The sequence below is a fragment of the Lytechinus variegatus genome, chromosome 18 (assembly GCF_018143015.1).
Source record: "Lytechinus variegatus isolate NC3 chromosome 18, Lvar_3.0, whole genome shotgun sequence".
In the NCBI taxonomy this organism is placed as follows: Eukaryota; Metazoa; Echinodermata; class Echinoidea; order Temnopleuroida; family Toxopneustidae; genus Lytechinus; species Lytechinus variegatus.
This window is the reverse complement of record NC_054757.1, coordinates 3141749-3285927: the sequence shown is the minus strand read 5'-3', so window position 1 is coordinate 3285927 and position 144179 is coordinate 3141749. Positions and strand designations below refer to the sequence as shown.

The following is a 144179-nucleotide window of genomic DNA, read 5'->3' as shown; positions in this document are numbered from 1 at the left end:
TATTTATAAATTAACTGTAAATGCGACGAAGGCAAATAATAATTATTTCTGTCATAAAAACATTATGGAATATTCAATTTTCTACGTATCAATGGATTTGACATAAAGTATGTTTTCCACATAGATTGTGATTTTTTTTCATATAGCGAGAAAGCATTTCAGGACGTATTTCTGATATTTTTCTTTCTATTTTTTTAATAAAGGATAAATATAATAAAAAATATTTTTTCCAAAAAAGTACTAACAGAAAGAGTATTTCCCATTTCCACAGTCTCACTCCTTAGCCTGTGCTCAGTGGCGTAACTCCCCCCCCAAAAAAAAAAAAACGGGTAAAAGGAGAAAAAGAGGGAGAAATGAAGATAAACACAGTAGGAAATAAGAAATTATTGTTCATTATAATGTTATATAGAATTATGTTATGTTATATTACATAGGAAACATTTTTCATGACTTCATCAAACATAATTTACTCAGGGCCTACGTCTTTATTTTGTTCCTACCTGGTGTTCGCATTATCTGTTTAACGAGATATATAATCCTGTTGTACTAAAACTCCCGTTTTCAAGTCGATAAGCACCCAATATATTTCCTCGCACTACCAGTTATTATGGTTTTTTGTAGTGACATAATTATGCTTCTTTTTCATGACTACTTTCTGATCTGAATATCAATAATTTGCGCTCGCATCAATATTATTGGTTAGTGAAATACGTATTGTCTTCGTAAATTCCCACAAACAAGTCTTAAATGCCCCTCTTCGGGTCTGAATTTTCTACATTTTGAGCTCGCGCTCGCAAGGCGCTCTCAATATTTGATTAGTGAGATGCGTATGTTAATCATGATTAAAATGACTAAATTGTTCATGAAAATGTCCCTTTTTAGGTCTGAATATCAACACATTTTAGCTCACTCCTTTCGCTGAATTATTTGATCAGAGAGATATATCCGTTTAATGTCACTTTTCTTTACATACCTCTATTAGGTCAGTAAACCCTGGCAACCGAGTGCGCTTCGCGCTCACTAATTGACTCAAAAATTTTGCTGGTGCCCCTCCAATGCCATGACCCACGATACGCCACTGCCTGTGACACTAGGCTGCCATTTGTGGAACCCGTTTTGTATAAACATTCAACAGTGACGTAGCTAGGATTTTTTTCCTGGGGGGGGGGCACTGGGGGTCCTTGCTTTTTCAGGGGGGCACCATTTTTTACGGTGTGTGTGTATGTGTCACAAGGTTGGATCCGACTTTGACCAATAGGGGACGGTGCCCGAAATTATCTTCACCAATATTTTCCCCGATCAGTCACTTCTTAGTTTTAAACAACAAAAACATGAAATAATGTCATAAGCTTTATTAAAAAAAAGGTGCGAGCGCTTCTTTTTTTTTACTTTCATGTATTTTGTCCTGAAAATTTAATATTCTGGGCAATGTTATGTGTGATCCTGAACAAGATTCGTATGTAACTACATGCGAACGCTAAGCGCGAGCAGAAATTTTTATTAACTGTTCTAGCATTTAATATCGAAAAGGGACCTGTTAAGGACTACTTACAGTTACTCACGAAGACGGTATATATTGCAGTAATGCGAGCGCGAAGCGCGAGCAAATGTTTTGACTTTCCGACCTAAAAATGGTCATTCGAAGTACTTTCTTTATTAATAAATGGGATAGGTATGTAACTAAACAATTGATGTGAGCGCGAGAGGAAGACAATTGAGATTTTAGACCTAAAAGCGGTACACTCTATTCATATTTTATAAAACATGAATAGAATAGTTGATTGGATATCATTAATAATGCGATCGTGAAGCGTGAGAACATGCAGGCTATCGCGCATGTTTTAGATTTAGACCTAGAATCTGGGCATTCTGAATACATTTGTTTGATGGAACATTATGGAATACACTTAGACAATATGAACTTGGCAAATCAAACAATGTGACCACGCAGCATGATATGGAAGCTTAAAAGTGCCACCGAGATGTTGAGATAATTATCTCGGGAAGTCGACATCTTGATAGCAAAAGATAAGATGACGAGATCCCAGATCTCATCATGTCGACATCTTTTAGAACAGATGATGAGATGACAAGATCCCGAATCTCATCATGTCAACATCTTCTGGAAGAGATGATGAGATGACAAGATCCCGGATTTCATCATGTTGACATCTTTTAGAAGAGATGTTGAGATGACAAGATTCCGGATCTCATCATGTCAACATCTTTTAGAAGAGATGATGAGATGACAAGATCCAGGATCTCGTCATGTCGTCATCTTTTAGAAGAGATGATGAGATGACAAGATCCCGGATCTCATCATGTCAACATCGTGTAGAAGAGATGATGAGATGACAAGATCCAGGATCTCATCATGTCAACATCGTGTAGAAGAGATGATGAGATGACAAGATCTTCGATCCATGATCATGTCATCTAATCATCTCTTCTTAAGGATGTAGACATGACGAGATCCAAGATCTTGTCGTCTTATCTCTTCTACAAGATGTCAACATGATGAGATCCGGGATCTTGTCATCTCATCATCTCTTCTACAAGATGTCAACATGATGAGATCCAGGATCTTGTCATCTCATCATCTCTTCTTAAAGATGTTGACATGATGAGATCCGGGATCTTGTCATCTCATCATCTCTTCTACAAGATGTCAACATGATGAGATCCGGGATCTTGTCATCTCATCATCTCTTCTACAAGATGTCAACATGATGAGATCCAGGATCTTGTCATCTCATCATCTCTTCTTAAAGATGTTGACATGATGAGATCCGGGATCTTGTCATCTCATCATCTCTTCTACAAGATGTCAACATGATGAGATCCGGGATCTTGTCATCTCATCATCTCTTCTAAAAGATGTCGACATGATGAGATCTGGGATCTAATCATCTTATCTTTTGCTATCAAGATGTCGACTTCCCGAGATAATTATCTCAACATCTCGGTGGCACTTTTAAGCTTCCATAGCAGGAGCTTAAAATGCTGATATGTAGACCATAAAACGGACATTTTACAGAGCACTTAAATTTGTTAAATGAAAAAAAAAATGATGAAAGCTAGATGTCCGAGCTAAAATATGTATTGTACATTGACTTCAAAACTTGCTCCATACCAGCCTATTGAGCAAGATATGAATCTCATCGAACAGGCAATTCTTGCCAGAAGCGCACGCAAAAAAAAGTTTATATGGTAACATGAAAGATTTTATTTTTGCAAGTCTTCCCTCTCACATTATTTCATTCACTCGACTTCCTCCCCATATTTTGCTCTTCTTTTTTTCTCCTTTCTTCCTCCTTTTTTTTTTGCTATGCCAATTTTTTCGGGGGGAGGGGGCACCTGAGGGGAACACCGAATCTCGGGGGGGGGGGGGTGCACGTGCCCCCCCCCGTAGCTACGCCTCTGATATTCAATGACTGGAGGAAATCTTCCTCTGCTCTGCAAGTGAGTTAACTCGACCATACCCCCTTAAAGACGTCGTAATGCACGATGAGATTGACAAGATGGACGGCATGCCAACAGCTCAAAGATATACAGTGCGTATCAAAAAAAAGTTTACACTTTGAAAAGGCCATGGGAATTAAATAACATCTGGGTATTTTTTACATATAATCTTGGGTTTGGGTCTCATTTATCAAATGAAAGTAAAGGTTTTGACAGAATGTTGCACTTGAGTCCGCAGTGTCCATTTTTGTAAAGCTCGCTGAAATCTGTTTGCGCAGAAATGCTTGTTTTCACGCTGTGTCAACTTGAACGGGCTAAATCAAACTTACCCTGCGAAACATTTTTCATACATTTCCCTTGCATTTTTAGTAAAGTTAGATAAAACAGATACATTTAAGCATTTTGTAAAAATTTTGCCACCCAAATTGAAATTTCAACTCTTAGAGAGCACAACCATTACCCTTTTCGTGCCAGCTGGATCTGAGGACATAACTGCATCTGAACAAAAGACATCTCCAGCATTTTTTCACTAAGTTTTTATCATTTAAAGTGGGTTTACATTTCATTTTTCCTTTAATACTTGCTTCTCCACAGTTTTTCCAAGCTTTACCGTGATTTACAAAATGAAAATCAATCCTAAGCAATTTCATGTAAATCACAGCTCAGTGTAAAGCAAATATCGTCTTGATGGCCTCGGTTTGTGGGGGAGTGGGTGGGCGCAATGCACTCTTCGAAGTATTTTGTGCGAGGAAACAAGTTAAAAAATGTAAAAGATATATTCAAATAAATTCTACTAGCTAAATTCCACGTGTTATTCAAGATTAAGGTCTTCTTTTATTCGCATAACTATTTCAAAGTTCTGCGCAAATCATTTTTCACTAACTTTTCAAAAGTAAGTGGTGCTCACTCAAGCGGAAATATTTTTTGATATTTATATCGTCATTTGCCTAAATGGATATGTACTAATGTTAAAATGTAGAAAAATCTTCAGGATATTACAAATGTATAATTTTACAGGATCTTTTTGAAGTGTGAACTTTTTTTGATACGCACTGTATATTACATCATCCACAGACTATTAACCCGTATGTCTTTATCGCGAACGTGACTACTGTTTTTATTTTATGATGGAATGTATTATACTTAAAAAGGAATTCAAGTATAAAATTGTATATCATATTTCCTTTTTTATATACAAAGAAATTGAAACGAATTCCAAAGGTCATCTATTTAAATCATTTAAATCTTTTGTTATCTTTGTGAATCCAAATCATTGTTTGAAGGTGAACATTTTTGTTGAATGGAGCTATTGTGATTAATCGGGGTTTATTTCAAATTTACCAAGCATATCTTATCATTTCCCTAAGAGTAAAGAAAGTAAAGAAGGTAAATGATCTTACCAAGTTCATAATCACTAAACAAAATAATCTACAGACTTGTTTTATTCATGTTTGCTTTTCCCAAGACTAATGGTGACAGCTTAAAAGAAGAAGAAGAAAGACGTTTGCGGGGTGCCTTTTCAAGCTCAATAAAAAATTTAAAATTTATTTTGGGCGACTTATTATTGTTTTTTGTCTCACCTGCATAGCGGAGTGAGACTATAGGCGCCGCTTTCCGACGGCGGCGGCGGCGTCAACATCAAATCTTAACCTGAGGTTAAGTTTTTGAAATGACATCATAACTTAGAAAGTATATGGACCTAGTTCATGAAACTTGGCCATAAGGTTAATCAAGTATTACTGAACATCCTATTAGAGTTTCATGTCACATGACCAAGGTCAAAGGTCATTTAGGGTCAATGAACTTAGACCATGTTGGAGGAATCAGCATCGAAATCTTAACCTGAGGTTAAGTTTTTGAAATGACATCATAACTTAGAAAGTCTATGGACCTAGTTCATGAAACTTGGCCATAAGGTTAATCAAGTATTACTGAACATCCTATTAGAGTTTCATGTCACATGACCAAGGTCAAAGGTCATTTAGGGTCAATGAACTTAGACCATGTTGGAGGAATCAGCATCGAAATCTTAACCTGAGGTTAAGTTTTTGAAATGTCATCATAACTTAGAAAATATATGGACCTAGTTCATGAAACTTGGACATAAGGTTAATCAAGTATCACTAAACATCCTGCGTGAGTTTTATGTCACATGACCAAGGTCAAAGGTCATTTAGGGTCAATGAACTTTGGACGAATTGGGGGTATCTGTTGAATTCCCATCATAACTTTGACAGTTTATAGATCTGATTCATGAAACATGGACATAATAGTAATCAAGCATCACTGAACATTTTGTGCAAGTTTCAGCTCTCATGATTAAGGTCAAAGGTCATTTAGGGTCAATGAACTTTGGCCGAATTGGGGGTATCTGTTGAATTACCATCATAACTTTGAAAGTTTATTGGTCTAGTTCGTTAAACTTGGACATTAGAGTAATCAAGTATCACTGAACATCCTGTGCGCATTTCAGGTCACATGACCAAGGTCAAAGGTCAATGAACTTTGGCCGAATTGGGTGTATCAGTTGAATTACCATCATAACTTTGAAAGTTTATGGATCTGATTCATGAATCTTGGACATAAGAGTAATCAAGTATCACTGAACATCCTGTGCGAGTTTCAAGTCACATGATCAAGGTCAAAGGTCATGTAAGGTCAATGAACTTTGGCCATGTACGGGTTTTTTGTTGAATAACCATCATATCTCTGTAAGTTTATTGGTCTAATTCATAAAAAGTGGACATAAGAGTAACCATGTATCACTGAACATCTTGTGCGAGTTAGAGTAGTTTTCAAAGTCAGCACTGCTGCTATATTGAACCGCGTGATGCAGGTGAGACGGCCAGAGGCATTCCACTTGTTAGTTTAGCTGGTCACAAATTGCTGTTTTAATGCCTCGCACGAAGTAAGCCAAATAAATTAATATGTCCACTTGTTTTGTCAATGCATAGTTATCGCGACCGCTAAAAACGTGTCTTGGTTTTATTGCTTTCTGAAATGATACCATCTTGTGCGCAATAAAAATACTTTATTGGAGCCATTATGGATGTTTATAGTATTATTTTGTGTGAAATGATGGGAATTGGGAACTATTACTGCCAATTTCCGTCCTTCCAACAGCTAGTTAAAATAAATAAATGATTGCATGCCCTCTTTTTCTATCGTATCATTCTCCTTTACTTTGAAATCTAACTGCCTACGAAGAAAGAAATTAGTTATGAGGAAATTATATTTTATAGTTGTACGCTTAACCACGAAATCTTTTACTGTTATACTTCATCCCGATAGAAAGGGCTTTGGTGTGAAGGTGAAAAGATCACTTCTCATAAAAAAACCCTCGCCATGAAGGGTGCTCAGCTGTTGTGGTCTTTATCTTGCGTTTTCGGTAAGATATCAGTCCTTCTAATTGATTTCTGTTATTCTAAGCTGTCTAATGACGTCTGATTGATTTTATCAACCCGATTTCTATACGAGCCCTAATGTAGTTACCATTACCCCGGGCACCATGCTAGTTATCCGCTCTCATATTTTGCTGGCCGCAAATATAATATATAGGCCTATACATACTTTCTCCCATACGTGTACTGTATCAAAGCAATGGCTTTGATCCAACTGAGGCATGGCGGCTTGTCATTGTTCAAAACCCAACTTCACCCGACAAAGGAAATTATAATTGGTATGGTGTCGAAAATCTGTCTATCTGACGGTCAATCGGATCGGGGTCGCCCTAGCCACTAACCCGTCTGTGTGGTCTGGTGGTTAAGGCACCGGCGTTCAAAGCTGGGGGCCAGCTTTTCCAAAAGGGTAGATAGCTCTATCTGGGAAACCTTGATTTAAGCTACGCCTACCTTTGTTCTCTTCGTCCATTTTTCTCTCTCACACACACTATATATATATATATATATATGTGTGTGTGTGTTTATAATATGACGGCTGACAATATAATTGTTGTCTATAATTTTTTTTGCTTAGATTTAAAATTAAACAAATTTTGTTATGATATTTGGCTAACATTTTCCGTGTTTTTTTTTCAAGGTGAATTTCACTTGATTTATTGAGATATAATTTTCAATCCGGGGTACCCCTTTAAAACATTACATTTTCTCTTCCGAAGGTATTCAAGTTCTATCTTCTTCTCATCGGATAATATGCGGGAATGGGAGAGAAGGAGGTGAATGGCATCCAAGACTGACGTATAAATCGGTAGAAGTCTATAAATCCCAAATATCAAACATTTCCTTGGCCTACATTTCATCCGCAACGAGAGCGGTAGCTTGTTTTACACCAGGTATTGTAATGTGAGGGAGGGTTTGTAGGGCAAAGTTTGGGGTTACATTTTGCTGACCTGGGAAGTTCACCCTGAAGAAAAGTTTGTTAAAATAGCAGAAAAAATGATAAATATTGGTGAAAGTATTTGAGGGAAATCCGTAAGATAAAAAGTTATTGGAATATTAAGTTTTGGATTTGCGACGTCACGAAGGAGCAGGTGCCCATTATATTAATGCATGAATTCACTTTTTTAATACTTCCTGATGCATTGTTTTTGTCTTCTTTTCATGATCGGATGTGAAATGATTTATTTATTGATATACAAAAGGTACACAAAACTGTTCATTGGCAATAGTTTAGCCCGTAAGAAAGCTTCCCCAGTCGTCTTTAAAGTGGCTCCTAAGTTCGAACAGCTTTATGAAACGGCCCTCTGGCATGCCTGGTGATATTGAGCCCAACACAGGGCCGTCACAGCAACTTAATATTTTCATTCTGATCATGACACCACCTTACATTTTATTGATCATGTTTTAACTCCAAATCGTACTTGTTATGATGTAAATCCTCTATACCAACTGAACAGTCATCCACACCAGCTGTTAATTAGCTCAGCCCATGTGGAACAGAGTTTGTGATCTGGGTTTCGGTCGACGACGTCAAACTCATAGAGGACGTAAGCAGAGGTTTCAAAGATCGCAATCACTGGCACCAACTAATTTGGTTTTAAATGGCTTCCACAGTGGCTGGTGGAATGCACGGTCCTTTACCAATAAAACTCACACAGTTACTGATTTAGTTGTAGAAAATCAGATTGATGTTTTAGTCATAACTGAACCATGGTTCTCTGTGGACAGCAGTAGAGATTCTTAAATTTTAGCAGATCTGAAATCCTTGCCAAATTATGACTTAACAACCAACCCCGTGTATCCTCAAGAGCTGGTGGTATACTTGTTCTTCATAAATCAACTATCCGGTGTACTGTAAATCCAAACCACAGCATTTCCTCCTTTGAGTTATTCGACTTAATCCTAAGCCTTTCCCCCTCCTTCCACGAGCAATGAATTCTCTAATAGGGCCTCCTTGGAAGGGTTTTAACTCTCCTAGAAAATGACATCTTTCCTGTAATACTAGGGGATTGATGACCCAAATGATAATTTTTCAAAGTCATTAATAGATGGTGGATTAGGGTTTAAGCAGCATGTTCAAGAAGCCAGACACCGTGCCGACCATACCCTGGACCCATGTTTCACTAGAGACTCAGACTCCGATGACATCCACCATGTCAATGTGTTGTCTTCGATGCCTTCAGATCATTCTGCTAACCTCACCAAGCCAGTGAACCCAAATAAGCAAGTTAGCTACAGGCAGTATCGAAAAATTTACATGGATTCCCTATGTAATTGGTTCGATTCTTGACCAGAGTGCTTTCCTCAGCACTTTGTTAGATAGGCATGATGCTCTCCGGACAAGAATCTTCACAATCAGACCTAAATCACCATGGTTCACCGATGAGATCCAGGAGGCAAAGAAACGAAGACGCCGAGCTGAACGTCGTGATGAAGTCGGGACTTTTCTTCAGACAAGGATCTTTATCGTATCGAGTGTGAATCCTATATTTAATGGATCAACAAGGATGAGTCAACCTAACTAAAAAATCGTATCGCCGATGCTGATACCAATTAAGACGCTCCTTGGTCTTGCAAAGTCACTCTCCTCATCGCATCACTTGCCGATTCTTCCTGATCGCTCAAAAGTTCTGACTGTGAACTTGCTAATAGGTTTGCTACGTTCTTTGTCGATAATATATCAAATGTTGTATCTGCTTTTTTAACTCATCTTCGGCACCAGCATCTACTCCTCCAGTTGGTCCATCTCAGTGCAAATTTTCAGAATTTCTCCGTCTCTGATCTAGGAGTAAGGAAACTCATCACATCACCACCTTCAAAGCACTGCAAATTGAACCAAATCCCGACCTGGCTATTGGAGGACACTCTTCTTAAAATCCTGCCTCTCATCACTAAGCTTTTCAACCTTTCTTTGTCCTCCGGTCTCTTCCCCGAACCATTCAAGTCATCTATACTCCTTCTCCTAAAGAAGCCTGCACTCGACCAAAATCACTGAATAAGTACCATCCCATCGCAAACCTTCCTTTCTTCGGTGAGGTCCGTGAGAGAATTGTATCGTCACAGCTCAGAGTTCATCTTGAGGGATTCGGCATTTTTCCTGTGCCTCAGTCTTCGTAAAGGAACTATCACTCGACAGAGATGGCATTGGTTAAGCTTTTTAATGATTTCTGCTGGCTGTGGACAAGGGCGAAGAAGCGCTAGTCCCTTTTCCGACTATACAGCCGCTTTTGACACTATTGACCACAATCGGCTACTCAATCGCCTTGAGAAGGAATTATTCATCATTGGAACCGTCCTGGAATGGATCCTCTCATATCTTTATGGTCGGTCCCAACAGGTAATCATTAATGACACGCTTTCTGAAACATTCCCCCTAATTTGCGGAGTTCCAAAGGGTGTCATAGTCGACCCACTCCTTTTTATTCTTTAAACCAGTCTACTTTCTATACTCAAAGAATCTCACAAAGGTGTTCAGCATGTAATATAAGCAGACGACACAAATGTGTTTTCCACTTAAACCCAATGCGAAGGCTGAAGCAGCCCAAAAACTTCATAACTTCTTTCAAAATGTTAAGGGTTGGTCTCAGATAAACACACTCTGCCTTAATTAACGAACATCTGAGATTATACACATATTATCTTCAAAATTCAGAAACACTACTCCATTTCCTGACTTTTGTTTAACGATAATATTTCCCTGAAGTGTAGTGAGTGTGTACGTGACCTTGGTGTAATGATTCAGAACAATCTTACACTTTAAGACATAATTTATCAAGCATATTTGCAGGTCTGCGTCATCCGGTATTTTCAAAATTGGAAAGGTGAGGAAATTACTTGACCGACCGACAACTGTCAAACTAATTAGACATGCATTTGTTCCACTCCTAAGGGTTCACAACTCTGCCGCTAGATTAGTCTTTCATAGTAGGAAATCCGAGCACATAACCCCAATTTTGCGTTCTCTTCATTGGCTCCCCATACATCACCGTATCTTGTATTTCAAAATTCTCCTTCTCACTTACAAAATTATCACTGGCCAGTTCCCAAAATACTGATCTCATTTCTTTACGCTCTAATACCTCCTCAGGACCTCTCCGTTCATTGTCTACGATGCAGGTAACCATCATCGCAATGATGATTCAAGATTCACGTGTGAAAAGGCCCATTGCAATGATGATTGCTGTTGTAATTGTGACTGTGATTAGCATTCGTGATTCTAATCATGTCATAGTTTGGTTTCATACGTTCTAAATATTCCTTATTTTTTCACTGGAATCATCATTCAAATTACTCTTATTTAACCATTCAAAAGGGCGGAAATTCAAGCCCGGAGCAACTGGCGGGATCAAATGTGGTGTCACCAGTATGATGTCCAGTGCCGATAAGCTCCATGTAAACTGTCATTTGTCTTTCCGATTTTTCTCAAATATTTAGACCCCTGCTTGAATGGAGGAACACGTATCGTAGATGGCTGTGTTTTTCGATGCGCGTGTCTCGGGAATCACGTCGGACAGTACTGTCAATGTACGTAAACAAAACGTTATTTATCATCTAATGATGACATACTCTGCCGAAAGAAAGTAATATAAGTGATATTTTAAATATTATTTCTTCGTAAAACTGCATCTCGTTAATTGAATGACGGGATATCCATTTGTGCGCAAATGATAGGAATATACTCAAATATTGATATTTTTTACATATAGGGGCATTCCAAGGTTTAAAGGGGGAAATCATTACGTTACAAGAGAGGTTAAGATCCATCATTGTACCTCTGGTACTTTTGTGAGTGCCTGATCTTATAGTGCACAAAATACATTTCCATGTTCATTTTTATACGGCTTGACATAGGTCCTGAGTGAGGAAAAAATGGAAATCCATTGTATTGCATTCGTTATAGTAGAGAAAAATGGAATTCGGCAAAGTCGACCTACAATGAACAGTCCGGTCACAAACTGCTATTCCAACTGCTCCTTATACTATGTTCTTGTCCGGTCTCGCAGTTGCATTATTTTGTCGATGAGCGTCAAATTGCAAACAGTTATCGTTAAATTGTAATTTGTTTTCGCAAGGCGAACGTGGAGAGCTCTCTGTAACAGGGATTAGAATATCCCGGTTTTAATATATAACCCCCCCCCGTCAAAAATCGTTCAATTACAGATGCAGAATCTGAGTTTGTGGTCTAGTGGTTCTGACTCACGCCTTTTAAATAGAGGGTCTTAGGTTCGAATCCTAACCATGGCGTGTTTTCCTTCAGCAACAAATTTATTCGCACTGTGCTGCATGCTCTCGACCCATGGATTAATTCCTTGCATGCACTGAGCGCCGGTGACGGTAGCTCGAGCCCATAAAGCTACATGGGGTAATAAAAGCAGCGCTTTGTATCCTTAGGCAAAAGACCCTTTAAAAATTCAGCTATTATTATTATATATAAAAAGTGTGAAAATTTTCACTTTTCAAATCAAACTATCAACAGTGTTAAGCTCTGTCAATCGGTTCGGATTCGCCCTAGCCACTAACCAGTCCCTGGTTCAGATCCGGGAAGATCCGACAGTGAATAATATGCCCCAGTTTGATTAAAGTATAAATCTCGTAAAAAAAACACTCATAGATACCCTTCCTTTTCAGGTTTACAAAAACTGAATAGAATATCCGATTTTAAGTCTAAATATAAAACAAAAAATAGCTCGCGCTTCGCGGTCGCATTACTTGTTTGATTTCGTGTTCATGATGATAAAAAGTTAATTAGAATGTCAGGTTTTAAGGTTGTAATGATAAAAAAATGTCAGTTCGATCGCGCTTCGCCCTCGCATCAGTTATGTCTATGCCCACGTACTATCTTCATGGTTACATTGTTTCAAATGTTCTGTTTTTAGTTCTAGATTTGAAGGAAAATTTAGGTTTGCACTTGTTTATTGTGTCTTTAATTAAAAATGTGCTTATTACCAGCCCATTTTTCATCATGGATATCTTTTTTTTTGTAAGACATTGATGGTACTCATCACTGAAAACAGTTATAAGCAGGTTCATTTTCAGATCAGTAATGTCTATTAAAACTTTCAGCTCGCGTTCGTATAAATTTGCATAGTTATTTTGGCAAATTATTGATAATTAAAAAAAAATGTTTCGAAAATCATCATTTTAGGTCATAAAAGCAAAAATTTCCAGCTCGCGATTACTGCTCACATCTATTGTTTGGTCATTAATAATATCCATCTTCTTCATTGTTAAATTCAAGGTTTGAGGTCGAAAATACAGTATTTTTCTCCAGCTCGCCCTCGCATTTGTTTGGATTAGAACATGCCTATTTTGCAGGCAAGTACGTTCAACCAATGAGCTTGTTGCATGTAGCTTTAGTTTAATAGGTCTAGTCCGTATACAAAACTAGTAATACAATTGCCGCTTTCGAGCACGGGATATTAAAAAATAAAAAATTTGTAAAGAAAATGCTTATCGATCAATTTGTCGATCAAAAGAGTTTAACATTCACATGCATGTTCTGCGCACTGACGTCAATTATTTTGTTCCTGACGTTATAGGCCTACGTGATCATGAGTGTAGAGTGCATAGTCTATGTAGATCTAGGGACTAGACTGGATCTAAACTAAATTCATTTAGATCTAGGACTAGTTCTATACACGGAATAGACCTATTTAACCAAGGCTACCAAGCTCATAAACGTAGGCCTAAAGTTCAGAATTAACCAGTTCTGTTAACCATTAGTCGGCCGCAGGTACAAGACAGGTCCACCCTGAAGTGAGATGCCTATAGGCTTTAGCCATAGCCTAGCCTAACATTTTGTATTGTCATTAATGGAAATTGATTAGTTTTTAAGAATTAATTTTTGATCTCCATATAGATTAAGACTAAAGGGGGTATCTCACTGGGCTTGAAACTAGTTCGCGACTACAAATTTCGCTAGTTGCAGAGACGTCTCCGCGACATCTCTGAGACGTCTCATGAAAATTACAGAGTCTCCGAGGAGTCGCAAGAAGATTAAACATGTTTAATATTTTTGGAGACTGTTTTTAGTCTCCGCGACGTCTCCGAGAAGTCTCCATCAGTTGCTGCGACGTCTCGGAGACTAATGATATCCGCGACTGCTGAGACGTCGCCGCGATGTCTCCGCGATGTCTCAGAGACGTCTCAGAGACATCGCGAAGACCTGCTGGAGATCAAAAAAAAATTATAATACATTGCGGAGACGTCTCCGCGACACTTCTTCACATTGTTTGACCCACGTCAGAAACCACGTGACTGAACGCGTGCTGATATCCCTCCTCCTGCTCCATGTCAGGTGTATGATCTTTCAAACGTTCCATCGATCCTATTTTGTAATTGTTGCTGCCACCACTCCTTCCAGCATGCCACCCAAGGCAAGTGGAAGTCGCAAGAAAAAGGAACAAGTTTTTGAAGCAGCTGTTGCTGTCGAGGAAACTCTCGATGCCAACATCGCATCGTCACCCACCAAAAAGTACGGGACATCTTGATCTCCACCAGGAAAGGGTTCTGCAGGTGGCAGGTTGGCTTGATCTTCATCGAGTGCCTTGAACAAATTGCAGTCCCTGAAGATGCCAGAGTCTGAGTCAGCTCCAGGAGTCCCCACGTTGAGATACATGAACTTATAGTGAGCATCTACCAACGCAAGCATGATTATGGAAAAGAAGCCTTTGTAATTGTAATACACACTGCCTGAGCCAGGAGGAGCGAGAATTCTGACATGTTTTCCGTCCAGCGCACCACACACGTGATGAAAGTTCCACTTCTCTGAAAAACCCTTCGCCACTTCCTTCCACTCTTCAGGTGAAGATGGACACTTGATGGCTTCCTCGTGAAACTCGTCATAGATTGCTTGGCACACCTCTGGTACGATGCTAACAATTGTGTTTGGAGCCACGCGGAAGCCATACGAAAGGCTCTTGTAGGAGTTTCCTGTAGCAAGGAACCTCAGAGTGATGGCAACTTTCAAACCAGGGGGCAGGGCCAACCTGAAGTTAGTGTCTTGTCTTTTGATCTTGGGCGTAAGTCGAGCCACCAACTTCCTGAACATATCTGGATCCACTCGCAGGAAATTCCTAAAGGACCTCAAATCCCCTTCTTCCAGATGTGTCATCAGCTTCTCATACCAGCCATGGTGTTGCCGTTGTAGGAGCCACTCACGTACCCACTCTGTCTTTGCCTTCCTCTTTCTGGCACGATACCTACCCTTGGCTTTAGCCTTATTCACGGCCAGAGCTATCAGCACGAGGGCCAATGCTTCCTTCTTCTCATCATCCAGGTAGGGATCCTGTTCTAACAGCTTATCAACATCGTTGCAGATGTCCATGGTGAGAGTTCTTGACTGTCTGGTGTCAGAAATACGAATGATATAGCTGTAGACCTAAGTGTATATAGGCAGGAGGAAGTCTCGGATACGTCTCAGCGACGTCTCAGCAACCTTTCGGAGACCCTGGCAAACTACCAGCCAAGTCACCGCCACTGCCCGGAAACATCTCGGAGACGTCGCCGAGACTGCCTGAAACGTCTCGGAGATTCGCTTGCAATTAAGAAATGTCTCAAGGACGTCGCAGCGACTACTTGGAGACTTTCCCGCAACATCGCCGCGACTGTCGGGCTAGTGCTTGTCACCTGCTCTGGAGACGTCTCTGAGACATCGCGGAGACGTCTCTGTGACAACGCAGAGACGTCTCCTTGGTGAGAGCGCAAGCCATTTTTGTCTCCGAGACGTCTCCGCGACTGCAGCGACTGATAAGTTGGAGACTGTCGCGGCGACGTCTCCGTTGGTGAGATAGGGCCTTTAGGCCTAAAGGGGGTATCTCACTGGGCTTGAAACTAGTTCGCGACTTCAAATTTTGCTAGTTGCAGAGACGTCTCCGCGACATCTCTGAGACGTCTCATGAAAATTATAGAGTCTCCGAGGAGTCGCAAGAAGATTAAACATGTTGAATATTTTTGGAGACTGTTTCTAGTCTCCGCGACGTCTCCGAGAAGTCTCCATCAGTTTCTGCGACGTCTCGGACACTAATGATATCCGCGACTGCTGAGACGTCGCCGCGATGTCTCAGAGACGTCTCAGAGACATCGCGAAGACCTGCGGGAGACCAAAAAAAATTATAATACATTGCGGAGACGTCTCCGCGACACTTCTTCACACTGTTTGACCCACTTCAGAAACCAAGTGACTGAACGCGTGCTGATATCCCTCCTCCTGCTCCAAGTCAGGTGTATGATCTTTCAAACGTTCCATCGAGACGTCTCCTTGGTGAGAGCGCAAGCCATTTTTGTCTCCGAGACGTCTCCACGACTGCAGCGACTGATAAGTTGGAGACTGTCGCGGCGACGTCTCCGTTGGTGAGATAGGGTCTGTAGCTACATTGTACCGGCAATTTTACGATGCTGATCTATTCATTGCATGCCTTGCAATGAATGGTTGTTTATACTTTGTTTACGTTTTAGCTTATACAGTGCGTATCAAAAAAGGGACAGTTTTGAAAAGTCCATAAAAAATTGTTTCAAATCATTATATCTATATTTTGATGTTAATAGATGCTCTAAGATCTTAACTTTCATGAATTTGAAATGCCATTTAAAAAAAATAATTTTTGTTCATGCTTGAGCGAACACGGGACGTTTTTTCGGGGGTTCAAAAAGAGGCTTGCGCCAAAATGGCAGAAATGAGAAATTTGATGATTAGACTTTTGGCTAATCAGCAGACTTCCTCTTAATCTTTTCATTATCTTTGCCATAATTTTCGAATTATGCTGTCAAATTTCATTTACAAATTTATTCATTTACCTGAATGATATTGTTTTTCATTTAAGCTTCTTTTACCCTTGAATTTTCCTTCCTAAGTAAGAAAAGAAGAGAATTTTCGTCAACCCAAGTAAGAAGATTTGCATTGTTATTGGGAAAATTTATAATTATTCAAATCCTTTTATCATGTTAAACAAAATATATTATGGTTCCTTTAATAATTATTTGGTGAAACAAATTATGCTATGGTACCTATAAAAGACATGAATCCTATTTTCAAGGGGTTATTGAACCCTTCACCAAGTTTAATTATGTGTTTGACAGGACAAACAGGAAAGGATTCATGTCTTTCAATGGCAACGGTGCATTGAGTCAATTTTGAAGGAGCAAGATATGGCAGATTGGGTAAAATGTTTTAAAAAGTTGCGAAGCGAGCAAGCAAAAATTTCCACTTTTTTATCAAAATATCCAATCTTGTGATTTTGACATAACATTCAGAAAATGATATCATACTTCACTTTCTATGTTTTCTGTTATTTCCCTTTCCCCTTTTTTCCTTGGTAATATTTTTTTTTATTTGGGGGGAGCACCCCGATCCCCACCCTCAGTATGCCACTGTTCAAATGCACCATAACCTTTGTAGCACATAATGAAAGGATTTGAAAAAAAAAACGCGCTCTCCCATACTTTGGTTTAAAAAAAAATGGTCTTGCCTAAAGAAGGAATATTCAAAGCTAAAAGAGAACAGATTAAAAAGGAACAACAACAGAACTATTCAAGCAAATAAGTGGATTTGGAAATGAATTTTGACCGCATAATTCGAAAATTATGGCAAAGATAATGAAAAGGTTAAGAGGAAGTCTGCTGATTACCAAATAGTCCGACCACCATATTTGTCATTTTATGCCGTTTTGGCGCAAGCCTTCTTTTTAACCCCAGACAAAAACATTCCCTGTTCACTCAAGCATGAACGAAATTAAATTATTTTAATGGCATTTGAAGGATAAGACTCCAGAGCACGTATTGACACCAAAATATAGAGATCATGATTTGAAACAAAAATTTTATAGACTTTTCAAATCTGTCCCGTTTTTTTATACGCACTGTATACCATGTATACGGCGCGTACGATATCATTCAGTAGTACTATTAGTGAAAATTTGCGCCAATAAGACTGCGCAAGCGTAGTCTTATTCCGAAGACGAAAGTCATGAATATTCATATAGTTGTCCACAGTATCATCTTTCGAACGTCACTACGATTATACAATACAGAGTCTCTTGACAGTTAAGTATTCATATGGGTTTTCTTTTTCTCCCTCCTTTTTTTCTCTCCCACTATCACGCCAATTTTCAGCTTGCAGGGTTATTTTGACAAAGTTTGGATATTCCCTGATATATTACCACTATATTGCTCTGCTTCATGGTAAAACTCGAATATCGTTCAAAATGCAAGGTGGTTTAGGTGATTTAGGAATACTTCTCCAAGGCGGGGGATTCATTTTTGTCCGTAAGTAATAAAACTTAGTAGGTAAGAAGTAATGGTAATACAAACGGAAAGGGGCGAGGGGGGGGGGGAGGTGGTTTATATCCGCCCGACTTTGTGGGTGGTGCACAGCAAAAACTGTGGTGTTAACTGGTGTACACAGAGGACCACACCAGTTATTTCACACCGGTGTTAAATTGGTGGTGTTAGTTTTAAACCTATAGGTGTTATTACAACACCTTTGGTTTTTAAATTTACACTCTTTGGTGTTATGTTCAATCTTTAGGGTGTAATTTTAACACCTCAGGTAGTGGTCCTCTATTAACACCAATTGGTGTTAGTTTTAACACCACAGTTTTTACAGTGTGATGCTGTGTATGATCACCTTTTTTCAAGTTTGAAAACAAGTTGTAACGATACTTTTATATAATGTAAAACTTGAAATGTTATTATTATCATCATTTATCTATTATTATCATTATATTGTTATTATAAATATCATTATTATTATTAATGTTATTATTATGTTAATCATTATAAGTGTCATTTTAGTTATGCATTATACGACGAAGTCATAGAAGTCATGTTTTTTTCTCAAAAGTTTCTTAGATAAAATCAAGGAAGATGGTATAGAAAAACTTACAAATGTACATGTGTTTATATGTTGAACACGCGCAAGCACCCACATTGATGTATAGATGGGGAGTTGCTGACATTTCCCTGTAAAAAAATATAAATAACAGAAGAAAAAAAATGACACAAATTAACAAAAAGTTATGAAAATTATACTTTGAAAAATCCAGAAAATAATGAAAGAAACAGTAAAATATGATGACATGTTTATGTGGATATCATGTAAAAAAAAATATCTTATTTTCTGTGAGAAGTCAAAATGTCAATTCTTATCATCATTCTGGTATTTTTTTTTCCGGAATATCTTCCTTAATTCAGGGCTCTGTGACAAATATTATCGGTACCGACGGATTCATATCGCATTTACAGACGGTCAATCGGGAGCCTGGAACAATGTCGCTGTCTCCGATCCTCTCCTCCTTAACTGTGGTGTATCATCAAGGTTTGATTCTTACTGGATCGAAAAAACTAATACCTCTTTCCATGTAGGTCTTGGTGGGAACTCTACCCCGGTTGTGGGGCATCAATTTGACAAGGATTTCATCATGAAATCGATCGGTATAAAAGGAACTATTGGTTCAGAATGGATATTTGATCATCCTTGCTATTGATTCATATCTTGTAATTATACACACACACATAATATGAATAGGCGTAGCTTAAATCAAGGTTCCCCAGAGCAATCTGCCCTTTTGGAAAAATTGGTAATGCCGAAAAAAATGTCTCGAACCCGGACCCCAGCTTTGAACGCCGGCGCCTTAACCAAGAGACCACAGAGACGGGTTAGTGGCTAGGGCGACCCCGATCCGATTGACAGAAAGATTTTCGACGCTATATAATTTCCTTTGTCGGGTGTAGGTGGGGTTTTGAACAATGAAAAGCCGCCATGCCTCAACAGGATCAAAGCTATTGCTTTGATAAAGTACACGTATGGGAGAAAGTATACAAAAGTGTGAGATTATACAGTATGTACAACAGCTTTGGCAACTCTTTTTCATTTTCATATTTTGTGAAAGAAATGGATGAAGAGAACCATGGTAGCCGTAGCTTAAATCAAGGTTTCCCAGAGCAATCTGCCCTTTTGGGAAAAATGGTAATGCCGAAAAAATGTCTCTGCCGGGAATCGAACCCGAACCCCAGCTTTGAACGCTGGTGCCTTAACCAAGAGACCACAGAGACGGTTTAGTGGCCAAAGGCGATCCCGATCCGATTGACCGTCAGATAGACAGATTTTCGACACTATATACCAATTATAATTTTTCTTTGTCGGGTGAAGGTGGGTTTTGAACATTGTCAAGCCGCCATGCCCCTGTTGTATCAAAGCTGGATCAAAACATGTTCTCTTCATCCATTTCTTAGAGTTATGGGAACTATAAACTGTTCGATTTGTAAAGTACGATACAACTTTTTTGCTAAATTTCATGGTTGAATAAACACATTTATACCACTAAGAATGAAAGAATATGATGACAGTTATTTTTGGGAAGAGTATCTTCAACAATATTCATCGTTTAACGGTTCAATGAACATTTATTAAAAACAAAAAATACGATTTTCAAATATCATAGACAAGTATTGTTTCATTTTGGTAACTGAAAATGATATTTTCTCAACTTTTTCGTTATGTTCACGACCATTTAACATGCTTCAATGATTCAAAGGCGTTTAATTAAACATTCACGCTTGAATGAACATGTGGAATGTGATGCTCTCTTTTTTACGTTATTAGAAAAAAATGAAATTCGTAACTATGGATATCTGTTAAAAACCTCCTTGCATAGTTCATTTGATTTGATTTTTATGAAAATCCCGATGTTTAAGGCATCAGTGAGCACATAATATTCGAAAATTATGCAAATAAATAAAGAGTTCAAAGCCTTGGCCCCACTCTGTGCCATGTTGAATGGTTATTTTGGTGTGCGCGCCTTTTGGATAGTGTTACTCTGAAGCCATGTGCGAAGTTTCATGAAAAAACTGTTGGCAGAAGTAGCAAAAACCGTCCATGAAACAAACCCTCATTTCATATTTGTGAAAATTTTGACTTCTTCTCTCATAGACTTGTGTACATTATGAGTGCATATGTTTAAGAATAAGTACACCCTCATTCAATATGGTGAAACTTTTTTTCAAGGCTGTCTTTAGCAATGTCATTTGGCAGTAATGTTTATTAACCTATGGTCAGAATTCTGTGCAAAAATGAAATCGATATGTTTATTCATGGATGAGTGAACACGCATCAAAGTGGGAAAATTAGTATTTTCAATGTCACAGACTCATTTTAAAGGGTCATAAAGTGCATGTTGAGGGCAAATTCGGTTTCAAATGTTTTTGTTTTATCATCCATCATTTCTATCACCACACACTTTTCGAACTTAAAACATTTTCATGGTTGAGCGAGCACATTCGAAAACTTAGGAATGAATACTCTTTATATACGGCATAAATGTATTCTTTTCGTAACAATTTTTCATGATCAGTTTAATTTATGGGCAAATTAGTGGTGGACCCAGAATTTTAAAAATGGGGGAGGGGCCTATAATCGGGGGAGCCACCAACATTTTAAAATTTTAACATGATCTATAGCAAGTTGTAAAGGATACTACCATAACCCCCTATGATGATACGTCACAATACAGGGGCCGCGGAACGGTTTTCAAAGTGGGGGGGAGGTGGGGGGTAGCTGAGCCAAAAGTTGGAGGGTGGGGGCTGACCATGCAAAAAATCACAATCGTATGGTAATTTTTTACATTTTTGTACATGCTTTTTGAAAAAAGTGTGTGTGTGTGGGGGGGGGCTGAACCCCCTCCCCCCCCCCGCTTTCGCGGCCCCTGCAATACAATGTGCTCACTCAACCATGAACATACGATATCAAAATTGTGTGTGGAGTGGCTAAATGATGGATAGTAAACCAGTATAACACCATGAAATTCACCTGAAAAAACATTTTTTGTCCAACATTGTATTTGCACATTCTGAAACACGACTCTTGTGACTTTCAAAAATGGTCATTTTTAATTCAATCTTTGATTATTCATGCATGACTCAACCGATCGATTTCATATTTCCCCAGGAGTTGCCTAATGAGTGTAGAAATCCACCTCCGAAATATCATATCTCAAAATAATTCCGTTCAAAAGTTAAAGCAATTTGATTTAGGGAAGACTTACTTTTTTGTTGTGTATATATTATATATATATATATATATATATAGACAGCATAAAAAACTTAACAAATGTCAAAATAGAACAGCTATACAAATGTATTCACAAGTTTGTGCATTCCAGTTAAAATTCTGATATTCCTTTTACAATTTTTGTGACCTCGGAAGAACAAAATAAATTACATAACGTTTGCCCGATATACCACCAACAAAAAGAAGATCATGGCGAATATTCGTTTTGTCGGTAAATATTAAACTGTCTTATACCAATTTATCTAAGTTTGCGCGTATAAGAATTTAGCGTGATGCTCCCTCTATAATATTTGAAATACATGTTTCTGAAAACCTTTATTATTACACTATATCGTAAATAATTTTTACATTCACTGTCGGTTTCGTATCTGTGAAGTTAGAATGTTTTAAATTCATTGGAACTATAATAAATTTTATTTTTGCACTTCAATAGATCAAATATATCTTCTCTTGCAAAATGAGACTACAGAGGATTTTTATCAGCAGGTTGTTCGGACCCGCGCCATAAAAAAAAATTATTTTCAATCTCACTGCTAAAAACCCCATTCAATACAAGTAAATGCACATAATCTATCGCTTAACTGCATGAAATAAACGCCCATTTTTAATTATTCTTGTATTAATTGATAACCTTTTTCCACAAATCTTCAAATAAAATCATTGACAAGAACTAGAGAGAAAGATAAGAAAATTAGTGGGCGTGCGAAGCGCACTTAAATGCGAGATATTCTAATACAGACATTTTAAGGACTGTGCCATCAAGCGGATATGTATCTCATTCATCAAATAACGCGAGTGGGAACTGAAAGCTGATTTCTGTCTCACCTGCATAGCAGAGTGAGAGTATAGGCGCCGCTTTTCCGACGGCAGCGGCGACGGCGGCGGCGTCAACATCAAATCTTAAGCTGAGGTTAAGTTTTTGAAATGACATCATAACTTAGAAAGTATATAGACCTAGTTCATGGAACTTGGCCATAGGGTTAATCAAGTATTACTAAACATCCTACCTGAGTTTCATGTCACATGACTAAGGTCAAAGGTGATTTAGGGTCAATGATCTTAAACCATGATTGGGGAATCAACATCAAAATCTTAACCTAAGGTTAAGTTTTTGAAATGTCAACTTAAAAAATATATGGACCTAGTTGATGAAACTTGGACATAAGGTTAATCAAGTATCACTGAACATCCTGCTTAATGTAACATCAAGGTAAAAGGTCATTTAGGGTCAATGAACTTTGGCCAAATTGGGGGTATTTGTTCAATTACTATCAAAACTTTGAAAGTATGCTGGTCTAGTTCATAAAACTTGGACATAAGGGTAATCAAGTATCACTGAACATCCTGTGTGCATTTAAGGTCACATAACCAAGGTCAAAGGTCAATAAACTTTGGCCATATTGGGGGTATCTGTTGAATTACCATCATAACTTTGAAAGTTTATTGATCTGACTATTGACTATTACATAAGAGTAATCAAGTATCACTAAATATCCTGTACGAGTTTCAGGTCACATGATCAAGGTCAAAGGTCATGTAAGGTCAATGAACTTTGGCCACATTTTGGGTATTTGTTGAATTACCATCATATCTCTGTAAGTGCATTGGTCTAGTTCATAAAACGTGGAAATAAGAGTAAGTATCACTGAACATCTTGTGCGAGTTATAGTAGTTTTCAAAGTCAGCACTGCTGCTATATGTTGAATCGCGTGATGCAGGTGAGACCGCCAGAGGCATTCCACTTGTTTATCATATCCAGACTTAAAAAGGACAATATAAGCAACTGTTTGTTATCATGATATACCTGTCTCACTATACAAACATTGCGGGCGCGATGCGCGAGCTAATTTTTTTCATATATTGACCCCAAACGGATTTAAGGACTCGTATAGGAAGGACTCGTATAGGAATACATGAGAAGCATACATTTCTCAACATCGTGAACATGATACGTGTATCATGGCGAATATTTCTTGCCGGTAAATATTAAACATCGGGTTTATTATATATTATAAACTTATACCGATGTATTATATTAAAAGTATTAGCGTGATGTTTCTATAATACCTGAAATACATATTTCTTAAAAACCTTTATTATTACACTGTATCGAAAAATTCTTTTGACATTCACTGTCAGTGTCGTATCTGTGCAGTGAGAATGTTTTAAATTAACTTTGGAACTATAATAAATTTTAATGTTTAAACTTCAATAGATCAAATGTACTAGTATCTTCTCTTGCAAAATGAGTTTACAGAGGGATTTATTTAGCAGGTTGTTCGGACCGCCACAAAAACACACAAAAATAACATTCGATCTCACTGCTCAAAACCACATTCAATACAAATAAATGCACATAATTGTGATTTATCGCTTGACTGCAAGAAATTAGCTCCCATTTTTAATTATTCTAGTGTTAATTAATAACTTATTTTTTTCTTCAAATCTTGAAATGAAATCAATGACAAGAGCTAGAGAGAAAAACGAACTAGATGAAATTTCGTAGGATATGAGAGAAAGAAATGGTTGCATCTATTATTGCAATCTGGCGTAATAAATCACCTTTGTAGTTATTTCAATATTTTTGTTATTGAGAGAAGAAACTTCTTCTTCTTCCTATATAAGTACATATACCACCTGTGGTGTATTGTCGTACTGTATTGTAGATTTGAATTCTGAGTGCTGACAATCCACCGTTGAAGTTGTGGTAAAAACAAGCAAACATATATATAATATTTACATATTTACATACAAATGCAGACTAACATAGTCTGACATGTTGCACCTCACTCTTGAATATATTTGCTGAGGTGCTGTCTACGACGTCCTGAGGTAGGAATTCCATAAACTGGCAGTGGCAGGAAAGAAGGAGTTTTTGTAACATTCCGTATTTGCAAATGGAATCATGAGTTTTTGAGAATGACCTCGGGATTTGAATGATGAGTGTTTCAGTTGTTGCTGGACGTCTACAAGATTATTAATGATGCGATACTTAGTAGAGTCTTGGCTTGCATGGGCCCTACGCTCTTGAAGGGTTTGCCACTGTAGTTGTCGAAGCATAGCAGAAATGCTGCTTGTATAGTTCGATAGTCGTGACAAACATAGCGAGCGTACCTGTGTTGAATCATTTCAAGATTTCTGATTTTTTTACTGTAGCTGTGTGAATGGGTCCCAGATCTCAGATGCATACTCCATTATTGGCCTCAGGAGCATCTTGTAACAAATGACCTTAGTGTTTCTTGGACAGCTTGTGAGATTTCTTTGCCGAAAACTTCATCATTCTTTCAACGTTTAATTTCCTTTCAGGAACTGTGTCCAAAATATTCAAGAAGCGTTGTACATTAATATCAATAAATATTTGTACCAATAATGTACAATATTAACATTGACAATGCCTGCAGAGGAAGGGAAGAGTACCGGTATTAAATTCTAAGAAACCCGCTTCATTTTGCAATATCGAATGTTGAATATTGGTCCAACTTCACACGCGTTCGAATATCGAATATCCAATTACTAGTCCAGGATAGAAGAGGCGTAACCTTGTTTTTTTATATATACAATATTTTTTTATGGTTTCTTGTCAATTCGAGGGTGCTGATTACGAATCTGAATGATGCCACTCGTGTAACCTTGAGCATTTTCCGCAAATTGGCAAAATCCAATATGGCCGCCAAAATATGCAAATTACCCATAAAAATCCTAAAATTGTCAGCACATTAGCTACGAAATGCATGAAATTGTGTGGCAGGAGTGAGATACTCCCTGAAAAAACAATTTCTGATAAAATATTCATTTTCCTCATATTTAAAATGGCCACCATAGTCCATTGTATACTATATTATGTACAATATAAATAGGGAAAACTAGCTTTCACAAAAGTGAGCACTAACCGCAAAGAAATCGCGATGTATGAACGAAGTGATATATGCAAATCATAATTACTAAAGAGATAATCATTTATTATATCATAAATGGGAAGATTTCTGTATTGATATCTAAAATGGCCGCCACTGGCCCAAACAGTATTATGTACAATGGCAATGGGGGCCAAAAAATTCACAAGAGTGATCACTAAAATGCATATTCGAGTGGAATACGTACTGACTAAAAACATAATTGTTAACCAAATATATTATTAATATGCCATGTATGTGATGAATGTTGTATTTAGATATTCAAAATGGCTGCCAAAGGCCCTAAAAGCATTATGCACAATGAGAAAGAGGGGCAAAAAAATCACAAGAGTGATCACTAAAATGCATATATATGTGATACATTAATTGGATACTGTTTAAAACACATATTTTCTAACGAAATATATCATTCAGGTTTAAAGTTTGTGTTAAATACTGTATTTTTACTTTCAAAATGGCCGCCAGAGACATTAACAGTATTATGCACAATGCAAAGTGGGAAACCTATATTAGCACCATAAATGCAAGTATTAGTGATCTATGAGTAAAATATTGTCTGAAAGCATGATTTCTATTAAGAGATATCATTTATTCTGCCAGTTAGGTGATAAATACTGTTATTGGAAAATCAAAATGGCCGCTACAGGCCCTTAAGATATTATGCACAATGTGAATGGGAACAAATTATTTCATCAGAATTTGGCTTTGCTTGGCCAAATGGTGATGTATGAGTGAAATATCGTCTGAAAACATGATTTATAACAAAATATATAATCTCTTATGTAATTTATGTGATAAATACTGCATTTCAACATACAAAATGGCTGCCATATGCCCTTTTTGTGAACATTATTTGTCTACACTCAAATTGTATATTATACGATAAGGGCTTATGTTGGCCATTTTCATTTTAAAAATGCAGTGTTTATCACCTTAAATACACAACATTATGATATATCTCGTTAGAAACCATGGTGTTAGACAATATTTCACACTTGCATCAGAATTCACAATTATAGGCAATATTTAGAGTCAAACAAGCCAAATTCTGTCAAAATTATATGTCTAATGTTACAATGTACAATACTTTTAGGACCTATGGCAGCCATTTTGGATTTCAAAGTACAGCATTCATAACCTCCACAACCAATATGTGATGTATTTAGTTAGAAATCATGTTTAAGACAATATTTTTACTCGTATATCACAGTCATATGCATTTCATGATTCTCACTCTTGTGAAAATTAGTTTCTCCATTCGCATTGTACATGATAAATATAGGGATTATGGCGGCCATTTTGAATGTCAAAATACAGCATTTATCACATAAACTACATAAGATATCATATATTTTGTTATAAATCATGTTTTCAGACGATATTTCACTCATACATCCCCAATCGGCCAAGCAAAGCCAAATTATGCTGAAATAATTTGTTCCCATTCACATTGTACATAATATCGTAGGGCCTGTAGCGGCCATTTTGACTTTCCAATGACAGTATCTATCACCTATCTGGCATAATAAATGATATCTCTTAATAGAAATTATGCTTTCAGACAATATTTTACTCATAGATCACTAATACCTGCATTTCATGGTGCTCACTCCTGTGAATATTGGTTTCCCACTTTGCATTGTGCATAACACTGTTAATGTCTCTGGCGGCCATTTTGAAAGTAAAAATACAGTTTTTAACACAAACTTTAAACCTGAATGATGTATTTCGTTAGAAAATACGTTTTTAAACAGTATCCCATGAATTTATCACATACTGAATATGCATTTTAGTGATCACTCTTGTGATTTCTTTGCCCCACTTTCTCATTGTGGATAATGCTCTTAGGGCCTTTGGCAGCCATTTTGAATAACTAATACAACATTCATCACATACATGGCATATTAATAATATATTTCGTTAACAATTATGTTTTTAGTCAGTATTCCACTCGTTTATTCTTAATAATATGCATTTTAGTGATCACTCTTGTGAATTTTTTGGCCCCCATTGCCATTGTACGCAATACTGTTTGGGTCAGTGGCGGCCATTTTAGACATCAAAATGCAGAAATGTTCCCATTTATGACATAATAAATGATATATCTCGTTAGTAATGATGATTTGCATAATATTACTTCGTTCATATATGCTCATTTTTGTAAAAATTAGTTTTCCCTATTCACATTGTACATAATGGAGTATACAATGGACTATGGCGGCCAATTTGAATATCAGGAAAATAAATATTTTGTCAAAAATTATTTTTTCAGAGTGTATTTTACTCCTGCCACACGGTTCCATGCATTTCATAGCCAATGTGCGGACAATTTTAGGATTTTTATGGGTAATTTGCATATTTTGGCGGCCATATTGGATTTTGCCAATTTGCGGAAAATGCTCAAGGTTTCACGAGTGGCATCATCCAGATTCGTAATCGGCACCCTCGAATTGACAAGAAACCATCAAAAAATATTGTATATATAAAAAAACAAGGTTTGGTCAAGTTTCTATGGGGCCCGGGGGGGGGGGGGCACTTCCGCGAGTGGATACCATGCGCGACCATGGGGTCTCGAAAAGCACCCTAAACACGTAATTTCCATATTCTGAAAATGCACCCCTTAACAAGTATTGGCGTGTGAAACCCTACCCTTAACAAGTATTGGAAACAAAACTATACTCTTATTCCCTGAAATGAACCCCTAAACAAGTATACAGGAATGTTTTATTGTTACGGGTCCTTTGGTTGTCGGCTTTACCTTTTTGGTTTAGTACGACCGGTCTTTGGTACGACCCCAACTTCTACACCTCGCGCAAATACGACTCTAAACACGTAGTGTTGGGGCAATAAGGACATCCTTTATAAAATTATATTTTAATTTTGTTTTATCATCCCTGCAAATTCGACCCTAAACACGTAATTTTCCTGGCGTAATAGATACCCGGTACCCTTTTTTCATTATTTTTGTGTTTTTGACACCCTTTTCACGTACGTAACGTGCCCTATCGTGAAAAGGACATCCTTTTTACGTGTTTTTTGGTCGCGCATGGTATCCACTCGTCAATGTAAGTGGCCAGCCGGCTGGGGGCGCGTTTCCGTTTTACACCCTGGCGAAGGCATTTTCCGGAAAAGTAGCCAAAAAGCGACTAGTGAAGAGTCTACACACGTCGCTGGTTGCATGCAGACACAGGCGAGTCCACCACCGCATGCAATTTGCACAGTTACTGATCAGAGCACAGAGTTCCTCGGCACTTATACAGAGAGAGCGGCAGTCAGGAGTGAAATCCGAACATGCTTTTGCGGTCGCGTTGTTTATGATAGTTTTTTTTCTTCTAGAAATAAATTATTAACTAAATGAATAGAATGACAGACAAAATCAAAATAAACAGATACTTATAATGGAAAGACAAATTGAAATTTGATGGATTGATACCCGGGATTGATACACTTAGAAGCTGCCGAAAGATAGATATAGAAGACTGATAACTAGATAGAGACAAGATAGACAGATAGATAGATAGAAAGGGAGAGAGAGGGAGAGAGGGAGGTGGATAGAGGGAGAGAGGGAGGGAGAGATGGATGGATAGATAGATAAATAGAGAGAGGGGGAGAGACAGAGAGGTCCGATATAGAGGGAAAGGGGAGAGAGAGAAGGATCATAGATAGATAGGGAGAGCTAGACTGAGAGAGGGAGAGATGTTGTAGATAGAAATATGGACGGACAAAGAGAAAGAGAGAAGACAGATAGATGCTAGAGAGGGAGAGAGAGAGAATTTGAGAGACAGATAGATAGATGTTAGATAGATAGAAGAATGAGAGAGACAGAGAACATACATATTAACAGATAGATAGATAGATAGAGAGAAATAGAGAAAGACAGACAGATCGGATAGAGATAGATAGATAGATGAGAGATAAATAGATGTTAGATAGATTAACAGATAGATAAGATTAAAAAATAGATAGATAAATAGAGAGAATAAGAGAAAGACAGACAGATGGATAGAGAGAGATATTATATAGATAATTAAAGAATGAGAGAGACAGAGAAGATTATTAGATAGATAGATAGATACTCCCTTATAAAAATCGCCAATGGTATTTGAATGGTGCCGAATGGTAGTTGAATGGTGATCTGAATGGTAAATGGTACGCGAATGGTATTTAAGTGGTGTTTCAATGGTAAGTTCTTAATGGTAATTGGTAGTTTATTTAATGGTAAATGGTATACCATATACCGAATGGTGTTTCAGTGGTATGTGACTAATGATATGATTGGTATGATGAATGGTATACCATTTACCCAGTGGTGTCTCAGTGGTATTCAATGGTGTCTCAGTGGTATGTGCTTGTAATGGTATGATTGGTATGATGAATAGTATACCATACATCCAATGGTGTCTCAGTGGTATACAATGGTGTCTCAGTGGTATTCAATGGTGTCTCAGTAGTATGTGCCTGTAATAGTATGATTGGTATGATCAATGGTATACCATACACCAATGGTGTCTCAGTGGTATACAATGGTGTCTCACTGGTATTCAATAGTGTCTCAGTAGTATATGCCTCTAATGGTATGACTGGTATAATGAATGGTATTCAATGGTGTCTCAGTAGTATGTGTCTCTAATGGTATGACTGCATGGTATACCATAATATACCCAATGGTGTCTCTGTGGTATACAATGGTGTCTCAGTGGTATTCAATGGTGTCTCAGTGGTATGTGCTTGTAATGGTATAATTGGTATGATGAATAGTATACCATACATCCAATGGTGTCTCAGTGGTATACAATGGTATCTCAGTGGTATTCAATAGTGTCTCAGTATGCCTCTAATGGTATGACTGGTATAATGAATGGTATACCATGCACCAATGGTGTCTTAGTGGTATACAATGGTGTATCAGTGGTATTCAATGGTGTCTCAGTAGTATGTGTCTCTATGATGGTATGACTGGTATGATGAATTGTATACCTTATACCCAATGGTGTCTCAGTGGTGTCAAATGGTGTCTGAGTAGTATGTGCCTCTAATGGTATGACTGCATGGTATACCATTATATACCCAATGGTGTCTCAGTGGTATACAATGGTGTCTCAGTGGTATTCAATGGTGTCTCAGTAGTATGTGCCTCTATAATGGTATGATTGGTATCAATATGGTGTTTTAGTAATATGTGCCTAGTGGTATATATAATCATGTTGGATAATTGTAAAGCTATAGTGGCTTAGTGGTGTTTGCCTAATGAATGCCATTTGTGTTAATGGTGAATGATATGCCCAATTGCATTACCCATTAACATAATTCCGAAGATTTAAAGAAAATATATCAAAGATTAAAAGGTATTTAGAGTCAATTAAATATTTGACCTGTGACTTTTATGCGAGTAGCTTCCCCAAATCAAGTGTAATCGCTCATGATTGTAAACATGGTCTCTTTCATTCTTTTAAATTGTCTTTGTCCTTATTAAGTAAAAGGTCTATATGTGTTTAAATATTATTGATCCAGTGGTTATGATACAATATTATAAATTTGTTATATTTTACAATTGTACATATTACCGTCTAAATTTAAATCTGATGCAATGGGTGCAAAAATAAAATCAATCGGTCAATGAAATCTTTTTTGATAAAAAGGGTTTTAATTTTTAATTAATAAGTTTTATTCTATTTTTATAATCATTTTGCTTGTTTATGGCCGCTTTTTGTAAAAAGAACTATATATTGAGTGTTTCAAGAAGATATTTGCAATCAATCCCAAAATTTGATCAGATGCAAATTTACAGGTGATGATACATTAAGTTTATCTAGAACATATCAATTTGGATTTTTTTATGGATCAGTTGCAAGTTTGCAATGAAAAGTATGACTCTCATGATTTTGGAGTCTGAAATTGATTTGCGTTCGATTGCTTCGATTGCAAGTTTCTTGCAATGCCCCATATTTTGCTCAAAATGAATTCACTGTTGGTTGTCTTGGTCCCCCAACCTCTATCAAATTCCCATCCGCAAACCCTGATTTGGTCTGTCTGCAACGTCAAAAGCCCCATCTGAACCCATTTGTACGCTATTATAGCTGCTTCCAATCATGAATTATTTCACCCTTTTTTTTTACAAATGATATTTTCAAAATTCTAATTCTATTTTTAGACCCTAAATATTCTTTCCCACTTGTGGACGGCGTTTATAAAGAGGAGAGCTATTCTATAGGCCGGCATTACTTGATTGAAATGATTTATCCACATGGTCTTGCTCCCTCACCCCTATCAAAATTCCCTGCCGCCATACAGGGTATAGTACAATGTAACAGAAAAGAAATCTACTGAATGAAATCTCAATTTCAATCATTACAAAAGCAAATTAAAACTAAGAGGAGTGAGTAAAAAAATATATATAAAGGGGGAAAAACAAGAAAAGAAAAAAGGCAAAGAAGAAAAGAAAGATTAACAGAAAAAAAAGACAACGAAAATAAAAAAAGAAAATAAGAGAGAGAACAGGAAAAAAAAGTGAAGGGATCGAAAACTTTTTTCATAGATTCCAAGATCCAAGGAAAACAGTGGCACTCACGCCATCATGATTTCCAACCCAGAAGCAATCGAGAGGAAAAAGAAGACACCCCTGATTTGGTTTTAATCCACCCCCTCCCCCCCCCCATATGCGTTGGCAAGCAGGGCCGGGCCGCTTAATTGGCTGCTTGCTAGCTAGCTCTATTGCACGCGCGCGCGCGCACGTGCGTCTAACCGCCAATTACAATATTTGAAAAAGAAAACTCCATCTACCGGGACCGCCGTTTTGCTGTTGATAAGTCCGTCGATAATTCATCAAAAACTAAAGGAACATGGGTCAGATTCGGACAGCGACTTCAAAGTCATTTGTAGAAGTCTAAACAGTAAGTTCTATAACAATTTTCTTTGATTTATTTCTCAAATTGTCTCAAAATGTTAGATGTCGGTGTACTGCCACGACCACTACACTGCCACCGCCATTGCCCCGTTGGCGCTGGCCGCTGCTCTACGCGGCCGGGACGTGGCTATGACGATAGGGAGTGCTTATGCTTTGTGTTGGCTGAGTTTAGCTCGGGGAGCATTGAATAGATTAGTAATTCGCTCATATTGCCTGATGTTTATTGTCAATGTTTTACAAAAACCGTCTCTGAATACGTTGAATTCATGAAAGAATGATTTGTTAATCTAATGTCAAGACTGTCAAAACGTTAATTGTGAAACACGTAGGGCCTATACTGCACAACGTTAATTCACTGAAATTGAAAACTTGCCGACAAATAATGTTTTGGAATTAGGCCTATAAATTTGTTGTTGTTGATGGATGTTGGTAAATGAGATAAAATGGAGGTGAAACATGGAAGGGGTCCTAAAGTTTAAAAAATGATAAAGGCTACGCAGCCCCTATAAAGTTACACTCTACCACTCATGGCACGTATGGTGAAATGTGCACTTTGTGTGTGGAACTGTGACTGGACAGAGTGACAAACGATTCCTATTCAATTTTTCTACAGAGGCTGCAATAATTATGCAGAGAAAAATGGCGCTAATGCAGTTTTGCACCGGCTGATTACCAGCATACCTCGTCACCAAAATTTGTTCCCAAATGTCATGACAGGTCTCTCAGTCACATTTCGATGTTAATACCACCGCTTTTCAAAATATCTGGAACGGCTGTATTTAGTCTTCGATCTCGATGAGTTGATCTAATCCGTAGACATCACTTCGCGGATTGCTTGGATTCGCTGTAATGTTTATTGGGACTGAAGTTAGCGAACAAATCATGCTTACATGTGGCGAACAAACAGCCAACATGCCTCATGCGAATCTTTTGGTCGCATAACTTCGGTCCATATCAACATAACGGCAAATCCAAGCAATCCGCAATATTTTGAAAAGTGGTGGGCATATTGTGTATTGACTTCAAAATGTGTGTAGACAATTTCTGGTGGGGAGTTTTGCTCGAAGTTGGCTGGTGTGAAACTTGTGAAGCATTAATGCGGGAGGGTATTATTAGATTTTTTTCATGGGGCTAGGCATATCAATTTTTAAAGTAAATTTTATCCTTTTTTTTAAGTTTGTCCTGTGATCACATTTTATCTGTTTTTATTTATTTACTGATCAAAACTTGCCTAAAACAATGTCTGGAATTCATCCACTGACATATGATTGTCCATGAACGGATCCATGATTTCTCAAAGGGGGTAGTGGGGCAGATTTTCCCAAGGAAACTTTGAATAACAAGCAAACCAAAAAAGAGATCCTCTTGTATGAGACAATATTTTCAATATAAATATTTGCTGTAACTTTCGAAGGGGGGGGGGAACACTTGTGTAAGAAAGCCACATTCTTATCTTGCTCTCAAGGTGGGGGCACAGGGGTCCATTGCAGAAAGAGTTGCGTTTAAACGCAGGTAAAAAAATCAATCGCAAGTCCCAAATGCGCGCTGTTGATTGGTTGAAAATCAAGTTGCGCATGATATTTAGAGTTGCGATTTATTGCAACTCTAAATATACAACGGACCCCAGGTCAAATGTGCCCACTTGGATCCGCTTCTGCGATTGTCAATACCAGGGAAATGGAATTTATGTCATCGATTACCCTCCTTTTGAAAATTGCTGCTCTGGAAATTTGATTTCAGATGACATAGCTATTACTAGTATAAATCATGCACAGTTATAATACAGCCTTGTCTGAACTAAGCTGAACAATATCACATTTCCTTATTGTTTTCTTGAATTCTGGGCTGGTAATCAGAGATCCATGAAAAATATCTCTAAAATTAAAGTTCTAAGATCATTCTTTTTCTATTTCTATATTAGTATTCTATTTTTGTTTGTATCTGCACATACATGCAGATTTTACAACACTCAAATTGATTTTATTTCATTTTCAAAGTTTGGACGACGGATACACTGGATGATAAGGTTAATGGTCCAGCCTTATCTGGGAATGACACGACGGGTGTTGAACACAGAAAACGTGCCGTGTACAAGAAAAAAATGGAGTTATGAAAGGTATGTGTGTAAGAATTTTCTTCAGTAGGAAAAATTGCAAAGCTTCATGAGATAAAACAGATTGTATTCCTGCAGTGGCATAGCTGAAAAAAAAAATCAGTATGTTGGCTGAGGGGGAGGGGTGGACGCTTTGTCCTCAGGTATTCATTTGTTGTGGTATTTGTCATCATTGGGGCCTCCCATTAGATAATAGGTTATTTTCTTCCCATCTATGGTTAAACATAAATTTATTTATCATATTTTACAAAATGTTTTGTTGGTATTTGTTAATTGGCACCATTCAATTGAATGGTAGTGTATACTGCAAATTTCTCGATATTTAAAAAAATATATGAACTTCTAAAGAAAGCTTACACACACGACAAGCATTGATGTTTTGAACCCTTAGCTAATATACTGTCCTTTGCATTGTTTTCATCCAATATTTCTTATTACAGCTTCAAGGAATTAATCCTGCCGGGTACCCATTCACTTCACCTGGGTCTAGTGCAGCACAGTGTGGATAAATTTCGGGCTGAAGGAAAACACACCATGGCTAGGACTCAAATTCATGACCCTCTGTTTGTAAGGTGAGAGTCAGAACCACTAGACCATGACGTACCCAAGCTGATGTCATATCCCCACTTGTTCTTTTGTATTTTATTACAAGAAGTCGTGCTTATTTACACTTTGTCCTCCGAGAACTATAAAAAATGGAGTGAAAATTTATTTCAAAGACATGTCCACCCTAACAAAATGTTGATTTGATTAAAAAGAGAAAAATCAAACATAAAAAATCGGATGAAAAATAAGAAAGGTATGACATTTTTAAGTTTCACTCAATTTCACTTAATAGTTATATGCATATCCTGGTAGGTATGCAAATGAGGGAACTGATGACATCACTCATTCACTTTTCTTTTGTTTTTTTTAATATGAAATATAATTTTCTCCCCATTGACCTATGAAATAAAGTTTTATTTCTCACTGAACATGTGGAGTTACCATTGCTAAACATTATTTGGTTCAGTCCAGTTGGTCCTTATTGTCAAATCTGTAAAATTTGAAATATTGTAGAATTCAAACAATGAAAAACAAACCAAAAAGTTAGGGACATCATCGATTCTCTCATATGCATGTGGGTAAATTGTGCATATAACTATTTTGTGAAATATAAGCGAAATTTCAAAATGTCATAACTTTCTTATTTTGCATCCGATTTTGATGAAATATTTTGCATGATGCTTGCCTGATTTTTCTCTGTTGATTCAAAACAACCTTTTCTGTGGTGGACTTGACCTTTAATGTGAAGATATTCATTGCTGGAAATAATGATATGATACTTGGGACATATCATACACACATGTATGAAAATATTAAATAATTATGATTTCATTTTATACAATAAGCCTAGCAAATATTCCTGACGATCATGTGTACATTAGGTTATATTTTTTACCGAAATATTGTTAAAATTTCAAATTCAATAACTTTGTTATTATTAGATGTTAATGAAATTTTCAGCATGATGCTTTTCTGATTCATTCTCTCCCTACCAAAATCTCCCCTTTTCTCATGCTTTCTTTCTATGGTCCCCTTCATTCTCCTTATAACTATTTTATGTATAAAATGTAACCAGTCGTCCAACCCATTCGATTGAAGGGCTAGAGGTACTCGAGACTGAAAGTTATGTGATACAATTCAAAGTGTACATCAGACAAACAAAAAGCACTTAAAATTTCATCAAAATTTGTTGAGGATTAACGAAGTTATGACGAATTAAAGTTGTTATTTTTTTGTAAAACTGTTCTCTTCAAGTCCTCATGAATATACAAAATCACAATTTATATATTTTTTGTATTATATGAATTCAAATTTTGTCCAAGCTAGGTTGTAAAAAATTACAATTGACTACTGATTCTGTGTAAGACAATAATCATATTATTTCTCACACATACTTGAGTTTTTCATCTGATTCAGCACAGCAAAAACATACAGAAAAGAAATAAGTGGGTATCTTGTATATATTATTTTCTATATATTTTGCAAAAAGAGGTCTCTATTTTTTTATGTTTTTTAGTGTTCCAAATTGAATAATTTTCTTTCCCTATTTTCATTATATTTTCTTTCTATGTGTGATATATTATTTATTTCTTAATGTATCTTTATTGTATTTATGATAAACTTTTGGCATGTTTCTACAGTAAATCATTAAAAACAGTTTATCTTTTCCAGACTCGAATAACCTTATCGCTCTTAAACCAAGCTGTTTCTACAGACCAAATAATCTGATTAACTTGCATTTCGCTTCGCAAATACGTCAGAAATCAGAAAATTCAACCTATAACATCAACATTGCATTTTGGTATGTCAAAAATTGCATCTCGTCAGGAAAATTTTCAAAATTCATGGTAGATCTCACTCATTGTAGCAGGTATACATGTTTCGCGATCAGCTGGCGAGATTAAACAGGCCAGAATATATGTATACTGTGAGATCGCACTTCTGGGTTCAAGCACTTAAGCCAGACATGAATGCTATTTTGCCCCATGTTTACAGAAAAGTTAAACGGATTTACATGGCAATAACCACCTCTCAAAGATGGTTATGAGAAACCGTATTTTGCGCGATGCAATTTATCAATTAACTGCATCGCGTTTGTTTCTACAGGAAACTTATCCAGGATTCTGGATACTTAGGCGGGTAATACTTTTTAACAATTCTTTGTAGAAACACGCCATTGATATATCTTTTTAGGTGAAAAGAAAAAAGGGAACAATTTGGGGGACGGGGGTACTATTTTCCCCCCTTTTGGGGATATTTCATTTCTTCTAGGTGTGGTACCCTTTATTCATTTGGCCATGTGAAGGCTATCGCACATTTTGAGTTTAATCTTCAAAATTTGGTGTTCATTAGTTTGTTGTCCAAATTCTGTCTTGCATGTAAATTTGTTTATAGGAAGATTAACATAATACCTATGTGGAGTGTAATCATTGATCTCTTGTAGTGTCGCGCAGTCACATGTATTCATAATATGGTGCTTTTATGCCATACCTGTCAATACTCTTTTGTACTTGAACTTATCAGTAAAAAAATGTTTATTAATATTGTTGAAAGCAATTACACACAACAGATTTAACATCAAGTATCAGGTTTGTACGCAGAACAGTGGTTTTGCCAAGTACTCAATCCATGTAAAAAGCAATAAGAGAGAACAGGTTTATTCTTGGAAATGTTAGTCTTCATTTGTTGTGTTTTTCAATCAAACTCGATCTGTCTTGATACATGTTTATTTTTTTCATAACAAGATTGACAGAGATATCAACGAGTAGCTAAGACTAAGTCATATATATTAATAACTTATGTGCTTTAATTATAAAGTCTATACTTGTGAATACTCTGTGCCATTTATGCTGTACTTAAACTTCTTATAGTAAAAACAATTTAATGACGTTCTTGAAATAACTGCTTTCATTTATTTTTCTTGTGTATACTTATTCCATTATCAAGCCTACCATTAACCCCAGAGATATGCTGTACACCATTGGTCTACCATTCACTGTACTTTATTGGCTTACTATACATTGCACATCTTTGTTCTTCTGTCTACCATTAGTCTACCATTGAATGTACGCTTGTGGTCTATAGTGTATGACCAATGGTGTTATTTGAATGGTTGACTAATAGTATAGAGTGTATGGTATGACAGTATTGTATGGTAAATGGTAGGTCAATGGTGTACAGTGTATGGTAAGCCAATGGTGTATGGTAAGCCTACGGTGTACGGTGAATAGTAGTTCAATGGTGTATGGTAGGCCAATGGTGTACTGTAAATGGTAGGTCAATGGTGTATGGTAGAATGGTGTAAAGTGAATGGTCAATCAATGGTGAACGGTGTATGGTGGTTGAATGGTGAGTGTCGAATGGTACACGAATGGTGTACGTTGAATGGTACACGAATGGTGTACGGTGAATGGTGTACAGTGAATAGTACGCGAATGGTGTACGATGAATGGTACGCGGATGGTGGATGGTACATGAATGGTGTATGGTGTATGGTCAATGGTAGGCGAATGGTGTATGGTGAAAGGCAATTGGTAGGCCAATGGTGTCCAGTGAATGGTGGCTGAATGGTAAATGGTAGGCCAGTGAATGGTGGCTGAATGGTGAATGGTGGTCAATGGTAAACCTGTCTATAGTGGCCATATGGTAGATCAATGGTGAATGGTGTTTGATCAATGGTATATGAATGGTAAATGGTGCTCATGAATATGGTAATAGTAACGTCCCAATTATTTAAATTAGTTTGAATGGTATACCATTGAGGCTTGAATGGTATACCATTGGTGTATGGTGGGTGCTTTGCGAATGGTATTCCAATGGTATATCAATGGTGTATGATAAATGGTAGTCAATGGTATACCATTCAATTTTTTTTATAAGGGCTGCAGTTACATAGATAGATAGAGAAAGAATTTGAGAGATAGATATATAGACAGATAGAGAGAAAGACAGACATCAGCAAATCGGCAAGGCAAATGATCAAGGCAAACATTCGTATTGAACCTGGAAAGTATAAGCTCAGCTGCATTTGCAAGAGCGGATAACTTCGGTGCGGACTTTGGATCGCGCGCCCAGCTGATAATGTAAACAAACGTAGACGTAGACTCTTCACCTAGTCGCTTTTTGGCTACTTTTCCGGAAAATGCCTTCGCCAGGGTGTAAAACGGAAACGCCCCCCAGGCTATGGGGCCTATCCTGGACTATACTTCCTGCCGGCCGGTCATGCACGAGAGCATTCCCATGTACGGAAAATATTCGCTGCATGCCTAGCCCAGCCACTCTGGGTACCGTACCGGTAGGTTTACTTCCCGCTCCTCTGGCCGCGCCGGTGTTCTGTGATCCGTCGATCGTCTATACGGTCTACCGTCTAGTCGACAGAGTCTACCTCCGGCATCGCGGCAATATCAATAAATTACACGTGTTCCGCAATACCTGGACATTTTCAACTCATACTTTGTTGACGCCAATGTGAGTATTTTGATATATAAACCTGATTTTTTTTGTACAACGTCTCGTAGATATATGTTTATGGCAGATCTAAATATAAGATCATGAAGACAGATTTATTTATTGTCTTGAATGTTAATTGTTATGTTAATAATGCTACTTGTTAGTTGTTTAGTTGTTAGAGACATTTATTTTAGGTTTTGTTATTAGTCTAACGTTTCACAAAAATCATCTCAATGTGATTACAGACTGTTGTACTATGACTTTCAAGGTTAAATTTTTAAAGCATTCTTTTTTCACCGTGTTATTCACGGAAATCGGGGTTTGATTAAAAAAAAAAACAGTGCATAAAAGTCAGCATATGGGACTATCCTAGAAAGAAACCTACCCAACTCCCAAGTCAAGAAGCTTCGCCGCCCGAGCTCCGGCGGCGAAGCTTACCATAGCCTAGACCAAAACAAAGCTTCAGTCTCTGTATTTTGGTTGTTGCGCTGAACTGCGTTGGCTCCACTCATTACAGTAAAATGTCAGAAATTGTTGAATAAATCCCCAGAAACGACGGTTATTCCTGTCTAACCATAGCCCACCCTGCCTGGGACGTAATATGGAAGTGGATGGTATACCGAACACTTCTCATGATAGCAAAAAAATTATTCCCATCAAATTCACCAAACTTTCTCCATAAATACGCAGATACCTACAAAATATAAATATGTAAATAAATTTGCCGAAATTGTTTGTCTTTTTTAGTACAAATTCGGCTTCCAATTGGATCCCTCTTCGCAAGGGAAATATGTTTTGGTCACTTGAATTTGAATGGAAAAAGGTATCGACTATCGTTTTACTGAACGTGTGTTTTCTATTGGAAAAGCTGAAAAAAAAAACAAAATCACTCATGAACTATTTTGACCATTTATTATTTTGAGGATATAAAGACTCTGAAACTGTTTAAATCACTCATGAACTAGACTATTTTGACCATTTATTATTTTGAGGATATAAAGACTGAAACTGTTTCTTACCATTTTTCATCAATTTTCTGTTCCCTTTGTAAGGATGTTGCAAACTTTTTAATAGATGTTTTATAAGTATTTTTCTGAGGTTTATGATTCGCCCGTTTGGTAATGCAAGGCTTTTCGGTAATAGAATCACTCACTATACCAGGTCAAGGGTCACTCGGCCACAGTACGGCAAGACTTCCATACATGCATATACCCCCCACTAAAATTGAAAATGAAATAGAATCCTTGGCCTTGGAGGAGATCCAAAATGATCTACCTACTCCTAAATAGAACATACAATCATTTTGATAGAAGAGTGCATTGCCATACATAGGCCCTACCAAAATTCTCCCAAATTAATTAAGGCTTACAGATAAATGCTAGTTTTGGTAACGATATCAAAATGAGTTCGTACAGAATCCAATGAAATTACCACCGAAGTGTCTGTTTGTATAACGTATGTGCCAAAGGATTCTGGAAGAAATTGTGCAATTGCTGAGAAATCAGCAAATAAGCACAGGATTCAGGTAGAGCGTCGGGCCCAACATTCACAGCAATAATTATACACCGTCCCACGTGCGCTTATCTGTGTTGGGGATCTTCAGTCTGAACATTTTTCAGCGTAGATTTCACGATTTCACAAAGTTCAGTTTATGTAATTGTACCAGATCTAGATCCTCGATGATATACTGACAATTATGCCTTGTTTTACAGAGTACAGACTTTCTTATGACATCAGCGTTTACTGCAACTACTGGAATTTCTCATTAAGGCAGCCCTTATTCCGTCAAATTTTCAGTGCGTGTAATTGTCCAGACATTGGTTTTGTTTTATCAGTAGGCCTAATCATGGTGGACCCCAAGTCTGCGCACCTAACAATTTGAGTTAAGATTTAACATGAATTTTTATTTCACAAAATCTTTCAGTTAAATGTAATAATGTTCAAGTGTACCAAATGTCTCATTAAGATAAAGAAATATAGGATTTATTTTTTAAAAAACCTCAGCCAGTCATTTTGTCTGCGCACCCATTCACTTTGCACATGATTGGAGAATTTTGATGAGAAAGGCTGCACTTTGAGGCAGTCTCATAAAATGCCAAAACTTCATTATTTTTCCAGCATTTTGAGTCAGATTTTTTAATGAATCCTTTAACGAAAGGATATTGGCAGATTAAAAATTTTGGGTGAATTTCAGCCATCTTTTCAAGGTCATTGTGTTGTAAAAAAATGACTTAATACTAGATCATCCAAGTACTCATTATGGACTACCAATATTGCAAATATCAACATGATCAGGCTTTTAGTCTGTAAGAAAATCAATTCTGAAATGTGTTGTAAAACTCACGGGTGTTGTGAATATGCTAATTTTAAGCATTTTCAGCTATTTTTAGATCAATGTCAAGGTCAAAAGGTAGAGATATTGCTTTGTTTGTTATTTGGATATTGAAAAAGAACCTAAAAGGAACAAGATTGGCAATTATCAGCTTAAAATAATCATTTGTGTTGAAATGACACACTTGTAAGTGAAAGTGCGTGTAAATACAGTTTAGCGCCCTATAATCACGGAAAATCGACCTGATTTATTGTTTATAATGATTTTCAGCTGTATTTTTAAAGGTCTTTGCCAAATAGTCAAACTATTTGTGATGCATATCCTTTTAGTACTAATTACAGACTACCATTACAGACAATACCAGTATTTGTTGGCTTTTCATTTCTGATTTATTGCAATTTGAAATGTGCTGATAAACTGTATGTATCGTTTTACATTGGTTTGGGGGTGTTTACGACCATTTTCGAATGCGTAAACCAGCTATTTAACATTTCGGTCACAAAAAATTTTAAGTATCCCATGAAAATATAGGTAATTGTCTATCAGAATACAGAAATTGGTGTTGCTCCTCGATGGGACGAGGGGTGATCCGTGACCTTGAACTTGGCAACTTTTAGAAAAAATCCAACTTTGAGGGCGCCCTACAAGAAAACGATGCGTACTTTTGGGCCAATTTTTTTGTAGGTCTGTTGAGTAAGTGATAGTCTTCAAGTATGCATATTATTGGGCTCTAAGCTAATTGAATTTGGAAGTTATGAGCTTCCAAACATGCACCCAAAATCACTGACTTGGATGCTTAACACCATTTTCGGCGACCTTGTGCGCAATAACGGCTGGTCAGATCCGTGCCGTAATATACTGTGCATGTTGAGACTAAAAAGTTCTTCCAATTTCCAGAAAATAAGCGCTCTACATCATCAAACTTGGTTGCAGCAGTCAATCAAAAATAGTAAATGTTTTTAAAACTTGGTTGTTTGTCCACGCATTGGTTGCTAAGGGAGGCCATATCTTAGCAACCATTTGACCTTGGGGCAAAATATTTCAGATTTTTCCGTCAGACACTTGGGGGAACATTTGGTGCGAGTTTAAAGAAAATCGAAGGGGTCGGGTGACAAATTGTCTGAAAATTGGTTGATTTGACGTGGATTGACCCACATATGGTCATTTTCAAACAAAAGTGGACATGGGGGTGAAAATTAAAACTTGCTAGAAATCATTAGGCTTCGATGTTTTTTGAAACTAGACATCTTAAAGTATATTTTTCCATTTCATTTACATAAAATTATTAATTATGTCTTGAGATACAGTGAATTTAATGCAAGGGAAATTAAATGTTACAAAATGTTGATTTTTGCATTAAAATTCACATATTGCCTATCACAATATAAAATTTGTATTAGAAGCACATTTGTTGGCAAGATACAAGCTGTGTATTGTATCTAACTCCTAAAAAGCAAAAAAATATTCTGTGAAGTGTTTTTCTGAAAAAAATTGGGTTTCAAAGTTTTCAAAACTGGTTGTCGTGTCACTCACGTTTTAAATGCAAAAAGTTTTCTAGAGCTGTGTATTCTGAAAATTAATTTGTCCCAGTACTGGAGCAAATACAGTTTATCTGTACCTTATTGTATATAAAGTAACTTGGTCCAATGTGTTAAGGTAAAGCTAAAATTAACTGTCAAAGTTCTGTCGTGTCACTCACAATGTCGTGTCACTCACGAAATGTCGTGTCACTCACGGTATTATATTGTGTATAAAAAAGGACATCAAGTAATTTTTGAAGCATTTTACCAGGGATACAGTCAAAATGTTGTTCCTGACATCATTTAGGCCTATTTTAGGCTAATAATTTCCTCCATTTTCCTAATTTTACTCCTTTTTATGAAAATATTGAATTTGACATTGAGTTCATCTATTTTCTCTCCTCTCCGTGGTTGCCTTGGTTTAAAAAAATCCTGACAATTTTCCATTGGTGTGAAGACTCAGATCCTAATTCATATTTTGGTGAATGTACTGTGATTAAGAATATAACAACATAATCAATCAACACAAAATTATTAATGTATCAAGAGAAAAACCACTATACTTAAGCAATGGACATATTTACAATGCATAAAGGGTTGGTGATGGTGATGGTTCAAGTCATACCTACATGTAGGTATTACTCAAACATTCTCTGTCTCCATTTACAGAAATAAGCAGAAAGTTCACCTTTCTTTTGAGTAATGTTATTTCTTTGTTATAATACTCAGCTAGAAAAGTCACGGATCCTTTTTTGAAATTTGCAGAAATTTTAGTGGTAAAGTAGTGTACAGTACATGAGATATAAGAGATCACCATGAACACCAAACATTTTTTCAAATTCGGAAAAGAAAATACTTTTCTTTTCCTTCTGATTGATTAAATCAACCTTTTCATTTGCCATAAAGCTTGTATTCCAGGACATGAAATAAACAAATTTGCAAGAAAACAAACATTTTGGAAATTGCTTGAAGCAGGTACATGTACATGCCAAGTTCAAAATCATTATTTGTTCGGCCACCATTCATACCGCTAGTGATTAACTACATGTAGGGTCTGAACAGCAAACTACCTGAAGTGGGCCGATGTGTGTTCAGAGCAGATTTGCATTTACACATATTCATTACAACAAAATGATGCATGTTCATGTAGGTCCCAACAAGTCCCAACCGAGACCGCATTTTGATTTCAGCAACTTTGGATGGGTTGCCATGTACCAGTAGATCAATTTTTTTTTTTTGGTGGGGGGAACCCTGATAAGAACAGAGCTGGACCTCCAGGGGAAAAAGCTATTGAGGTATAAAGGGAGCCTGGTTGGGATGTTGAATTGGATTTTAGTGTGACATCCAAGGGCTTAGAAAAGGAAAGGCTAATGACTTGTAGTTGTTATGTAAGAGTAGCAGACTGCAAGAATCAGGTACTGACTGCGTCTTTCACCTTGTGGCTTTCCCTGGATTCCCATGGTATATGATCAAATAATTAGCAATGAAAAGGCGCTTACAAATTCCAGCAAAAAGCATAGCTCTGAATTTTGGTACAGTGCCTACATGTACTGACTTGGGAGGGTCCACATGCAAGCAGTGTTCAGGAGAAAACCTATGCTTGTTGAGTTGAATTTCCAATTTTCTCAAGGCGATTTGCTGAGTGATAGTCCATCTGAAGTGTGCAGCAATGTGATTGTGGTTTGGTACCAAAAAAGACATTTAAACTGCCATGTCCTATTTGGACAATGCCTATAAAAATATTAAAGGAGAATAATACTGTAATCCAATATTTCAAGAAAAGGGAGTCATACATGACATCATTGGCTACCAGACCATGCCAGATGATGTGACTATTGAGAATACCTTTCTTACAAGGAAAAATTATTCCATCCGTTGTGGATGCTGAATTGTATAAACCTGTATAAAACTTTCATATACAGATAGGGAGAAAGAGTTAAAGTTTTGAATGATATCAGGCCACAAAAAGAATGTTCGAGTTGATGTCAATGCCAAGACCTCATAACACCTCCTTCAAGTGCCCCCACCTGGGCAATGGGCAAATACATGTATGACCATAAACCAAGAATAAAACATCAGGATGACATATTATGAACTTAAAAGAAAGCAGTTATTATGTAATTAAGATTGTTTTTTGGTTAATGGTATTTTACTCTTCTACATCATGCAAAAAATACTTTCAATGTTGAGATAAATGTTGTATTTTTGCACTTGTCGTGTCACTCACGTTTTGGATGTCGTGTCACTCACGGTATATAGGAGGGTACCATTTTCCATAGAGAAGGTTTGATTGATTTTGACTATATGTATTAGATAGGTACACTATTTATGTCCATTTACTGGTAGTCACAGTACTCCATGACAACTACTTGGGCACGAATCCAACCATATGTGTTAGTGGTCAGAAACCCATGTCCAAAATTTGTCGTGTCACTCACGCACCATTTTTTAATCATATCTACTAAACGAATTGTTGAATTCAAATCAAACTCGTAGTGGCCCATGCCAGTCCTACATTGTATATAATATAGTAGTCATGATTGATTCATAACCTTTAAGTTTGAAGATATGAGCCCTTAAACCTCTCCGATTGTCGTGTCACTCACGTTTGAAAATGACCATATATATTCTTTTAAATTGCCCCTGGTTCCAGAAAATTGTCCCCAGTTCCTGTAAAAAGCCCGTGAGCCGGGGCAATTTAAAAAAAAAAATTGCCCCTGGCTCACAGGTGCTTATTTCAAGGCTTGCAAGAGACTAGACTATTCAAACTATCGGTAGCCTACATATTTTGGCAACCTTGTACTTTATGTCACAACAAACTTAACCCTTGAAAAAGATAACCTTTTGCGGCAAGACTTCCATATGTCCCCTCCACTAAAATTGAAAAAAAATATGGAGGTTTATCAAGAATTATCTAACATACATGTATATTTAAGAGATTTAAGAAGGAAAAGTTGGATACGCATACCAAAATATGGCTTTATTCCGTCAAAAATTCGAGTGTGTGTAATTCCCAATGGCATCGGCTTATTTAGTCAGAAAAATAAATACCCAATACTCTTGGAGAGTAGACTAGTCGTAATATCGGTTGATAACCGTTATGAAACCCATGGCTTTCAACAATTCATGCTAGCTCAGTGAGTAAGGCGACAGACAGAAGATGCCTCGATCAGCAGCGAGAGGTTCGAATCCAAGCTCCAACCGGAAGTAAGAAGAAAAAAAGGAAGAAAAAAGAGAACGAAAGAAGGGGGTTTTGGAGAAGTATTTTTTTTAATTAGTGGAGGGGACATATGGAAGCTTTCCCCTTTCTCCGTCCACCCAAATTACTGAAAATAGTTCCGGCGCAATGTTCACGTTTTAAGCTAGCTTCAAGGTAATCTTCAGCTACCTAGGTTAGTTGTGCGGAAGATTAAGACAGTTGGCTAACCTGGGAAGTGGGAATCCATGATCAACTCTCTTATTTATACTCATACTTTGTCCCAACAAAGCAATTTCACTGTGTGCATCTATGGTCAATTGTTACAGATTTTAGAGCTCTAGATATTTTAAAAACTTGAGTAAAAATAGTGAAAAAATATTGAATGAATTTCATGCAATAGCCTTAAAGGTAAATGCCAGTTGTGGTAACGATATCAAAATGAGTTCATACAGAATCCAATGAAATCACTCCAAAGTGTCTGTTTGTCTAAATAAAAAATATGTGCCAAAGGATTCTGGAAGAAATTGTGTACCGGTAATTGCTGAGAAATTAGCAAATAAGCACAGGATTTGGGTTAAGCGTCTGGCCGACATTCAAAGCAATAATGATAGACTGTCCCATATGTGCTTATCGGTGTTGGTAATCTTCAGTGTGAACATTTTTCAGCGTAGATTTCAAGATTTCACTAAGTTCAGTTTATGTACATATAACTGTACCTGATCTAGATCCTTGATGATATACTGACAGTTAAAGAGAAACTCCAGTAGTTGCAGTAAACACTGATTTCATGAGAAAGTCTGTAAAACAAGGCTTAATAGGCTTTTAAACGAAGTAAGGTTTGTTGTTCTGAAGGTTCGTTAATCCGAAAACGGAATAAGGTTCGTTAATCATTGCAATTTCGGACAAACGAACCTTCGGAATTACAAACCTCATTTTGTTTTCGGATTATCGAACCTTCGGAATTTATACGAACCTCACTTTGTTTTCGGACTAACGAAGCTTAGGAATTATGAACCTCATTTTGTTTTCAGACTTACGAACCTTCGGAATATCCGAATCTTTGGAATAACGAAGCTTTGGAATTACGAATGTATGCGCTATGCTACCGTAGTTCACAAACAGCTCAGCTGAAATCCACCTGCAATCCACCTGCTGGAAGGAATTTTTTTCTCACTTTTTTGTTTCTCCTCCAGTGTAGGTGAAGTCGAGATCTAGTCCAGCGGAACAACCGCTCACTGCTGTTATTCTTAGAATTGAACCATGGACAAGGAGGTTAAGGTTCGCGGTAAAAGAAGAAAAACAGATTCTGAAATAAAGGCGATGAGAAGAGAGCGCAACAGAAGATACGGTCAGAAAACATTTCAGGTTCCAGTTGAACTCACGAAGGAGCTGAGGAGAATCGGCGAAGTGGAAGGGTTGTCATTCGATAGGGATATCATATCCTTTCTCATATCTATGTAAGCTATTTCACTCAGATTGTCGGCTTAGAATTCAAGAGTAAAACTAATTGAACTGTAAACAAAGTAATTGGTAGAATTGTGATTCCATTTTTGGCAAAACTGTACCTGTAGATGTAGATTCGTATTGTGTTTTAAATATAACAAAAACATATAGTGACAGCAACTTCGGCCGTCAGATGGTAAAACTGTCTAACTCGAAAATTTGCCTTTTCCAGATAAATTTACGTTCCTGGTAATGTGAGGGCGCTCTTTCTAATGGTGCTATCGAGAAAATCCGATTATGTCTTGATTTAGAAATAATTTCTGCTATCTCAGTACTTTTTTGTATTTCGCCATCAGATTTGATGGTAAAATGGTCTACATGTATCTTTGAGTTAGCCCATTGTCGGTGGTATCGTTTGGAGGTAAACATAAACCTTTTAACCTTCTTATTTCAGATTTTTCAATCGTTGCTGTCAGATGGTAAAATGATTTATCTCCGAGTTAGACCAGTTTACCGCCACGTCACAGTGGCCGTCAGATGGTAAAACGATCTATCTCGAACATCGCTGAAGAACGTTGCGCATTGGAAAAAGATGGTAAAATGGTCTATCTCGAAGATAGACCATTTTACCATCTTATGATGTGTAGTATGAGTGTATGCGTGTGCTGTGGTTAAACAGTCTATCTCCACACAAATCTCATTTATGTCATAAATAAAACCCATATAAGCTAAAAATTCTTCAGTTATTAGAGTTTATTGTGCTTCTTGTTATCCCATTGCTAATAATGCATTATTTCCGTCTCATAAAAAAGCTCAAAGCCCTAAACTTCAAAGTCATTTTTCTCAGAACAGCGATTTTCGAGATAGACCGTTTTACCATCTGACGGCCGTTGATTAGGGAACATATATTTACTTTGAAAATAAGTTGGACTTATTCAGTTATTTTAACCACATCTCTTGTAAATAGGTGTTTTGTTCTTTTTTCCTTAACAAAAAATCCCCATGGAAGAATGCTATACATGTAACTTTAGGAGTGCATTCATTCTCATTCCTATGATGTAAATGGTTCGGTAATGCAATGTTCGTTAGCCATAGGATCACACCGACAATGGACACCATTAGTTTTAAGTGTGGAAATAACAGGATTCTGTTCTTCGTGGGAGATATTTTTTTCTCAATATTCGAAGCAGTATTTTGCTTACATTACAGGGTTTCATGAGGAAGAACCATCTATCGAATGAAATGTGGAATTTATTGAATCTTTATATGATTATGATAAAATAGGGGTTTCTGCTTCCAAATTTGCAAATTCCCTCCTCTACCTCTGATTTCCCTTATGAAATTCTCAAGCCCGTATTCTGAAGTCGGGTTTAACTTAAACTCAGGTTTAAAGTTGTGGTTTAAGTATGGACAGCCAATTGTCACATAAATCACTAACAGTAGAGATACCAAATTTCAGCTCATTTGGCTCTCAAATCATTTATAATTGTCTAGGAAGTATATATAGATTATTGTCTTCACCATCGATGAATCAGGAAAGAGCACAGTAAACATAAGAAACGTACAACTTAATAAAAAAATTGATACTTTTGGCTTCCCATACTTAAACCACAACTTTAAACCTGAGTTTAAGTTAAACCCGACTTCAGAATACGGGCCTAAATGTTTAATCAAAGAATAATACAGGTAAACTTTCTCAATATACAATCACAATGATATGTGCCATCAGATTTATGTTGAATTTGAAATTGTATTCATAATTTCTCTATATATTCCAGGTACAACAAGGCACTAGAAGAGCACCTCCAAATTTCAAAAGAGTGAGTCATAAGTGTTTGAGAAAATTTGATCTTATTTTGAGAGCAACTTTACAAGTTATTGTATTATTTTCCTCCCCTCCTTCTTTTCTTCTTTTTTGCAATGGCGCCTTAATTTGACAATGCCTTCTTGTTGTTTCTTATTCCTATTCTGCCGTCCTCCCAAAATCTCAATTGATGAACACATAGTTCTTGTGGACCCTTGTCCAAGTCCCATCCCTCATCCAAATCCTTTTGGTCAACATGTTGTCCAGAACCTATTATTGTGCACCTGATATTTTGTATATATTTTGTACTTAACACAGCAATGCAAGCTTTATGCATTTTCACCATTCATCATAACTTTGAAAGTTTATGGATCTAGTTCATGCAACTTGGACATAAGAGCAATCACATATCACTGAACATCCTGTGTGAGTTTTGGGTCATGTGTCCAAGGTCAAATGTCGGGGGTATCTGTTGAATTGTCATCATAACTTTGAAGTTTTATGGATCTAGTTGATGAAACATGTAATTATAAGGGTAATGAAGTATCCTGATTGTTTTGTACAAGTCTTAGGTCACAAAGGAATTTGGGTCAATGAACATAGTATTTTACATTAATAATATATGAAGGGTGTTTTTGTGAATAATTATTCAAAGTCAGCCCTGCTGCTTTATCGAGTCACGTAATGCAGGCGAGACTGCCAGAGGCGATCCACTTTCTCTTTGTTTTTCGTTATTTGTGCCCCCTTTCCCTATTTTGCCCCCCCCTGAAAGTGGCACCTGGGGCATGTGCTCCCCTTACCCCGTAGATACGCCTTTTGCCTAATAAATCACAGGTATCAATGCTGTGAATGCATGCACCTGGTTCTGATACGATTGCAGTCTTAGTCTTCTTCACTCTTCTCTTCCTCCTCCGAACGGTTTCTATCTTGCCATGAAATCCCTGAATTGGTATTGCTAAACTACCTGTTCTTTTTTTTAGATAGATGTAGATCACAACTGAATACATATAAATAATTTGCTACTCTTCCGTTTCTTTTTTTCATATAGATTTAGATCACACGCCAAAGATGTGGCAGTGCAGACTGATGATGAACCGGTTCAAAGACAAACCCAGTAAGCTCCTCATGTATTTAATGATGGCATGTTATTTGTGAGATCTTTGCATTTTTGTCAATTCTGTGTTTATTTCTTGATGATTAGAATAATTTGAAAATTTCAATAATGATATAGGTATATTTACTTTTATGAGAGGCATGGCTGTATCGATAATCTTGAGGGGAACCTGCAACTTGCTATGATCCCAAGGTGCATACGCCAAAGGGTCATAGCAAGTTGTTAGTTACCCAAGAGCCTTTGAAAGATGTCTTGAATATTAAAGCAGGCAGTAAATGATTTATGTGCCATATTTATAACTTATTTTAACATAATATTTGAATTATGATGAACAAATAAAGAGTAAAATACTTAATACCTGTCAATGTAATGTGATCCCGCCCTCTCAAAAGCATCATCTAATTGCTCTGCGTAGAACAATCTAAAAGTCTGTCCAGGTGGCTAGCTTTTAAAATCAATTTTATTCCGAAGTCTATGAAGTAGACCTTAAGTAGAACGCCATTACCCCCAAAGTCACATATTGTTTTCTTTTCAAACACGAACAGTAGCGTCCATAAAATTGTTGAACTTCAAACATATATACACCGAGGGTGAGAGATTGCTACTTGTTTTAGATGTATACAACAAAGTTTTGGCTGTTGAATGTTGGGATTTGGACTTGGTGGTTTGACAGATGTGCATGGCAGCTGGTGGTAGGACTTCCTTGTTACTTGTGATGTTGTCCAGTATTTGATGCAATTCCTGATTTCCACTTTTTTCCAGAATACATGTACGTTCCAAAATTTCTGATTTACAAGTACTAGACCCTGGTCCGAATGTCACTGGGGTGATTCATTTTGATCAACAGCTGTTGCGATATCACGATACATGTTCTCTTTTGTATCACTGCTTGTACTAGTATAGTGTTTGAGGTTCCCTTCTGATCGATGACCTGACACATGATCTTCCTATCACGGAATCCTGCATTTTTCAGGGTACCGATACTGGTAGCCCTTTGTTCCAGCATGCGATGAATAGTTTTTATCTTATCTCCAATGGTGTTCTTCCCTAGGGGAGCATTACAGTACCATGTACCAGAAGAATACAGATTCGGCCTTGGTCTTTGCCAACACCATTTACATTTTGGGTTCAGTTTACTTTTGTAGCGAAAGAATGAGGCAACAGGACAACTTGAACTATTTGTTGGAGCTGTGATTCCTCCTTGGCGCTTTTCTAGTTTGTATTCATGATTGTTTTTTGTCAGGGTATCTTTGAAACTAAAGTAGGAGCATTTACCCTCTTTGCAAATTCAAAGTTGATTGTCATTTCTATTTTCTAAGAAATTCTCTCTTCCAGGGTTGCAAAAATGCAGCGTCACATCAAGAAATACCATATCTTGAAGATCTTGTGGATCATCCAAATGAAGTGAACATTGAATTTTTTCCATGTCTTCAGGTGAAATGGCTGGCTTGTATTTCACAAATCTCTTTCCTTTCTGTTTGAGAGTTTCTGAGAAACACTGGAAGAGTATATGCAGCATAATTACCCTGGCTTTAGCAGTGCAGCTGTTACGCGCGCTGCGTTTCAAGGAATAAATTCCTGCCAGGTACCCATTTACCTCACCTGGGTTGAGTGCAGCACATTGTGGATCAATTTCTTGCTGAAGGAAATTACGCCATGGTTGGGATTCGAACCCACGACCCTCTGTTTCAGAGTCCGGAGACTAATCCACTGGGCCACAACGCTCCACAAAAGTAATATCCATATATTTTAATGTTATACACGCAGAGATCAAGTGGAGCTAGTTCAAGAGATTGATGGCGGGAAGTGTTTACCAGGTGGTGCCGATGGAGAATTAGAACAAACTCACCGGTTGTCGAATGATGAAAATCAAGGTTTGCAATGTTTTTAGTTTTATTACTTACTTTAATACAGCAAGAGAGAAGGAGCTGTTCTTTGTGTAAATTTACACTTGGTTCTACACTCACTCTGGCTGTATTCAACTGGACCCCGTCTTACAAAGAGTTACGATTAATCCAATCAACCACAACTATGGAAAGCCAGCAACCTCAACATATGAAGCACATGTTTGTTCAAAATATTTTCTAGATATGTCATATATTCATACATTTATACTTTTCTTGAAAATTCAGTGTGCCTCTCGTTGCTAACATAGGACATTGTGCACAGTTCCTGAAGAAAAAAATTATGACATTGATGGATTTCCATATACAGTAGTTGAGGTTGATCGGATCAATCGTAACTCTTTGTAAGACAGGGCCCTGGGCCCGTATTCCATAAACGAGATAAGCATGCTTAAGTAAAAAATCTAAGCATTTTGTCTTATTTTCTGTCTAAGATAAAATTCTTAGCCAAAATGCGTATTCCATAAAGAATTGGCTAAGAATTTTGTCTTAGAATTTGGCTAAGAATTTTATTTTAGATAAAACTAAGACAGATATAGGATGAATGGCGAAGTAACTTTTCTTAAAACTGCAGATTCTGTATTTCATGTATTTCATAAATACAACATGGCTAAGAATTTAGCCCTAACTTTAAGACAGCTGTGAGTTGTCTTAATTGTATTAGTTTCAAGGTAATTCAGACAACAAAATTTTAGAATTTATACCTATATTGCATTTCGAGCTCCTGCCTCATTTTTTAAACCGATTTTCATAAAATTTTGAACACACATTGGTCTTAAGGTAAGGAGGTGGAAGATGTTTTTCTTTTTCAGAAATTGTGTTGCCATGGTAACAATATATTATGGCCAAAATTTTGCCGTTTAAAATACTTCATTAATTTTCTACCAATTCTCATGAAAGTTGGCTCACACATTGGATTTGAGGAAAAGATGTGCAAGACACATTTATGCATGTGTCGGAAATTGTGTTGCCATGGTAACGGTATATATTGGCAAAAATTATGTATAAATCTTGCTGTTCCAACTACTTCCTCAGTTTTTAACCAATTTTCATGAAATGTGGCACAAACATTAGTCTTGATGTGAAGATGTGCAAAACATATTTTATGCCTATATAAAAAATTGTGTTGCCATGGTAACAAAAAAAATACCAAAAATAAATGAAAATCTTGTGATTGAATTACTTCATCAGTTTTCAACTGGTCTATTCTCCTAAAATTTGGCATACACATTAGTCTTGAAGATGTCTAAGACATATTTTTTACTGTATCAAAAGTCGTGTTGCCATGGTAACAACATATAATATAATGAAATTAGGTGAAAAATTTGTGGTTTGAACCGCTTTTTAGTTTTCAACCAATTCTTATAAAAGTTGGCTCACACATTGATTTTGAGACTAGATCTGTAAGACATAGTCTATATTGAAAAATGTGTTTCCATGGTAACAGCATATCAAATCAATAAATGTTTAAACAGCATGATGTGGATTAAACTACTTCTTATTTTATGACATTGGCCAGTATGCTCATGGAATGCAGGTTTTGCGCTAAAATAATCTGCAAGACACATTTTCTCATTCATCAAAACATGTGTTTGTATTGGTACATGTAACTGCAAACATCTACGCCAAAATAAGATTAAGACAATGGTCAATGCTAAATTTTGTTTGGCTACATGGAGAACTACATGTAGCTCTTGGCTTAGTTCTAGCTTTTAATTTTAGGGGGGGGGGTGTTACACCCACAAATGTAATAATCGCCCACAAATGTAATAACGCCCACAAATGTAATAACACTTTACCCACAAATGTAATAACGCCCACAAATGTAATAACACTTTACCCACAAATGTAATAATGCACTTTACCCACAAATGTAATAATTTTTGATCGCCCACAAATGTAATAATGACTTTACCCACAAATGTAATAATTTTGAAGGGATTTTTGGCAAATCCGTTCTGAACTAAAATCGTATAGTAATGCGTTCATTTAGCACAAAAGTGCAAAGTCTCTTTTCCTGACCCGGTCAATTAACAAATTATAATATAAATCCAAAGTCTTTATTCCAGACCCGGTTGTTTCAAAAATAATAATATGAGCCCAAAGTCTTTATTCCAGACCCGGTTGTTTCAAAAATTATAATATAAATCCAAAGTCTTTATTCCAGACCCGGTTGTTTCGAAAATAATAATATGAGCCCAAAGTCTTTATTCCAGACCCGGTTGTTTCAAAAATAATAATATGAGCCCAAAGTCTTTATTCCTGACCCGGTTGTTTCAAAAATTATAATATAAATCCAAAGTCTTTTTCCAGACCCTGTTGTTTCAAAAATTATAATATAAATCAAGTCTTTATTCCAGACCCGGTTGTTTAGAAAATAATGATATAAGTCCAAAGTCTTTATTCCAGACCCGGTTGTTTAAAAAATAATCATATGATCCAAAAGTCTTTATTCCAGACCTGATTGTTTCAAAAATGATAATATAAATCAAAAGTCTTTATTCCAGACCCGGTTGTTTAAAAAATAATAATGCAAGTCCAAAGTCTTTTTCCAGACCCTGTTGTTTCAAAAATCATGATATGAATCCAAAATATTTCTCCAGACCCGGATGTTTAAAAAAATCATGATATAAGTCCAAAGTCTTTTTTCCAGACCCGGTTATTTCAAAAATTATAATATAAATCAAAAGTCTTTATTCCAGACCCGGTTGTTTAGAAAATAATGATATAAGTCCAAAGTCTTTATTCCAGACCCGGTTGTTTAAAAAATAATCGTATGATCCAGAAGTCTTTATTCCAGACCTGATTGTTTCAAAAATGATAATTTAAGTCCAAAGTCTTTTCTCCAGACCCGGTTGTTTCAAAAATTATAATATAAATCCAAAGTCTTTTTCCAGACCCTGTTGTTTCAAAAATTATAATATAAATCAAAAGTCTTCATTCCAGACCCGGTTGTTTAAAAAATGATAATATAAGTCCAAAGTCTTTATTCCAGACCCGGTTGTTTAAACAATAATAATGCAAGTCCAAAGTCTTTTTCCAGACCCTGTTGTTTCAAAAATCATGATATGAATCCAAAATATTTCTCCAGACCCGGGTGTTTAAAAAAATCATGATATAAGTCCAAAGTCTTTTTTCCAGACCCGGTTATTTCAAAAATTATAATTTTTATTCCTAAATGAGATACATTAATGATATTCCAGTGGAATAAAAATGAGAATCGAGCTTAGTCTTTTCTCCAGACGCTAATGGTAAATTGGAAATCAAGCATAGTCTTTGCTCCAGACCCGGTAACTAAAAGCTGAAACTTTATAGTAATGTGTTTATATAGCACAAAAATGTGAAATCTCTTTTTTCCAGACCCGGTTAATTAAAAAATAATAATATAAGTCCAAAGTCTTTTTTCCAGACCCATTTATTTCAAAAATTATAATAATTATAAAAAACAAAGACCCACGATCTTATTTATGTTGAATAACATGGAAATGTAGCGTAGTCTTTCTGTCAGACCCAGTTATAAAAGTAATTAAAAACACAACAACAACAAAACAAAGACCCTGCAACCATTAAAGGTCAAGTCCTCTTCAGAAAACTGTTGATTTGAATCAATAGAGAAAAATCAGAGAAGCACAATGCTGAAAATGTCATCAAAATCGGATGTAAAATAAGAAAGTTATGACATTTCAAAGTTTTGTTTATTTTCAACAAAATAGTTATATGAACGAGCCAGCTACATCCGAATGAGAAAGTCGATGATGTCACTCACTCACTATTTCTTTTGGTTTTCATTGTTTGAATTATACATTATTTCAACTTTTACGAATTTGACGATTAGGACCTTCTTGCCTAAAGCACAAAATGTTAAAATAATAAATTTCCACGTGTTACAGGGAGGAATGAAACTTCATTTCACATGACAATGACGAGAAAAATATTTCATATTTCATTTAAGAAAATACAAAAGAAATAGTAAGTGATGTCATCAGTTCCTCATTTGCATACCGACCGAGATGTGCATATAACTGTTTTGTGAAATGAAGCGAAACATTAAAATGCCATAACTTTCTTATTTTACATCCGATTTTGATGAAATTTTCAGTGTTATGCATGTTGAATTTTTCTCTTTTTATTCAAATCAAGTTTTTGTTGGGGTGGACTTGTCCTTTAAAAAAATAATTTCTTGTATATTCCTTCCTTTTTTCTATGAAAAAACCTAAATAACAAAACATTAAAATACATATGAAAAAAAAACTGAGAAATAAGATATCAGTAAACAATAGGGGGATTACTTCCCGAAAACGATAAAGTTGTTGATTGACGATCTATGATATATTATATAAAAGAAAAACATTCTAAGAAGAGGGGATAACCATTCCATTCCATGTTTTTATTTAGCAATAAGTCATGATTGACTATTTTTGCCACCCACTGTATGAGAAGTAGGGTAACAATTTCATTTAGTATTATTTTTATTACTTCTTTTTGTCTCACCTGCATAGCAGAGTGAGACTATAGGCGCTGCTTTTCCGACGGCGACGGCGGCGGCGGCGTCAACATCAAATCTTAACCTGAGGTTAAGTATTTGAAATGACATAACTTAGAAAGTAGAAAAACCTAGTTCATGAAACTTTTTCATAAGGTTAATCAAGTATTACTTAACATCCTATCAGAGTTTCATGTCACATGACTAAAGTCAAAGGTCATTTTGGGTCAATGAACTTAGACCATGTTGGGGGAATCAACATCAAAATCTTAACCTGAGGTTAAGATTTTGAAATAACATCATAACTTAGAAAATATAGAGATCTAGTTGATTAAACTTGGACATAAGGTTAATCAAGTATCACCAAACACCCTGCATGAGTTTTACGTCACATGACCAAGATCAAAGGTCATTTAGGGTCAATGAACTTTGGCCGATTTGGAGGTATCTGATGAATTACAATCAAAACTTAAAAAGGTTTTGGATCTGATTCATGAAACTTGGACATAATAGTAATCAAGTATTACTGAACATCCTGGGCAAGTTTCAGGTCACATGGTCAAGGTCAAAGGTCATTTAGGGTCAATGAACTTTGGCCGAATTGTTTTTTTTTGGTGAATTACCATCATAACTTTGAAAGTATGTTGGTCTAGTTCATAAAACTTGGACATAAGAGTAATCAAGTATCACTGAATATCCTGTGCAAGTTTCAGGTCCCATGATCAAGGTCAAAGGTCATGTGAGGTCAATGAATTTTGGCCACATTGGGGGTATTTGTTGAATTACAATCCTATCTCTGTAAGTGTATTGGTCTAGTTCATAAAACGTGGAAATAAGAGTAACCAAGTATCACTTAACATCTTGTGCGAGTTACAGTAGTTTTCAAAGTCAGCACTGCTGCTATTTTGAATCGCGTGATGCAGGTGAGACGGTCAGAAGCATTCCACTTGTTTATTATTATTATTTCTTGTATATTCATTCCTTTTTTTATGAAAAAAAAACACAAAACCTTTAAATACATATAAAACAAAAAACTGAGGAATAAGATATCAGCACACAATATGGGGATTACTTCCCGTAAACGATAAGGTTGTTGATTGACGATCTATGAGATATTATATAAAAGAAAATCATTCTAGCAAGAGGGGATAAAGTTTTAACAAGTTCTTCGGTATCTTAAATTTTCAGTGTACCAAGCACCATTTGTAATATATTCAGCATTTCTTTTTATTAGTTACAATTCCAATAATCTCAGTGGCCTAAGATATATTTTCTGGGGTTATATTGACCCGTTAAGTAAGTAAAGAGAGAGAGAGGATTTATGTGATCAAGAAGTGATAAGATAGGGAAAAAAAAACTGATTTGAAATGACTGAAAGAGAGACAGGCAAAGAAAGAAGGGCCCCCTCCCACACCCCTACCAGAGTTACGGAGTTAGGCTGTCCCGTCGGTGGATTCAGGTCCATCAACATCTTGAGGTTTAATCTTTCCAGGGGGCAAACGTGTGTGTGTGTATTTGAGTTTTGTCAGACGTGTATCAATCAGATATGATTATTTACGTCTGGGACCGACCTTTAACGTTACCATCCGAAAGACGTGACCAGGGCTCGAACCTCGACCCTCTGCATCAATTTGTAACTTCCCCACAGCTTGGATTACAGGCGCACGCCACAACGCCAAGTCTTTAAATATGGTGTAGTCTTTGCTCTAGACCCATGCAGTTATTTCAAAATAGGAAATTATTAGAAACAATAAAAACAGACAAACAATATTAACCAAGACGCCACAATATCATTGATGTAGAATAACGTTGTTGTTGTTATTTTGGGTTTTTAAGGCGCGTACCATTCAGATCTGAATATTTACGCCTTTTGTTAATTTGACGCTTTTGTGGTATTCAATTCAATTCAATTTTATTTATTTCACTTCCATCAAACAAAAACAAGTTGTATACCAACTTACGGTATGCCTTATCACAGGGTTTTATAGTTTGGGAGATGCTGGTGTCTAAGTTTTTAGATTAATCTTTTGCTTAATTTGTATTTTAAGAGTGGGGTAAAGACAACTCTCTAAACCCAAGCATTTAACTGGGTTTAATTTTAAAGATTGGTCTTAGCTTTGATTTTTTTTTCAATATTTGTTTATCTTATAAATAGCTGGGTCTAGACGAAGGTCTAAGCATAATAATAATGTTATTCAACAGGAATAAGAATATGACAAAGTCTTATGTTTTTAAGATTGTTTGAATTAATTTCTAAATGACTGGGTCTGGAATAGAGACAACGCTCTAAACATGTGCTTTTGTACTTGGTCTTAATTTGGAGGATTGTTGGTTCTTAGATTCGTTGTTGGGGGTTGGGTTTTATTGTTTTTTTTTATTCTTGAAATAATTGTGTCTGGAGGAAAGTCTACAATCGATCTCCATGTTATTCTACAGTAGTTAGATTATTGGGTATTCGTTTTAGACAATTTTATTTTTAAATAATAACCAAGTCTGAAAAATGGACGTCACGGTTTTCTTTGCAAATGCATAATTACAATGTTTTGTAGGGGTCTTAGTATTATTATACAAAAGAATCTGGGTGTGGGTACAGACATATTTTTTACTGGGTGTAACTTTTGAAAACTGGTTTTAGATTTGATTTTCTTTTTTAATTCATTTCTTAGATAACCTGGTCTGGAGGAAAGAGTACGTTTTACAACTCATGTTATTCCAAGAGAATATGATAGGGTCTTATGTTAGATTTTTTTTCGTAATTTTTGTAATAATTAGGTCTGGAATAAAGACAACATTCTAAACCTCTTTTTAAAAACATGTTCTTAGGTTCAAGGATTGCTTGGTATTTATAGATTTGGAGTTATTTATATTTTTACTCTTAGCCTTATTTTGAAAAACAAATGACTGGGTCTGGCTGGAAGACTACGCTATATGTCCATGTTATCCAGCATAAAGAATATGGGGTCTTTATACGGTTTTTGTTGTTGTTGTATTGTTATTTACAATTTTTGAATAAGGGGTTTGGAGAAAAGGCTACGCTCGATTTTCTTTTTTTCCACTGGAATATCATTATAGTATCTTAGTTTGGACTTATATTATAATTTTTGAAATAACTGGGTCTGGAAAAAAGACTTTGGACTTACATTATAATTTTTGAAACTACTGCGTCTGGAAAAAGACTTTGGACTTTTGTGCTATATGAAGGCATTACTATAGGGTTTTAGTTTTTAGTTTTAAATAACCGGGTCTGGAGAAAAGACTATGCTTGATTCTCAATTTACTCATAGCGCGTATATTCACAATACGTTCAGTATAATTTAAAACAACAACAAATACTTTGATTCCACCAGTTTTAATTAACTGGGTCTTGAGAGAAGACTAGGCTCGATTCTCATTTTTATTCCACCGGAACATCATTATCGCATTTTAGTTTGGACTTATATCATAATATTTGAAACAACTGGGTCTGGAATAAAGACTTTGGGCTCATATTATTTTTGAAACAACCGGGTCTGGAATAAAGACTTTGGATTTATATTAATTTTTTGAAACATCCAGGACTGGAAAAAGACTTTGGATTTATATTATAATTTTTGAAACAATCGGTTCTGGAATAAAGACTTTAGGCTCATATGATTATTTTTTGAACAACCGGGTCTGGAATAAAGACTTTGGATTTATATTATAATTTTTGAAACAACCGGGTCTGGAGAAAAAACTTTAGACTTATATTATCATTTTTGAAATAATCGGGTCTGGAATAACGACTTTAGGCTCATATGATTATTTTTTAAACAACCGGGTCTGGAATAAAGACTTTGGGCTCATATTATTATTTTTGAAACAACCGGGTCTGGAATAAAGACTTTGGATTTATATTATAATTTTTTAAACGACCGGGTCTGGAAAAAGACTTTGGATTTATATTATCATTTTTGAAACAACCGGGTCTAGAAAAAGACTTTGGATTTATATTATAATTTTTGAAACAACGGGGTCTGGAGAAAAGACTTTGGACTTATATTATCATTTTTTAAACAACCGGGTCTGGAATAAAGACTTTGGATTTATATTATAATTTTTGAAACAACAGGGTCTGGAAAAAGACTTTGGATTTATATTATAATTTTTTAAACAACTTGGTCTGGATAAACGACTTTGGACTTATATTATCATTTTTGAAACAATCGGGTCTGGAATAAAGACTTTAGGCTCATATGATTATTTCTTAAACAACCGGGTCTGGAATAAAGACTTTGTACTTATGTTATATTTTTGGAAACAACCGGGTCTGGAATAAAGACTTTGGGCTCATATTATTATTTTTGAAACAATCGGGTCTGGAATAAAGACTTTGCATTTATATTATAATTTTTGAAACAACCGGGTCTGGAAAAAGACTGTGGATTTATATTATAATTTTTGAAACAACGGGGTCTGGAGAAAAGACTTTGGACTTATATTATCATTTTTTAAACAATCGGGACTGGAATAAAGACTTTGGACTTATATTATTATTTTTTTTTAAACCGGGTCTGGAATAAAGACTTTGGATTTATATTATAATTTTTTAAACAACCGGGTCTGGAGAAACGACTTAGGACTTATATTATCATTTTTTAAACAATCGGGTCTGGAATAAAGACTTAAAGCTCATATGATTATTTCTTAAACAACCGGGTCTGGAATAAAGACTTTGTACTTATATCATAATTTTTTAAACAACCGGGTCTGGAATAAAGACTTTGGGCTCATATTATTATTTTTGAAACAACCGGGTCTGGAATAAAGACTTTGGATTTATAGTATAATTTGTTAATTAACCGGGTCAGGAAAAGAGACTTTGCACTTTTGTGCTATATGAACGCATTACTATACGATTTTAGTTCAGAATGGATTTGCCAAAAATCCCTTCAAATTTATTACATTTGTGGGTAAAGTCATTATTACATTTGTGGGCGATCAAAAATTATTACATTTGTGGGTAAAGTGCATTATTACATTTGTGGGTGAAATTATTACATTTGTGGGTAAAGTGTTATTACATTTGTGGGCGTTATTACATTTGTGGGTAAAGTGTTATTACATTTGTGGGCGTTATTACATTTGTGGGCGTTATTACATTTGTGGGTGCAACAGGGGGCGCTAGGCCTCTAGATCTCAAACTGCAGCCCCTAGCTTTAGATGTAGGCCTAAGCCTAAATCAAGATCCTTTAGTCCTAGAAATAATCCAATGCTAGATCCCTAGCTCACTTCCCTTTTCAGGCCTAATGTTAGATGAATAGATCTAGACTAGCCTACATTTACTTTTTTTTAGAACTAGAATCTATATTTTGATAGAGTCTACAAGTCTCCACTTTAGATCTCGACCTAATACTATGTAGGCCTACACCTAGATTTATATAGTTAGTTGTACATCTAGATAGGGTGTAACTTTTAGTCTTAGTCATTTAGTCTAGATCTAGGCCTAGATCTACGTTAGAGATTCTAGATCAAACAGTAGACTAGATCAGCCAGTCCTAGCGTTAGGGCTACCGGCTAGGCTAGAAATAGAATCTAGAATGAATAGAAGAAAGCATAGCTATACTAGGCTAGGCCACCTAGATCTAGTAAATTTATATAAATCTAGGCCCCAGTCTAGTCTGAGCTGTTGGTCTAGGTTTTATTTCAGGCCTGTTTTCTAGAAACCTTAGATCTAAACAAACTCCCCAAAATGTATAAAATAGAAACTCCTCCAAATCTAGGCCTACATATAGATATATAGGCCTAGGTCAGGACTAGATCTAAGTTTTGGCAAGCAATGTATAGCGATGGGTACTCTAGCACTGTAGACATGAATAACCGTCGTTTCTGGGAGTTATTTAAAAGTTTCTGACATATACTGTCATATCACATTGGTGAGATTAAGGTCTAGGCCAAAGTAATGTTACAATTAGACTGTCGAGTGTCGTATTCGTAGACGTAGTCGTAACGTTAGTTTAGCAAAAAAAAAAATCGGAGACTGAAATGAAGCTTTTGTTCTAACTTTACCTAGTCAGATCTATTCTAGTCCTGCATGTAAATCTATCCCTGTCCTAAGTAAGGCTAAGCCAGGCTAAGTCCTGAATGTTGTTCTAGGCCTAGACCAATACTGATAGGCCTGGTAGGCCTATATAGGCCTAGGTTTTTATGTACTTTATGTAGCTTCAGTGTCGGTTGCTCCACTATGTCTATGGCACTAGACTAGAGTCTAACAAAGTTACATTTTGCAGCCTTCATGTCTCATGAAAATAAAAAAAAGTCAAAATAATGTTCAATTCTCCTCCAAACAGACGGATATTATAGATTTTGGGCCTAGGCTAGATCTAGGCCTAATGTTAGACCCAAGACTAGTCTCAAAAGGTTGTCCCTAAGGGAGCCTAGGTCTACTTAAACTGAAGTTAAGAGTAGAGATGTCGAGAGGAATATTTCAATTTATATTTTGACAAACAATACATGAAAAGTAATAAATGGGACTGATACACAAAAAACTGTGCAAGTCACTCGGTTTGGGATTGAAATGTTTTGGTAATTAACAAAAATATAGATAATTTGAATTAAAAATTCTTACCATATATGGGTGATGAATGCTCTTCTCTTACTACAATAGTTGTAATTAGTTTCAATAAAATCCAAATTTTTAAGAAAAAGCAACTTCTGTGACATTTTTGCAAGTTTGTTGCAGTCACCTCTGCAGCAATTTATTATTAAGAAGGTCACTGAAGGTCATAGAATTTGAGACTTTGGCTTAGCCATATCGCCTGACTTGAGACAAATGTCTTAAAGTTTATAGAATATCGTTAGGGAAGATTTCTTAGACAAGCAAAATGCTAAGACAAATTGCTAAGACTTAAGCAAAAATCTTATCTCGTTTATGGAATACGGGCCCTGGTCCCTCTGCTATTATCACAGTTTGTCCACCATTTGGTCTAATTGCTACTTAGCCTATTTGCCATTATTGTACCGTAAGTAACGGTGTATTAACCGCACCCGTGTATAAACCGCACCCCCAACTTTGGACTAAAAAAAAAAAAAAAAAAAAAAAAAATTCTCATATTTACATGCTTATTTGAGGTACGAAGAAACAAAACTAAGTTTAAGATTTCAAAGTATCCAAAGAGATTACCGGTATGCGGAAATCTGCTGTTCTTGATCAATTCATCTACAAATATTAGAAAGAACAATCCCGACAATATTGGTAACTTATACACTCACCTCACAGTCACAGTGTACACACACACAGCACTGCCATTACATGTACATTGCAAACTACGATACAGTACCAGTCATGCCAGTACATTTTATCAAATCATGATCTGTGTCTTTCCCAGCGTAGGAGGAAGAAACATTCACATTTCTTGCATCAAAATCTCACAATCAATTTCAGAAATTTGATGTCTTAGCATGAATTTTGGATACGGGATTACAGGAAGGTTCAAGAAACAAAGAAATTGACATTTTTTCCAGTTGTTTTTTACGGCTTTGTGCCGTCTCTCTCGTGCGTGGCTTACATGGTATCTTATGAAAAGCAAACAGGAAGGAAAAAAACAAGCTGGCGCGAAACGGGACTTTGAATAGCGCCAGCTTAAGTCGCACTGTAACCATATCACAACGCAATCTCTAAGCCTAGCCGCGCTCAGCTCACTCAACTCTCGCTCAGCGCAGCGGTGACAAAATATTACCGAGAATGCTTGGCGTCTCTTTTAACTTAGCCAGGGAACTTCACTTCTTTGAATCGAGAATAAAGTCAAAATTAGTGTCATGAAGGTGGGTGCGTTTGTTATGGACAATATTTAATTAATCGATTCCCATTACCCGCGGCTCATACCCCTCAAAACGACATTGCCTGGGCGGCTACGCCCGGCCACTCGATGTGTTGTGAACTGGCAGACATCGTACATGTACGGGAGGGGTTACGGCGGGCTGGCTCAGACCCGTAACACCGTGTATAAACCGCACCCCCGACTTTTGCTACTATCCCGCCGAGAAAAAGGTGCGGTTAATACACCGTTACTTACGGTAATTTATGCTATACCCATTTTATCTATAACCCTTTTGTCCAACACTGAATATTAGATGAACTGTTTGTAAACCAGTTTGGTGAAGTGAAAAAAATGCAAGAAGTGGAATTAGACCAACTGGGTATCAGACTAAATGACAGTTGGCTTAATGGTTTATAGGACCATGGGATGGTTATGGCAATGAGACCAAATTTATAATAGACCAAATGGCCCGAGTTCACAAAGGTGGTTTTTGTCTCGCCTGCATAGCAGAGTGAGACTATAGGCGCCGCTTTTCCGGCGGCGGCGTCAACATCAAATCTTAACCTGAGGTTAAGTTTTTGAAGTGACATCATAACTTAGAAAGTATATGGACCTAGTTCATGAAACTTGGCCATAAGGTTAATCAAGTATTACTGAACATCCTATTAGAGTTTCATGTCACATGACCAAGGTCAAAGGTCATTTAGGGTCAATGAACTTAGACCATGTTGGGGGAATCAACATCAAAATCTTAACCTGAGGTTAAGTTTTTGAAATGTCATCATAACTTAGGAAATATATGGACCTAGGTCATTAAACTTGGACATAAGGTTAATCAAGTATCACCAAACATCCTGCATGAGTTTCACGTCACATGACCAAGGTCAAAGGTCATTTGGGGTCAATGAACTTTGGCCGATTTGGGGGTATCTGTTGAATTACAATCAAAACTTTAAAAGTTTTTGGGTCTGATTCATGAAACTTGGACATAATAGTAATCAAGTATCACTGAACATCCTGTGCAAGTTTCAGGTCACATGATCAAGGTCAAAGGTCATTTAGGGTCAATAAACTTTGGCCGAATTGGGGGTATTTGTTGAATTACCATCATAACTTTGCAAGTTTATTGATCTGACTTTTGAAACTTGGACATAAGAGTAATCAAGTATCACTGAATATCCTGTGCAAGTTTCAGGTCACATGATCAAGGTCAAAGGTCATGTGAGGTCAATGAACTTTGGTCACATTGGGGGTATTTGTTGAATTACCATCCTATCTCTGTAAAGTGTATTGGTCTAGTTCATAAAACATGGAAATAAGAGTAACCAAGTATCACTGAACATCTTGTGCGAGTTATAGTAGTTTTCAAAGTCAGCACTGCTGCTATGTTGAATCGCGTGATGCAGGTGAGACGGCCAGAGGCATTCCACTTGTTAAATCTATCAGTTGAACCCATAGTTTAATGCAGATATTCTGTATTAATTATGCTTATTTACCAGGTATATTAAAAACTGTTAAATGCTGATGCGCGCTTTTGTCACAGTGCGCCAAATTGATGCCTGTTGCTGTGGTTATCCATGCTATTTCATTGATTAGTCCATTGTTTTGAATTAATGAGTCCACTCTTCAAACAATGTTCGGTACTTGTATTGTATTGTAAAATCACCTTAATGAATTCAGGCCAATGGTTTTGTTCCATTTGATATTAGACAATCTGAGAAGATGAATGAAGTTTGACTTGCTTTACCTTGAAGGGTCACAATAGTTGTCTATAGGGCCTTCCTATAAAACCTAAAGCCTTTGATTATCTTCTTGCTTGATAACAAATAATAATGTTTTCTAAATGTTGTGGTAAATAAACACTAACCCAGAGATGCTGAGTGTTCCCTTTTTGCAGTACTTCTTTTATTTCCATAGAAATACTGCAGGTTTTCAGAAAAATACCTTTTCCCCCAAATTGTATCGTGTATAAATGTGTTTTGGAGTAAGTTGAAAATAAACAGAACTGTTTTTACACTCAAAATAAAATTCATTTTGAATCCCTCAAATAAGGAAGTTGGTTGTCATGGGTGTAACTATGGGGGGGGGGCAAATGTCCCCTTTAAAAAAAATGGGGGAAAGGGAGAAAAAAATGGGAGAAAGAAAGTGAAACGTATTGGGCGATGAAGAAATTTTTTTTCGTTATTTTTATGAAACATAACTTGCTTAATAGGGCCTATGTGTTCATTCCTGGTGCTTGCATTGTCTGTTTAATGAGATTTAATGTTTTCAAGTCAATGTACACAAATATATTTCTTCACACTTCGAGTTATTATGATATATATGCAGTGACGTGTGCTTCTTTTTAATGAGTACCAAATGATTGCCCCCCCCCCTTTTTTGGTCTGAATATAAAACATTTCCAGTCTGTGCTTACGTTCGCATTAGGGGATTGGTGAGATATGTCTGCTCATGGCAACTGAGCACGCTTCGCTCCCTTTAAATGACAAAATTTTTGCTGGTGCCCCCCCCCCCAAGCCGTGACCCATGGTCCACCACTTTTTGCTTTGGATTGCAATAATTTTCATTGACTTTCGTTTGTTTGCCATGTATAGGAATCTCATACGTCAAAGAAGAACGCAAAAATGAGTGTGTCACTCCAGGAGCAGATGGATCAAAGTATTACATGAGTCAGCTGTTAACTCTTGAAGGTATGATTATTGGGGGAAACCCCAGTATAGCGGTCCACCTGCACCTCCTCTGATCAGTTATATCGGGAGGAGAGACTTGTGGGTCATAGTGATTCAGTTTGCTTTTCACCTCACAGGCACAGGTGATGCCAAACAAATAATTGTAATTATAATGATAATAATAACTATGGTAATAATGATAGTAGCAATAATAATATTATTAAAGATAAATTCCAGTTCTGGTAACGATCTCAAAATGACTATTTACTATTATGAGTAAAAAATATGTGCCAAAGGATTCTGGAAGAAATTGTGTAATTGCTGAGAAATAAGCAAATAAGCGTGGATTCGGTAATTTCCGTCGGTCTTTATTTCCGGCAATAATAATACACTGTCCCACGTGTGCCTATCTGTGTTGGTGATCTTCAGTGTGAACATTTTTCAGCGTAGATTTCAAGATTTCACAAAGTTCAGTTTATGTAACTGTGCATGTACCAGAACTAGATCCTTGATGATATACTGACAATTAAGCCTGGTTTTACAGACTTTCTCATGACTTCAGTGTTTACTGCAACTACTGGCATTTCTCTTTAAGCTCAGATCAAATAAAAAAAAATCAGAGTGATATGTTCAAATAATTGTCATATTAGTCATGATACAAAAATGATGTATTGACAGACAGTGGAAAATGTGTATTCGTTAACAAAAGATGTCAAAAAGAGATTGTTTTTATGATGCAAATTTGACTTCTCTTTAGGACGGTGTAACTGGGTCATTTGAAGGTGAAAGGTAGTGAAAATCAGATTTACACCTTTAGACATATACCTAGCTGAAAGCGGAATACAGTATTCTTATTGGATGGTTAAACTTGAAATTTGAAGCGTAGGGTGTCTAGTTACATAGAATGACTGATCTACTGTATTGTCCATGTCATCTAAAGTGAAATAATCTTTCATTTTTGCTCATGAGATATTATGCTCAACTCTGTCAAGTCATATACTTTGTCATATCTCATTTTGTAGTAATTTAAACTTTTATAAACAAAAGAAAAAAAATATATTTTCATATTTTTTTAATCAAATATTTGAGATAGTATAGCATGTTAAAAGTATTCAGAATTCGTGAGGAGTCAAGAGGCAAAAAAGTTTATTATAAACTTTAAATATCTACATCCAAGGTATTATGTTTAAAAAGTATTTTTCCAATTGCTGTAAATGGCAAAAGTAAAATATCAGTATGATTAGTAGATGTACATGTTCGTAGTAAAGCATTATATTGCCTTTGTTTTGTTCATTTGTGATAGGTCAAACTTTCACCATCAAACATGAAGTAGATGAAGATCTCACTGGTAAAGAACAGAAACAGGATCAGTGTACTAAACAAGGTAAGCACATTGAAAGGCATGATTTACAAATTGAGAGCACTATCATGAAGAAACTTAAATTAGGGGCCTGGTGGTAAGCCCGGTAGAGTCTTATGAATGGTTCATTGTAAAAAGATGGTGTATGTTGAAAACTGACTAGTGAAGAATGCATCTTGTTTTCCAATCAACTTAACAATTTGAAATGCTTACAGTAAACAAAAAAAGAAATACTGTTTCAGATAAGCTTCTTTTTTAATTTTGGCTTTTTAATGACTTTTTTGGCTATTAACAGAGAACCTTTCCTGGCAACGTATTGGTTTTGGGGATGGTTGGTCACATATTTGTGACGTGCGTGCATGGCTGATTTGTAGTCAACCTAGATTTTCAAGGATCACCCCTGTCTTAAAAGGCCTGCACTGGCTTCCAGTTCGCCAAAGAATATCTTTCAAGATTTTGTTAGCGTACACAAGGCACTAAGTGGTCAAGCCCCCAGTTATATTTCTGAGCTTTTACAAGGAAAAGTTCACAGACACGCTCACATCCTGCGCAGCTCTCATGATAATTTGCTCCTTCACATCCTTACTCATATAATACAGAGATAACTTTGGGAGATTGCCTGTGAAGCCCCAAAATTATTGAATGGTTTGCCATATGTACATGTAAATAAGTTCCTGTCCATCAGTAAAATCATTCAAACTTAGACTAAAAACCTATCTGTTCAAATAATTCCCATACATTTCTTTTTCCCTTTTTCTAAATTTGTTCTCAAGCATATCTCAAGCTCGTCATTGCTGCGCAGTAGAATATATGCACCTAATTTCTGCACTATATAATCAGTATATTATTATTATGATTCAGTAGGTTGTAGTATGGTGACGATGACTTTGTCAGGTTTTCTTTGGTCTCGCACCTATCAGCTCTTGTTTAGTCAGTTAAATTGTTGGCTGCATCAAGTTCAGTTTTAACAGGAGATGCTCAATCATTCTTGTGTTACGAACTCGGTCATTTTTATGTGAAAGTGCGTGCACGTGGAGAGGGACGGGTGCAGCGCGCGACACGTATGTCCGTCGGTCCATTGTTAATGGGGGAAGTTGCAGTTGGTGAGGCGTGGTGTGAGGACATATGTGCAGTGCGCTCCCGAAGATCTTCAGGTGCCCGTTCGTGTGACACATTGTTTTGCATTATTTTTGGAGGGTAAGTTACCCAGCATTAAAGTGTTATAACCCAAATGTCGGTGTGTAGTGTAATCTATACTACACAGTAAAAACGCTGTACAAAATATCGCTGTATAATTTTTTGAACAGTAGCAAGAAGGCTTGAACGAGAGTTGTCAAAGATCTGCGCATGACGTAAATCGCCTACGTATGCGCGCACGTACGCATGCACAGTGGTCGGAACATGGCGTCGAGACTGATCTCTACAGTGCACTGACAAATTGCCCGGGAAAAATCATGTTTAATCTCCGATTTGCGGAAATGGAAGATTTAGAAGTCACAGCCCTCCTTCAGGAGTGGGGCTTCCCACAGTTAGTTCCGGTCTTTAGAGGTAAATTTAGTGATTGATTTCGAGTGAATGTTCATGAATAAACTCGATTGTCAATGCAGTGTTACCATTGTTGCATTGCTTTTATCGTGTGTGCATACGTAGGCGTGCCGTCTGACTGTGGTCGTGAATCTCCGCACCCTACTTTTCACACCGAAAAATTACATGCAAATCAACAAACAGTTGCCAAATTTTGTTTCTCATATAATGACGAATATTCTGAGGAATAACACTGCATGAAACTTGTACAAACAAAATCACTTCTATGTTTATGTTTAGAGATGATTTTATCAATGTGTCACTCGACTCGGTCACGTAAAAAACGGGTTCCTTAACCGGCGCGGCGCACATGTCATGTACATTGTCTAACCTACTCTATTGTCTAACTTGCGCGAAACGGTGGTTGGTTTGCATGAGTGCATCAACCAATATCGAATGATAGGGCACCTATAACATTGTCGTTAGAGTAACCTGCCCATGATTCGATATGTTAAGCTTTTCTGCAATATTAATTAAAATGAAATTGGCGCCAATGTTCTAGATGATATCTCCAGAGCTTGCCTGGCTTGGCTAAATTTGGACTTAGTTTGGTACCGCATTTGGCTAGCTGTCTGTACGAAAGTGTGAACAGGGTCTACAAACATCTTTGCTTGATTGTATTTTGAAAACCTTATCCAGGCAAATTACATGTATATAGCCTACGTCTAATGTAGGCCTGGCTAGATCTAGGTCCAAACCTAGATCTAAATCTTGGCCTAGGCCATATTCCTATATTATAGGCCAGCCTAGTCTATAGCCTACTAGATCTAGGCCTAGCAAGGACAGGCCTACATGTAATAGCAACAGATCTAGCTCCGGGAGGGGGGGGGGGGATTCGTGTTTATTAAGGAATATGGTGCTGGAAAGGGTGAGTGACTTTTTCAAGATCCTGACCTTGTTAGATCTAGGCCCTGTTGCTATGTATTTTCAAAGGAAATTAAATTGCCATGTATGCCCCCTCCCCACCATAAAAAAAATGATAATAATAAAAAAAATAAATAGATAAAATGAAAATTTGTCCAAAATGGTAAAAATCACAGGCCTTATTATTTCACATATGAAAATATTACAAACTTTTGTTCTTATCAGTATTATCTTTATAACAATGTTACTAATTCTCAATTATTTATGCTCATGAAATTTGGCACAAACATAGAGTCTTAGGTCTTGAGCTAAAAAGGTGTGCAAGAGACAGTTTTCGCATTTGTCAGAAATCGTGTTGCCATGATAATAAGCAACCACACAATTTGAAAAAAAAAAATCAGGAAAACTCATTGTGGATCCAACTGCTTCCCCAGTGTTTAGCCAGTGCTCATGAAAGTTGGCACAAATATTTATAGTGGGGGAAAGACATGTAAGATTCATTTTCTAAATGTGTTGGAAACTGTATTAGCATGGTAATTTAATAGGGTGGGGTATTAATCACCTTCAGTGATATTTCTAGTTTCACTTGATATCATTTTCTTAAATCATGACCAAAGTGCTAGCTGCCACAAAGTGAAAATGGGGACTCGGAGCAAGTGAACAATGGAAATAAGGTATGCCAGATCATGGTGATCTCTAGAGCAGACTTCAACATGAAATGGGGTGGGTAACTCTGAAGCTAATGTGTGGTCCTGGGTCCTGATACGTGAGTGGCACTTTGGCCAGCTATAAAAACCCTGAGTGCTGAAAATGTTGCATTTAGTTGGCCTTGGTAACTAATTACAGGCGCTTGGTGTGACATAACAGGATGGAGTACAATTTTAAGAAGGATGGTTTCTTAGAGGGAAAATAACTGAATTTGTAAAATTATGTTTTCAGGGTTTTTTTTTTTGTGTGTTCTTGTCATAATAGAAAATATGCAGAAGACATTTGAGACTGAAATATGGGTGTCTTGAGAGGAAGCGCTTCTAGAGTTCCTCAAAGGTGCTTTTTGAGAACATGTATTGCTATACAATGCTATACATGTATGTTAAAGATAAATTCCGGTAGTGGTAACGATCTCAAATTTACTTTTTACAGAATCTAATGTAATGACCACCGAAGTGTCTGTTTGTATGAATAGAAAATATGTGCCAAAGGATTCTGGAAGAAATTGTGTAATTGCTGAGAAATAAGCGTGGTATTCGGTCACTTCCGTCGGGCCTTTCTTCCAGCAATAATAATACACTGTCCCACGTGTGCCTATCTGTGTTGGTGATCTTCAGTGTGAACATTTTTCAGCGTAGATTTCAAAAAAGTTCAGTTTATGTAACTGTACTAGATCTAGATCCTCGATGATATACTGACAATTAAGCCTGGTTTTACAGACTTTCTCATGAAATCAGTGTTTACTGCAACTACTGGAATTTCTCTTTAAAATTTATCAAATCAAAATGTGCCTTTAGTGGCATCATGAAATTGGTGAACTTAAAGAAAATATGGAAAGGCTTGAAATTTCTTTGAACATTGTGGTCCAGGGTCCTGATGCATAAATTACTGGTACTCTTGCTAGCTGTAAATGCGGAGTGCTGAACAAATGTTTTGCTTTGATTGCCTCAGTACATGGGCCCCTAGAGTGACTAGACAGCATGGAGTAAAAGATATTTTAAAAATGATGGTCGTCAGAGATACAAAAACTGTCTGTATGTGTGTTTGTTATAATGTAAATGAGAGAATATTGCAGAACCATTACAGGCCAAGTCCACCCCAGAAAAAAAAGTTGATTTGAGTCAACATGCTAAAGTTTCACTTATTTTTCACAAAAGAACTATGCTCAACTCAGTGATATGCAAATGAGAGAGTCACTGATGTCACTCACTATTTCTTTTGTTTTCTGTTTGAGTTATACAATATTTCAATTTTTACAGATTTGACAATAATCCCCAACCTGACAAAATGATTTAAAAAATGGTAGTTCCACATGTTCAGGGAGGATTAAAACTTTTTCACATGACATGAGAGGAGAAAATTAAAATATCTTATATTTCATATTTAATGAATTAAAAAAGAAATAGTAGGTGATGTCAATGGTTTCCTCATTTTCATATCAACCAGGATTTGCACGTTTTGCGAAATTAAGCAAAACTTTAAAGGACAAGTCCACCCCAATAAAAACTTGATTTGAATAAAAAGAGAAAAATTCAACAAGCATAAAACTGAAAATTTCATCAAAATCAGATGTAAAATAAGAAAGTTATGACATTTTAAAGTTTCGCTTCATTTCACAAAACAGTGATATGCACATATTGGTCGGTATGCAAATGAGGGAATTGATGACATCACTCACTATTTCTTTTGTATTTTATTATATGAAATATTTTGATTATCTTGTCATTGTCATGTGAAATGCAGTTTCATTCCTCCCTGAACACGTGGAATTCCATTATTTTAACATTCTGTGTTTCAGGCAAGGAGGTCCTAATCATCAAATTCGTAAAAATTGAAATGTATTCTTCAAACAATAAAAACAAAAGAAGTAGTGAGTGAGTGACGTCATCGACTCACTCATTTGGATGTAACTGGCTCGTTCATATAACTCTTTTGTTAATAATAAGCGAAACTTTGAAATGTCATAACTTTCTTATTTTACATCCGATTTTGATGAAATTTTCAGCACTGTTCTTGTCTGATTTTTCTCTATTGATTCAAATCAACACTTTTCTGAGGTGGACTTGACCTTCAAGGTGTCATACATGTACATGTACATATAACTATTCGATTTTGATAAAAAATTTTAGTGTTGCTTGTTTGATTATTCTCTTTTTATTAATAGGAGTGGGCTATACATGGTCAAAAATACTTTTTTGTCATTTTGATATGGCAACAGTCTTTTTTTTTATTCTTTGTAATGCATCTCAACATGAAATGACATTATTTTTTGTCTCGGGTGAAAGAAAAAAAGTGTGCCCTACCAAAATCCAAAATGGCCGCCAATTTCCCCCAAATCATATTTTTGGCCACAACTTCTTTATTTGGTGGGTTTTTTCCTCTCCGTGACTTATAACAAGGTGTGAATATAAACAATAATGTCATAAAAATGAGCTCTAAGGTTTAGAATTAGATGCCTCAGAAAATGAAGATATGTTTTGTCTCAGAAATCAAATACATGTACATGTTTTGTCAAATAATTCAGCGGTCAGAGGAGTGAGGTACCGTAGAATGGATTATAGTCCACCCTACATTATGGCATTTAAACTGACAGTAACTATTCTGGGCCCCATTCCATAAAAATTGCCATTCTAGTAATTTTGCCAGCCAACGGTAACTTCCATGGACACTATACTTTATATACAGGCCTTGTTATATTGGCCAATGCGTGGATGCAGTGTACATGTACATAAAACCCCTATGGATAAATGACATTTTATTTTTTAAGATACATTTCACAAATATCCATAAACTCCAATTTGGAGGAATAAAAGCAAGCTATATGAAAGCCGCTAGCTACTGGTCAAATAGTATCATCTAACATCCAAGAACGACAAGACGATGAAACCCTACTTTTTGTGGCTGAAAAAAAGACTCTAAAAATTGGTAAATTTAGGTAATATCACCTTCTAGCTCTACAAAGAATGGTTTAAAAGTACTTATTTTAGGAAAAACAAATTGCCTGCCCTGAAAAACATGTGAATAGACACCAAAACCAGATAAAAAGACTCCCAAATAAAGAAGTTGTGGGCAAAACTGTGATTTGGGGGGAAATTTGTGGCCATTTTGAATTTTGGACTTTTTTCTCAGACACAAGATAAGAAATATTGTCATTTCGTGTTGAGAAAATGTAAAATTTATAAAAAAAAAACTGTTGCCACCTTAAAACCAAATATCACCCATTTATAGCCCACTCCTATTATTAAAATCAACTTTCTGTCAGGTGGACTTGCCCTTTAAGGCATGTGCATTACTTTCCTTTGCAATATGTATTATTGTAAGCTACATCTACTTAAAAAAATCATTGACTTTTACAGCTCGTCACTTTTATCATCTGAATTATTTTGCCATTTTTGTATTTTTTAATGTCAAAGTTGTAATTGGTATTTTATTTCATCCCATTTATTTACAGACAATGACAGTGATCTTGATAGTTTCAATCTCCTCACCAGTAAGGCAATCAAAAATCTTATTCCAAAAGTTAGGACAAGTATGAGGTTCCAAGAGGAATATAAGAGATATATTGATGGACTTGTTCCCAGAAAAGGAGAAGAAGTTGAAGACCAGGACGTTGAAGGCGAGGAAGTTGAAGGCGAAGCTGTGAGTTTGAATACATTTCCTTGCTTTAAATGTTATAAGAAATTTGGGGGACTGCAAAGCCTCTTTGCACACCATCGTTACGTTCACAACATTCACATGAATGCGTCTGACAAAATTGTTTGTGTACTTTGTAACTCCACATATGCCCTCTATAGAACCGCATACATGTACATTCGTAATTCTGAAGCTTCGTTATTCCGTAGGTTCGGATATTGTGAAGGTTCGTTATTCCGAAGGTTCTTATTTCCGAAGGTTCGTAATTCCAAAGGTTCGGAAACTGCAGGACAAGCACTTGAATTTCCTATCCTGTTCTACAATGATGAATTTGAACCCGGGAACCCACTTGGATCTAGAAGAGGTAAACATAAACTGAGTGTCTTCTACATGCAGTTCCTCAATATTCCAAGCAAGCTTCGTAGTAGTTTAGATCACATTTTACCTGTGGCTCTGGCAGGAACCCAACTTGTGTCTTAGTATGGTGTTGATTCTGTACTCCAAGTGCTGGTTCATGACTTAGAGAAGTTGTACCAAGATGGCATCTACATTTGTTCTCCTGGAGAGTTTGAAGGGCAAGTGAAGCCAAAGCTGTTTCAAATCTGTGGAGACAATTTAGGTATTCACCAGCTCCTGGGATTTGCTTGTGGCTTCACTGCAAATTACCCATGCCGAACATGCAAGGCTCCTAGGGCAACTTGCAAGGAACAGGAAGAAGAAAATAACAATTTGCTCAGAACTGAAGAGAATTTTGTTTAAGATCTTGAAGAATCAAACCTCTCAAGAACAGGAATTCAAGAGACTGTTTTTTTAATGAAGTGAGCTGCTACCATGCAGTACTAAATTTTGTGCAAGATATAATGCTCGACTTTTTGGAGGGTGTCATTCCAATGGAGGTAAAGATGATACTAAACCATCTAATTGATGAAGAACGAATCACAATACTTGAACTCAACAGCCGGATTTCTGCTTTCAGTTACGGGTTTGTAGACAAGCAAAATGCTCCCAGTGCCATATCAGAAACTGTCTTGGCAAACCCAAGAGGCCCAAGTGGTCAAACAGCTTCGCAAATGCTCTGTCTGTTTACCTATCTTCCCTTGATGGTCGGAGATGTTGTGGATGAAGATGAGGAATGTGATGTGTGGGAATTACTGTTGCTGCTGTAAGACATTTATAAAGCAATAGCTGCCCCCAGCATTAGCAAAGAAGGAACATACAGGTTGCAAGCTCAAATCAGAGAACATCACCATCTGATAAAAGAACTGTTTCCTGATACTACACTCACACCCAAGCAGCACCATATGGTGCACTACCCACAAGCAATAAGACTCCTAGGTCCTCTTCAACCATACTCCTCAATAAGGTTTGAGGGAAAGCATAAACCTCTGAAGAATTATGCAAGGACCTCTTCAAACTACGTAATGCTGCAAAGTCTGTGGCTAAAAAGCATCAAATAGGTCAGAGTTCTTCTTTTTTGTTGAAGCAGAATGTGACATTTAGAGGAACTGAGGTCTTTGGTCAAGAATCAATCCAAGCATCAAGCCTTGACAGTGCAGAAGATATTTGCACACTACTAAGATATCCTATAGATTCAGTCATTGCACTAGCTGCTTCAGTGGAGGTGAATGGATACAGAATCAAACCTTCTTCAGCAGTCATTGTTGCATGGGATGAAGAACTTCCTTCATTTGGAGAAGTTCAGCATATCGTCCTGGCAAAATCTGCTATCAACTTGATCATCACACCTTGGACAACTCTGCATTTTCACAATCATTATCATAGCTATGCAGTGGACACAACTCTTAGTGTTGGGCCAATCATGAAACATTTTGACGAATTGGGAGACTTCAGACAAGTGCATGTGGTGAAATCATACAATAAGGATGATCTGAAGAGCTACATTTCTTTACGTTATCAGCTTGTGTGACTGTTTCTGATCACTAACAAGTTAATGTACTACTGTTCAGTTGAAGAATGTAAGTTCCCAGAATGTATGACTATGATTAGTTGTGGTTTAAACTGTATTATAAAGACTTTGCATTCAATAGAAATGAACTTTTTTGGTTAAGCTGGGAGCAGTATTACAAGAAATGACATGCATCGGGAAATGTTCAAAGGGATCAAATAGTATAAAAAAATTTCTGTTCTTTTAAAATTTGATAGAAAACTGATCATGTTTCCATTAAGTTAGTCTTTCATTTATTTTGGTCAGATTTTACTTAGAAATAGGCATCAATATTAGTCATGCATGGGTCTGAATGTAACTTGGTCATTCATTGATTGTATCATAATTATGAAAATGGTACATAGTACATACGCATGTATGTAAGGCGATTACTTTCAATCAAACTCAGGAACAATTTGAAAATTTGCTGTTAGGGGCATTGATATACAGTAATATAAGGGAATCTGTATATATGTTTTTTTTTCCCTTTTAGGTGGAATCAGTGAGGCTTAAACAGCTCCAAGCTGATGAAGAGCGGCTGCCAACCAAGAGGATGGGAGAGAAACTGTTGGAGCTTGAGACAGGGAAGAGAAAGCGCATCTTTGTAAGGCAATTGATATAATAATGTAAACACGTGCCTCTGCCCCTGGTAAAAAAAAGAAAAAAACAGAATCGTTGATACAGTAAATTAGTATTTTTCGGGACTTAGCACTTAACAACAATGATCTCTTTCACTTAGCTGGATAGAACTTCTGTTCTTGAATATTACCAATTAAGATCATCAACTTTCATTGAGTTTAAATAGCCCAGGGGGGGGGGGGCCCACTTACATCGACGAATGGATACCATGCGCGACCAAAAAAACACGTAAAAGGATGTCTTTTTCAAGACAGGGCATGGTACGTATGTAACGTGATTAGTGTGTCGAAAAAAAAAAAAATGAAAAAAGGTTATCTTTTTCACTAGGAAAGCTACGTGTTTAGGGTCAAATTTGCGGGCATGATAAAACAAAATTGAAATGTTTGAGACCCCATGGTCGCGCATGGTATCCACTCGTCAATGGAAGCGCCCCCCCCCCCCCCCCCCCCGGGTTAGATAGGTGATCTCTTGTGGGCTGTCATTTTGCGGAGTTGCGTGATTAAAAGTGTTCTGTGGCATTAATGCATAATGAATGCAAAATATGTCAAAAACAAACAGACAATCTGTGAATTATTCTTCATGAAATAAAAGTCCACCAAATTTGATGATCTTGGTTTCATTATATATAATGATCACCTTACCAGAAATGTGTTCTATGTTATCCAACAATTTCAGTCATGAAATCAATTGCTTCTAATCAGTAAAAGTAAAAATAATAAAACAGTAATGAATTTGGCTATATACAGAATTTGCACTGGATGTGTACATGAAATCACATTTTTTTTTAGCAATTTGCATCTGACATGCATTACAAAATGTTACCTAACTTCAGAACTGTGTACCTGGGCGTCTGAAATTTGGTCTTAAAAGTTGTGACTTGAAGAAAAAAAATCATGAAACATTGTGGCGCGATCTTATCGCGTTACAGATTGATTGCGAAAAATGTTGACCCCCCTTCCCTGTGCTGGATAGGGTTAAGACTCCAAATACATGTAAGTAACCAAAACATTTCTTTGAATTTTCTTTATTCATTATATAACTAATTATTGATCTCTAGATAAATCCCTAACTGCCAGTTAACTGACCAAATATGTGCAGTATTATTAAGTACACATTGCATAACTTTTATCATTTTAGGATATAGACGGCTGCTTGAGTAAAGCATTCCAAGGAGCTGAAGCAATCCGAGAGATGGAAAGATGCAAGATGGCTACGCCAAGGGTGAGGCGTGTTCTTGTACCAGCTCTTGTCACCCATCTCATGGACAGGTGCGGGCCCAAGTAAGTGTGATTTGAAGATTCTATCCTTTGCCAATTGAGGACCACGTAAAAGGAAGATTTGAAGCCCCAGTATAGTTTTGGTAGATTGAAGTTCAAGTTTTTATCTTTATGTTTGGAAAACAGCAATATTCTCACTTGAGACACTGGAAAATAATACTAAACATACTTAAAGAGTAATGCCAGTAGTTGCAGTTAACACTGATTTCATGAGAAAGTAGAGAGTCAAAAGGGGCCTAAGCTTTCGCTCCTAGCAGAATCTTCTTCGGAGGCAAAATGACAAACATATTAAAGGTCAAGTCCACCTCAGAAAAATGTTGATTTGAATCAATAGAGAAAAATCAGACAAGCACAACGCTGAAAATTTCATCAAAATCGGATGTAAAATAAGAAAGTTATGACATTTCAAAGTTTCGCTTATTTTCAACAAAATAGTTATATGAACGAGCCGGTTACATCCAAATGAGAGAGTCGATGATGTCACTCACTATTTCTTTTGTTTTTTATTGTTTGAATTATACAATATTTCAATTTTTACGAATTTGACGATTAGGATCTCCTTGCCTGAAACACAAAATGTTAAAATAAAGGAATTCCACGTGTTCAGGGAGAAATGAAACTTCATTTCACATGACAATGACGAGAAAATGAAAATATTTCATATAATAAAATAAAAAAGAAATAGTGAGTGAGTGATGTCATCAACTCTCTCATTTGGATGTAACTGGCTCGTTCATATAACTATTTTGTTGAAAATAAGCGAAACTTTAAAATGCCATAACTTTCTTATTTTACAACCGATTTTGATTAAATTTTCAGTATTATGCTTGTTGAATTTTTCTCTTTTTATTCAAATCAAGTTTTTGTTGGGGTGGACTTGTCCTTTAAAAGAGGAACAACCATAATATAGACCACAGACATTCAACAGCAACGCTAGAAACAAGGAGACAAAAGGGGCATTAGTGAGAAGAGATGACCAATCAGGTTAATGAAGGGGATGAAAGAAAAGGAGTATGCAGACACAAAGGGAAGTTAGTGTACTGTAAGTAAGGCCAAAGAAAGACCTCAAGCCTAGAGGGATTAAGATATGAGGCAGGCAACATCAAACAGGATCTGGAACAAAACAGTGATAGAGGGTGTGAGGAAGAGATGAATGGCAAGAGAATTAGTGAGAGGTGGGTCAAACAGGTAACAAAGAAAGGCATAATAAACTGGTAAACTGGTGCATAAGAGTGGGGGAAAAAAGGGAAAGAATGGAGAACAACTGATAATGTGCAAAAGACATAAGTATGTATGTTAGAGCATTAAACAAACTAAGAGAAGAAAGTAAGTGTAAAATTAAATCGGTAAGTATAAAATTATATAAATATATCCAAAAAGGAAAAATATATAAATACAAGTGGTGTAACTGATATTGTAATCCGCTGGGTGTGAGGGGAAAAACAGAAGACTATACAGAAAAAAAAACTGTATATATGGAAGGGAAGCAAATTGCCTAAAAGGGTAAAAGCAAATAAAGAAACTGATGCTGTATGAGAAAGGGGGTGTATTAAGAAAAAACCATAGTAAACATGAAAAAGAGCAAAATAAAAAAGTGGTAAATCTAAGAGATGAAGGGAGAGAAAAATAGAAAATGAGAAAGTCTGTAAAACCAGGTTTAATTGTCAGTATATCAAGGATCTAGATCTGGTACAGTCACATAAACTGAACTTTGTGAAATCTTGAAATCTATGCTGAAAAATATTCCTACTGAAGATCACCAACACAGATAAGCGCACATGGGACAGTGTATTATTATTGCTTTGAATGTCGTGTTCGACGCTTGACCCGAATCCTGTGCTTATTTGCTAATTTCTCAACAATTAAACAATTTTTTCCAGAATCCTTTGGCACGTATTCTTTATTTATACAAACTGACACTTTGGTGGACATTTCATTGGATTCAGTACGAACTCATTTTCATATCATTACCAAAACTGGCATTTACATGTACCTTTAAATTCAATTTACATAACTAATTTTCAGTCATCAGTGAACAACCATAGCATGACTATAAGGGTATTTCCATGGATTATTAAACAAATCACAAATTATGTTAATTGCTCAATCTCGAATTGTATTACATTTTAAAAACAAGTTTACCCTGATATCAAGTTGGTTTTAAGAAAAACAGAACAATGAGATAAACATTTCATTGAAAGTTTTACGAAAATCCACCAAAAAATAACGGAGTTATGAGATTTCAAAATTTTAAATTTGTGACGTCACATGCAAGCAGCACCCCATTAAAGTCATGACTGAAATAAATTCCATAAAAATATCATTTTCTCAGAATTATCAGAAATACTTCATACGTGCTTCTGTATAAAAATACTCCTTCGGTTATCATGAACCATTAAAAATGGCAATTTATGGAATTATTGGGAGCTGCTCGCAAGTGACTTCACAAATTTGAAAATTTGAAACGTCATAAACTCTGTTATTCTTTGGTGAATTTTCGCCAGGCTTTCATCAATATGTTTCTCTCATTGTTCTGCTTTGAATAAAACCAACTTGATGTCAGGGTGAACTTTGCCTTTAATGGTTTGAATGGGTATGAATCATGAAACAAAGGGGAAAATCGTTTCTACTCTAAATTTTACGTCTTAAACAGCACCCTCTAGGAGAGTCAGAACCATACATGAAATACCGCATGTGGGACTAGTGTGACTAAATCTCAGTTTTATGAAAAACCATAATTTATTCTGCAGTTTTTCCATGCCAACAGCCTCCTACTGTTATGAAAGTAAATAAGCCCCCCATATGCATACGAAATCTGAAAAAGATATGAATAAAGACAAATTTATTTTGATTTAACAAAATGTAACGTAACTAACCATATTTTTGATGCTGTAGTTCAAAATTTTTATCAGTAATATATCAAATGATCAAGACACCAGTTGAAAACAGGTTGAGGAGACTTTGAGGATAAGTATTTTTTTTTCATGTCCATTTTATGTAACGTAACTAACCATAGTTACTTCCTGTTTATTACCCACTGAAACGTCTCACAATTTTGCTTGATGTTGTGAAACAGGTGCCAGTCTAGAGAACTGACAGTACCACAGCAGAAAAATAATATCAAAGCATATTCATGTATGAGCAAAATGTTGAGTAAAGTTTTTCATTAAGTGTAGCGTAACTAATCATGGAATTGCCCATAGGGAGATTTGCACACTTAATGTGTACATTCATACCAATTACAAGTGAGATTTAAGGCCACTGCACACATTACGACCCGACTGGTAGGCGACTGGCTTGCGACTGAGTGAGGGGAGATGAATCGCAATGCAGTCATAAGCCTCAACACCGCACACATTGCAAAAACCTTGCTGTCTAATTGGCTTGAGGCTGGATTGAGCTTGCGATCCAGTCATAAAGATTCGACATGTCAAATCCTTCTGATTTTCCTTGCGACTTGTCTCTGACCGGTCTGTGACGCTCAAGCTGACAAGAGCTGTGACGTCACATCTCCCCTCAACCAGTCGCAAGCCAGTCGGCGACCGGTCGGGTCGTAAGGTGTGCAGTGGTCTTTACAAATGTGAAGTTTCTTTACTGCAATTAAGTATTTTTGTCACACATGTTTTGTGTAATCATTACCACAACTATACAATCCCTTTATTGCAGCCCATCAGTATGTGCTAAAGAGGCCTTGGCGAGGGAGTTGACAGAGAGGTGGCCTTTTCTAAAGGACCCCAATGGAATAACAGGACATGTAAGTTACTCTGGTCCATTTAACTGACATTATCTTTCCTTCCTTTTCATTGTTTACTTCAAGTTTGTTCTAATCATGAAAAATATAAGAAAATCACTTTTCTCTGATCAAGTTGTCACTGGTGTTCTGAAGAGCCACATTAGGCCCTTTAGCCAAAAAATTTCCAAATTGCGTTTTTTGTATTGTGTTCTGAAAACCAGCAACAGATTGGGGAAATAACTTGCATTGTGATTGCTCTTTGTCCATGACTTTTTAAACTTTCAATCAAACTCATAAATTGTCCCTTAAGGGTATAGGATCCATACTTAAGTTCAATGTGTATCTTATGGCTATGTGCTGTTGTTGTTCTTTTGGGGGATCTTAAAGGACAAGTCCACCCCAACAAAGAGTTGATTTAAATGAAAAGAGAAAATCCAACAAGCATAACACTGAAAATTACATCAAAATCGGATGTAAAATAAAGTTATGACATTATTATAAAGTTTCGCTCTAATTTCACAAAACAGTTATATGCACATCCAGGCTGGTATGCAAATTAAGAGACTATGACGTCCTCCACTCACTGTTTCTCTTGTGTTTTATTATATGAAATATATTTTGATTTTCTCCTCATTGTCAAGTGATACAACAATCAATTCCTCCCTGAACGTGTGGAATTAGCATTAATCAATACTATAGGGTTCAGTCAAGTTGGTCCTTAATGTAAAATCTATAAAAAATGAAATATTGTATAATTCAAAATTAGAAAAACAAAAGAAACAGTGAGGGACATCATCGACTGACTCACCTAGTTGTGCATATCACTTGTTTTGTGAAAAATAAACAAAACTGTAAAATGTCACAACTTTCTTATTTTGCATCTGATATTGATGAAATTTTCAGCACTAGTTTGATTTTTCTCTATTTATTCAAGTCAGCATTTTCCTGGGGTGGACTTGACCTTTAACACTTTTACCATCCTTCAGTTGGGCTAAACAAAGATTGAACACATCAGTAACTTAATAGTAACTTAACCCTAAATAGACTGGGCTATTTCGATGCCTAAGAAGACGGGGGCTATTTCAGCCCCCCCTTGTGATCTCGGCCACCGATCGCGCGATCACGACAAAAATTGGCATGCGCGTTACCCATGGCATTAACTACAAAACTGTAATATCAAATTCTGCAAAATATCTCATTGCTCATTAATTATGCTAATTTATGTGTAAAATCATAAGTTTGCTCTTATTAATAAAATAATGCCCCTAAAATGCTAATTTTTGTTTCACATACTCTAGAAAGGCATCTGGGGGGCGTTTCATCAATATTTTCGTCCGACAAGTTGTCAGATCTGACAACTTTCCTGGATTCTGATTGGTTGAGAAGCACTGTTACTATAGTAACTGTCTGATAAAACAGGACTTGTCGGATAAAACGTCTGACAAGTCCTTTCATGAAACGCTCCCCAGATCAAATTTATGTTTCAAAAATTTCGAAAAAACATTCATTTTCTTATGTATTCTATTGTTTTCTAAATTTCTTATGTATTTCTATGTTTTTCGACTTTTTGTTTTTTATTGTTTTTTCAATGGAAATTGTCGGGGACTTTATTTTGACCATAAACAAGATAAAATCAATTGATTTTTTAAGCAGTGAAAGGAAAAATAATGATACATTTATGAATTTTGGCTAAAATACATATTTGTATTGGATTTGTATACAAATTCACGTTTTTGAGTAATTTTGGGTTTGCATGCACTTACGAAATGTTGCATAATTTCGGAACCGCGTACCTGGGGGTCTCAATTTTGGTCTCAAAAGTTGCGCGAGACTTGAAAGTAAAAAGTCAGCGAGTGACGTGGTCAAAAACTTTCAATTTATCGCGAAAAATGTGGAAGGGGGGGGGCTGAATCAGCCCCCCAGTCTTTTTAGGGTTAATTGATTATGTTTGCAATGTGTGCATAATAATCCTTCACGCTGAGTTCCAGCAGTTGAAGGGTGTGGTCCAGTGGTTAGAGCATTGGACTCGTAATCGCAAGGTTGTGAGTTCGAATCCTAACTCTGCCATTGTCTCCACTTTGATAAAAAGGCCCGAGAGTGATATCTGTCGTCTATTACGTCAGCCACTATGACTGATAAACCTAGACATAAAATGTTTCCAAGGTAATTGGTCATATGCTAGCTTGGCGTTTACCAGCAAAATGCTGTCCTGCCGAGTTCCTATGGGAATTACCACAAACAAACAAGCTCACCAAGTAGAGATTGTACAAACATGGCTATCTTGTGCCCCAGTTAAATGATGATCAGATTGCTGGGGTTCCATAGCTAGCTCATCTTCATTATTTTCTCTTTTTCATAATAAAACAGGAGTTATGGTACATCAAGGGCTCAAAACATGGACCAGCAACTGGGTACTTGGAGTCTCGTCTAAGGTATGTGCGGGTAAAGTTGCATGCAAATTTTTCTCCGTCTGAGAAGGGCTCAAAATTGAATGCACTCGCCTCTACATCGATGAAACAGACGCCAAAGGAAAAGATCCAGAGTCGTAAAGATATGCTGAACACTATCACTGGTTAGTACATAAAATAAACAGAGAAAGCTCCCCTTTTGATCTTTAGTTTAACAGGGAAGATAGGTCAATGAAATTTTTTTAATGAATCGATTATGCTAATTTATGCATAATTATGCAATAAAATAAATAATTTGCTCTAATTAACTCATTATGGCCCCAAAATGGCTCATTTTTCTTCACAGACTTTATAGGATTCTAATCAAAGGTACATAAAAAAAAAATTGGTATCGCAGTTTTTTTCCTCATGTATTTTATTGTTTTTTATTTCTTATGTATTTCTTTGTTTTTTCCTTTTTGTTTTTATTGTTTTTTTGATGGAAATTGATGCACATGTCTGATCATAAACAAGAAAAAATAAATTAATTTTAATCTGTAAAAGTCGAAATAATGATACATTTTTTAATTTTGGCTGAATACACAATTTGCATTGGATTTGTACATGAAATCACTTTTTTTGAACAATTTTGGGTCGAACATGCACTTACATGATGTTGCGTAATTTCGTAACCACGTACTCTTGCATCATAAGTCTGGTCTCAAAAGTTGTGCGAGACTTGAAAGTAAAAAGTCAGCGAGCGGCGGGGTAAAAAAAATTCGCGCGGTAAATTTTAATCACGTAAAATGACGTTAATGCAATGTTTTTTAGGCACTTCCCTACCCAGTTGTATATTCTGCTTGTGTGTCTGTCCGTCAGTCAGTGTACAGTATACATAATAATGGTTTAGAAGACTAGTACAAATTATCACAATGAAGTATAAACACTCTAATTCAACTCCACTAAGACGAAAAAATCACTTACAGTGACCATGAAAAAAATAAGCAATAGTGATCCAAGGATCACCTCCCCTCAAATTTGCAATTTTCAAAATTAACAACTTTATTTATCTCCAAATTAATTCACTCATGACGCAGCATGAAATTTCCTATGTGCTCGCTCTTGCTATTAGTTATTGCAGATGTATGTACAGTTTATGAATGACCAGATACTAATTTTGAATCTGAGATACAGCAATTAGTTTGATTACACACTGTGCACAAGGGAATTGTTTGAACGAGAATTTGTACAATTTATCTTCTTATTCCATTAGTTCTATATAAAATAGTCAGATAACTTGTGTAATAATGAATATTGCTCTTCTTAATCTTTGATTCATGTTTATTACCAATAAATGTTGCAGAAGAAGAGCACGAAGAAGACACCCTCTGGATGAAACATAATTCATCACCGGAAAACGTCATTGCTCAAAAAATGCGACGAACTGCGGTACGGAGATACGAGTGGATCAGAGGAAACCCGAGACCAAGTACAGCAGATATTCTTCAAAAATACCCACGGCTTCTGGATGCAGGAATGGTAAAATAACTTGATTATTACAATAGTGCAGTGGATTTGCATGATGAAAAAATTCATTTTAAATTTGATTGTTTGAAGAAAGCATTTTTTTGTTTATGAATTTTCAATATTAATCAATTTCTTTCTTGCTTGAAAATATAGTGCAAGACTTATTCTGCTCCGGCGACGAGCACACAGAAGCAAAAAATTCAAATTGATATTCATGTCAAATGCTTTATGTTTTTTTGACATTGCAAGACCTGATGTTTCTGGGACAATGTTTTTTTTCTGATTCTGGCAGCCATTTTCTATTTCAAAATGGCTGCCAAAGTATGGATACAAATTAGTGTAGAAAATTGTATATTTATACATATTTTGTTTTGATAGATTTGTAAAGGACAGGTTTGATCATGATGCTTTTCCTGTGATTTAGCTTGCTACACTATAAAATCACATAGAAAGAAACGCTAGGTATTAATGCATACATGGACAGCTTTGCAAATACTAAGTATTGTTTTTCCAGTGGGTAATTAATCCAACAGTGATCAATATTGAAATAATGTAATAAATGATTAGAAAGGGAAAGGTCAATGTCAAAGCTCAAGATACTTTACTTGATTTATGCAATGTGCGCATGTGACCTAGGGTGTTTGTTACAAACATTGATGAGTTTTCATTTTTGTCTCACCTGCATAGCAGAGTGAGACTATAGGCGCCGCTTTTCCGACGGTGGCGGCAGCTTCAACATCAAATCTTAACCTAAGGTTAAGTTTTTGAAATGACATCATAAACTTAGAAAGTATATGGACCTAGTTCATGAAACTTGGCCATAAGATTAATCAAGTATTACTGAACATCCTAATAGAGTTTCATGTCACATGACCAAGGTCAAATGTCATTTAGGGTCAAAGAATGTTGGGGGAATCAACATCAAAATCTTAACCTGAGGTTAAGATTTGAAATGTCATCATAACTTAGAAAATATATGGACCTAATTCATTAAACTTAGACATTAGGTTAATCAAGTATCACCAAACATCCTGCATGAGTTTCATGTCACATGACCAAGGTCAAAGGTCATTTAGGGTCAATGAACTTTGGCCGATTTGGGGTATCTGTTGAATTACAATCAAAACTTTAAAAGTTTTTGGATCTGATTCATGAAACTTGGACATAATAGTAATCAAGTATCACTGAACATCCTGTGCAAGTTTCACGTCACGTGACCAAGGTCAAAGGTCATTTAGGGTCAATGAACTTTGGCCGATTTGGGGGTATCTGTTGAATTACAATCAAAACTTTAAAAGTATGTTGGTCTAGTTCATAAAACTTGGACATAAGAGTAATCAAGTATCACTGAACATCCTGCGCGCATTTTAGGTCACATGACCAAGGTCAAAGGTCAATGAACTTTGGCAATAATGGGGGTATCTGTTGAATTACCATCATAACCTTGCAAGTTTATTGATCTGACTTTTGAAACTTGGACATAAGAGTAATCAAATATCACTGAATATCCTGTTCAAGTTTCAGGTCACATGATCAAGGTCAAAGGTCATGTGACGTCAATGAACTTTGGCCACCTTGGGGGTATTTGTTGAATTACCATCCTATCTCTAAAGTGTATTGGTCTAGTTCATAAAACGTGGAAAGAAGAGTAACCAAGTATCACTGAACATCTTGTGCGAGTTATAGTAGGTTGTCTCACCGTGATGCAGGTGAGACAGCCAGAGGCATTCTACTTGTTTTTATTTAATGAACAATATTTAGCATGATTTTATTGACATAGTAATGTATAAAACATTGTATGCTGGTAATTGTATTATGTGTGATACAGTTTATAAATACTTATTTCATTTTTAGATTGATCAAGACTTTGAATTGACAATAGAGGATGCAGCTCCTGGTGCCCTGTTCAAGATGTGGCCAAAGTTGTGTGGGCAAATCTTAGAATTTGCGGAGAAGGTGCATCCTGGATATAGAAAGGTCCTAGGGGTCGGAGTGAACCAGAAATTGACGCAGAGTAAGTTTTAGTCTTACACACGATTCAAGCTTAGAGTAGCAGTGCAAAGACTTTAACAAAACTGCATCAATTGACATTAAATCTGCGAAAGAGGACATTTCCTCTTCAGGTGTAAGAATAACAATGCTTCCAATTTATAGTGAAATCAGTGTTCTTACGTACACCAAATCCTATCCAACATAATTGTAATAGTTGATGGAGCTCATAGAAACAAGCAAATGATGTTCTACAGTAACATACACCGATTCAAAGTAATGATTTCTTATCTAGAACTAACACAGACCCCTGGTATTTATACTATCGTGTTGCGCAAGCCGTTGAAGAGAGGTAATTGACTCTCAACATTACTTACCAGCTGAACACTGCGCACAGCATTTTTCACCTTTATTGTATAGCACTAATGCATTGCAGGAATTTCAAATGGGAGTGCGGACGTATGTATTTATCCTTGCAGTAACAGAACTTGAATAACTTTGTACTCAAAGGCTCGTATTCTGAAGTCGGGTTTAACTTTTTAGACCACGGCCTAACTCTGTGCTAAAATTATGGGGAGCCGCAAATAAAAAAAACCTGTTTATATTGTTTATTTCTTATGTATATTATTTTGTTTCATTTTGCTTTCATAATGAAGAAAAATACTTCAGTTACCATTCCCAGACAATTATGAACAAATCGGGTGTCATATGAGTTAATGAATTGAATGTGTATTGTGGGGGAGTTGTGCTCCAATTGGCTCTCCATAATCAAACCACAACTTTAAACCAGGGTTTTATATAAACCCAAGTTCAGAATACGGGCCAAAGGCTTTAATCAAACTTGGAGGGAAGCATGGTTATATGCAAAGTTGTTTCACATTGAGTAGAAGAAATAACCAGTTGTCTCACGATGTAGCAAACGTAGTAGGAAAGCGACGTTTCGTCTGCAAGCTGCTAGACTTCGTCAGGCAATGAGCAAAGACGCTGCTGCGCACGGGTTATATAGCGTCGGGAGCTATTGTCCGGCTCCACTACATCTACATCGTGAGACAACTGGTTATTTCTTCTACTCAATCCTTCACCACGATGAACCTCTTCCACATCACCGTTATATGCAAAGTTGTTTCACATTCTACCAAACATAGGATCACCTCGTTTAAGGTGAAAGATGATCATGAGCATAGGTTAAAGTTTAGTTTTTAGGGCAAGTTTTGTATTACAGCTCATAACTTTTGATCCATGTATGCCCATTTGTGACCAATCTTGGATGGTAGATGTTGTGGGAGTTGAAGGTTACCTAAAGGTCAAATGTTACAGCAGACATTGAAGACCTTTCTGAGCCCAATGTTCAGTTTTTGGTTTCTTTGTTTGCTTGAATTTCTATTCTCACTCCAAGAGGGATGATGCTCTTCAGAGATTGGAAGGACACCTCCAGTTCCAAGCTTAAGGTCACAGGCAGGGGTCAACAAGCCTTTTGAATATAAAATGATTTTGTTGTATATTAATGGGTGATACATAATTTTGACCAAAGTTACCTTGGTGAATCCCTTAACCTTTAATCCTTATAATTTCTCAATTATATACTTGTACCCATTCCACTTGTAAGCTTGAATCTCATTTGCAGGCAAACACATTTAGTTTGAAAATGCTGAAATTTCATCCTCACCTACATCCTTCTTTCCTTTTTTTTGTTTTCCTTTCCTTCACTGGCCACTTCTTCGCTCAAACCGTATTTTCATATATACAGGTCAACAAGAGAATCTGGCATTTAGTACCCTCCCAGTGATTCTGATTGGCAGAACGCAAGGGAAGAGGGGAAAATGTTCTGTCCTGCAAAGTCTGGAGTCCTTCATCAATCTTCAACCAGTAAGGATTGATTAACACCTTACTTTTTCGAAGTTTTTATTCATTTATTTATATATTTATTACTTTGCCAATTTAGGTTAAAAGCTCTGATTATCTTGAACAATATTAAAACGTTACTGTTGGCAATCTTTGAGAACACTGACTTGACTCTAGCACATGCTCACTTGACCAAGGCCAATGAAAGTATCAAAATGATAAGTTGCTTACCTAATAATGCAAAATAATTTTTTTTATGTGGGCAAATAAAATTTTGACCCCAACATTGAAATCTGTTTGGGGCAGCTATCTGACTATATTTGTTCTATCTAATAATCCTGATACTAAATGAAACATCTTGATTCTGTAGTGCAAACAATATATCTAGATATGTGCAACAGAATAAATGACTAAGTTCACAAAATGACTACTCAATACCTATTCTGCGTGTATGTCATGGTTTTTGAATGTCTATACAAATCTGCACATCTTGCGAGGACTTGAAATCTTAAATGCAGTTCTCCAAACCCAGCAAAATACCTCATATGGTTTTGCCTCAATAATGAGGAGTGATATGATCACTGCCCATTTCCTCCCATAGACTTACTGTCTTTACACCTAGGTTAATATAACCAGCTCTAAGTTTTATTATTTATTTATGTAAAACTTGTCATTGGCAGTGTAACTTTCCAAGCTTTTGTATTCGAGGGTGTATATTTGTCCATTTAAACACTACTTTGTCCATTTAAACAGTACTTCTTAAAGATAGTGGCTAACATTTAATTTACTGGAGTTTAAAAAAAACCCTGAGCCCCATGATTCCACATGCTGAAAATCGTAAGTTGACCAGATTCACTGCCCATTTCCTCCCATAGACTTACTGTCTTTACACCTAGGTTAATATAACCAGCTCTAAGTTTTATTATTTATTTATGTAAAACTTGTCATTGGCAGTGTAACTTTCCAAGCTTTTGTATTCGAGGGTGTATATTTGTCCATTTAAACACTACTTTGTCCATTTAAACAGTACTTCTTAAAGATAGTGGCTAACATTTAATTTACTGGAGTTTAAAAAAAAACCTGAGCCCCATGATTCCACATGCTGAAAATCTTAAGTTGACCAGATTCACTGCCCATTTCCTCCCATAGACTTACTGTCTTTACACCTAGGTTAATATAACCAGCCCCGAATTTTATTGTTTATTTATGTAAAACTTGTCATTGGCAGTGTAACTTTCCAAGCTTTTGTATTCGAGGGTGTATATTTGTCCATTTAAACACTACTCAGTAGCTCAATTTTTTAGCTTGAAGCTCCACAATATTAGCCTATCACTTTAAATTGCAGGGACTCTTGGAATGTGTTACTTTCTTGGTCTCACGGGCCTAATTACTAGTGGTAGGCCATAGATATTCATTCGAGCCAACCCATTGCTATTTTTTTTATTTTGATATGGCTGATTGACAAAGTGTATGCATATGATTGTACATCTAACACTAATTTTTTATTTTTGGTAATTACTGAACTTCCTTTTCCCTAATTGGGAAGAAATATCACCAATTTTGGACTATATTTTGACTGGCGGAAGGATTAGGGCCATTTTGCTGTTTGAGTTGATGAATCTGCTCCCCCCGACGGTGTCTTCAAACACGCCAATTTATTTTTGAAATGAGCCGGTCGAGGGACCCTTTTCTGGTCAGATATGGATTGCCAGATATAAATCCTATCCACTGGTAGTAAACATTCAACCCCGAATTTCATCCTTATTTTTTATGAATTTTTTAAAGTGCCAATTTAACACATGAGTCCATGGGGAATGAATTAGGCCTGTGAGACCTCTTTAGTCTTAAGTAAGTACATTTTTCTCTCCGCATTGCGTATATTTAATGTAGGAAGGAACAGGCATGGAATGCTTCTCTACAACAGGAGTGATCGGTAGGCCACAGCCATTTGTCGTCGTCATTGGATCACGGATAAATCCAGTGCAAACATTTGTGATGGTTGAGCGGAAATCAATGAGTTTCAATACCCTCACGAAAGCAGTGGACTTCTGCTTTAAGGCAATGTCTGTCCTTGACGTAACTTACCAACCGCAGTGCCATGCTGTGTGGGATTATCTGCAGCAAGGGGTGTACAGCATCAAATCAGGTCCTCCTATGGGTGCCTCAGCTCGAGAGCTTCTGTCATTTCTTTCAAGGTTCGTCTGTAGTTCAGCAAATCTTAGCATTTGAAAGCCAAACATTTATGAAAAGTCATTATTATTTTCTAACTATCTAATGCGCATAACTAGTATATTTACCGAAAAAATGCAGTATGAGGATAAGAGAGTAAAGTAAGCTAGTACTTTTGCTTTTCAAGTTGCCAATTAGTTTCAACATGTAATGTACTTCAAACTGCATAACAATTTTATTTAATCAAGATTTTAGAAGTAAAAATTGATGTCTTTATTGCTATTTTTCTGGGACATGCCGTAATGCTACATTGTAGAACTGGAATAATCTCGATATTTTAGCAATCAGACAGTGAAGAGTAAGTTTAAGTTCATCATAAAGGATGGCCCAAAAAGATTAGAACAACTAAGATCTTTAATTTCAGTGATATCAAAGTGTCATTGTATTGTAAAAAAAAAAATTGGGGTAGAATGATGTAATTGTCATGTTTTTGTGAACTCTTGTCATGATGATTTTCCTAAATATCATATACCATGTAGTATTTCCCACTCCTGTACTACCTGTCAACCCTGCTCTTAATATGTTAGGTATAATACAGATTATCCAACTCGATGTTTGTGTGATTGGTCTTCTACCCCCTTTGTTTCTTTGTTTTGCACTTTATTTAGGAAGGAGCATGAAGAAAAAGCAGATGAATAGGAATTGACGGCATGTTCCATGGGAGAGTGACTTCACAGTGGCACCCTTGCTGTTTATATGATGATTAATTTAATTTATGTATGTTTAATTACCAAAGGTCAATTAACTGCCAAATTTGGAAATTTTGTTCTCATTTGCAAGTAAGGGAAATAGGAGTTAGTTGGTGCATGTTTTTTGCATATTATTAGGAGTGGGCTATACGTGGGTCAAAAATACTTTTTTGGTCATTTTTATGTGACAACAGTTTTTATTTATTCCTTGTAATGTATCTCAACATGAAATGACGATATTTTTTGTCTTGGGTCCGAGAAAAAAGTGTGCCGGGCAAAAATCCAAAATGGCCGCCAAAACCCCCCAAAATCGCAGTTTTGGCTGCAACTTCTTTATTTGGTGGTCTTTTTCTCTGGTCCTAATATTAGTACTTTTAAACCATTATTTGTAGAGTTAAAAGGTGATTTGCCTAAATTTACCAATTTTTAGACCTGTAGGTGCACTTTAAACCCAGACTTTCATGCTTCGTATCAGACACTTTCACACGCTTCCGTTGGTACCCTCCATTGTTCCAATCCCTAGTTTGCGCGATCAACATTCACAAACGTCCCATGGCACAACAAATGTCAAAACTTCAAAGATGAAACCTCACTAAGTAAATTTAGTTTGATGATCTATAATTCTAGTCATTCTGCAGGGTTCTGTTAAACATCCATCGATCCAAAAATACACAGAATCAATCAATTAGAGTATTGAAAGAGAGTCAAATTCGGAAGGTCGAAAAATCGTATGCCTTCGCCGGGTCTCATCTTGTACATGTTTTTTCATAACAAAATACTGCCCCTGGTCAATTTTAAGCCCGTACAAGTTTGAACAAGAGATGGCGCTATCTCACTTCTTGGCAGTAATAAACTGTATTATATTCTTAATCAAGTATATTATTTTTAGTTCAAGAAAGCAGGCATATATTGCCAACCGTACAGAAAGTGACACATTTGGTTAAAGAGTATAGAGATACGGAATATCAAATAGCGTTTAAAAAAGGGAAGCTGGGGATGCACTTGAGGAAATGGGAACAAATCAATGCACACCTTTCTTAATACCATGGATGTATTGGTTGCTTCATGTTGTTTGTGTTGTTTATTTGTTCAAATACAGATAGCTGTACCAGAGCAGGATGCATCGTGTGTGGGTGTATACTGTGTAGATGTGCGTGTGAGTTCTGTGACGGGGAAGGGGGGGGCTGTGGGTGATGGTGAGTTGAAGCGAGCTTGTGTGAGTGTTTGGGGAGAGAGATGAGGGGGAGGGGGTATGGGGGTTTAGGTGAGTGTGTAGGGATGTTTTATGATAATAATCTTCCTCTAATTAACCTTTGAAATAATCTTTTATCCCTTTTAAAATTTATTTCTTCTACAATTATTATGTGCATAAGAGATTATTTCTATTCTATTCAGGAAAAAAGTCATCCTTTACAAAGTTTTTTTCTTCTTTGTTATTTTGTCGTTTGATATGGGTTTTTTTCACATTGTTATAGAAGAGAAATTTGGCAGTTTAATTTCATTTGTAATCATTTGTAATCTCATTGATATTGATATATTTATTTGTTTGATTGTTTATTGATTGTATACATGCAAAGAATCTTTATTTATATGAATTGTGATTGTAAACTTATTGATTTGAAAGAGGAAGAAAATAAAATATTATTCAAAACAAAAAAAAAATTCCGTAACATGACAGTAACATTTCCGTAACATTTCAGTAACATGACACATTAAAAGTTTTTGATGGACATTGTGAATATGATCTTGGAATAGGGGAGTTGAAAGAAACCTTTACAAGATTGAAAAATGCTTTGATATGTAGTAAACAAAGGGAGTTTCAGTACAAACTATTACATGGGGCAGTGTATACAAAAGAGAAGATTTCCAATTTGGTTTTAAGTCAGACAATTTTTGTTCTTTTTGTAAACAACAGGTCAAAACATACCAACATTTATTTTTAGATTGTTTAAAGGTTAAACAGTTATGGAAGGAGGTCTTCAAAAAGCTTCATTTAAAGGAAGTTAGGATTGATGATTGGAAAACAATTTTCATTGGTTTATCTGGTAAATGTGTGAGAATACATGCAATAAACTATAATCTTTTTGCTAAAACATAATTTTCAATTCTAGAGAAAAGGGTGATCTTCCGTCACTAAAAAACAACAGATATGTTTAAAGTTTACAGAAACGAAGAGTATAATATAGCCAAGAAAACGGAATTTGGGAGTACACTTAAGAAAATGGGAACAAATTGGTGCATTTCTTTGACTTTTCATTTATTGATACTCTATTTTATTTTATCCATTTATTTTTTTAATGATACAAGTTACAGATCGACAGACCGGAACAGATGTGCTACCTGTTGTATGATATGTGTGCGTGAGGGTTTGCATGTGTGTGTGTGTGTGTGTGTGGATGTGTTTTGGGGGGTATACATGTATAACCTTCTTCTTAAATCAGAGTTTCATGAAAAAAAAGAAGTTTATTTGATTTGACATAACTTTGATATTGACATGATATTAATATTGAGGTAGTTTTGTTCTATATTATGTACTTTTATGGGTTTTGTTTTTCTTATATTATGCACTTAAAAAAAAGTCTTAACATTTGACATAAAAACATTTGCGTGTTAATGTCTTGAAGAAATTGTAGTTGTCTTGTTTTGAGATAATTTTGATATGAATTTTATATGCTCTTATTTGTTTTGTTTTCTATATGCAATACATGTACTTTATTTGTGACTGTCTTGTTTTGTGATAGTTGAAATTGTAAAATCATATTAAGAGGAAGAAATAAAATATTTGAAAAAAAAATTCTGGCCCCTTAATTTTCATAAAAACAAGTTTGTTAAAATTACTTTACTCACTATGCCCCTGAATACTAACAAATCATTGATCAAGAAACAAAACATTCAACAGAAACTCAGTTTAAAGAGGTTTAATAAACAACACTCCCATAAACACAAGAATGATGAATCCACAGTTTTAACTCTTGTGTTGAAATACATGTATAGTACATGTTAGCACCAAAATTTTGCCAAAAATGGGAGGTAGTTTTAAAGACCTCATTAATTTGAGTTGCCACTATAACACATGAAGATGAAATAATCGCATAAATCTAATTCACTAAACTAAAACTACTAGCAAAATTAATGTAAACATATCAACCACATCTAGAAGCTAATTGCTTTAAACACTTGCGGAGATAAATAAACAAAAACTTCACAAGTAAAAACTGTGCTGGTGATAATGATTTCTCCAAGCTAATTTTGCCAAGATTTTAACTACGTTTAAATATAAAAACACTTTTACATGCATAAAGTGCAGATATGCAGAGGTGTGAGAACCAGTGTGAAAATATTTCAAGACAAACACAAACAATCATTTCTAAGCATGCAATTTGCAAAACGAGGTTCCGAAATGAAATTTGGTGGTAAATTTAAGACTTCTGAATATGAAAAAAGTTCAGAATTCTCACATCCCTGAAATATTGTGAAAGTTATAAAAAAAACTGTTTGTACTCAATAAAAGAGAATGTTGTCTTTCGTTGGTATACATGTCTTGTATATCATACCACATAAAGGGCAAAGTCTAACATTAATGTGCTGCATTTTATTTCACTGAAGTAACTGAAATGCTTACAAATTTTTTGGTGGCGCTAGGCTCGCACCACTTTAAGCAGAAATAGATCACTTCAAGAAAAACATCAAAATATTTCTTGCTGGTTGTTATTAAAGGCATTCACATATCAAAGTGTTGCTTATTGAAATGATGAAACAAATTGTGGCGGGGGCTAGGCTCACACCACATCAAATTCATATAAAACTAATCCTGTATCTGTTAAATTATCAACGCCCAATAACTATCCATTTATATGTCTCCTAAGATGAAACACAGCCCGCTAATTGGCCTTAAGTAGACACCCAACTTTGTTTTCACCTAGGCTCTGCGAACTAAGCCCCATCATCCACATACACGTCCCAATAACCAAGAGTATTGTGGTAAGGTCTGATCTACAACAAGCACCAAGTTACCTACTTGAAGGCTGCGTTGAGGCTCCACCCACTTCTGCCTCTGCTGTAGTTGGGGTAGATATTATTTCATCCATCTGCACTAGAATATGTCTGACAAGTATTGCACCTGCCTCCATCTCCTTCTAGCGTAAGTATCAGTCTCTCTTGTAAGCGTCGGAGGTAGTACAGGTTGAGACTTCATCAGGAGCAAATGGTTAGGCGTTAATGCTTCCAAGTCATTTGGGTCATTTGAGGCCTTTGTCAAAGGCCTTCCATTACTGATACCTTCAGCTTCACACAGCAAGGTGTGTAAACCTTTGTCATCAAGTCTTTGCTGCCTAACCAGATTGAATAGCAACTGTCTGACAGTATGAATTTGGTGCTCCCAAACACCACTATGATGAGAACCACCTGGAGGATTAAAGGTCCACTGAATGTTACGTTGCAACAGAGTGTCGCTGATCTGTACTTGATTCCAGTTATCGATTTCCCGTTTAAGCTCTCTCTGTACTCCTATCTGATTTGTTCCATTATCAGACCTCATATTTTTTACTGTTCCCCGCCTGGCAATAAACCTCCTGATGGCTGTGATGCACCAGTCTGTGGTTAGACTCTTAGCTTTAGACTGTCAGCTGTCATGTGAACATCACTCCATATGTTTTAACTAAAGATTGCCCTCTCTTTACCTCGAAAGGACCGAAGTAGTCTATTCCAACTGTGGTAAATGGAGGTTCATCAGGTTTGACTCGATCAGAAGGTAGATTTGCCATCTTTTGCTCCATAATCTCCTGAACCAGCACACTGCCCTTTTTTGTCTGATCCAATCTGAGTTCACCAGTTCTCTTGTTGGATTATTACATTCTTGGTTTGCTTCTGTTGCTAAGCATGTTTCTTTAACTTCCAGCTCCACTGTAATGTCATCGGGTAACACTTCACGCTTCTTCATCCATTCATTGTCTGGATTCTTCAGGAATTCTGGTCAATCCTTCCAGGCTTTCCATTGAAGGAACTTGCTAACCTCGACTCCTCTTGAACAGCTGTCGGCGGGATTCATTGATGACCCCAAATAACGCCATTGATGTGGTTCTGATCCGTCCCTTATTACTGCCACTCTATTAGCGACGAATGTCTTAAATCTGGCTGTTTGATTGGTTACATATCCTAAGACTGATATACTATCTGTCCAGAAATATGTTTGGTCTATGGGAAATTGTAGCTCTTCCCCGATCATGTGATTAATCCTGACTTCTAGAGTCGCTGCTGCGAGTTCCATTCTTGGGATAGAGACTTCCTATAGTGGTGCTACCCTTGCTTTGCTTGTTACCAAGCTCATCTAAAACTCGTCTTCTCTTTGCCATCTTAGATAGGAGACTGTCCCATACCCTTTCTCACTAGTATCACAAAAATGGTGTAAAGTCACTGCTTCTGCATCAAAACTGCTAGGCTTACAGCATCTAAAATTGCGAGAGCATGGGTAACTCCGCCTTCCACTTCTGCCACTTCTTAGACATGTCTAATGGGATCTCTTCGTCCCAACCTAGCTGAGATCGGCACAGTACTTGGAGCAACTGCTTTGCTGGCAATATCACTGGAAACGCACATCCTATAGAATCGTATACCGAGCTAACTTTGGATAAAATGCCTCTTCTTGTGCAAGGTCTATCCTTCAGGTCGACCTTCATACCTATGGTGTCGTCATCAGTGGACCACTTAATTCCAAGAGCTCTTTCTGTCACATTATTCTTAATATCCAGATCCAGCCCTCTGATGCTCTTCGCTCTTTCCCTTGATGGGACCGATTCCAGCACTTCTTGTTGGTTACAAATCCACTTAGTCAAATGGAATCCTCCACCTCGGCATACTTGTGTTAGGTCAGACATCAGCTGAATGGCTTCTTCTACACTGGAGGTACAGCCCAGGCAGTCATCTACATAAAAATTCTGATGTACTGTTCTTACAACTTCTTCAGGGAATCTGTCTGCTTGGTCCACTGCCGCTCTTTTCAATGAATAATTGGCACATGATGGTGAGGACACAGCGCCGAACACATGAACTTTCATCCTGAATATCACCCTGGTCCCACCACAGAAATCGCATGAGATCCCTGTCATTATTCGGTACTCGAATCTGCGAGAACATCCCTTCTATATCTGCCATGAGTGCTACCCTGTCCTGTCTGAATCTAGTTAACATGCCAAACAGTTGGTTAATTAAATCCGGCCCCTGTAGCAGCTCCCAATTTATACAGAAACCTCCATATTCTGCCGAGCAATCAAATACGACTCTCAGCCTTTTCTTGTGAGGATGAGTGACACCATGGTGAGGGAGGAACCACAGTGTACCATCATCTCTATCTCTTTCCTCCACAGGTACCTTTTCCATGTAACCTTTCTCCATCTCATCCGGTCTACAGAACCTTTTGCATCGTTCATTCTTCAGTGTCTTCGCCACGCATCGTGCCCTAGCCGCTTCGGGTACACAGGCCCGCTTGCTGGCGGCACACATTCTCCCCATCCGGTCTACCGAACATTTTTCATTGTCCATTCTTACGTGTCCACACCACACATCGTGCCCTAGCCGCTTCGGGTACACGGGCCCGCCATATGCTGCCCTTGGTTGTTGATTCTCGTGAATCATATGTCTTATCCCAGTGTTTCCACAACTTAAACTTTTACTTCCTGAAATGAGCTCTCAAATTTCCTGTAATTCGGCACTATTTCCTGAAATTTGAAATGTGCTTTTTAAAAACAAACGTGGCGCTATATAGAACCAATTAACGTACTAGTGAGTGTTGCAATGAAATAAATGCATGAACTTTGTTAAATAGATTCATCATTCATTAATGTATTTGAAACAGAACTTGATTTTGTATTACCATTAATATCGTACAAAGTTTTTACTTACCACTTACTGGAACGCCTGGGAGATTAATTTTTTTCTGAGTTCGCAAGCTTCTGTGTCATCTGCATTTGCCTTCATCCTGGAATGAAGCTGCAGCATCTCTTTGCAGGGATTCAACTTGGCAGCTTGCTGGGTCCCTTTCTTCTGGTTAGTTTGGTGAGTAAAAGTGCAAGCAAACTTTCTTGCTTCAGTCTTGTCCTGTGGTCATTTTTAATGAGTTTTAGTTGACTGAAGATTCTTTCCACAGAAGAATTGGAAAATGGGAAGGAAAACAAAACACTTATCACTTTGGTGAGGTTGGGGTTCACTTGTTCTCCTTGAGGATCCTTCTTTGTGAAAACTTCTCTCCAATATTCATGTGGAGACATCCTAGCATTCAGAGCTGGGTTGATGGAGTGCTTTCTCCATTCATCATCTACATCTTGAACTGATGCCACCTTCTCCAGGTACGGAAGCTTCTGGAACAATGGAGCAAGGGATGGTTCAGCCACATTGTAGGCCACTGTTGGGTCTAGACATGAAAGGAAATCGAGTTCCTCAATGTTACTAAATCTCTTCTGGATCTGTATGACACACTCTTGCAGGAACTGTTTGCAATGATTCTGGAACAGTTTAACGTCTTGGTGGGTTGTTCCAATATTAGAAGTAATGTTGCCTAAAGTGCTTGAGGCCTTTATGCCAATGTACACTTTTTCTATTGGAACATGATGTTCGTCAGCATTTACACCCAGCTTCAGGGGATCAATACCTCGGACGTATGTCAGCTCCATAAAATCTGAAGAAAAACCAACATGCAACTGTGTGACTTCATGTTTAAGAACATGGAGCAGAGGAACTTCACTCTGAAAAAGTTTGTTAAAAGATGTCAATCTGCCAAGATTATAAGACATGAACTCAAGATAGGCTAACGTAAACATATTGTTCAGACTATTGGTAATCGAGTCATTTGTGTGTGTTGGAGCAGAGGAACTTCACTCTGAAAAAGTTTGTTAAAAGATGTCAATCTGCCAAGATTATAAGACATGAACTCAAGATAGGCTAACGTAAACATATTGTTCAGACTATTGGTAATCGAGTCATTTGTGTGTGTTGGGTCTTCTAGTGATCGACCTTGGAAATAGACCTTTAATGCATCATATTGCTCCAAAATCCTGTCTACGCACATCTTCATTGAAAGCCATCTTGTCTGGCCAGCTCTCAACATGTTATGAGGATCAAGGTAAAAAAACTCCTGAAACTCTCTCAGTGCATCGCATCTCTGAGAACTTAAACGGAAATGTGAGTATATGTTCCGACACAAATCTTCGAGGGATTTTGGCAACTTCAAGCAGGCATGTGATGCACATAGGTGTATGAGATGACATGAACATTTGATAGGAAGAATCCAGGGGTGCTTACTTCTTAGTAACTGGCTTACAGAATGGTGGGCACCGAACATTACATTACACGTATCCGCGCAGAAGGGGATCACATTGTCCATCGGGATGCCTTTTTCATGCAAGGATTCAATCACTGCATTATAAATAGAGTTAGCCTTACCATCTTTTAAGTCTACAAGATCTATGAATACCGTAGCCATCTGGAATGTCTCATGATCAAAATAGAATTGCCATTTGACTTGTAGTTGATTTATCTGTCGTTTCATCTATGATTAAAGAGAACTTGTGTGTCCTCAATTTTGCAATTCCTTCTTTCATATAGTAGAACCCAAGTACCTGCCTCACCATATTGGTAGCTTTCTGCTTACCAAGTGTTACACGTTTTAATGTCTCATCAGATGGGAACAAACTCTTCAAAAATGCCAGGAGGTCATCGGAAATGGAAAGAGAGATTATGTTCAGCAATGAAACTACAGATCTTTATTTCCATTTTAGCAGTTGATGATAAGGACGACTGGAAGAAATGATGGATTCCTGATTGTGTTTTTTTTTAGATCATCATTCATTTTTACAACTTGTTGATGTCCTTTACTATCCAAGTGTCTAATCAAAGCTGTTTTCCTTAAACTACAGTTTACTCTGCACAGCTTACAGTAAGGCACAAACTTACCACTGCCTTGCTCTTTCCTCTTTTCAAGCCATTCTGAAAAAAGGGGGTTTTGAAGCCATCCATCAGAAAACTTAGTTTCGTATTTTTTCTTTTTAGTTGAGCTGTAGAACGACAACGAAGAAGTCGATGAAGAACTTGAAGGACCGCTCGTAGCAGTGTCAGTACTACTAGGCCTAGTAGATGTAGTTGGGCGATCCTGTTGCTCTGTATTGGCATTGACACCGTCACTCTCATTGTCAGTACCGGTATCATAATTCCCTCTCCTGACTTTGAGAAATCACTTCCATCCTGGGATTTTCGTTTCCTTAAATGCGCATCCATGTTGCTTGTCACATGCACATATATTGAAGTCCACGTCTACAATTACACACGTTCCAAAAAGGAAAATGAAAAGCTAAAAATATTCAGAGAAAACGATGTGGTAACCTTCCCTTGACGTCAGCTGTATCAGTCGCATCCGGCACAGCAAACCTAGCCCAGGCCCAGCGTTCCCCTCTCATTCTGCTTCGCGCGCAAAATTTTAGACCAATAAATCAGGTCGATCGACTCAAACCTATTCAACAATACATCCGCCATGTGATGCGTGTGTATAGCTGTTCACAGACTACGTCCCACGTCAATAGGCATCTGGGATCTCAAGTGGGGTATTGACACCCCAATTTCAGTTTTTTTGGAAAGTTGCATTTCTCGCGTTTAAACTGGGGTGGGGTCGATAGTGACTGCTGCTGCTAATAAGAGCCGATAACACCGATGCCTGCCACCACAACAGGCTGATGAACAGCATGGAGTGGGATTGCAGCTGTACTTGTTACGTAATAGTATAAACAAACTCTTCAGAGCTTCTTGGCTGACATTAATCTTGAAAGAATGAATTTGTATTTTATTTGTTTTAGGACATTAGCATATCTAAAAACGATTCGGAATTTAGATGAAGATCGACATGAAATTTTGAACGATGCAAAATGACCCATAATTGCCGAAATAATAAGTTTAAAAAATCACCCTCTCTCTCTCTCTTTCTCTGCCAGGCCTTATGAAGGTCACTTCTCCTTGGGGGAAGGTGGATTATCTGGGAGAGTGCAAGGACTTGATTATGTTCGTGATTAGTTAATTTTAACAGAAATGGAGTATTGCCTAGTATTGCATAGGGGATCCAGGGGCGAGGGCCAGCCCCCCCCCCCCCTTATTGCTGGAGCCAAAAAAAGGGGAAAAGAAAAAAGGAAGAAAAAGAAGGGAAAGGGAGGAGAGAAAAAGAGGAAAAGTAAGAGGAATAAGACGAGTAAAAAGATTTAGATAAAGGGAAGACTTGGGGAAAAAAACATGTCACTAAATAAAATTTTCGGTCGCGCTCTACGCTCCCATTGCCTATCGGGTGATTTGCATAACTTGCAATATACAAAAACATATTTTAGCCCTAAAATCGAACTTTCATTATTTTGTTTGATTTACAAATTGAGTTTTAAAGTGCCTTGCATTCCAGTTTCACGGTCTGAATATAAATATTTTCTGTTCACGCTGTGCGCTCGGAAAATTTGATTTGTCAGGTACCTACTTTCTTTAACAATTTTAAGTTCCCATTTCATGACAGTTTATCAAAAATTTAGGTTCGATACTTGCGCTCGCCTTATTTGTTAGAATATATCAACTCATGCATCCTACTCATAAGGATTGATAATTACAAAAGTGCTTAAAATGTTTTCAGGCCATAATGATAACACATAACAATAAGCTGGTCAATAAGATATTAATTCAATAATTGTCCTTTTTTAATTATGGAATATCGAAAAGTTTCAAGTTTCAAAAGTTTCATCTCGCGCTAAGGAAGAGGAACAGGAATTCATCATTTTCGTATGATGACAAAATGTCCTTAGCATATCCCGGTCCTATGTCAAAACTCAAAGCAATAAGAATAGAAAATATCAGCTCTATATGATTAAAAAAGTGCTTTATAAAAGGCTTAAATTAATTAACCCTCTTTAAAATCGGAATATCAAATATCTTAAGCTCACACTTCGCGCTCGCTTTATCTATTTTCATGATAGAAATGCATTCAGAATGCCAAGGTTCTAGGTCTAAATCTGAAACACACGTGCGCATGTTCAGATAAGCAGCTTGTTTCTCTAATTAAATCATCCAATTTCAGATCAGAATATAAAAAATTGTCAGCTCGCGATTTGCACTCGCTTTATTAATGTAGGTAGGAAGATCCCCAATTATATCCTTTTCATGATTTACAAAACATGAATTGAGTGACCCGTTTTCAGTAAGGTCTAAATCTAGAATTGTTCCGCTCGCGCTTCGCTCGCACCAATTGTTTAGTTATAAAACCTTCCTATCCTGTTCTTGATTACAAAAAGTGCTTGGAATTTTCATTCTTTTGGTAGAATTGTAAAAAATGGCAGCTCCCGCTTTGCGCTCGCATTATTTGATCATTGAAATATGTAACGTCTTCATGTCTAACTACAAGCAGTCCTTTAACAGGTAATTTTTCGATCAGATCAAAACGTTTATTCAAAAAAATCTGCTCGTGTGTCGCGCTTTCAGTAAATTCTTAGTTGCATACACATCTGCTCAGGATCACTGACATTTTTGCCCAAAATTTTAGGACAAATGATATTTTAAAAGAAAATTCTCTTCGCGTCCTTAGTATTTAAATATGGGTCATGAGATTGTAATATATTTATGTTGATCTATAAGAATAAAGCAAAAAAGTGACTGTGACTGGAAAATATGGCTGAAAACAAATTCCGCCCCCCCCCCCCCATTAGCGAAGGCTGGATCCGCCTCTGTTGAAGGGCTTCATGCGCTGAGGAGGCAAAGCAGCCTTCATGTTACAATCAACAAGCATCCTCATCAACTGGTTCTGTTAAAAAAAGTACGTCATTGATGCACTGTTCATCATTCTTGTACCTGGAGCAGCATGATATGGAGCTGAAGGTGGCTGTCTCCTATCCATGGCATAAGCTATATATTCCTCTTCGCTTGTTCGAGACTGGCTACACTCTAAAAAATGAAGTGCTAATTCAGCTCTTAAAGAGCGTGTATAGTGACTGCACTTCGGAGTGCTGTTTTGTCTAGTTCAAATTTGAACGAGGAAAATCAGCACTCTGAAGTGCAGTCACTATACACGCTCTTTAAGAGCTGAATTAGCACTTCATTTTTTAGAGTGTATCATCTTCCATGAACAAGCCTGGACTTTGCAGTTTGACCTGCTTGCAACATTACTGGATCTTGTAGTTTGTGCAAATCAGCACCCTGTCTCACCTCATCCATCTTGCAGATAAAAGTTAACCTGTGCAAGTCTTACATCTACATCTTAGCCTTCATGAACTTCTGCACTTTAATATGACAAAGTCTTAGAATCTTGAGTATTCCTCAGAATCATGTACTTGAGATTGTTGCAACTCATCCAACCTTGTACTACTTGCAGTATCATGTGGTATTCCTTCTTGTCTATTATCATGAACTTCTCTATTGATTTTCCACAGTTTATTCAAGCCTCCCGAGTTTCAGATCTACTGTTAACTCTCTATTGTGTGTTTAATTTTCTCCTACTTTATTCTATTCCTGTTGTTGTGTAGGCTGATTGTTAATTAATCCTGGCCTCATTAGATCTCTGTCTCTGAGAGATCTACCTCAAAATTGATCTGTTTTTCCAGCACCTTACAACTACGAGTTACGGCCCTGGCCTTCATTTTATTCAGATCTTTTCCAAGACTAAAACACCCTTTTCACTGCTTTGTTCATCTTCAGGAATGTGCTTATCATTTTTACTTCATTTCACTAGGATGCTCAACTTCATCTACATTCCCGTTTGTAATATAAGATCTAGCTTAGATTCCATATTGAAACTCTAGGGTTGACTGCATTCATCTCATTAGCAAGCCAGTTTCATTCCATTACCATGTTATGAATAGTAATTTTCATTTCCTTTTGTCTCAACTTTGCTCATCTAGTCTAATTCAAGTCTCAAGAAGCAGGCTATGGATGTATTCCAATACAGAACGAAATAGTCTATGTTATAGCGTCATCAATCACGACTGTTTACTCACATATGGTACTCACTAACTCAGCTACTGTCCTTCCTAACTGGGTGAAGAATCGTCCTTCCTTGTTTGATTACTGAACTCAGAACAAATCCATGTTTACTGCAGTCCAATGTTGAAGCGAGACCGATTTTTCAACCGATGTAGGTGCACTTAAAAAAAAAATTCCAAATGAAGTAGAAATGGCTAAATTTTTTATGTACATACATGTACGTATATGATGTTTATGTGCAATTTATGTTACATTAGATTAGATCATGTACATCAGCTGACAAGCAGTCAAAATCACAATCAAATTCTAAACCTCAGAAACTCACTTTGATGACACTATATACTTTATATACAGGCCTTGTTACATGTCATGGTGGTCAATGCATGGATATACACTGACAGTGTATTCAGTGAATTCATTGTACAGTGCGTATAAAAAAAGTTAACACTGAGAAAAAAAAACCTGTAAAATTATAGGCTTGTAATATCCTGAAGATTTTTCCACATTTTAACATTGGTACAGATCCACTTTAAGCATATGACGATATAAGTGCTGAAAAATATCTCCGCTTGAGCGCGCACCATTTTTGAAAAGTTTGTGCAAAATGATTTGCGCAGAAATTTGAAATTGTTATGCGAATAAAAGTAGAAATTAATCATGAAGAACACAATGAATTTAGGTAGTAAAATTGATTTGATATGTTTTACCTTCTTTAAGTTGTTTCCTTTCCAAAAACACTTCGAAGAGTGCATTGCGCCCCGCCCCACTCCACCACACACCGAGGCCATCGAAACTGCTTAGGCTTCATACATTTTAGTAATCATTTTCAAGCTTGGGGAAATTGTGGAGAAACAAGTATTAAATAAAAAAATGAACTGTAATTCCACTTTAAATGATACAAACTTAGTGAAAAATAAATCCTAGAGATGTCTGATATAAACGTTTGTTCAGATTCAGTTATATCCTCAGATCCAGCTGGCATAAAAAGGGTAAAAGTTGTGCTTACTAAGTGTTGAAATTTCAATTTGGGTGGCAAAATTGTTACAGAATGCCTGAATATATATTTGTTTGATTTAAATTGACTAAAAGTGCTAGGGAAATGGATGAGAAATGTTTCGCAGGGTAAGTTTGATTTCGCCCTTTCCCCTTTACAAAGCGTTAAAACGAGCATTTCTGCGCAAACAGATTTCTGCGAGCTTTACAAAAGTGGACAGTGCTCACTCAAGTGTGACATTCTGTCAAAACTTTAACTTGCATTAGATAGATGAGACCCAAACCCAAGATTGTATGTGAAAACATTACCCACATGTATATTTTTTTGATACCCAGGGCTTTTTCAAAGTGTAAACTCTTTTTTGATATGCACTGTATATCACATTGCCCCTATTGATAAATGACATTTTTTTTATTTGATAAGATACATTTCACAAATATCCGTAAACCTCAATTGAGAGTAATAAAAGCAATATAGCTATATGAAGCTGCTTACCATGCACTGTTCATCAAATATCATCTAATATCCAAGAACCACAAGACGATGAAACCTACTTTTTTACTTTAAAAAGGCTCTAAAAATTGGTAAATTTAAGTAAAATCATCTTTTAACTCAAGAAATAATGTTTTAAAAGTACTTACTTTAGGAAAAACAAATAGCCTGCCCCCAAAACATATCAATAGACACCAAAACAAGAGAAAAAGACCAACAAATGAAGATGTTTTGGCAAAAAATGTGATTTTGGGGGGTTTTGCCGGCCATTTTGGATTTTTGCCCGGCACACTTTTTTCTCGAACCCGAGACAAAGAAATATTTTCATTTCATGTTGAGATGAGGTAAAAGGAATACCAAAAAAAAAAAACTGTTGCCACAGTAAAACCAAAAATCACCCATTTATAGCCCACTCCTAATATTAAATCGTTTGACCAACACTATCATTTTTCACGTCTGTTGGAGATGTTTGTAATTGTCCCCATGGAAAGATATTCAAAAGGAGACAATGAAATGAACTTGCCTGTAAGTGTATGTGTGAACCTCCAGTAAATAATATGCCACTTGTCTATTTACCACTAGGATTTTTTTTTCTTCCAATCGGCCTAGGGAGGGGTTTAAAATTTTAAAACAGTATTTAGGAAGTCAATAGCTAGGTATGCAAACTCTCTCTTAAATCCTGGCTGGGACATCTCATTGCATAATTTAACCATAATTCATTTGTTATTTGTGTGATACTGTATGCTGAATAACAACCAAAACGTCGTGACCATTTGGGTTTAAAAATCCCTGAAACAAGAAAAGACAAGAACTATATAAACAATTATCCTCAACAAATTCTACAGGATCCAAAATACCAATAACTGCTTGGCCAGATTATGGAACTTTTGAAATGGTCATGTTTGCAGTAAATTGCTGCAATACACGTATCTGTAAATGGTTTCAAAAATGCAAGTTTTACCCAGACGTCAAGTTCGTTTAGTCAAAGGAGAGCAATGAGGGAAACAAATTAATGAAAGTTTGGCGAAAATCTGCCAAAGAGTAATGAGCAGGGTGATCAGATTTCACAAAATGAAATACGGGACAATCGACAAAAAGGATCAACAAAGATACACAGTGTTAGACTTGTGAAAAGAAAGAAAGAAAAAACGATCTGAAGGAGAAAATGTAGAGAAAAAAATTAAAGAAACTTAGAATAAAAGAAGGATGAAAGAAAGAATAAAAGAGAGAGAAAAGGTTTCCGTCATTCTTTGAAATGAATATAGAAAGTAAGAAAGAAAGAAAAAGAAAGGAAGGAAGGGAAGATGAATAAATGTGTGAAAGACAAAATAAAGGAGAAAAAGAAAATAAGAAAAAAGGGTGAAAAGAAAGAAAAATGTTTCCCTCATTCTTTAGAAGAAAGAAACAAAGAAAGAAGAAAACAGGAAGGGAGGAAGGAAGGGAAAGAAATGATAAGGAAAGAAAGATGAACTCAGGAAATAGAAAATGAAATTTAATAAATGAAATCAGAAAGAAGGAAAAAAAGACAAATGAACAGAGAGAGAGAGAAAGCTTGAAGAAAAAAAAAATCGGAAATAAAGATAAATGGAACAAAAAAGGTCAAGCAGGAAGGATATAAAGATGAACAAAGAATGATACAAAAGAAAGGAAGAGGAAAAAATTCAAAACTTCAAGCAAACAAAAAATCCAGTCATCTAACAAAATCATAATGATATTTGGTGCTTGATACATTTTATAGAATTTTGAAACACTAAAATGTTTTAGACAATGAAATTTCAAAGTAAAACATTGCCAAACTTAAAAATTAGATGAAACATATCATACACAACAAGACTCAAAACGAAAGCTGAAACAACAAGATCTAGTTATGAAAACTCAATAATATATTATTTGTTCCACCGATTACATCTCCAAATTAGTTTCATTGTTATCTCTGCTTCGTCATCTGTCGGTTATTTGATGAAAATTCATCACTTTTAAATGTATTAATACATTTTGTTCAATATTCTTAAATACGGGACAAATAGGCGTCCCGGGAAGGGTTTATCGGGACGCCGGGACAAAGGAGCAAAATACGGGATAATCCCGGGAAATACGGGACGTCTGGTCACCCTGGTAATGAGGTTTCAATGTTTGAAATTTGTGACGTCACATGCGAGCAGCTACCAATATGTCATGTAATACAAATTCCATAAATTACCAGAGTGAGACTATAGGCGCCGCTTTTCCGACGGCGACGGCGGCGGCGTCAACATCAAATTTTAACCTGAGGTTAAGTTTTTGAAATGACATCATAACTTAGAAAGTATATGGACCTAGTTCATGAAACTTGGCCATAAGGTTAATCAAGTATTACTGAACATCCTAATAGAGTTTCATGTCACATGACCAAGGTCAAAGGTCATTTAGGGTCAATGAACTTAGACCATGTTGGAGGAATCAACATCGAAATCTTAACCTGAGGTTAAGTTTTTGAAATGTCATCATAACTTAAAAAATATATGGACCTAGTTCATGAAACTTGGACATAAGGTTAATCAATTATCACTGAACATCCTGCGTGAGTTTTATGTCACATGACCAAGGTCAAAGGTCATTTAGGGTCAATGAACTTTGGCCGACTTGGGGGTATCTGTTGAATTCCCATCATAACTTTGAAAGTTTATGGATCTGATTCATGAAACATGGACATAATAGTAATCAAGCATCACTGAACATTTTGTGCAAGTTTCAGGTCTCATGATTAAGGTCAAAGGTCATTTAGGGTCAATGAACTTTGGCTGATTTGGGGGTATCTGTTGAATTACCATCATAACTTTGAAAATTTATTGGTCTAGTTTGTTAAACTTGGACATTAGAGTAATCAAGTATCACTGAACATCCTGTGCGCATTTCAGGTCACATGACAAAGGTCAATGAACTTTGGCCGAATTGGGTGTAACTGTTCAGACCAAGAATGTACCTGATTAACATTTGATTTTATGTAATTATATGATGTACATGCAGTTGAATATCAAGAAGATTTTAATGTCATTTGTAGAAATGAGAATGGACTTTGTTGTTAACTTTCCACTGTGTCCATGGCTCATCTCCCCAGTACCTCATTTCACTGATCAAATGTTATACCCCTTCAAGATCCTTACGTTCCTCCCTCTTCCAATTCTCTTGTTACCCCCAAAATTTCCAAAACCTGGGGGGCAGGATCATTTGTTCACTCATCCTCCAAGTTATGGAATATAGCCTCCCTGAAAACATCAAACAGCTAGTGCTTGACCTCTGAAACTTTTAAACAATACTGTAAAACATTTCTCTTCAATTCTCCTTAATTCATTTTATAATTTCCTAAAAAGCACCTTGAACACTCTACAGAGTGGATTTGGCGTGATATAAGTCTAATTGGCATTATTATTATTATTATTCATAAAAAGACAGGCAATTGATATTGCCCCCTTTAAATCATTATGATGTCAATAGTTGATTTAAGAGACATTCTTCCTTTATTTCCACTACAGGTACAGAGTTTGAATATGAAGAGGATGAGAAACATATGGTAGAGTACAGCAGAGAGAAGACCCGTCAGTGTTCACATTGCAGTGAGGAATTCATTGATGAGAATTCTTTAATATCACACCAGAAATTACTGGATGGACAATGTGATCCTACAAGCCATGAGAAGACGCATCAGTGTTCATATAGCAGTGAGGAATTCATTGATGAGAATTCTTTAATATCACACCAGAAATTACCGGATGGACAATGTGATCCTACAAGCCATGAGAAGATGCATCAGTGTTCACATAGCAGTGAGGAATTCATTGATGAGAATTCTTTAATATCACACCAGAAATTACCGGATGGACAATGTGACCCTACAAGCCATGAGAAGATGCATCAGTGTTCACATAGCAGTGAGGAATTCATTGATGAGAATTCTTTAATATCACACCAGAAATTACCGGATGGACAATGTGACCCTACAAGCCATGAGAAGACGCATCAGTGTTCACATAGCAGTGAGGAATTCATTGATGAGAATTCTTTAATATCACACCAGAAATTACCGGATGGACAATGTGATCCTACAAGCCATGAGAAGACGCATCAGTGTTCACATAGCAGTGAGGAATTCATTGATGAGAATTCTTTAATATCACACCAGAAATTACCGGATGGACAATGTGATCCTACAAGCCATGAGAAGACGCATCAGTGTTCACATTGCAGTGAGGAATTCATTGATGAGAATTCTTTAATATCACACCAGAAATTACCGGATGGACAATGTGATCCTACAAGCCATGAGAAGACGCATCAGTGTTCACATAGCAGTGAGGAATTCATTGATGCGAATTCTTTGATATTACACCAGAAGTCACCTAATGGAAAATGTGATCCTACAAGCCATGAGAAGACGCATCAGTGTTCACATTGCAGTGAGGAATTTATTGATGAGAATTCGTTGATATCACACCAGAAGTCACCTAATGGAGAATGCGATCCTACAAGCCATCCTGGAATAAAGTCAGGAGAGGGATATTGCGATGAATCATTTGATAGCATAGAAATTCTTTTAACCCATCAAATGACCCACAATGGAGAAACACCTTATCTTTGCTCATATTGTGAGAAGGAATTCTCAGAAATGACAGATCTTATCTATCACATGAGAACGCATCCAAAAGAGAAGCCTTATCTTTGTTCTCTTTGTGAGAAAACATTTTCTTCCACAGCTCGTCTTAATAGGCACATAATGGCCCATACTAAAGAAAAGCCTTATCATTGTTCTTATTGTGAGAAGGAATTTTCGTATAAAAGTAGTCTGAACCGTCATATAAGAACACATATTAAGTGTTTTCAGTGCTCTGAATGTAGTAAAAGATTTTCACAAAGAATGTATCTTGTCTGTCATATGAGGAAACATATGAAAGAGAAGTCTTATCTTTGTGAGAAACGGTTTTCAAACAAGGTTGATCTTGAGCCTCATACTATGACACATACTAGTGAGAGAAATCACCCATGCCCTCGTTGTGAGAAAATATTTCATAGTAAGAATGACCTTACCTGTCATATAAGGACATGTGATGGAGAAAAACCTTATTCTTGCCCAAAGTGTTGGACAAGATTTCGTTGCAAGAATGATCTTTCTCTTCACTTAAGAACACATGAAGGAATATTGTCTTTGTTAACCAATACACTGTAGGGGTGACTGTGAAATCTCTAACAATTGATTTATAGCTCTCTCTCTCTCTCTTGTATCCTTTCCCCGTTAAAGTCGGAGATCGCTGGCATCAGTAGAAATTAATGCAGACACTTCCTAAGGGTTGTTAGAGCTAGAAAAGTTGCTGAGGTGGTTTTTGCGGGTTGTGTGAAGATTGCGGATGAAGTATAAAATAAGTGTGGGGAGCCGGGTTTGACTGGCATTGCTGAGGTGCACAGGGGGGGGGGGAATAAAATACACTCTAGCAATTGCTGAGGGTCTGTCTCAAAGAAACTTACATTACAAATCTTCTGATATTGTCATTTACCAGATAGCAAGGCTATCTAGCTCTAAGAAGAGCTGGTGTGGTGAGAAAGCTCATTATAGACATAATAATAAGGCAAATGAGTTTTGTAGGACATCATAATTAGAAAAGATAATACTGAATATTTAGCATTGATGGGGAAGATAAGAGGTTAGAGGAGAAAACAGATGAATTGGATGACTGGATTACAGAGAGAGAGGTGTGGATCAGCAGGTGGAGCTGATTCAAACAGCAAGGAACAAAGATTTGTGTTATGCCATAATCGTCATCTACGGATAATGGCACTCAAAGGTCACGTCCACCCCAGAAAAATGTTGATTTGAATAAAAAAGAAAAATAAACTAGTATGACGCTGAAAATTTTATCAAATCAGATGTAAAATAAAAAAGTTAGGACATTTTAAAGTTTCACTTATTTTTCACAAAACAGTGATATTCACAATTCAGTGACATGCAAATGAAACAGAGGATGATGTCTTAATTGTTTTTCTTGTTTGAAATATACAATATTTCATTTTTTTTACAGATTTGACAATAAGGACCAACTTGACTGAGACATATTAAACAATGCTAAATCCACATGTTCAGGGAGGAATTGATTAGAATATTTCATAAAATAAAATATCATAGAAATAGTGAGTGGATGACGTCATCAGTCTCCTCATTTGCATACCGACCAGGATGTGCATATTGATGTTTTTATGAAATTAAGCAAAACTTTAAAATGTCATAAATTTCTTATTTTACATCCGATTTTGATGAAGTTTTCAGTGTTGGGCTTGTTGGATTTTTCTCTTTTTATTCAAATGAACTTTTTGTTGGGGTGGACTTGACCTTTAAAGAGAGATCAAGGCATTTCAGCATTATTTTGTCAAGTACAAACTTTGAATGGTCTGGAAAGCAAAGCTGCTACTGACATAATAGAGCGTGCATTCGAAACAAATGTAGGAATGTTGATAAGATTTTAGCAAAGTGAGATGTACATCAGCAGTACATTTTGAAATTTGTTTATTTCCTTTCCAGGAATCCTGATAACAAAAATGAAAAATACAATAGAAACATTACAAGAGTAGAATGAAATTGAGCATCAACCAATGCCTGGGGATCACCTAAAAGAATTGAAATTCCTGCCGAGAGGTTCTCCAGATTGGCTGGTGTACTGTAATGAAGACCTAAACTGAATCGAAAAATAAAATTGACGTATCATATATTGTCAGTTTCTTCATTATTTTTTGTAGTATAAGTGACCAACCACCCCAACAGTGAGTTGACTGAAATGATTTTAATTTAGTTTGAAAAAGCACATTCTGAGCTTAAAAATGATATATAACTTGTCAAAATCGATCAACGATAACCCTCACAAGTTCTTGATTGAATACAGACGAAATTAAAGGGGAATCCAGCCTTGGCTGGCCATAGAATGTTGTGTTGGGAAGGAGAAAAATGAATTAAACAGAATGGTGAAAGTTTGAAAGAAATTGGACAAGCAATAAGAAAGTTATAGCTGCTTTAAAATTAAGATCACTAATACCATGTAGATATCAAATTGGCAACTGGGTAAGTAAATTATGACAAGGGGCAAGGACAACTTTCCCATAGGCCATGTACTCTATTATCAGGGATTTGTGGTTTTCTCCTAAGTACCCATTCCCCTGTGGCAGTAATCTAAATATATCGAAAGTAAAATACAATTTGAAAAAAAAACCCTTGGGGAAAATGACATTTTAGCCATAATGTGTATTGAAGTACATGGAAGAGTAGTCCTTGCCTTACGTCACTATGACATCACATAAGCGGCCAATTTGAAGTCTCCATAGGCATGATAGGTATAGTGATTACCAATATTTACAACTTTAAAAAAATCATAACTTTCTTGTTATTTGTCCAATATTTTTAAAACTTTCACATATCAACTTGTCTGATTTTTCTTTTTCTTATAAAAACAAGTTTTCATTTGGGTTGGATTCCCCTTTAAGAGCTTAAAAAATCAGAGAAGAAAACAAGGTTTGACGTTCAGGGTTCACTCGAGCATGAGATGTGCACACTGGTGACTGCGATCTCAATTGAAAAAAAACCTTTTATCTAAGCAACTCGTATATTGTTTCTAATCTTGGTTGAAACTTGAAATTTTGACAGTATGGGAAAAAAAGACTTTTTCAAATATGCCAATTTTCAATTTTTGCTTTTTGGAGACCAAAGTACTGTTTTGTTTTTCGTTTTTCACAGAGAACGTACTTTTCCTGGCAAGTTATTGTTGGTTTTGGGTTGGCTTGTCACATAATGTATGCTATGTCTTCCTTTTTTCATCTTCATTGTTTTATTTACTGAAAATGAATTTTATGTTTGAATGAAAGGAGAATGAATTTTATGTTTGAAATCCTAATCTTATATATAATTTAACAAGTTAACTTGTTATTATAGATTGTCAGTTTGTATTGTGAAGCAGAGGATAAGGTTTATGATTGTTGGAATAGTTTTTAGCTCATCCGGCCCGAAGGTCCAGATAAGCTTATGCCAGCATGGCGTGGCGTCTTTCGTCCGTCCACAATTTTAAAATGCTATATACTTCTTCGCCATTTCAAGTCCGATTTCAATTCTGTTTGCTTCATGATAGCACTAGGTGGGGGATTCAAAACTTCTACACAGAATTTTGAAATTCATTAAATATGCTCATTTATGCACATTTTTCAAACAAAACAATGCTTATTCTTTATTTGCTGACCATTTTTGATTTGTTTTGTTTCCATCTGGTAGAGCTTCATGATCGAGGTTTACCAAACATCCACACAGAATATTGAAATTTTGACTAGAAAATTATTTATGCTAATTCATGCAAAATTTATTCATAAATCACATAAAATACTTTTTCTCCTTCATGTGTTGATCAATTTAAAATTTGTTAGCTTTATATGATAGTTCTAGGTGGGGATACTAAATTTCAACGTCAGAATTTAGGAACTCATTAAATATGCTAATTTCTGCATATTTTTCAAAACTCACACAAGTGCTTCCTATTTATTTTTTTGACTGATTTTGATGTTTTTGGTTCCATCTGAGAGCCACCAATATCAATTATGTTTCCTCAATTTGTCACCAATATAAATCACTACAGTGTCAACTGGGCTGAAATTGAAAATTGTGTTAAATTTTGTTGCGAGATGCCGGATGAGCTCCACAGTGCTAGTTTTTTTTGTTTAATATAGACCACTCAGCCAATTATGATATTTGATTTAAATATTTTTGCTTCATTGTGGAAGAGCCGTGGAAGAGCCGTGGTGTAGTGGTTCTGACTCTCGCCTTGTAAACAGAGGGTCGTGTGTTCGAATCCCACCGCGGTCTAGCGTCCTTTGGCAAGGCGTTAATCCACACTTTGCCACTCTCGACCCAGGTGCTAAATGGGTACCCGGTAGGATGCGAAAGATATTGTATTTTTTATTTTGCCAGCGCCATAATGAGGCTGCGATGAATGCAAGGAATGGGGGCAGGGGGGGGGGGGCGATCGCCCCACCAATGAAAATATTGGGGGGCAAACATATCATTTTGCCCCCCCAATAATTCCGCATGTGCTAAAAATAAAATAAGATTATAATGTTACACAGAAATCAGCGAGCGAGATTGAGATACACAACTCGTTCTTCGTCTAAAATCGTGCTCAAAATGTCCACTTTTCAGATTGGAATATCAGAAAATTTCAGCTCGCGCTTCGCGCTCGCATCATTTTTGTAACAAAAACCCATACTTTCCATGATTAAATAGGTGAATATGGTCCCGTTTTCAGTTCTAAACTTTAAAAGAACTCCCACTTCGATTTGCAATAATCTTCTGTTGGATATATCTTGTTCTTTATTAAAAACGTCCATTAAACTCAATTTTTTTTCAGATCGAAATATCAAAATTTTCAGCTCGCGCTTCGCGCTCGCATTAATCTGCTGGTGAAATATGAATATATATATATGTGTGTGCGTGTGTGTGTGTGTATACATATATATATTATGTACACATATTTTTTTCATATAGGCATATGTGTGTGTTTGTGTGATCGAGCGCCTTTGGAAAATTGATTCATGATTTTGCCCCCCCCCCCAATCTGAAAAATGGATCGACGCCCCTGTCCCCAGGGAGTGGAAATTGTGCACTTTTCGTGCGGGATTGAAATGAATCAAATGACCGGGGTAATAATATGCTGTAACGCGCTTTGGGCCATTCTGGGAAAAGCGCTTTATAAAAATTGGGTATTATTATTATTATTGCAGAATTATCGTCTTTCTGCTTGTTCATGCTCTTGGTACTTGAAAGACTCACGGGAGAAAAATCAGAAAGATAAACAAGCTATTTTGGATCATTAAAAAAAAAAGAGTTAGAGTGGTGTGTTTATATATGTGTATGTAGGTTTGTTTGAATGTTTGAAATATACAATATTTCATTTTTTTGCAGATTTCGCAAATACGGCCCAAATTGACTGCATGAGACATAAGTGAGTCCCACAAAAAATGAAACAGAGATTTATCAATGACTTATCATAACGAAATCATAAATACAATAGACAAATAATGACCTACCATTTTTATAGCTTAAAATCTCCTCTTTCATCTGAAATTACTTAGATTATTTCTCATTCACGCATGAGTAAGCAAAACAATTTGAAAAAGGGATACCAAAAAGTCACTTGGCGGGCTGTATCTGGGTTTCAAAAAGAAAACCACATTTATAAAAAAGTTAAATATCTGCTCTTTAATTTGATACCTGAACCTCAATTACAGAAAATCATGATGGTCAAGAAATAAGAAGTTCTGGTTATTTGAAACAAGGCTTCATTATCAATAATTTCATAAAATGAAGAGGTTTTATAGGCTAGCGTTAACTCACTCGACACTCCGTTTTGTTGACGATCAGCCATGCATTAAGTCTTTTGTTACCGTGCGATAGCCTCTGTGGGAAACCGCTTAAAACATGTTTATTTAATGAAATTATGAAAATACAAGCATTGTTTCGAGGGATCATAACTTTTTAACTTCATGATCATTTTCTGTGATTAAGGTATTAAATAAAAGAGCAGATATTGAACTTTTTAATCATGTGACTTTCTTTTTGAAATTTAGATATCCCCGCCAAATGAGTTTTTGGCATCCTTTCTTTGAATTGTTTTTGCTTACTCATGCGTGAATGAGAAATAATCTAAGTAGTATCAGATAAAGTGAAGATTCTAAGCTTTACGTTGGTAAGACATTTGTCAATTGAATTTATGATTAAGTTATGATAAATCATTGCTAAATCTCGGTTCGTTTTTTGTGGGACACACTGTATAGTATCATTAAACAATGTTACTCCCACATGTTCAGGGAGGATTTAATTGTTGTTTCACTTGACAATGGGGACAAAATTACAATATTTCTTATTTCATATAATACGAGACAAAAGAAATACTAGTAGTGAGCGGATGCCTTCAGTCTCCTCATTTGCATATCGACCAGGAACAGGACATATTACTGTTCTGTGAAATTAAGCGAAACTTCTAAATGTCATAACTTTCTCATGTTACATCCGATTTTGATGAAATTTTCAGTGTTATGCTTGATGGATTTTTCTCTTTGTATTCAAATCAACTTGACTTTTTGTTGGGGTGGACTTGTCCTTTAATAAACGATGTGAGTGCGATGGAAGCGCAAACTGTTTTTTTTTTAACCCAGGAGCACATGATGACTATCTTCCAGTTCCGAAGAATGAGCTGAACATTGCTGATATAGTGATATTTCGATCTAAAAAAAGGACAATTTAAGGGTTAGAAATTTATGAAATATGGATAATCTATTCTAATTAAATAGGCCAAATGACGGCTTAAATCAGACAAACACAATGAAAGTTCGATGTCCGAGCTGGAATCTTTTTTGTATATCGTCTTCAAAACCACTGCCACTCAAAAAAACTAAGCTGGATGGAAATCCATATTGGTCTCGAGGAAACAACCGAAAACATACAATTACTTAATCATATCATTTTGCTAATCAAATACTTAATATATCAAGGGAGAGGGAAGGGTAAACCACCAACTCCTGAAGAGATAAAGGAAAAGTTACTTATTAGCAAAGAAGAAGAAAAGAAGATTGCACTAGAGCGTAATACGTTAACGCGACACTATAAAAAATGGGAATATTTGAAGGTTTTAAACATTAACCAAAATAAAAAGGATGGGGAAGGGAGGGGTGCCCCTCGTCTGCCCGTGCATGGAATCGATCGATCACTGTCACTGTAAACTGACCTCTGTCTTGTCTGTTATTGGTTCGTCTTTTTTTTCCTAATTGTTCCTGTCTTATGCTTGTTTGTTTGTTTTTTTTCCTTTTGTTAATGGTTCCTTTTTTTTCTTTTTTTTCCTTATTTCTAATTCCTGTCTACTAGTTTGTTGTTGGTGTGTTAGTTTGTTGTTGGTGTGTTCAGCATGGGGTCTAAGGGGGGGGGGGGCTCATGGGATGGGAGAACCTCATATATATATATATATATATTCATTCTTTTAATTCGCGTAGTTTCGTCTTTGCTTTATCACTTGCTTTAGCTGCATACATAACTTGTTAAAATGTTATATTTTATATGAGTTAGGATTATGTCTCTGTTCTGAAACAATTTGCCTGTTATGTTTATTACACTGTTATTTAATTTGTGTATTGCACTGCTGCAATTATCTTGTTCTATATTTTCTTGATTATGTATGTACGAAATTTATTTTTGAATGAATAATAAAGATCACTACAAAACAAAAACTGCCAATTGAGCAAGAAATCTCGAATTAAAAAGGTATTTTTCATTTTCATTTTAGCCAATTCACTCATCTTCCTCCTCTTATTGTTTTCATCTATTTTCCTCCTTTTGTTTACCTTTCCATTCTTTTTCCCTTTTTTCTTTCTTTAATTCCCTCCTTTTTATTTTTTTTTGCGCTGCCGAGAGGGGGTTGGGCCCCTTGCGCCCTTGGATCCGCCTATAGTACAACAATCTTTTCGTCAGGCCTGCACGTAACCGGTAAACTTCCCCTGTAATATTTGGACATTTGAAGCTACCATAGTTGAAATCCGACGACGAGCAAATTCTCACAACTAAAATGGCTCGGAAACTCGCATTTTCGCACTTTATAATGGTGTTTGCCATTGCCAATATTGTGGAAGCAGAGAAATACAGTCGGAATGCGAATCGTGTGGATAAATTGGATCTTGATGACATTGACAAGTCTTCGATGATGGGAAGAGAATTTAGATCTCGACAAGTCATTCAAGTTTGGCAGAAGGCCGATCGTGTAAGTTTCTCATTGGCCGCGGCCGCAAGCCCCGACACGATATCGATACATATACGCCCCCTTCGATGCCCTGTTTCTGTGCTATGCTGCCTGTTGTTCTGCGTGCTTGATTATTTATTGTTTTATTTGTATTGTAGTTTTGGGGAAGGATTCCATCATGTATATCCCTCCACTTAAATTTTGAAAAAAAGATCTCTCTATTACCGGACACGGCTTAATGACAGTGACACTGACAGTGCTTTGACATTGACAATCTAACGACTTCTTAAGAGGAAATGAATCAAGACAAATTCACACTTGATACAGCTTAGCCTAAACAAGTTAGACCCCTATTCCAAATATGAAAATTATGAATATGATAAATAATATTTTATATTTACCAACCTTTTTCTTTGCATCGCACTTGCCGCATATCTCTCCACTAATTATTTTTGTGCATAACAAATTACATCATGATTGCGGTTGGGTAAAGATATTCTTGATTATTAAACTAGCCAGGAGGTTCCTAGAGGGTAAAAATCATTTACTAACATATGCTTACCCTCCACGGAGCCAGGGGTTCCTTCCCATTCATGTACGTGTACCGCGAAACCACCAGAAACTTTTGCCCCCGAGATTTCTACTTCTAAAAAAGATCTAGATTTTCTAGCCCTAAATCATGTTATGGGATACAACTTCATTTTCAACATTTCTACACTATCGATTTCATTCTTAAACATGAATTCATAAAAAAAACGAAAATATGATCTCTTTGTATTTCGCCAAGACGACACCACGCATATCGCGATCTAACCAATGTTTAATTTTTGAAATGTGTTCATAACTTAGAAAGTATATATGGACCTCGTTCATTAAACTTAGACATAAGGGTAAAAGTGTATCACTACTGATCCTGCCTGAGTTTCAGGTCACATGATTAAGGTCATAGGTCACTTGCGGTCATCGAACTTTGGCCATGTTGGGGTTATTTGAGGAATCTTCATAACTTATGGATCTAGTTCATGAAACTTGGACATATGTATCCCTGCATGAACAACATCCTGTGCGAATTTCAGGTCACATGACCTAGGTTTTAGAAAAAAAAATAGTTGAGGAGGGCTGAAGCCCCTCCCCCCTGCCTCAGTTCTGCGGTTCCTGATAATAAATTCTTGAATGACTTAAAGAGTTTGACTCCTTTCTTCCCTTCTATCGCTCCCTCTCTTTCTCCACTAATAGATGAATCTTGCACAGAACAAAATGAAGGATCTTCACCGGGAGTTGCTACGTATTGACGGAATGTACCATAAACTAAAGAAAGAAGCCTCTGTCAAGAATCAAGATAATAGAATTAACAGAGGAGGTCTAGAAGAACCAGATATGGCAATACAGAAACAGCTTAGGGGTAAGAAACAACTGAGTTAACCATAGGAGCAAGAAACTTCCTCTAGATGTAAAGGCCACTCTAATGCCTAAAAATCTGTCATGATTTTTTTTTTTTCCTTAGACTAAAGATTTTTAATTATGTTGATTTTAAGAAGGTTATAGTATTGATTAAAATGATAGTAAACTCATCAAGACTGGCTGTCTCTGTGGTAACCATCGGATATTGACAACTTGCTATTCCTGACAACTTTCATGAAACACTGATCATGGCACTAGGGAGATCCACTTGATGTCTTGAATTCTGTCTCTGTTCAGTTTGTCTCACTTGCGATCTCACTCCTACACAGACAGCCAACAGCATGTTCAGCAACTGGGCGGCGAGTGTGACATTGTTCTCATGGCAACACAAAATGCTCGCCTATTAACTAAATGCTATGTTTTCTGTCTTTGTGTATGAGTGAGATCAAAATTGAAAACAAACAGACGAGAGGCAAAAAAATCTTGGTCTTCATGAAGTCCTGAGAGACAATGGAGATGAAGAGTTAGGGGTCCTGGGACCAAAACATTCAACCCATCACCTCTCATGGTGGGTGCATTGTGCGGGAGTTCTGATAGAAAATACTACAAGTTCAACCTTGGCTTGTTCTCACTGGCTGCTAGGCTGTGCACATTTGTTACAAAACATTGGTCAGTATCAATCCGAAGCAGCCTCACTTGGTAGTAGAATTTCTATCGATAAATAAAGTGAATTATGAAGTTACCACCTTTATTTACTGTACAGATGTCATGCAAAAGTACGGTATGGATGGTACAACAGGCCGTGAGAGGAGGATGAAGTTTGACAGTGACACCCCGTTTGAAGACCGCAAGGTTGCCCAACTCTGGCTAAAGGCACAGAAAAGTAAGATTATCATCAGATTTCAAGAAGTATATCAGGGTACACCATTAGCAATGAGGAAGTGATAGTTGGGTGATGGTGGTTCTGATGGTGATGTTGGTGGTGTTTGAGGTTGTCAATGAACCTGGTGATGGTACTAGTACCGAGGCATGTATCAATCTGAGGGGTGACTAAAGTGGTGCTGATGGTATCATTGGCACTGAGGTTACAGGAGGAGGGATGACTAGTGGTGCTTATGGCTGTATCATTGGAGTCACAGCAGTCCATTTTTCTATCATTCAGTATTCGAAAAAAAATCCAAGGACCATACAAAGACATATTTATCAAAAGGTGCTCAAAAGTGTAAGGGGAAAGAGTATTAGATGTACATTTAACAGGTTGTTGTAATTATAAATAGGGGCTGCATACAATCACAAATGAAGTTTTTGCTGTGGCATCTGAATTTAAGGAGTAAAATTATGATCACTGCCAGAAACATGTACATACCTGTAGCATTTTACATTTTTATGTCAATTTTTGCCAGGTAACCAATTCACCAAGGAAGAACTTGAGGAGCTGAAGGAAGAACTGTCCAAACATGAAGAGAAACAGAAGTCGTTTGACAAGTTAATGACAGAAATTCATGGAGAAGGTATGCAAGTTCAGAAAGAAAGAACATGGATCTTATTTTGCTCGGTACCGTCCATGCACTAGTATTCAACCCGTTTGGAGAAATTCCTCAAATATATAGAAATAGGGAATCTACCTTAATTTCAGACCTTTCTCATTTGCAAGAGGAAATTCAGGGTTGTCTGTTGCTAGTATTGTTTTCTTTAATCTTTTGGCTGTACGTGCGTGTGATGGAGTGATGTGGCGATGGCTTTTTGCACTAGTATTCAACCTAGCATTGAAAGATGGCCCTGTCTCTCAATCTGCCCTTGTCCCATCCGACTATGGACTAGACCATTTGAGATGAGACCAAACAGAATTAGTCAAAGCCAGAGACTGACATAGATCTAGTTGAGCAATCCAAACCATTTTGAGATTCGCTATCTATCATCACTAGGTTGAATACTAGTGCTATTCAGTGCAAAAGGTCACTGCCGCATAATTCAATCCTCTGTGCATGCAGTCAACAGATCGAAAAAGAAAATACCGACAACAGATTACTCTGGAAATCACAAAGGTATGAAATTGAGATAAATTCCCATTCATAAATATTTGGGGAAATTTCTCCAAATGGATTGAATTTTGCAGGGTTGAATAATAGTGCCCATACAGTACCTCTTCAAGCCATTCTAATCCAGTGCTTCTCAATCTATTTTAAGTCAAGGCCCACTCTCGGATTTAAAAACGAATTGAGTTCCACCTTTGTTGAAACATACACAGGTTTTCAAAGGGATGTTTAATATTGAATGATAGAAAATGCAAGCGAAGGAGTGATGCGACCAAGCAGAAACCTATTTTCAACTCAGATATTGAAAATTAAATTGTCTGGTGTGCACCTCACTTGGAATTTATGTGGAGTGTTGAGGCCCAGTGGATTAGTCTTCTGACTTTGAAACAGAGGGTTGTGGGTTCGAATCCCAGCCATGGCATAATTTCCTTCAGCAAGAAATTTATCCACATTGTGCTGCACTTAACCCAGGTGAGGTGAATGGGTACCTGGCAGGATTAATTCTTTGAACGCTTTAGCGCCTATTAATATTGCAGCTTAGCTACAGCCGGGGTAATATGATAATAAGGACTGTGCCTCGGAATAGGTTATTTCTAGATAGATGGTGCTATTTAAATGCCTATTATTATTTTAATTTTGGGGAAATTTCAAACATAAACATAAGAAAAGATGACAAAGATATTAATATTTCTGCCCCTCTTTGCTTATGTCCATGCTGAATTTATCTCAGAGAAACATGTCAGGTCCACCTTACATCAGCTCTATGTGAAAGTAAATGATAATGAAAAGAAAAAGTGTGAGAACAAGTAATGATAATAATAATAGCAAGTTTGTATATGGCGCTTTTCTCGTAACGGCTAAAAGCGCTTTGTAACATATTACCACGGGTACATGGACAACCCCCAACATGCCCCTCCCTCATTTCATACAGAATGTTAGTTCATAACTTCTTTTCTTACTTACTATTGTACTTCAATATTCTTTTAGATATCTGTTTTCAGCTCAGCTATTTAATTATTTGCAAAGACCAAATGACTTTTTTGTTATTTACAGAGAACAATCTCTTGTGACTTATTGTTGGTTTGGGTCGGGCTGGTCACTTTGATAACTGATCATTGTGACCTCAAACAAGAGTTCTTCACACCACAAACACCATTTTCTATTTCCCTTCTGTTGTGGGGTATTCAGCTTGTTTTATGAAATTTATTTGAATATATCCCAGGCTTTTGAGATTCAATTTGCATTTGAAGCTGAAGTGGCACATGATTGATTTTACAGATGGTACCAGGGCTAACTCTGCAGACCGCTTTGGGAACAAGAATCCAGAGGAGGTGCGTCAGCTGCGGATCAAAGAGATGGAGTTGAAGCTACAGCATCGTGAGATTGCCAAGGAGTTTGAGAAGATCTCAGTGAAGACAATGCCCGAGGAAGAGAGAGGTCCATTCACAGAGAGGCGTGTCATTACACTCTGGCAAGAAGCAAAGAAACAAGACTTCTCCACCGAAGATCTGGAGGCAATCATGGTAAGGTTCAAGACAACTATCTTTCAAAATCAACCTTGGAAAGCCCTGATACTTTCTGTTGATAGAGAATAAACAAACAATGAACGGATATTTCTGTTAGTAAACAGAGACAGAATAAATATATTTTTATTCATTCTATTGCTATAATAATAATAGTAATAATTGGCATTTATATAGCGCTTTATCAATCTACGACTGTTCAAAGCGCTTCACAATTATCATTAATTTTAATGCCTTGTTAACCTTTGCTACGATGATCTTATTTATTCATGTATTCATTTATTCAGTTTAAAACATAGATACATTATACAAAGTTTCCAGGACTGAGCATCGTACCATGGATTAGTCTACAATTTTTTTTTTCACTTGTACTTGGCATCATAGAGGGCTAAAAACATATCAATACATATGCTGTAAAGAGAACATGTCATATCATTGCACTGATTGTGCACCACCCATAAATATATTGTACATTGTCCCTATGCTGATCTCAAAATGCCCTATAAGGGCTTCCACTTCAGTTTTTTAATGACTACGGGCCTAACAAAATCAAAACCCCGATAATCATGAATCCTTACGAAAATCATATGATCATCGTATTTAACCCAAAGGTGATCATATGATTAAGATTTTGATTTGATTTATTTTTTCTTCTGCATTCATAACATTCATATACAATGCAAGTCCAAGAAAAGGTCACCCTGGAAGGCAAACTTTAATCTTTAATTTAAGAAGTTATCTTTGGTTGGGTAAGAAAGCCCAAATGTGGAATTTTAAAATTTCATTAAGAAAAATTTGATAATATGCATATTTATGCTAATTTGGGGCACCTAATTTGCATAATCAGTAAAATGGGCGTTACGTATGGGACAATTATAAAAACTCATAGAAAATGAAAACAAAACTTCTGAGATTCAGTCATAGGTGGGACATGGACCCCCTTACATCTTATTACTTTTGGCAGAAAAAAGTGGTGTCATCTAATTAATTATGCAAATTAGGTCTTGTCCAAGGATGGAATGTCCCATACGTAACATTTTGAGGATGTTTTTTAAGTTATTTCTCATAATACAATACTTGTATTGTTGCATCTCTGGGAAGTTCTAATTTATTAAGTATGAAAATGTTATACCACAAAAAGTTTCAAAAATGGAGTTTACTTTTTAATTAAAAGTTAATTAAAAAATTGTTACGTATGGGACAACACGTTACATATTGGACATTTACACACAATGTCAATGGGGAGATTTGTGTACAAAGTGAATGGAGAAAAACAAATTTGAAGAGTGCTCTAAAAACTGATTATTTACCTTTTCTTTAGTTTTTAAACACTGATTTGTTATGAATACTGATTAATGAATACAAATGAAGCCCAACAAAATGTGAAAATGGAAAAATATGAAAAAATAAAAACAATAGAAATACATAAGAAATTCATAAAACCATGAAAAACAAGGAATAAAAAGGTTGAAATGGCTAATTTCCCCTTCAGTGATATCAAATATGTCTCAGTAGAACATTTAAAAAGAAAGAAACTCTTTTGTTATTTCCATATTTTAAATTATTTCAATTTTTGAATTATGGGGAAAATTGTGTACGTTCTCTATGGGGACAAAATGTCCCATACGTAACTGTCCCATACGTAACTGTCCCATACGTAACATGTCATTAATTTGTTTAATTAGAGTCTGTAATTAGAGGGATTTGGCTTATGACATGAAACTTGCCATAAATGTACTATAGTATTGAGACTTCTATCACACTAAGTTTCAAGTTGTCAAGTGAAATACTTTCAGAGAATTCTCAACTTGAAACTAATGTATTAAAAATTGTCTTTTCTCTGCGTCCCATACGTAACGGCGCATCTTTTCGCTCTAAAAGGTCAAGATCAAGGTCATATGTCACAATTTTTTGCATGATTATTCTTCTCCTAGATGTCTACCATCATGAGGGTATTCAATCTAATCAAAGTCATTTAACACTATTTTTCAGGTCATTAAAGCCTCTGAAATGTCCCATACGTAACGCGCGCGAATTCTTGGACTTGCCCTAAAGTCAATTTTCATTACGTAACAAACATATTGACTTTGATATGAATCATAAAGAAAAAAAATATTAATATAAAAGTCATTCTAAACAAATATGATCTACTACCAACAAAAAAAATTGAACATTACAGTTTGCAGAAGGATTGTCATTATAAGCAGATTGCTTGAAAAAAAAGGACAACCCCTGAATGAAACTCATTAGATTAATACATATTTATAAAGCAGAATGGAAATGTTATTTTGTTCATAATTTTATAATAATGAAGATGAATTTATTTTATTTTGTATTTTATTTATTTAATTCATGCATGTTCACAATTTACAATGTAAAAGAATACATAGATGAGATATAAATATATACGAAACACAAGTAAATAATGAACATACAAAGGTGTTGCAACATAAGCTAAAAGCTTGATTGGTTGAAGCACCTTTAAACTTGTTTGCATCCAAGCAAACAAAATAAAAATGTAAGAATAAGGAAGAGAGGAAAGAAAGAGAAGAATGTGAAAGACTGCCGAGATTTAACAATTAAGTTTCAAATTGTTATGAATATATGGTATAGTAATGAATGAGGATGATGATGGTGAAAATGAAGGCCATGATGGAGAGGATGTGATCACCCTACAGACACTCGACAATCATAGACCAAGTCCTGGCACGAGTAGTGATTTCACTACTCGAGGCGAGTAAAAAAAATACTTGAGTTTTCTCGAGTACTCGAGTAGTAATTTGACCTTAAAATATCGCCATCTACGATCATTAATTACGGCCAAATTGTAATTCGGACGAAGGCAAAATGTGCAAGAGTTTTGAGTGACAACGTCCATCACGGAACGCAACAGGTGGGACCATACGATTACGAAGCCTGGGTCTATCACACAGTAACTTTTCACGTCTCAAAAGCCGATATTACCTAGATTATTCATACAATGCTCGTATATCTGTCTTAAGTAGTTATTTTGAAGCGGAAAATTGGTCTTTATTTTCTGGTAATAATACCGTCTTCGAAGTTCGAACCAAGGTCGTAAATTTGTTTGGTATTCCATAGCCGCCGACGAACAGAACACAATCTCACTCGCATACTCGTCGTTGACAATGATACAGCCTTTTATCAAGACGTGCGGCAGCGCATGCATGATAGCTTGGTACTTCAATGCATTACTATTTTTGGTAGCGTGATCGCGATAAGACTTGAGAAAAGGCCATACTCGTGTCAATGCACATTGTCTCATTTCTCTCCCATAAAACTCCTTCCAGCGCAGCTTAATGAGCTTATGTAACTGGGGTGCCCGGTGCGTAATAAATCTTGCTCAGTGAAGTAGTTCGTGAAATGAAAATGCCATGCTACATCTACATGTATATTCTTACTCCCGCGCTCACTCTCAGTCTCTCACCTGTCACTCAGTGATATCTTTGCCGATTTCCAAATTTATTTGTATCTTTTATCACTTGTCTTTAGGCCAGGAGGGGGGGGTCTAAAATCTAATGAGAATTTGAGGGCTCCGTTGATGTCTAGATAACGGACAAAACATTGTCATCTTGTAAGTTTTCAGTCATAACTTCCGAAGTTTATTTTGCGAACATTTTTTTTTTAAACTCTAAAAACAAAACAAAACTCTGAATAGCCACTTACCGGTAGTTACAGGCTATAACTAGGAAAGGAAAAAAACAACAACGGCAAAATAGTAATCACAAAGTTGAATCTAATCTACTAATAAGTAATAACGCTTAATTTAGAGAGTTAAAGACCGTTAAGACATGAAGTATTGTAAAAATGAGGAAATGATAAATAATTCAAGAGCTTTAAGATGTACAAATGACTTTGTCTAGCCCAAATAATACTCCCATTGATTAACCATCATTATCTTTCCGCCTTATCACGATTAACATAAACAACGAACTTTTTTCCTCTACCTTCTTATCTCTCTTCCCCCTTCGCCCGTCTCTCTCTTTCTCACACTCTCTCCATTATCCACCCTCTCCCCCCCTCTCTCTCTCTATGTTTCTATAGCTCTCGCTTCATCTCTGTCCCAGAAAAGTCAAACTCATCAAAAATGGTTTCAAAGCAGTGAGAAAGAATTGCTCTACCATACCATGTCAGTGATGTCACATTTACTCATATTCAAGCTCTCTAATTTTTATGACAATAAACTAGTAAAAAAACCTAAAAATTGTTGCGTTTTTATTGACTCAGTCGGTATGAGAAATAAATAACCGCTTTGACTAATGAACTGAACTCATGCATGAAACACGAAAGTGCAAAACTGAGATAAATCAAATTTTAAGAACACGATAAGACTACCGTAGATGAAAGGGTCCCTCAGCTGGGTACAACTATTTATCTAGCCATATGTTTCACTATAGTTTATAATCGTATTATGATAAAGGAAAGGCATTTTTGACTAGATGTACTAAAAAGAAATAATAAAAAAATATTAGTTGCACCCAGCCGACCCATGATTTTAACTAACTGGTTTTAAGAGTGTATGTATTGAATTTTAATTATATTCCTACTACTACAAGACGATAAAATCGTTTACTTTATTCATGAAACAGCGAGCAGTAAGAACTAAGAATAGAATTTAGGCTGTATATCATCTTCAAGTTCGCACTATGAGAGAATTCAAATTCAATTACTTCAAATACATTTTAAAAGCGCGCTCTAGTCTCTACTTAATGAGCTCCCTTCAGACGATTGGCAGCTGCGCAAGCGCAGTAAGGGGACTTTGATTTGAGCGCAGACTAGGCTTCCCGTCGATATGATATGAACGACTGCAAAAACAATTTGTGGCTTATTTTGTTCATGGACGAGCTACGCGACGGGCGAACCGAAAAATAGGAGTGTAAGTTGCGATTTTGAATCTACTAATCTTACCCCCGAAAATGATTTCAACAAACGGATAAAAATAAAATACACGCATGGCTAGCTAGTAATGCGCCGCACTCGTAAGTCGCAACTGTGGAGTACTGGAGTTACGAAACAAATTAACAATGCAATTAAAGTATATTCTCGGTCAATATCATTCTGAACTTCACGAACGTACGAAGCACTGCGAACACAGCGGAGTGAGCGGACTACGCAAGCCACTCCGCTACTGGCATAAGCGCTGGCGCCTAGGTTTCCCCGGTCACATGAATTTTGAACTTGTGCCGCGCAAGCAGGACTTGTGCGCTCTGACTTCAATTCCGCCGTTAAAACATCGTGAATAAACTGTTCCACGTGAAAAAATTAAGAATTCTGTGTAAAATTATGAACAGCAAAATTCACGATTCAACACGAGTGGTCGAGTAGAGAGTCTTCTACTCGGAGGAGAGCGAGTAATCCAGCGAGTGAACGAGTGGAAAAACAGTACTCGTACATCACGCGAGTACTCGAAAAATAAAAATTCCCTACTCGTGACGCGAGTAGTAAGGCAACACTCGAGTCTACTCGAGTAGTCGAATACTCGTGCCAGGCTTACATAGACCAAATATAAAAAAAACATAATCCAATTAAATTTAGCTTTATGCTTTGTTCGTTTTAGATGGAGTTGAAAGAATTTGAGGAGAAGATTGAGGAGCACGATAAAGCCCACCGAGCCTCGTTGAGTGCTGAGATCAAACACAGATCAGACTTCAAGAAACCTGTTGATAAGCTGAAGACCAATGAACAGAAGAGCCTCTATGATAGAGCTAAGGAGATGGGTATTGATGTAAGTTCACTCATTGTATAAGGCTTGCAACGTTTAATCATGTCATGGCGCGCTATCATGGTTTTTGTCTCACCTGCATAGCAGAGTGAGACTATAGGCGCCGCTTTTCCGACGGCGGCAACGGCGTCAACATCAAATCTTAACCTAAGGTTAAGTTTTTGAAATGACATCATAACTTAGAAAGTGTATGGACCTAGTTCATTAAACTTGGACATAAGATTAATCAAGTATCACCAGACATCCTGCATGAGTTTCACGTCACATGACGAAGGTCAAAGGTCATTTAGGGTCAATGAACTTTGGCCGAATTGGGGGTATCTGTTGAATTACAATCAAAACTTTAAAAGTTTTTGGATCTGATTCATGAAACTTGGACATAACAGTAATCAAGTATCACTGAACATCCTGTGCAAGTTTCACATGTTCAAGGTCAAAGTTCATTTAGGGTCAATAAACTTTGGCCGAATTGGGGGTATTTGTTGAATTACCATCATAACTTTGAAAGTATGTTGGTCTAGGTCATAAAACTTGGACATAAGAGTAATAAAGTATCACTGAACATCGTGTGCGCATTTTAGGTCACATGCCCAAGGTCAAAGGTCAATGAACTTTGGCCATAATGGGTGTATCTGTTGAATTACCATCATAACTTTGCAAGTTTATTGATTTGACTTCTGAAACTTGGACATAAGAGTAATCAAGTATCACTGAATATCCTGTGCAAGTTTCAGGTCACATGATCAAGGTCAAAGGTCATGTGAGGTCAATGAATTTTGGCCACATTGGGGGTATTTGTTGATTTACCATCCTACAATGTATCTCTGTAAAGTGTATTGGTCTAGTTCATAAAACGTGGAAATAAGAGTAACCAAGCATCACTGAACATCTTGTGCGAGTTATAGTAGTTTTCAAAGTCAGCACTGCTGCTATATTGAACCGCGTGATGCAGGTGAGACGGCCAGGGGCATTCCACTTGTTTATATATTCGTTAATAAAATCCCCCTAATTTACGAAGTGTTGGGTTACGTGATTGGTGAAATGCTACAAGAGAAATACAAATCATCACATAATGTTTAAAAAATGTATGTAATTTGTCATTGAGAACAGATTTAACACCCGCTCAACGTGTAGGTCTGACCGTCTGTTGTGAATCTAATCTGAAACCACAGAAGTTCCTTTGAACACCGCCAGAATTTCTCTCATTTTACGAAAATGCAAAAATTTACTGAAACCCAAATGGCAGGTTACAATTAGAGTTTAAACTGCTTCATAGCAAGGTTACCACTGTGCGAAATAGAAATGAATACAAGAAAGTTTATTTAAAGTGTGAGACTTTCGGGCTTGGATGTTTTGTTGCACACAAACATTGCGATCATTATGAGGGTGCATTTTTATGTGTGACATCACGATTAGTCTTACTAACAAGCACTTGCATTTTTAAAGATAAAAAACTGTTGGGTAAAGTGCATAAAGACTCATGTCATGTAAATGCAAATCTGACATTGCATGATTTACAGGTGTGAAAAATAACAAAGTTTAGACCCTACACTTTGAAGATTAGAGGACGCTTTTTAACGAGAGCATTCAAAACTCGATGGTGGGCTGTCAATGATTACATGAGTAAACGTTGCAAGCCATTGTATTGCAAGCATTATTTCATTCAGCACTTTAACAAAAGCAATTATCTACAAAAGAAGAGGCAAAGATAAAATGAAGATTATTTGTACATTATTACAATGCATGAACAGATGGCTTGGGGAAAGGGAAGAGTAAAATAAATTACTGTAGCTTATAGGCTTTCTGGCGTGACCACGGCTTGTATTGCAATATCCACAAGAATACTGACTTTATACAGAATAAATTCGGTTCTAGTGGAAATAGTGAATTGAAAATTACCTGGCAAATATGAACAAGAAAATTTGGTGTAATTTGGAATAAAATATGGATTAATGTTTAAATGGATGGAACATAGGTATCAGAATAGCTCAGCCAGGGGGTGTTTTCCTACAGCAAGAAATTTATCCGCATTGTGCTGCACTCAACCCAGGTGAGGTGAATGTGTACAAGGCAGGATTAATTCCTTAAATTCACCAGTGCCTTTAGCAGCTGGAGCTACAGCTGAGGTAATATACAGTGCGTATCAAAAAAAAGTTTACACTTTGAAAAAATCCTGTAAAATTATGCATTTGCAATATCCTGAAGATATTTCCACATTTTAACATTTATACAAGTCCATTAAAGCAAATGACGATATAACTGTCGAAAAATATTTCCGCTTGAGTGAGCACCACTTACTTTTGAAAAGTTAGTGAAAAATTATTTGCGCAGAATTTTGAAATAGTTGTGTGAATAAAAGTAGACCTTGATCATAAAGAACACATGGAATTTATCTAGTAAAATTGATTTGAAGATATTGTCTACATTGTTTGACTTGTTTCCTTGCCCAAAACACTTCGAAGAGTGCATTTCGCCCCACCCCACTCCCCCACACACCGAGGCCATCGTGACGATATTTGCTTTACACTGAGCTGTGATTTACATGGAATGGCTTAAGCTTGATTTACATTTTAGTAATCATTGCTAAGCTGGGGAAAAGTTTGGAGAAACAAGTATTAAATGAAAAATGAAATGTAAACCCACTTTCAATGATAAAAATTTAGTGAAAAAATGCAGGATATGTCTGAAATAAACTTTTGTTCAGATTCAGTTATGTCCTCAGATCCAGCTGGCACAATAGGGTAAAGGTTGTGCTTAATAAGTGTTGAAATTTCAATTTGGGTGGCAAAATTGTTACAAAATGCTTGAATGTATCCGTTTTATTTCAAATAACTAAAAGTGAAAGGGGAATGTAAAATAAATCTTTCGCAGGGTAAGTTTGATTTCGCCCTTTCCCCGCCTTGACACAGCATGAAAAGGAGCATTCCTGCGCAAACAGATTTCTGAAAGCTTTACAGAAATGGACAGTGCTCACTCAATTGTAACATCCTGACAAAACTTTTACTTTCATTGGATAGATGAGACCCAAACCAAAAATTATATGTGAAAAAATTACCCACATGTTGTATATTTTTTAATTACCAGGCCTTTTCCAAAGTGTAAACTTTTTTTTGATACGCACTGTATAGTGCAGCATTGAATAGGAAACTATATAAATCAGCACCTCATAAAAGCTATTGTATTTGAGATAAAGTTATGATAAATCATTGCTAAAATCTTGGTGTCGTTTTTTGTATGACTATTGGATAGATGTCTTCATGTCATGTTTTCTATCTGAATTTAATACATCTTTTATCACTCAATGGGACAAGTAGAATGTGATCGAAATATGTTTCTCTATAATGCTTTGTTCTTTTAGATCCACCATACCATGAAAAACCTTCGTCATCGGATCTCGCAGGGAGGCAAGTGGAATGAGGAACTCTAAGAGATCCTAGGCCTCCAATCTAAATGAGGCTCTTCACCAAAGTGCATATGTCTTCAAAAAAACTTAAGTCTTTCATGAAAAAATGTTTTTGTTTTCACACATAGTTCAAGGCCCCATCTTACAAAGAGTTGTGATTGATCCAATCAATCGCAACTTTGGAAAGCCAGCAAAGTCAACATATAAAATGCATGTCTATTAAAAAAATTCTAGATAGGAATGTATATCCATAACTTCATTGATTTCTTAAGAATTTGGTGTGATCTCCTTTGTTAACAAAGGACATTTTGCAAATTTCCTGTAGAAAAAATTATGACACTGATGGATTTCCATAGAGTTACGATTGATTGGATCAATCGTAACTCTTTGTAAGACGGGGCCCAGAAGAAGAGATGGATTTGCTTGTAAAGGGGGGGGGGGGGAGGGATGCTCCCACAATCTTTCAGTAGATTACATTTTTACAGAGGATTCTAACCCAAAAGAAAAGTTTGTTGATGGGTTTTTTTAAAGAAATAAAAAAGAGAAGCTGAAAGTAGAAAGTTTGTACAAAAAGCGTGACAAGCAATAACTTTGAAATGTTTCACTCACCTGTAATCAATATATTGGTTTCAATTACTGCTTTGCTATTTTCTGCATGAAATAAACTGACTGAATTGGCATGAAACATGGGCTCTATGATATAGAGGTTGGTGATCGATCAATAAATATCCAATCAAGATTAATGTTACATGTATATGGTGTTTGATATGATCTAGAATGAGACAATGAATGTGGATTCATCGGCAAAAATGTGTTAGCCGTTGCTTTATGTATGTACTTCACAACTCATTTGAATGTTGAATCATTGTCTAAGGCAATTCTAATGTAATCCTTCCACAGAAACAATCAATTTTATCACTTCTTTGCTCTCAGCTCTTTATAAGCACTGCAATATTATTTTCATCAAAATAGTATATGCACAAGTGTGTGTTTTTTGGTGCCATATTATATGTCCTTTTCCACTAGCACTTTACATGTACATGTATATATTGTGGTGGTAGCAGTGTAAAACAACTTGATTACATGCCATTCATAAATTACAACTTTGATATTCAAAGGCATTTCAGATTTCCACTTCCCACTTATATAAAGGTATTGTTGAAATGTTGAAATTAATGAATTTTTCATTTGAGATTTTCTTGGAGCACATAACTTATTTCTAATAATATTTGTAGCATGTGATCATAAATATACTACATTTGTACAGGGTAGTATTCAATGCTAAGAAGAAAAAAATTGGGCCTATTTCAAATTTCTCTTATGCCCCGGTAGCCTAAATTATTTGCATACATCCATGTATATGATATTTTTCATAAATTTTAAAATTTATCATTCATCTGAATAATTTACAATTACAAACCTCAACCCTTTTCATTTTTTTTTGCAGTAATGGCAAAGTGGTATTTATTTTGTATGTTCTCTTACAAATAGTAATTGTGTTGTGTGTGATAAGTAATCTCAACAGCTATTTCTTTTGGTACTTTTATTAGACACTTTTCCCCTCCTATTTTCAGTACTATTTTCATGTTATATTTGAAATATATTCCAGAAGTTTTAGAACATATGATAGCCCACAATAAGTCTGTTTTTATAAAATACATTAAACGTGATGCTTGATTAAGGTGGTCTGAAGGGATAGAGGCGATAGAGAGTATTCAACATTTCACATAAATTATAGTCCAAATATGTATATACATATCCATTTGTGTAATGGCTTTGTTTCACAATGTTACCTAATGGCAGGTAAACTGCACTTCTGTATTCAGGGGCAGCGCCATGGGAGGGGAATGGGGGATTTTCAAGCTGGAAACAAAAGAATTTGGAGGATGAAAAGGGAAGAAAGAAAGGGAAGGAATGAAGGCCTGGAATCTTACACTTCCAGTTATCAAGATACAGCAGCATCAATAACCATATATACTCCATAATATGATTTTAAGAGATGAAGTAAAATTAGACAAATTAAACTCAAACACTCAAAATGTCAGTAGCAATATGACATTTTAAAGTTTTGCATTATTTCAGTGAAACATGTCTTCATAAATATGTTATGAGCAAGCTGATGATGTCATAATTATGACATCTCCACTTATTTTGTTATATACATCAAAATCTTTTCCTCCAAGAATTAAAAGAATTGGATTGACTACAGGTTAAATGTTAAAGATAATAATTGCTGCAACTTATGTTACAATGGAGATAATTCTTCATGACATCACCAACAATGTTGTCACATAATATTGCCAAACTTTGAAATTCAATATTTTTGTTGTTTTCGGATTTTGATGAAATTTCCAGCAGTTTGCTTGTTGAATTCTACTCTATTTACTAATATATATAATTATTTCAGCCCTGATTACCCCCTTTAAAATAAATTTTGTTAGATGTAACTCCCTTTGATTAGAAACATTGTTTTATGCTGCATGAATATGATACCCATTCAAAACAAAACATATTTTATAGATATCTTGAAATATGCATATCTTCTGTAACTTTGTCCAGTGATTTATTACATGTTATGTGTTCATATTGTTCGTAATGAATTAAGTGCATGAATTTAGATTGTAAATATTCTTATGCAAGTTTTGTGAATTCACAGCATAAATGGGGATGAATCGGTGCAGAGTTTGGAATCACTAATCAAATTAAACACTCCTCTTTGCACAAAATCCATTGAAAACAAGTATGTCGTGAAATGTTCTTTTTATGCTTTTATTTAAAGACATTCAAATTCCTATCGAGTAGGCTGTAGGACAGCTAATTTCTATTGTTTGAATTCCTGTTTCTTTCATATTTACCAGCGCTAAGTATGTTACACATTTGGGATATTTTTTTTTCAAAAAAAGGGAAAAAGGAGAGAACTTCTAGGTGCATGTCCATACGTTTTTTTTTAAATTACTGAATCTATGCAACTGAGTGACTTTTTGAGACCATCTCCATTTTATGTTTGGTGTTATAATCTTGTAAAAATTGACCGAACGCCAACACCAGCGGGTCAACACTGAACTTGAAATCACCCGTTAATTACGCTAAACAAACTGTGTGAAATAATAATGAATTTGTTCAAAATCATTTTTTACTGAATCGTTTGTTAACATGCTCAGTACTTAGAAAATACAAATAAGTCAGTAGGTAAAATGTAGCTATCTTTTGTGGATTTGAAGTGAAAAGTTCAGAATTTTTGTATTTTGTGGTGATGCTTATGATGATTTTTTTTGTTCAGATCTTATTGATGTACTCTGACTTGTTTATTTGTACTTTTGGCTGAAATAAGATTTATGTGTATGTTTATGGCCTTGTTTGGCATTGTACATACGAAATGTATTCTTTATCATAGTTCTGCTTTAAGCATAGTCATCTCATTTTAACACAATAATAAAAGACATTTTGGTCTTTTTCCCCACTTAAAGTAAGTGTTCGTAATTTATGATCATGTTTGATTACGACATTGATTTAAAGAAAATTGTATAGCGAAAGATGTGAGATTTTGAGGAAACAAGATTTTATAGAAGAATGTCAGAGAGAGAGAATATGAGGATAGAGAGGGAGAGAGAAACTCCAACCGGAAGGTGGAGGGGAAAAGAGAGGGAGGGGTGGATTAAGGGTGATCAAGAAGAGAGGGGGAGTGAAGGTGAAGAGAAAGAGAGGAGAGGATGGAGAGTGGGATAGAGGAGAAAAGAGAGGGAGGGGTGGATTGAGGGCGATCAAGAAGAGGGGGTGGGATAGAGGAGAAAAGAGAGGGAGGGGTGGATTGAGGGCGATCAAGAAGAGGGGGTGGGGGGATAAAGGAGAAAACAAAGTGGATCAAATGTATGAGAGTAAATCTATGAAAACAAAATCACATAATAAATTAATATTCCCCAAAACACGAATGGATGAATAACAGAATTATTCAATTATTAATGAATGAAAAAAAGGCCTAAAAAATAGATAAACCTCGCCTGCAACATAGTGTTAATTCAGCAGTAGTGTTGAGTTGTGTCGAACATTTTCCTTTGAATATAGAATCTAATAACCCAGTCTCAGTCTTATAGTGGACTTAGAATATACTAATGTCCCATTAATCCCCCCCCCCCATTTATGATCATGTGACCCTTTATAGCAAAGTGTCCTTGCCCTGAACATCTGAGGATGATCAATGTTCACATTTTCTCTAAAATATCATTTTTGTGTAGGGAAAAGGAGTATTTCCCTATCAGGTTTCAAAGTGGAATAAATAAAATGGATGAATTTTTTTTATACATGGGGGAAACCGGACTCGGGGGCCACGAAGTAGCGGGGGGGGGTGGTTTCAGCCCCCCCCCTACTTTTTTTTCCAAAACCGTCTACAAAAACGTACACGGGCTATATTCACTGATATCTGCTTCCAAATCTGCTTCCAAATCGAGTCTGCAGATAATTCGATTTTTTTTGTGTGTGTCATCGTTCATATTGAAACAAACTGAATGAAGAGGTAGATGCAAAAATTCAAAGTCTCTCAAGTGTTTGCGGAGATCACTGTAAGACTAGTGAGAGATCATTGGAAGATCATTGAAAGACCAGGCAGACTCCATGGAAAGAATTCTGAAATATCACTTGTTGCATAAGACCTTTGAGTCCAGTTAGACAACTAAGAAGTGAAACAGTTTTTTACAGTTCTTTGAGGAGTCATTCCTAGCCATTCCACAGAGATGAAAAATTTATTTTGGGGTCTTACAAATTAGGTCCTTAATAAAGCCTCCCTTCTGTGGACTGGGGCCTATGTTTCATTTTTCATAGCCTAGCCCGACTCGGAAGTTCTTAGCATTTAAGTGACGTCACAATCTGTAGTTCACTGCGTAATTATGGCGCGCGGCTATTTTAATCACCTAATTAGCGCAAGTAATTATATGCCTAAGCATTTGGAGTAGCGCTTTAGTACTCGCGCATTACCATGATTACTGTTAAACGGCGCTTGCATAATTAACGCATTCCCGATTTTGTTGGCCCTAGTAACGTCAACAAACCATCATTCTCTTGCATTTATTTGCGTTTCGAGAACTCTTGTCAATTTTATTTTGGCAATTATCGACTATTTCCAACTCTCAAAGCCTTTTATTCAATCTCGCCAGGTTAGTATATCATCATTATATAATAGTGAATAAACTGAGCGAATTTGAAGAACATTGAAGTATTATTTTTTCAGTTATTGAAAGAAAAAGTGACACCTTTTTTTATTTTAAGGAAAATGTCTAATGTTAGACAAGGATGTCCTGAAACGCATATTTATGATGGGGTGTCCAAACTTCGCGCACTTTTCAAAAATACTCATCAGGCTTAATTTTTTTCACAAAATATTCATAATATATACAAAACCAATTCAAGAAATAATTAGGATGGGGGTCGGTTGCCCGGACACTTTATCTTTTTGAAGCCTTCTTTTTTGTCTGTGAATTACACTAAAACTATGAATTCATTACTTGTAATCGTTATCGATTTTGTTCTTTATAATATTTCCTAACATGAAGTTTGGACTCACTGCCATATGACGTAAAAATGCGAATGTGTTGACTATTTCCTCATATGGTTTAATATTCTGTAATGAATTTGATACTTTTTTGTTCATGTTACAAATAATTTCTTATTCGGAATCTGTCGTCCGTTTCGTTAAGATCATAGTTTCTACATTCTATCACTTGAAACAACCTTTTGGCATGTCCAGTTTGCGAAGCTCATGCCTGTACAGAGACTATTCTTTGTGCCTCCTGCAACAGATGGCTACATTTTGAATGCACAATCTTGTCTCCACAAGACTTGACCCACCTTCTAGGAATGGATGAGATTGATTTCATCTGTGCAGATTGCAGATTCCAGGAAGATATACCTATGAAGCTGTCTACACCACCTACACCATCTCAAGAAAGTCAGGTTTTCTCAAGAAGAAAACTGTGCTATTTGCAATTCACCAAATACTGAAAACTCTGTTGAATGTCAAGATTGCTGCAAGTGGTTTCACCTTCATTGCCTCCCTACCAGAGCAGTTAAAGACGAATCAATTATCTGCTCCTCCTGTAGTATTGTGAATCCTCCAACCTTGAGCATGGAGACTCCAGAGGTTTTGGAAGAAGAATCTGGTACTCCTGACCCAGTTCCTAATGCTAACCAGTCCCCCTCCATCATCTCTCCAGTAGAGCAGTTAGAGCCAGAAGGGGAAAAATTACTCAAGAAGAGTAATAATGTCAATCAAAGTCAAGACTCTTTGGATTCTACAGGTCCCTGCACTCATTGTTTCAAAATGAAAAAAGAAAAAGATCGATTGAGAGAAGACCTCAAAGTTCAGAGATCACTTACTAGCCTGACCATGAGCGAAAATGAGAGTCTTCACAGGCAGATGGGGGAATCTACCAGAGAAATCAAGCAGTTACAAGATCTGCGTTTTAATGATCAGAATCTACTTAAACAGAAAGATCACTACATTCATAAATTAGAGAAGGCTGTAAAAGATCGGGATGATACAGTGTATGACTTACAACTTCAACTCGACTTCATATATGCACAGTGCCTTCAACAAGGAGTTGATCTTATGATGAATGAGAATCCTCCCCTGCAACATACCTCAAAGTCAACTTCTAGAGTCAGAAATGAGCCTAAAGGTCAGATGAAAAGGAGAACATCTACATGTAATACTAGAGATAGAATACCCATCAGGAACTCATTTTCTCCATTGATTGATGAATGCTTCTTATCTGACGATACCAGCTCAGACAAGGCTTCTAACTATGATACTAGTATTCAGGCTCAACCTCCCTTCAGTGTGAAAAAGAAACACCCAGAATTCATCAGAAGGAAACCAAACCATCCATATGTCAGCAAAGGAATAAATAATAATAACAGGAAGAGTCAAAACACCAAGTTTCATTCAAATGAAAGAAGGCAAAGTGCAGTCAACTATAATGATCAATGGCCAGCACAAACAAGTTATGTAACATCAAAAACCCAACAGGATACAGCAAGAGAGATAAACGATATGCAGGCACAGTTTGTATCTTATGCAGACAAGGTTAAAGATGGTCAAGAGCAGAGTAACTCTCGTCATGATACCAATTATTCAGATCTACCTCAGAGAAAGAAAAATAGAAACAGCCACTACCACACCTCTAGGCCCCTCAGCCCAATATCTCTTCAAGAATGCCTTGAATTACAACAGCCCAGGAAACAACAGGATAACAGCATCACGAAAGATAGATCATCAGTCACTCAAGAACTGAATCAGGAGGCCTCCAACCTAACACCTTCACCAAAGCAACAGGATTTTCGGCAGGGCCGAGCCTCAACCGCCGACCACAAAACTCTAATGGAGAACACTTACCAGGCAGTGATGTATACAATAAATCTTCTAGCACTACCCCTATCCACTACAGACCCTGTCATTCGCCAAGCACTGAGAGCCCAACACCAACAAATACTACACTTAACCTCCACAAGTCTCCACTTACTAGAAAACAACAAGGAAAACAACTAAGAATGGGAACCTTCAACTGCAGGGGGGCACAGTCTAACAATGCTTTCATATCACGTCTATTAGAAGAATTGGATATCCTATTAATTCAAGAACACTGGCTTTACCATTGGGACCTTAATGAGCTTGCTAATATCAATGATAACTTCCAAGTCTTTAGTATATCACAGCAAAATAACTCATCGTTACCACTACCAAGAAGGAGAGCAAAGGGTGGAGTAGCTACATTCATCAGAACATCAAGCTCTTGGAAAGCAACAAAAATAGAATCTCAATCACAAAGATTAATTATTACAGATCTACTCCATGAGCCATCAAACTCGCATTTAATTATCTGCAATGGATACTTTCCGTGTGATGTTGATGCCAATAGTATTTCTGAGTATCATCATATGCTCTCTACCATATCCCACATCGAAACAACTCATAAAGAGGCCTTGATTATACTTGGTGGAGATCTGAATGCTGATCTGACAAATGCATCGTGCAAGAAACCTACAAAACGTATTCTAAAGGAATTTCTGATTAGTGAGAACATGATTAACTTGTCATCTCTCCAAAATAAAAAGGAGCTGTACACCTTCCAATCAGATGATGGTTTACGACATTCATACATTGATGACTTTATAATACCTGCAAAACTAGAAAACTGCATCTCTGACATTCTTATTGAGCATGATGATCCTCTAAACACCTCTGACCACACACCGGTTAAAGTGACATTTTCACTACCACTTTTAGCCAATTATCAAGTAGATCATGATATACCTGATCGCATTACTGGAGGATCTGGA

General features: G+C 36.5%; 4 protein-coding genes across 4 annotated transcripts; 3 read left to right on the top strand and 1 right to left on the bottom strand.

The window, feature by feature from the left end:
- Positions 1–14187: 14187 nt before the first annotated feature.
- On the bottom strand, positions 14188–15186 carry LOC121432144. The gene has a single exon (XM_041629999.1). The coding sequence runs from the start codon at positions 15184–15186 to the stop codon at positions 14188–14190; it is 999 nt and encodes a 332-aa protein (XP_041485933.1).
- Positions 15187–39609: 24423 nt separating this feature from the next.
- On the top strand, positions 39610–94699 carry LOC121431777. The gene is made up of 17 exons (XM_041629478.1): positions 39610–39868; positions 48095–48358; positions 50123–50164; positions 51197–51262; positions 53030–53136; positions 68022–68117; positions 69400–69480; positions 76064–76251; positions 78684–78794; positions 79967–80109; positions 83773–83860; positions 86207–86411; positions 87590–87765; positions 89608–89767; positions 91490–91608; positions 93475–93779; positions 94422–94699. The coding sequence occupies exons 2-17, from the start codon at positions 48162–48164 to the stop codon at positions 94450–94452; spliced, it is 2115 nt and encodes a 704-aa protein (XP_041485412.1). The 5' UTR covers positions 39610–39868; positions 48095–48161; the 3' UTR covers positions 94453–94699.
- A 17679-nt stretch (positions 94700–112378) lies between these two features.
- On the top strand, positions 112379–114838 carry LOC121431558 (zinc finger protein OZF-like). The gene has a single exon (XM_041629075.1). The coding sequence runs from the start codon at positions 112517–112519 to the stop codon at positions 114167–114169; it is 1653 nt and encodes a 550-aa protein (XP_041485009.1). The 5' UTR covers positions 112379–112516; the 3' UTR covers positions 114170–114838.
- Positions 114839–121513: 6675 nt separating this feature from the next.
- LOC121431951 (alpha-2-macroglobulin receptor-associated protein-like) lies at positions 121514–136010 on the top strand. Its single transcript, XM_041629745.1, has 7 exons — positions 121514–121769; positions 122985–123150; positions 123913–124032; positions 124553–124660; positions 126464–126708; positions 132284–132451; positions 135807–136010. Exons 1-7 carry the CDS (start codon positions 121578–121580, stop codon positions 135873–135875), a joined length of 1068 nt encoding a protein of 355 aa, XP_041485679.1. The 5' UTR covers positions 121514–121577; the 3' UTR covers positions 135876–136010.
- The last annotated feature ends 8169 nt before the right edge of the window (positions 136011–144179 follow it).

What these genes read in the sequence shown, in the direction of transcription:
- LOC121432144 (XM_041629999.1), bottom strand. Translation starts at nt 15,186, where the DNA reads ATGGACATCTGCAACGATGTTGATAAGCTGTTAGAACAGGATCCCTAC.
- LOC121431777 (XM_041629478.1), top strand. Translation starts at nt 48,162, where the DNA reads ATGGACAAGGAGGTTAAGGTTCGCGGTAAAAGAAGAAAAACAGATTCT. An exon ending in ATATCCTTTCTCATATCTAT is followed by an intron (nt 48,359 to 50,122) that starts GTAAGCTATTTC and finishes TATATATTCCAG; the next exon opens with GTACAACAAGGCACTAGAAG. An exon ending in GAACCAGAAATTGACGCAGA is followed by an intron (nt 89,768 to 91,489) that starts GTAAGTTTTAGT and finishes TCATATATACAG; the next exon opens with GTCAACAAGAGAATCTGGCA.
- LOC121431558 (XM_041629075.1), top strand. Translation starts at nt 112,517, where the DNA reads ATGGTAGAGTACAGCAGAGAGAAGACCCGTCAGTGTTCACATTGCAGT.
- LOC121431951 (XM_041629745.1), top strand. Translation starts at nt 121,578, where the DNA reads ATGGCTCGGAAACTCGCATTTTCGCACTTTATAATGGTGTTTGCCATT. An exon ending in CTGGCTAAAGGCACAGAAAA is followed by an intron (nt 124,033 to 124,552) that starts GTAAGATTATCA and finishes AATTTTTGCCAG; the next exon opens with GTAACCAATTCACCAAGGAA. An exon ending in AAGATCTGGAGGCAATCATG is followed by an intron (nt 126,709 to 132,283) that starts GTAAGGTTCAAG and finishes TGTTCGTTTTAG; the next exon opens with ATGGAGTTGAAAGAATTTGA.